Source organism: Anabrus simplex, chromosome 5 (genome assembly GCF_040414725.1).
Source record: "Anabrus simplex isolate iqAnaSimp1 chromosome 5, ASM4041472v1, whole genome shotgun sequence".
In the NCBI taxonomy this organism is placed as follows: Eukaryota; Metazoa; Arthropoda; class Insecta; order Orthoptera; family Tettigoniidae; genus Anabrus; species Anabrus simplex.
This window is the reverse complement of record NC_090269.1, coordinates 2640391-2784569: the sequence shown is the minus strand read 5'-3', so window position 1 is coordinate 2784569 and position 144179 is coordinate 2640391.

The following is a 144179-nucleotide window of genomic DNA, read 5'->3' as shown; positions in this document are numbered from 1 at the left end:
TGAGAGCCCATGGGTGGCTCTTTTAGCCGCCCCTCACGACAGGCAGTGGATACCATGTCTACTCTCAAGTTGAGAGCCCATGGGTGGCTCTTTTAGCCGCCTCTCACGACAGGCAGTGGATACCATGTCTACTCTCAAGTTGAGAGCCCATGGGTGGCTCTTTTAGCCGCCTCTTGCGACAGGCAGGGGATACCATGTCTACTCTCAAGTTGAGAGCCCGTGGGTGGCTCTTTTAGCCGCCTCTTGCGACAGGCAGGGGATACCATGTCTACTCTCAAGTTGAGAGCCCATGGGTGGCTCTTTTAGCCGCCCCTCACGACAGGCAGTGGATACCATGTCTACTCTCAAGTTGAGAGCCCATGGGTGGCTCTTTTAGCCGCCTCTCACGACAGGCAGTGGATACCATGTCTACTCTCAAGTTGAGAGCCCATGGGTGGCTATTTTAGCCGTCTCTTACGACAGGCAAGGGATACCATGTCTACTCTCAAGTTGAGAGCCCAGGGGTGGCTCTTTTAGCCGCCCCTCACGACGGCCAGGAGATACCATGTCTACTCTCAAGTTGAGAGCCCGTGAGTGGCTCTTTTAGCCGTCTCTTACGACAGGCAGGGGATACCATGTCTACTCTCAAGTTGAGAGCCCATGGGTGGCTCTTTTAGCCGCCCCTCACGACGGCCAGGAGATACCATGTCTACTCTCAAGTTGAGAGCCCGTGAGTGGCTCTTTTAGCCGTCTCTTACGACAGGCAGGGGATACCATGTCTACTCTCAAGTTGAGAGCCCATGGGTGGCTCGTTTAGCCGTCTCTTACGACAGGCAGGGGATACCATGTCTACTCTCAAGTTGAGAGCCCGTGAGTGGCTCTTTTAGCCGTCTCTTACGACAGGCAGTGGATACCATGTCTACTCTCAAGTTGAGAGCCCATGGGTGGCTCTTTTAGCCGTCTCTCACTACAGGCAGGGGATACCATGTGTACATTCAAGTTGAGAGCCCGTGGGTGGCTCGTTTAGCCGTCTCTCACGACAGGCAGTGGATACCATGTCTACTCTCAAGTTGAGAGCCCATGGGTGTCTCTCTTAGCCGTCTCTTACGACAGGCAGGGGATACCTTGTCTACTCTCAAGTTGAGAGCCCATGGGTGGCTCTCTTAGCCGTCTCTTACGACAGGCAGGGGATACCTTGTCTACTCTCAGGTTGAGAGCCCATGGGTGGCTCTTTTAGCAGTCTCTTACGACAGGCGGGGATACCATGTTTACATTCAAGTTGAGAGCCCAAGGGTGGCTCTTTTAGCCGTCTCTTAGGACAGGCAGGGGGTACCATGTCTACGTTCAATTTGAGAGCCCATGGGTGGCTCTTTTAGCCGTCTCTTACGACAGGCAGGGGATACCATGTTTACATTCAAGTTGAGAGCCCAAGGGTGGCTCTTTTAGCCGTCTCTTACGACAGGCAGGGGATACCATGTCTACTCTCAAGTTGAGAGCCCAAGGGTGGCTCTTTTAGCCGTCTCTTACGACAGGCAGGGGATACCATGTCTACTCTCAAGTTGAGAGCCCATGGGTGGCTCTTTTAGCCGAATCTCACGACAGGCAGGGGATACCATGTCTACTCCCAAGTTGAGAGCCCATGGGTGGCTCTTTTAGTCGTCTCTTACTACAGGCAGTGGATACCTTGTCTACTCTCAAGTTGAGAGCCCATGGGTGGCTCTTTTAGCCGCCTCCCACGACAGGCAGTGGATACCAAGTCTACTCTCAAGTTGAGAGCCCATGGGTGGCTCTTTTAGCCGCCTCTCATGACAGGCAGGGGATACCTTGTCTACTCTCAAGTTGAGAGCCCATGGGTGGCTCTTTTAGCCGCCTCTCATGACAGGCAGGGGATACCATGTCTACTCTCAAAAAGAGAGCCCAAGGGTGGCTCTTTTAGCCGTCTCTTACGACAGGCAGGGGATACCATGTCTACTCTCAAGTTGAGAGCCCATGGGTGGCTCTTTTAGCCGAATCTCACGACAGGCAGGGGATACCATGTCTACTCCCAAGTTGAGAGCCCATGGGTGGCTCTTTTAGTCGTCTCTTACTACAGGCAGTGGATACCTTGTCTACTCTCAAGTTGAGAGCCCATGGGTGGCTCTTTTAGCCGCCTCTCACGACAGGCAGTGGATACCAAGTCTACTCTCAAGTTGAGAGCCCATGGGTGGCTCTTTTAGCCGCCTCTCATGACAGGCAGGGGATACCTTGTCTACTCTCAAGTTGAGAGCCCATGGGTGGCTCTTTTAGCCGCCTCTCATGACAGGCAGTGGATACCTTGTCTACTCTCAAGTTGAGAGCCCATGGGTGGCTCTTTTAGCCGCCTCTCATGACAGGCAGGGGATACCCTGTCTACTCTCAAGTTGAGAGCCCGTGGGTGGCTCTTTTAGCCGCCTCTTAAGACAGGCAGGGGATACCATGTCTACGATCAAGTTGAGAGCCCATGGGTGGCTGTTTTAGCCGTCTCTTACTACAGGCAGGGATACCATGTGTACATTCAAGTTGAGAGCCCATGGGTGGATCTTTTAGCCGTCTCTTACGACAGGCAGGGGATACCATGTCTACTCTCAAGTTGACAGTCCATGGGTGGCTCTTTTAGCCATCTCTTACGACAGGCAGGGGATACCATGTCTACTCTCAAGATGAGAGCCCATGGGTGGCTCTTTTAGCCGCCTCTCATGACATGCAGGGGATACCATGTCTACTCTCAAGTTGAGAGCCCATGGGTGGCTCTTTTAGCCGCCTCTCATGACAGGCAGTGGATACCATGTCTACTCTCAAGTTGAGAGCCCGTGGGTGGCTCTTTTAGCCGTCTCTTACGACAGGCAGGGGATACCATGTCTACTCTCAAGTTGAGATCCCATGGGTGGCTCTTTTAGCCGTCTGTAACGACAGGCAGGGGATACCATGTCTACTCTCAACTTGAGAGCACATGGGTGGCTCTTCTAGCCGCCTCTTGCGACAGTCAGGGGATACCATGTCTACTCTCAAGTTGAGAGCCCGTTGGTGGCTCTTTTAGCCATCTCTTACGACAGGCAGGGGATACCATGTCTACTCTCAAGTTGAGAGCCCATGGGTGGCTCTTTTAGCCTTCTCTTAAGACAGGCAGGGAATACCATGTCTACTCTCATGTTGAGAGGTCATGGGTGGCTCTTTTAGCCTTCTGTTACGACAGGCAGGGAATACCATGTCTACTATCAAGTTGAGAGCTCATGGGTGGCTCTCTTAGCCGTCTCTTACGACAGGCAGGGGATACCATGTCTACTCTCAAGTTGAGAGCCCATGGGTGGCTCTTTTATCCGCCCCTCACGACGGCCAGGGGATACCATGTCTACTCTCAAGTTGAGAGCCCGTGAGTGGCTCTTTTAGCCGTCTCTTACGACAGGCAGGGGATAACATGTCTACTCTCAAGTTGAGAGCCCATGGGTGGCTCGTTTAGCCGTCTCTTACGACAGGCAGGGGATACCATGTCTACTCTCAAGTTGAGAGCCCGTGAGTGGCTCTTTTAGCCGTCTCTTACGACAGGCAGTGGATACCATGTCTACTCTCAAGTTGAGAGCCCATGGGTGGCTCTTTTAGCCGTCTCTCACTACAGGCAGGGGATACCATGTGTACATTCGAGTTGAGAGCCCGTGGGTGGCTCGTTTAGCCGTCTCTCACGACAGGCAGTGGATACCATGTCTACTCTCAAGTTGAGAGCCCGTGAGTGGCTCTTTTAGCCGTCTCTTACGACGGCCAGGGGATACCATGTCTACTCTCAAGTTGAGAGCCCGTGAGTGCCTCGTTTAGCCGTCTCTTACGACAGGCAGGGGATACCATTTCTACTCTCAAGTTGAGAGCCCGTGAGTGGCTCTTTTAGCCGTCTCTTACGACGGCCAGGGGATACCATGTCTACTCTCAAGTTGAGAGCCCGTGAGTGGTCCTTTTAGCCGTCTCTTACGACAGGCAGGTGTTACCATGTCTACTCTCAAGTTGAGAGCCCATGGGTGGCTCTTTTAGCCGTCTCTTCCGACAGGCAGGGATACCATGTGTACATTCAAGTTGAGAGCCCATGGGTGGATCTTTTAGCCGTCTCTTACGACAGGCAGGGGATACCATGTCTACTCTCAAGTTGACAGTCCATGGGTGTCTCTTTTTGCCGTCTCTCACGACAGGCAGTGGATACCATGTCTACTCTCAAGTTGAGAGCCCGTGAGTGGCTCTTTTAGCCGTCTCTTACGACAGGCAGGGGATACCATGTGTACATTTAAGTTGTGAGCCCATGGGTGGCTCTTTTAGCCGCCTCTCACGACAGGCAGTGGATACCATGTCTACTCTCAAGTTGAGAGCCCGTGAGTGGCTCTTTTAGCCGTCTCTTACGACAGGCAGGGGATACCATGTCTACGTTCAAGTTGAGAGCCCATGGGTGGCTCTTTTATTAGTCTCTTACGACAGGTAGGGGATACCATGTCTACTCTCAAGTTGAGAGCCCATGGGTGGCTCTTTTAGCCGTCTCTAACTACAGGCAGGGGATACCATGTCTACTCTCAAGTTGAGAGCCCATGAGTGGCTCTTTTAGCCGTCTCTCATGACAGGCAGTGGATACCATGTCTACTCTCAAGTTGAGAGCCCGTGGGTGGCTCTTTTAGCCGTCTCTTACGACAGGCAGTGGATACCATATCTACTCTGAAGTTGAGAGCCCGTGGGTGGCTCTTTTTGCCGTCTCTTGCGACAGGCAGGGGATACCGTGTCTACTCTCAAGTTGACAGCCCATGGGTGGCTCTTTTAGCCGTTTCTCACGACAGGCAGTGGATACCATATCTACTCTCAAGTTGAGAGCCCGTGGGTGGCTCTTTTAGCCGTCTCTTGCGACAGGCAGGGGATATCATGTCTACTCTCAAGTTGACAGCCCATGGGTGGCTATTTTAGAAGTCTCTTACGACAGGCAGAGATACCATGTGTACATTCAAGTTGAGAGCCCATGTGTGGCTCGTTTAGCCGTCTCTTACGACAGGCAAGGGATACCATGTCTACTCTCAAGTTGAGAGCCCATGGGTGGCTCTTTTAGCCGTCTCTTACGACAGGCAGGGATACCATATGTACATTCAATTTGAAAGCCCATGATTGGCTCTTTTAGCCGTCTCCTACGACAGGGAGGGGTTACCATGTCTACTCTCAAGTTGGGAGCTCATGGGTGGCTCTTTTAGCCTTCTCTTACGACAGGCAGGGAATACCATGTCTACTCTCAAGTTGTGAGCCCATGGGTGGCTCTTTTAGCCGCCTCTCACGACGGGCAGGGGATACCATATCTACTCTCAAGTTGAGAGCCGGTGGGTGGCTCTTTTAGCCGTCTCTTGCGACAGGCAGGGGATACCATGTCTACTCTCAAGTTGAGAGCCCATGGGTGGCTCTTTTAGCCGTCTCTTACGACAGGCAGGGATACCATGTGTGCATTCAAGTTGAGAGCCCATGGGTGGCTCTTTTAGCCGTCTCTTAAGACAGGCAGGGGATACCATGTCTACTCTCAAGTTGAGAGCCCATGGGTGACTCTTTTAGCCGCCTCTCACGACAGGCAGTGGATACCATGTCTACTCTCAAGTTGAGGGCCCGTGGGTCTCTCTTTTAGCCGTCTCTTACGACAGGCAGGGGATACCATGTCTACTCTCAAGTTGAGAGCCCATGGGTGGCTCTTTTAGCCGTCTGTTACGACAGGCAGGGGATACCATGTCTACTCTCAACTTGAGACCACATGGGTTTCTCTTTTAGCCGTCTCTTACGACAAGCAGGGATACCATGTGTACATTTAAGTTGTGAGCCCATGTGTGGCTCTTTTAGCCGTCTCTTACGACAGGCAGGGGATACCATGTCTACTCTCAAGTTGAGAGCCCATGGGTGGCTCTCTTAGCCGTCTCTTACGACAGGCAGGGGATACCATATGTACATTCAAGTTGAAAGCCCATGGGTGGCTCTTTTAGCCGTCTCGTACGACAGGCAGGGGATACCATGTCTACTCTCAAGTTGAGAGCCCATGGGTGGCTCTGTAAGCCTTCTCTTACGACAGGCAGGGGATACCATGTCTACTCTCATGTTGAGAGCCCATGGATGGCACTTTTAGCCGCCTCTCACTACAGGCAGGGGATACCATGTCTACTCTCAAGTTGAGAGCCCATGGGTGGCTCTTTTAGCCGCCTCTCACGACAGGCAGTGGATACCATGTCTACTCTCAAGTTGAGAGCCCGTGAGTGGCTCTTTTAGCCGTCTCTTACGACAGGCAGGGGATACCATGTCTACTCCCAAGTTGAGCACACATGGGTGGCTCTTTTAGTCGTCTCTTACGACAGGCAGGGGATACCATGTCTACTCTCAAGTTGAGAGCCCATGGGTGGCTCTTTTAGTCGTCTCTTACGACAGGCAGGGGATACAATGTCTACTCCCAAGTTGAGCACACATGGGTGGCTCTTTTAGTCGTCTCTTACGACAGGCAGGGGATACCATGTCTACTCCCAAGTTGAGCACACATGGGTGGCTCTTTTAGTCGTCTCTTACGACAGGCAGGGGATACCATGTCTACTCTCAAGTTGAGAGCCCGTGAGTGGCTCTTTTAGCCGCCTCTTGCGACAGGCAGGGGATACCATGTCTACTCTCAAGTTGAGAGCCCATGGGTGGCTCTTTTAGCCGCCTCTCACGACAGGCAGGGGATACCATGTCTACTCTCAAGTTGAGAGCCCATGGGTGGCTCTTTTAGCCGAATCTCACGACAGGCAGGGGATACCATGTCTACTCTCAAGTTGAGAGCCCATGGGTGGCTCTTTTAGCCGCCCCTCACGACAGGCAGTGGATACCATGTCTACTCTCAAGTTGAGAGCCCATGGGTGGCTCTTTTAGCCGCCTCTCACGACAGGCAGTGGATACCATGTCTACTCTCAAGTTGAGAGCCCATGGGTGGCTCTTTTAGCCGCCTCTTGCGACAGGCAGGGGATACCATGTCTACTCTCAAGTTGAGAGCCCGTGGGTGGCTCTTTTAGCCGCCTCTTGCGACAGGCAGGGGATACCATGTCTACTCTCAAGTTGAGAGCCCATGGGTGGCTCTTTTAGCCGCCCCTCACGACAGGCAGTGGATACCATGTCTACTCTCAAGTTGAGAGCCCATGGGTGGCTCTTTTAGCCGCCTCTCACGACAGGCAGTGGATACCATGTCTACTCTCAAGTTGAGAGCCCATGGGTGGCTATTTTAGCCGTCTCTTACGACAGGCAGGGGATACCATGTCTACTCTCAAGTTGAGAGCCCAGGGGTGGCTCTTTTAGCCGCCCCTCACGACGGCCAGGAGATACCATGTCTACTCTCAAGTTGAGAGCCCGTGAGTGGCTCTTTTAGCCGTCTCTTACGACAGGCAGGGGATACCATGTCTACTCTCAAGTTGAGAGCCCATGGGCGGCTCTTTTAGCCGCCCCTCACGACGGCCAGGAGATACCATGTCTACTCTCAAGTTGAGAGCCCGTGAGTGGCTCTTTTAGCCGTCTCTTACGACAGGCAGGGGATACCATGTCTACTCTCAAGTTGAGAGCCCATGGGTGGCTCGTTTAGCCGTCTCTTACGACAGGCAGGGGATACCATGTCTACTCTCAAGTTGAGAGCCCGTGAGTGGTTCTTTTAGCCGTCTCTTACGACAGGCAGTGGATACCATGTCTACTCTCAAGTTGAGAGCCCATGGGTGGCTCTTTTAGCCGTCTCTCACTACAGGCAGGGGATACCATGTGTACATTCAAGTTGAGAGCCCGTGGGTGGCTCGTTTAGCCGTCTCTCACGACAGGCAGTGGATACCATGTCTACTCTCAAGTTGAGAGCCCATGGGTGTCTCTCTTAGCCGTCTCTTACGACAGGCAGGGGATACCTTGTCTACTCTCAAGTTGAGAGCCCATGGGTGGCTCTCTTAGCCGTCTCTTACGACAGGCAGGGGATACCTTGTCTACTCTCAGGTTGAGAGCCCATGGGTGGCTCTTTTAGCAGTCTCTTACGACAGGCGGGGATACCATGTTTACATTCAAGTTGAGAGCCCAAGGGTGGCTCTTTTAGCCGTCTCATAGGACAGGCAGGGGGTACCATGTCTACGTTCAATTTGAGAGCCCATGGGTGGCTCTTTTAGCCGTCTCTTACGACAGGCAGGGGATACCATGTTTACATTCAAGTTGAGAGCCCAAGGGTGGCTCTTTTAGCCGTCTCTTACGACAGGCATTGGATACCATGTCTACTCTCAAGTTGAGAGCCCAAGGGTGGCTCTTTTAGCCGTCTCTTACGACAGGCAGGGGATACCATGTCTACTCTCAAGTTGAGAGCCCATGGGTGGCTCTTTTAGCCGAATCTCACGACAGGCAGGGGATACCATGTCTACTCCCAAGTTGAGAGCCCATGGGTGGCTCTTTTAGTCGTCTCTTACTACAGGCAGTGGATACCTTGTCTACTCTCAAGTTGAGAGCCCATGGGTGGCTCTTTTAGCCGCCTCTCACGACAGGCAGTGGATACCAAGTCTACTCTCAAGTTGAGAGCCCATGGGTGGCTCTTTTAGCCGCCTCTCATGACAGGCAGGGGATACCTTGTCTACTCTCAAGTTGAGAGCCCATGGGTGGCTCTTTTAGCCGCCTCTCATGACAGACAGGGGATACCATGTCTACTCTCAAGAAGAGAGCCCAAGGGTGGCTCTTTTAGCCGTCTCTTACGACAGGCAGGGGATACCATGTCTACTCTCAAGTTGAGAGCCCATGGGTGGCTCTTTTAGCCGAATCTCACGACAGGCAGGGGATACCATGTCTACTCCCAAGTTGAGAGCCCATGGGTGGCTCTTTTAGTCGTCTCTTACTACAGGCAGTAGATACCTTGTCTACTCTCAAGTTGAGAGCCCATGGGTGGCTCTTTTAGCCGCCTCTCACGACAGGCAGTGGATACCAAGTCTACTCTCAAGTTGAGAGCCCATGGGTGGCTCTTTTAGCCGCCTCTCATGACAGGCAGGGGATACCTTGTCTACTCTCAAGTTGAGAGCCCATGGGTGGCTCTTTTAGCCGCCTCTCATGACAGGCAGTGGATACCTTGTCTACTCTCAAGTTGAGAGCCCATGGGTGGCTCTTTTAGCCGCCTCTCATGACAGGCAGGGGATACCCTGTCTACTCTCAAGTTGAGAGCCCGTGGGTGGCTCTTTTAGCCGCCTCTTAAGACAGGCAGGGGATACCATGTCTACGATCAAGTTGAGAGCCCATGGGTGGCTGTTTTAGCCGTCTCTTACTACAGGCAGGGATACCATGTGTACATTCAAGTTGAGAGCCCATGGGTGGATCTTTTAGCCGTCTCTTACGACAGGCAGGGGATACCATGTCTACTCTCAAGTTGACAGTCCATGGGTGGCTCTTTTAGCCATCTCTTACGACAGGCAGGGGATACCATGTCTACTCTCAAGATGAGAGCCCATGGGTGGCTCTTTTAGCCGCCTCTCATGACAGGCAGGGGATACCATGTCTACTCTCAAGTTGAGAGCCCATGGGTGGCTCTTTTAGCCGCCTCTCATGACAGGCAGTGGATACCATGTCTACTCTCAAGTTGAGAGCCCGTGGGTGGCTCTTTTAGCCGTCTCTTACGACAGGCAGGGGATACCATGTCTACTCTCAAGTTGAGATCCCATGGGTGGCTCTTTTAGCGTCTGTAACGACAGGCAGGGGATACCATGTCTACTCTCAACTTGAGAGCACATGGGTGGCTCTTCTAGCCGCCTCTTGCGACAGTCAGGGGATACCATGTCTACTCTCAAGTTGAGAGCCCGTTGGTGGCTCTTTTAGCCATCTCTTACGACAGGCAGGGGATACCATGTCTACTCTCAAGTTGAGAGCCCATGGGTGGCTCTTTTAGCCTTCTCTTAAGACAGGCAGGGAATACCATGTCTACTCTCATGTTGAGAGGTCATGGGTGGCTCTTTTAGCCTTCTGTTACGACAGGCAGGGAATACCATGTCTACTCTCAAGTTGAGAGCTCATGGGTGGCTCTCTTAGCCGTCTCTTACGACAGGCAGGGGATACCATGTCTACTCTCAAGTTGAGAGCCCATGGGTGGCTCTTTTATCCGCCCCTCACGACGGCCAGGGGATACCATGTCTACTCTCAAGTTGAGAGCCCGTGAGTGGCTCTTTTAGCCGTCTCTTACGACAGGCAGGGGATAACATGTCTACTCTCAAGTTGAGAGCCCATGGGTGGCTCGTTTAGCCGTCTCTTACGACAGGCAGGGGATACCATGTCTACTCTCAAGTTGAGAGCCCGTGAGTGGCTCTTTTAGCCGTCTCTTACGACAGGCAGTGGATACCATGTCTACTCTCAAGTTGAGAGCCCATGGGTGGCTCTTTTAGCCGTCTCTCACTACAGGCAGGGGATACCATGTGTACATTCGAGTTGAGAGCCCGTGGGTGGCTCGTTTAGCCGTCTCTCACGACAGGCAGTGGATACCATGTCTACTCTCAAGTTGAGAGCCCGTGAGTGGCTCTTTTAGCCGTCTCTTACGACGGCCAGGGGATACCATGTCTACTCTCAAGTTGAGAGCCCGTGAGTGCCTCGTTTAGCCGTCTCTTACGACAGGCAGGGGATACCATTTCTACTCTCAAGTTGAGAGCCCGTGAGTGGCTCTTTTAGCCGTCTCTTACGACGGCCAGGGGATACCATGTCTACTCTCAAGTTGAGAGCCCGTGAGTGGTCCTTTTAGCCGTCTCTTACGACAGGCAGGTGTTACCATGTCTACTCTCAAGTTGAGAGCCCATGGGTGGCTCTTTTAGCCGTCTCTTCCGACAGGCAGGGATACCATGTGTACATTCAAGTTGAGAGCCCATGGGTGGATCTTTTAGCCGTCTCTTACGACAGGCAGGGGATACCATGTCTACTCTCAAGTTGACAGTCCATGGGTGTCTCTTTTTGCCGTCTCTCACGACAGGCAGTGGATACCATGTCTACTCTCAAGTTGAGAGCCCGTGAGTGGCTCTTTTAGCCGTCTCTTACGACAGGCAGGGGATACCATGTGTACATTTAAGTTGTGAGCCCATGGGTGGCTCTTTTAGCCGCCTCTCACGACAGGCAGTGGATACCATGTCTACTCTCAAGTTGAGAGCCCGTGAGTGGCTCTTTTAGCCGTCTCTTACGACAGGCAGGGGATACCATGTCTACGTTCAAGTTGAGAGCCCATGGGTGGCTCTTTTAGAAGTCTCTTACGACAGGTAGGGGATACCATGTCTACTCTCAAGTTGAGAGCCCATGGGTGGCTCTTTTAGCCGTCTCTAACTACAGGCAGGGGATACCATGTCTACTCTCAAGTTGAGAGCCCATGAGTGGCTCTTTTAGCCGTCTCTCATGACAGGCAGTGGATACCATGTCTACTCTCAAGTTGAGAGCCCGTGGGTGGCTCTTTTAGCCGTCTCTTACGACAGGCAGTGGATACCATATCTACTCTGAAGTTGAGAGCCCGTGGGTGGCTCTTTTTGCCGTCTCTTGCGACAGGCAGGGGATACCGTGTCTACTCTCAAGTTGACAGCCCATGGGTGGCTCTTTTAGCCGTTTCTCACGACAGGCAGTGGATACCATATCTACTCTCAAGTTGAGAGCCCGTGGGTGGCTCCTTTAGCCGTCTCTTGCGACAGGCAGGGGATATCATGTCTACTCTCAAGTTGACAGCCCATGGGTGGCTATTTTAGAAGTCTCTTACGACAGGCAGAGATACCATGTGTACATTCAAGTTGAGAGCCCATGTGTGGCTCGTTTAGCCGTCTCTTACGACAGGCAAGGGATACCATGTCTACTCTCAAGTTGAGAGCCCATGGGTGGCTCTTTTAGCCGTCTCTTACGACAGGCAGGGATACCATATGTACATTCAATTTGAAAGCCCATGATTGGCTCTTTTAGCCGTCTCCTACGACAGGCAGGGGTTACCATGTCTACTCTCAAGTTGGGAGCTCATTTGTGGCTCTTTTAGCCTTCTCTTACGACAGGCAGGGAATACCATGTCTAATCTCAAGTTGAGAGCCCATGGGTGGCTCTTTTAGCCGCCTCTCACGACGGGCAGGGGATACCATATCTACTCTCAAGTTGAGAGCCGGTGGGTGGCTCTTTTAGCCGTCTCTTGCGACAGGCAGGGGATACCATGTCTACTCTCAAGTTAAGAGCCCATGGGTGGCTCTTTTAGCCGTCTCTTACGACAGGCAGGGATACCATGTGTGCATTGAAGTTGAGAGCCCATGGGTGGCTCTTTTAGCCGTCTCTTAAGACAGGCAGGGGATACCATGTCTACTCTCAAGTTGAGAGCCCATGGGTGACTCCTTTAGCCGCCTCTCACGACAGGCAGTGGATACCATGTCTACTCTCAAGTTGAGGGCCCGTGGGTCTCTCTTTTAGCCGTCTCTTACGACAGGCAGACGATACCATGTCTACTCTCAAGTTGAGAGCCCATGGGTGGCTCTTTTAGCCGTCTGTTACGACAGGCAGGGGATACCATGTCTACTCTCAACTTGAGACCACATGGGTTTCTCTTTTAGCCGTCTCTTACGACAAGCAGGGATACCATGTGTACATTTAAGTTGTGAGCCCATGTGTGGCTCTTTTAGCCGTCTCTTACGACAGGCAGGGGATACCATGTATACTCTAAAGTTGAGAGCCCATGGGTGGCTCTGTAAGCCTTCTCTTACGACAGGCAGGGGATACCATGTCTACTCTCATGTTGAGAGCCCATGGATGGCACTTTTAGCCGCCTCTCACTACAGGCAGGGGATACCATGTCTACTCTCAAGTTGAGAGCCCATGGGTGGCTCTTTTAGCCGCCTCTCACGACAGGCAGTGGATACCATGTCTACTCTCAAGTTGAGAGCCCGTGAGTGGCTCTTTTAGCCGTCTCTTACGACAGGCAGGGGATACCATGTCTACTCCCAAGTTGAGCACACATGGGTGGCTCTTTTAGTCGTCTCTTACGACAGGCAGGGGATACCATGTCTACTCTCAAGTTGAGAGCCCATGGGTGGCTCTTTTAGTCGTCTCTTACGACAGGCAGGGGATACAATGTCTACTCCCAAGTTGAGCACACATGGGTGGCTCTTTTAGTCGTCTCTTACGACAGGCAGGGGATACCATGTCTACTCCCAAGTTGAGCACACATGGGTGGCTCTTTTAGCCGCCTCTCACTACAGGCAGGGGATACCATGTCTACTCTCAAGTTGAGAGCTCATGGGTGGCTCTTTTAGCCGCCTCCCACGACAGGCAGTGGATACCGTGTCTACTCTGAAGTTGAGAGCCCGTGAGTGGCTCTTTTAGCCGTCTCTTACGACAGGCAGGGGATACCATGTCTACTCCCAAGTTGAGCACACATGGGTGGCTCTTTTAGTCGTCTCTTACGACAGGCAAGGGATACCATGTCTACTCTCAAGTTGAGAGCCCAGGGGTGGCTCTTTGTGACGTCACTTACGACAGGCAGGGATACCATGTGTACATTCAAGTTGAGAGCCCGTGGGTGGCTCTTTTAGCCGCCTCTCACGACAGGCAGTGGATACCATGTCTACTCTCAAGTTGAGAGCCCATGGGTGGCTCTTTTAGCCGCCTCTCACTACAGGCAGGGGATACCATGTCTACTCTCAAGTAGACAGCCCATGGGTGTCTCTTTTAGCCGTCTGTTACGACAGGCAGGTGATACCATGTCTACTCTCAACTTGAGAGCCCATGGGTGGCTCTTTTAGCCGTCTCTTACGACAGGCAGGGGATACCATGTCTACTCTCAAGTTGAGAGCCCATGGGTGGCTCTTTTAGCCGTCTCTTACGACAGGCAGGCATACCATGTGTACATTTAAGTTGTGAGCCCATGTGTGACTCTTTTAGCCGTCTCTTACGACAGGCACGTAGTACCATGTCTACTCTCAAGTTGAGAGTCCATGGGTGGCTCTTTTAGCCGTCTCTTACGACAGGCACGGTGTACCATGTCTACTCTCAAGTTGAGAGCCCATGGGTGGCTCTTTTAGCCTTCTCTTACGACAGGCAGGGGATACCATGTCTACTCTCATGTTGAGAGTCCATGGGTGGCTCTTTAAGCCGTCACTTACGACAAGCAGGGATACCATATCTACTCTCAATTTGAGAGCCCGTGGGTGGCTCTTTTAGCCGTCTCTTGCGACAGGCAGGGGATACCACGTCAACTCTCAAGTTGACAGCCCATGGGTGTCTATTTTAGAAGTCTCTTACGACAGGCAGAGATACCATGTGTACTCTCAAGTTATTAGCCTATAGATACCCCTTTTAGTAACCTCTTACGACAGGCAGGGATACCAGGTGTACTCTCAGATTGAGAGCCCATGGGTGGCTCTCTTAGCCGTCTCTTACGACAGGCAGGGGATACCATGTCTACTCTCAATTTGAGAGCCCGTGAGTGGCTCTTTTAGCCGTCTCTTACGACAGGCAGTAGATACCATATCTACTCTCAAGTTGAGAGCACGTGGGTGGCTATTTTAGCCGTCTCTTGCGACAGGCAAGGGATAGCATGTCTACTCTCAAGTTGACAGCCCATGGGTGGCTATTTTAGAAGTCTCTTACGACAGGCAGAGATACCATGTGTACATTAAAGTTGAGAGCCCATGTGTGGCTCGTTTAGCCGTCTCTTACGACAGGCAAGGGATACCATGTCTACTCTCAAGTTGAGAGCCCATGGGTGGCTCTTTTAGCCGTCTCGTATGACAGGCAGGGGATACCATGTCTACTCTCAAGTTGAGAGCCCATGGGTGGCTCTGTAAGCCTTCTCTTACGACAGGCAGGGGATACCATGTCTACTCTCATGTTGAGAGCCCATGGGTGGCACTTTTAGCCGCCTCTCACTACAGGCAGGGGATACCATGTCTACTCTCAAGTTGAGAGCCCATGGGTGGCTCTTTTAGCCGCCTCTCACGACAGGCAGTGGATACCTTGTCTACTCTCAAGTTGAGAGCACATGGGTGGCTCTTTTAGCCGTCTCTTACGACAAGCAGGGATACCATGTGTACATTTAAGTTGTGAGCCCATGTGTGGCCCTTTTAGCCGTCTCTTACGACAGGCCGGGGATACCATGTCTACTCTCAAGTTGAGAGCCCATGGGTGGCTCTCTTAGCCGTCTGTTACGACAGACAGGGGATACCATATGTACATTCAAGTTGAAAGCCCATGGGTGGCTCTTTTAGCCGTCTCGTACGACAGGCAGGGGATACCATGTCTACTCTCAAGTTGAGAGCCCGTGGGTGGCTCTTTTAGCCGTCTCTTACGACAGGCAGGGGATACCATGTCTACTCTCAAGTTGAGATCCCATGGGTGGCTCTTTTAGCGTCTGTAACGACAGGCAGGGGATACCATGTCTACTCTCAACTTGAGAGCACATGGGTGGCTCTTCTAGCCGCCTCTTGCGACAGTCAGGGGATACCATGTCTACTCTCAAGTTGAGAGCCCGTTGGTGGCTCTTTTAGCCATCTCTTACGACAGGCAGGGGATACCATGTCTACTCTCAAGTTGAGAGCCCATGGGTGGCTCTTTTAGCCTTCTCTTAAGACAGGCAGGGAATACCATGTCTACTCTCATGTTGAGAGGTCATGGGTGGCTCTTTTAGCCTTCTGTTACGACAGGCAGGGAATACCATGTCTACTCTCAAGTTGAGAGCTCATGGGTGGCTCTCTTAGCCGTCTCTTACGACAGGCAGGGGATACCATGTCTACTCTCAAGTTGAGAGCCCATGGGTGGCTCTTTTATCCGCCCCTCACGACGGCCAGGGGATACCATGTCTACTCTCAAGTTGAGAGCCCGTGAGTGGCTCTTTTAGCCGTCTCTTACGACAGGCAGGGGATAACATGTCTACTCTCAAGTTGAGAGCCCATGGGTGGCTCGTTTAGCCGTCTCTTACGACAGGCAGGGGATACCATGTCTACTCTCAAGTTGAGAGCCCGTGAGTGGCTCTTTTAGCCGTCTCTTACGACAGGCAGTGGATACCATGTCTACTCTCAAGTTGAGAGCCCATGGGTGGCTCTTTTAGCCGTCTCTCACTACAGGCAGGGGATACCATGTGTACATTCGAGTTGAGAGCCCGTGGGTGGCTCGTTTAGCCGTCTCTCACGACAGGCAGTGGATACCATGTCTACTCTCAAGTTGAGAGCCCGTGAGTGGCTCTTTTAGCCGTCTCTTACGACGGCCAGGGGATACCATGTCTACTCTCAAGTTGAGAGCCCGTGAGTGCCTCGTTTAGCCGTCTCTTACGACAGGCAGGGGATACCATTTCTACTCTCAAGTTGAGAGCCCGTGAGTGGCTCTTTTAGCCGTCTCTTACGACGGCCAGGGGATACCATGTCTACTCTCAAGTTGAGAGCCCGTGAGTGGTCCTTTTAGCCGTCTCTTACGACAGGCAGGTGTTACCAAGTCTACTCTCAAGTTGAGAGCCCATGGGTGGCTCTTTTAGCCGTCTCTTCCGACAGGCAGGGATACCATGTGTACATTCAAGTTGAGAGCCCATGGGTGGATCTTTTAGCCGTCTCTTACGACAGGCAGGGGATACCATGTCTACTCTCAAGTTGACAGTCCATGGGTGTCTCTTTTTGCCGTCTCTCACGACAGGCAGTGGATACCATGTCTACTCTCAAGTTGAGAGCCCGTGAGTGGCTCTTTTAGCCGTCTCTTACGACAGGCAGGGGATACCATGTGTACATTTAAGTTGTGAGCCCATGGGTGGCTCTTTTAGCCGCCTCTCACGACAGGCAGTGGATACCATGTCTACTCTCAAGTTGAGAGCCCGTGAGTGGCTCTTTTAGCCGTCTCTTACGACAGGCAGGGGATACCATGTCTACGTTCAAGTTGAGAGCCCATGGGTGGCTCTTTTAGAAGTCTCTTACGACAGGTAGGGGATACCATGTCTACTCTCAAGTTGAGAGCCCATGGGTTGCTCTTTTAGCCGTCTCTAACTACAGGCAGGGGATACCATGTCTACTCTCAAGTTGAGAGCCCATGAGTGGCTCTTTTAGCCGTCTCTCATGACAGGCAGTGGATACCATGTCTACTCTCAAGTTGAGAGCCCGTGGGTGGCTCTTTTAGCCGTCTCTTACGACAGGCAGTGGATACCATATCTACTCTGAAGTTGAGAGCCCGTGGGTGGCTCTTTTTGCCGTCTCTTGCGACAGGCAGGGGATACCGTGTCTACTCTCAAGTTGACAGCCCATGGGTGGCTCTTTTAGCCGTTTCTCACGACAGGCAGTGGATACCATATCTACTCTCAAGTTGAGAGCCCGTGGGTGGCTCTTTTAGCCGTCTCTTGCGACAGGCAGGGGATATCATGTCTACTCTCAAGTTGACAGCCCATGGGTGGCTATTTTAGAAGTCTCTTACGACAGGCAGAGATACCATGTGTACATTCAAGTTGAGAGCCCATGTGTGGCTCGTTTAGCCGTCTCTTACGACAGGCAAGGGATACCATGTCTACTCTCAAGTTGAGAGCCCATGGGTGGCTCTTTTAGCCGTCTCTTACGACAGGCAGGGATACCATATGTACATTCAATTTGAAAGCCCATGATTGGCTCTTTTAGCCGTCTCCTACGACAGGCAGGGGTTACCATGTCTACTCTCAAGTTGGGAGCTCATTTGTGGCTCTTTTAGCCTTCTCTTACGACAGGCAGGGAATACCATGTCTAATCTCAAGTTGAGAGCCCATGGGTGGCTCTTTTAGCCGCCTCTCACGACGGGCAGGGGATACCATATCTACTCTCAAGTTGAGAGCCGGTGGGTGGCTCTTTTAGCCGTCTCTTGCGACAGGCAGGGGATACCATGTCTACTCTCAAGTTAAGAGCCCATGGGTGGCTCTTTTAGCCGTCTCTTACGACAGGCAGGGATACCATGTGTGCATTGAAGTTGAGAGCCCATGGGTGGCTCTTTTAGCCGTCTCTTAAGACAGGCAGGGGATACCATGTCTACTCTCAAGTTGAGAGCCCATGGGTGACTCCTTTAGCCGCCTCTCACGACAGGCAGTGGATACCATGTCTACTCTCAAGTTGAGGGCCCGTGGGTCTCTCTTTTAGCCGTCTCTTACGACAGGCAGACGATACCATGTCTACTCTCAAGTTGAGAGCCCATGGGTGGCTCTTTTAGCCGTCTGTTACGACAGGCAGGGGATACCATGTCTACTCTCAACTTGAGACCACATGGGTTTCTCTTTTAGCCGTCTCTTACGACAAGCAGGGATACCATGTGTACATTTAAGTTGTGAGCCCATGTGTGGCTCTTTTAGCCGTCTCTTACGACAGGCAGGGGATACCATGTATACTCTAAAGTTGAGAGCCCATGGGTGGCTCTGTAAGCCTTCTCTTACGACAGGCAGGGGATACCATGTCTACTCTCATGTTGAGAGCCCATGGATGGCACTTTTAGCCGCCTCTCACTACAGGCAGGGGATACCATGTCTACTCTCAAGTTGAGAGCCCATGGGTGGCTCTTTTAGCCGCCTCTCACGACAGGCAGTGGATACCATGTCTACTCTCAAGTTGAGAGCCCGTGAGTGGCTCTTTTAGCCGTCTCTTACGACAGGCAGGGGATACCATGTCTACTCCCAAGTTGAGCACACATGGGTGGCTCTTTTAGTCGTCTCTTACGACAGGCAGGGGACACCATGTCTACTCTCAAGTTGAGAGCCCATGGGTGGCTCTTTTAGTCGTCTCTTACGACAGGCAGGGGATACAATGTCTACTCCCAAGTTGAGCACACATGGGTGGCTCTTTTAGTCGTCTCTTACGACAGGCAGGGGATACCATGTCTACTCCCAAGTTGAGCACACATGGGTGGCTCTTTTAGCCGCCTCTCACTACAGGCAGGGGATACCATGTCTACTCTCAAGTTGAGAGCTCATGGGTGGCTCTTTTAGCCGCCTCCCACGACAGGCAGTGGATACCGTGTCTACTCTGAAGTTGAGAGCCCGTGAGTGGCTCTTTTAGCCGTCTCTTACGACAGGCAGGGGATACCATGTCTACTCCCAAGTTGAGCACACATGGGTGGCTCTTTTAGTCGTCTCTTACGACAGGCAAGGGATACCATGTCTACTCTCAAGTTGAGAGCCCAGGGGTGGCTCTTTGTGACGTCACTTACGACAGGCAGGGATACCATGTGTACATTCAAGTTGAGAGCCCGTGGGTGGCTCTTTTAGCCGCCTCTCACGACAGGCAGTGGATACCATGTCTACTCTCAAGTTGAGAGCCCATGGGTGGCTCTTTTAGCCGCCTCTCACTACAGGCAGGGGATACCATGTCTACTCTCAAGTAGACAGCCCATGGGTGTCTCTTTTAGCCGTCTGTTACGACAGGCAGGTGATACCATGTCTACTCTCAACTTGAGAGCCGATGGGTGGCTCTTTTAGCCGTCTCTTACGACAGGCAGGGGATACCATGTCTACTCTCAAGTTGAGAGCCCATGGGTGGCTCTTTTAGCCGTCTCTTACGACAGGCAGGCATACCATGTGTACATTTAAGTTGTGAGCCCATGTGTGACTCTTTTAGCCGTCTCTTACGACAGGCACGTAGTACCATGTCTACTCTCAAGTTGAGAGTCCATGGGTGGCTCTTTTAGCCGTCTCTTACGACAGGCACGGTGTACCATGTCTACTCTCAAGTTGAGAGCCCATGGGTGGCTCTTTTAGCCTTCTCTTACGACAGGCAGGGGATACCATGTCTACTCTCATGTTGAGAGTCCATGGGTGGCTCTTTAAGCCGTCACTTACGACAAGCAGGGATACCATATCTACTCTCAATTTGAGAGCCCGTGGGTGGCTCTTTTAGCCGTCTCTTGCGACAGGCAGGGGATACCACGTCAACTCTCAAGTTGACAGCCCATGGGTGTCTATTTTAGAAGTCTCTTACGACAGGCAGAGATACCATGTGTACTCTCAAGTTATTAGCCTATAGATACCCCTTTTAGTAACCTCTTACGACAGGCAGGGATACCAGGTGTACTCTCAGATTGAGAGCCCATGGGTGGCTCTCTTAGCCGTCTCTTACGACAGGCAGGGGATACCATGTCTACTCTCAATTTGAGAGCCCGTGAGTGGCTCTTTTAGCCGTCTCTTACGACAGGCAGTAGATACCATATCTACTCTCAAGTTGAGAGCACGTGGGTGGCTATTTTAGCCGTCTCTTGCGACAGGCAAGGGATAGCATGTCTACTCTCAAGTTGACAGCCCATGGGTGGCTATTTTAGAAGTCTCTTACGACAGGCAGAGATACCATGTGTACATTAAAGTTGAGAGCCCATGTGTGGCTCGTTTAGCCGTCTCTTACGACAGGCAAGGGATACCATGTCTACTCTCATGTTGAGAGCCCATGGGTGGCACTTTTAGCCGCCTCTCACTACAGGCAGGGGATACCATGTCTACTCTCAAGTTGAGAGCCCATGGGTGGCTCTTTTAGCCGCCTCTCACGACAGGCAGTGGATACCTTGTCTACTCTCAAGTTGAGAGCACATGGGTGGCTCTTTTAGCCGTCTCTTACGACAAGCAGGGATACCATGTGTACATTTAAGTTGTGAGCCCATGTGTGGCCCTTTTAGCCGTCTCTTACGACAGGCCGGGGATACCATGTCTACTCTCAAGTTGAGAGCCCATGGGTGGCTCTCTTAGCCGTCTGTTACGACAGACAGGGGATACCATATGTACATTCAAGTTGAAAGCCCATGGGTGGCTCTTTTAGCCGTCTCGTACGACAGGCAGGGGATACCATGTCTACTCTCAAGTTGAGAGCACATGGGTGGCTCTGTACGCCTTCTCATACGACAGGCAGGGGATACCATGTCTACTCTCATGTTGAGAGCCCATGGATGGCACTTTTAGCCGCCTCTCACTACAGGCAGGGGATACCATATCTACTCTCAAGTTGAGAGCCCATGGGTGGCTCTTTTAGCCGTCTCTCACGACAGGCAGTGGATACAATGTCTACTCTCAAGTTGAGAGCCCGTGAGTGGCTCTTTTAGCCGTCTCTTACAACAGGCAGGGGATACCATGTCTACTCCCAAGTTGAGCACACATGGGTGGCTCTTTTAGTCGTCTCTTACGACAGGCAGGGTATACCATGTCTTATCTCAAGTTGAGAGCCCAGGGGTGGCTCTTTGTGACGTCACTTACGACAGGCAGGAATACCATGTGTACATTCAAGTTGAGAGCCCGTGGGTGGCTCTTTTAGCCGTCTCTTACGACAGGCAGGGGATACCATGTCTACTCTCAAGTTGAGAGCCCATGGGTGGCTCTTTTAGCCGCCTCTCACTACAGGCAGGGGATACCATGTCTACTCTCAAGTTGAGAGCCCATGGGAGGCTCTTTTAGCCGCCTCTCACGACAGGCAGTGGATACCATGTCTACTCTCAAGTTGAGAGCCCGTGGGTGGCTCTGTTAGCCGTCTCTAACGACAGGCAGGGGATACCAGGTCTACTCTCAAGTTGAGAGCCCATGGGTGGCTCTTTTAGCCGTCTCTTACGACAGGCAGGGGATACCATGCCTACTCTCAAGTTGAGAGCCCATGGGTGGCTCTTTTAGCCGTCTCTTACGACAGGCAGTGGATACCATGTTTACATTTAAGTTGTGAGCCCATGTGTGACTCTTTTAGCCGTCTCTTACGACAGGCAGGTGATACCACGTCTACTCTCAAGTTGAGAGCCCATGGGTGGCTCTTTTAGCCGTCTCTCACTACAGGCAGGCGATACCATGTCTACTCTCAAGTTGAGAGCCCATGAGTGGCTCTTTTAGCCGTCTCTCATGACAGGCAGTGGATACCACGTCTACTCTCAAGTTGAGAGCCCGTGGGTGGCTCTTTTAGCCGTCTCTTACGACAGACAGTGGATACCATATCTACTCTCAAGTTGAGAGCCCGTGGGTGGCTCTTTTAGCCGTCTCTTGCGACAGGCAGGGGATACCATGTCTACTCTCAAGTAGACAGCCCATGGGTGGCTCTTTTAGCCGTCTCTCACGACAGGCAGTGGATACCATATCTACTCTCAAGTTGAGAGCCCGTGGGTGGCTCTTTTAGCCGTCTCTTGCGACAGGCAGGGGATATCATGTCTACTCTCAAGTTGACAGCCCATGGGTGGCTATTTTAGAAGTCTCTTACGACAGGCAGAGATACCATGTGTACATTCAAGTTGAGAGCCCATGTGTGGCTCGTTTAGCCGTCTCTTACGACAGGCAAGGGATACCATGTCCACTCTCAAGTTGAGAGCCCATGGGTGGCTCTTTTAGCCGTCTCTTACGACAGGCAGGGATACCATATGTACATTCAATTTGAAAGCTCATGATTGGCTCTTTTAGCCGTCTCCTACGACAGGCAGGGGTTACCATGTCTACTCTCAAGTTGGGAGCTCATGGGTGGCTCTTTTAGCCTTCTCTTACGACAGGCAGGGAATACCATGTCTACTCTCAAGTTGAGAGCCCATGGGTGCCTCTTTTAGCCGCCTCTCACGACGGGCAGGGGATACCATATCTACTCTCAAGTTGAGAGCCGGTGGGTGGCTCTTTTAGCCGTCTCTTGCGACATGCAGGGGATACCATGTCTACTCTCAAGTTGAGAGCCCATGGGTGGCTCTTTTAGCCGTCTCTTACGACAGGCAGGGATACCATGTGTGCATTCAAGTTGAGAGCCCATGGGTGGCTCTTTTAGCCGTCTCTTACGACAGGCAGGGGATACCATGTCTACTCTCAAGTTGAGAGCCCATGGGTGACTCTTTTAGCCGCCTCTCACGACAAGCAGTGGATACCATGTCTACTCTCAAGTTGAGGGCCCGTGGGTCTCTCTTTTAGCCGTCTCTTACGACAGGCAGGGGATACCATGTCTACTCTCAAGTTGAGAGCCCATGGGTGGCTCTTTTAGCCGTCTGTTACGATAGGCAGGGGATACCATGTCTACTCTCAACTTGAGACCACATGGGTGGCTCTTTTAGCCGTCTCTTACGACAAGCAGGGATACCATGTGTACATTTAAGTTGTGAGCCCATGTGTGGCTCTTTTAGCCGTCTCTTACGACAGGCAGGGGATACCATGTCTACTCTCAAGTTGAGAGCCCATGGGTGGCTCTCTTAGCCGTCTCTTACGACAGGCAGGGGATACCATATGTACATTCAAGTTGAAAGCCCATGGGTGGCTCTTTTAGCCGTCTCGTACGACAGGCAGGGGATACCATGTCTACTCTCAAGTTGAGAGCCCATGGGTGGCACTTTTAGCCGCCTCTCACTACAGGCAGGGGATACCATGTCTACTCTCAAGTTGAGAGCCCATGGGTGGCTCTTTTAGCCGCCTCTCACGACAGGCAGTGGATACCATGTCTACTCTCAAATTGAGAGCCCGTGAGTGGCTCTTTTAGCCGTCTCTTACGACAGGCAGGGGATACCATGTCTACTCCCAAGTTGAGCACACATGGGTGGCTCCTTTAGTCGTCTCTTACGACAGGCAGGGGATACCATGTCTACTCTCAAGTTGAGAGCCCATGGGTGGCTCTTTTAGTCGTCTCTTACGACAGGCAGGGGATACCATGTCTACTCCCAAGTTGAGCACACATGGGTGGCTCTTTTAGTCGTCTCTTACGACAGGCAGGGGATACCATGTCTACTCCCAAGTTGAGCACACATGGGTGGCTCTTTTAGCCGCCTCTCACTACAGGCAGGGGATACCATGCCTACTCTCAAGTTGAGAGCTCATGGGTGGCTCTTTTAGCCGCCTCCCACGACAGGCAGTGGATACCGTGTCTACTCTCAAGTTGAGGGCCCATGGGTGGCTCTCTTAGCCGTCTCTTACGACAGGCAGGGGATACCATGTCTACTCTCAATTTGGTAGCCCGTGAGTGGCTCTTTTAGCCGTCTCTTACGACAGGCAGTGGATACCATATCTACTCTCAAGTTGAGAGCCCGTGGGTGGCTATTTTAGCCGTCTCTTGCGACAGGCAGGGGATACCATGTCTACTCTCAAGTTGACAGCCCATGGGTGGCTATTTTAGAAGTCCCTTACGACAGGCAGAGATACCATGTGTACATTAAAGTTGAGAGCCCATGTGTGGCTCGTTTAGCCGTCTCTTACGACAGGCAAGGGATACCATGTCTACTCTCAAGTTGAGAGCCCATGGGTGGCTCTTTTAGCCGTCTCGTACGACAGGCAGGGGATACCATGTCTACTCCCAAGTTGAGCACACATGGGTGGCTCTTTTAGTCGTCTCTTACGACAGGCAGGGGATACCATGTCTACTCCCAAGTTGAGCACACATGGGTGGCTCTTTTAGCCGCCTGTCACTACAGGCAGTGGATACCGTGTCTACTCTCAAGTTGAGAGCCCGTGAGTGGCTCTTTTAGCCGTCTCTTACGACAGGCAGGGGATACCATGTCTACTCCCAAGTTGAGCACACATGGGTGGCTCTTTTAGTCGTCTCTTACGACAGGCAAGGGATACCATGTCTACTCTCAAGTTGAGAGCCCAGGGGTGGCTCTTTGTGACGTCACTTACGACAGGCAGGGATACCATGTGTACATTCAAGTTGAGAGCCCGTGGGTGGCTCTTTTAGCCGCCTCTCACGACAGGCAGTGGATACCATGTCTACTCTCAAGTTGAGAGCCCATGGGTGGCTCTTTTAGCCGCCTCTCACTACAGGCAGGGGATACCATGTCTACTCTCAAGTTGAGAGCCCATGGGTGGCTCTTTCAGCCGTCTGTTACGACAGGCAGGGGATACCATGTCTACTCTCAACTTGAGAGCCCATGGGTGGCTCTTTTAGCCGTCTCTTACGACAGGCAGGGGATACCATGTCTACTCTCAAGTTGAGAGCCCATGGGTGGCTCTTTTAGCCGTCTCTTACGACAGGCAGGCATACCATGTGTACATTTAAGTTGTGAGAACATGTGTGACTCTTTTAGCCGTCTCTTACGACAGGCACGGGGTAACATGTCTACTCTCAAGTTGAGAGTCCATGGGTGGCTCTTTTAGCCGTCTCTTACGACAGGCACGGTGTACCATGTCTACTCTCAAGTTGAGAGCCCATGGGTGGCTCTTGTAGCCTTCTCTTACGACAGGCAGGGGATACCATGTCTACTCTCATGTTGAGAGTCCATGGGTGGCTCTTTAAGCCGTCACTTACGACAAGCAGGGATACCATAACTACTCTCAAGTTGAGAGCCCGTGGGTGGCTCTTTTAGCCGTCTCTTGCGACAGGCAGGGGATACCACGTCAACTCTCAAGTTGACAGCCCATGGGTGTCTATTTTAGAAGTCTCTTACGACAGGCAGAGATACCATGTGTACTCTCAAGTTATTAGCCTATAGATACCCCTTTTAGTAACCTCTTACGACAGGCAGGGATACCAGGTGTACTCTCAGATTGAGAGCCCATGGGTGGCTCTCTTAGAAGTCTCTTACGACAGGCAGGGGATACCATGTCTACTCTCAATTTGAGAGCCCGTGAGTGGCTCTTTTAGCCGTCTCTTACGACAGGCAGTGGATACCATATCTACTCTCAAGTTGAGAGCCCGTGGGTGGCTATTTTAGCCGTCTCTTGGGACAGGCAGGGGATACCATGTCTACTCTCAAGTTGAGAGCCCATGGGTGGCTCTTTTAGCCGTCTCCTACGACAGGCAGGGATACCATGTCCACTCTCAAGTTGAGAGCCCATGGGTGGCTCTTTTAGCCGTCTCTTGCGACAGGCATGGGATACCATGTCTACTCTCAAGTTGACAGCCCATGGGTGGCTCTTTTAGCCGTCTCTCACGACAGGCAGTGGATACCATATCTACTCTCAAGTTGAGAGCCCGTGGGTGGCTCTTTTAGCCGTCTCTTGCGACAGGCAGGGGATATCATGTCTACTCTCAAGTTGACAGCCCATGGGTGGCTATTTTAGAAGTCTCTTACGACAGGCAGAGATACCATGTGTACATTCAAGTTGAGAGCCCATGTGTGGCTCGTTTAGCCGTCTCTTACGACAGGCAAGGGATACCATGTCCACTCTCAAGTTGAGAGCCCATGGGTGGCTCTTTTAGCCGTCTCTTACGACAGGCAGGGATACCATATGTACATTCAATTTGAAAGCTCATGATTGGCTCTTCTAGCCGTCTCCTTCGACAGGCAGGGGTTACCATGACTACTCTCAAGTTGGGAGCTCATGGGTCTCTCTTTTAGCCGTCTCTTACGACAGGCAGGGGATACCATGTCTACTCTCAAGTTGAGAGCCCATGGGTGGCTCTCTTAGCCGTCTCTTACGACAGGCAGGGGATACCATATGTACATTCAAGTTGAAAGCCCATGGGTGGCTCTTTTAGCCGTCTCGTACGACAGGCAGGGGTTACCATGTCTACTCTCAAGTTGAGAGCCCATGGGTGGCTCTGTACGCCTTCTCATACGACAGGCAGGGGATACCATGTCTACTCTCATGTTGAGAGCCCATGGGTGGCACTTTTAGCCGCCTCTCACTACAGGCAGGGGATACCATATCTACTCTCAAGTTGAGAGCCCATGGGTGGCTCTTTTAGCCGTCTCTCACGACAGGCAGTGGATACCATGTCTACTCTCAAGTTGAGAGCCCGTGAGTGGCTCTTTTAGCCGTCTCTTACAACAGGCAGGGGATACCATGTCTACTCCCAAGTTGAGCACACATGGGTGGCTCTTTTAGTCGTCTCTTACGACAGGCAGGGGATACCATGTCTACTCTCAAGTTGAGAGCCCAGGGGTGGCTCTTTGTGACGTCACTTACGACAGGCAGGGATACCATGTGTACATTCAAGTTGAGAGCCCGTGGGTGGCTCTTTTAGCCGTCTCTTACGACAGGCAGGGGATACCATGTCTACTCTCAAGTTGAGAGCCCATGGGTGGCTCTTTTAGCCGCCTCTCAGTTCAGGCAGGGGATAACATGTCTACTCTCAAGTTGAGAGCCCATGGGAGGCTCTTTTAGCCGCCTCTCACGACAGGCAGTGGATACCATATCTACTCTCAAGTTGAGAGCCCGTGGGTGGCTCTGTTAGCCGTCTCTTACGACAGGCAGGGGATACCAGGTCTACTCTCAAGTTGAGAGCCCATGGGTGGCTCTTTTAGCCGTCTCTTACGACAGGCAGGGGATACCATGTCTACTCTCAAGTTGAGAGCCCATGGGTGGCTCTTTTAGCCGTCTCTTACGACAGGCAGTGGATACCATGTGTACATTTAAGTTGTGAGCCCATGTGTGACTCTTTTAGCCGTCTCTTACGACAGGCAGGTGATACCATGTCTACTCTCAAGTTGAGAGCCCATGGGTGGCTCTTTTAGCCGTCTCTCACTACAGGCAGGCGATACCATGTCTACTCTCAAGTTGAGAGCCCATGAGTGGCTCTTTTAGCCGTCTCTCATGACAGGCAGTGGATACCATGTCTACTCTCAAGTTGAGAGCCCGTGGGTGGCTCTTTTAGCCGTCCCTTACGACAGGCAGTGGATACCATATCTACTCTCAAGTAGAGAGCCCGTGGGTGGCTCTTTTAGCCGTCTCTTGCGACAGGCAGGGGATACCATGTCTACTCTCAAGTTGACAGCCCATGGGTGGCTCTTTTAGCCGTCTCTCACGACAGGCAGTGGATACCATATCTACTCTCAAGTTGAGAGCCCGTGGGTGGCTCTTTTAGCCGTCTCTTGCGACAGGCAGGGGATATCATGTCTACTCTCAAGTTGACAGCCCATGGGTGGCTATTTTAGAAGTCTCTTACGACAGGCAGAGATACCATGTGTACATTCAAGTTGAGAGCCCATGTGTGGCTCGTTTAGCCGTCTCTTACGACAGGCAAGGGATACCATGTCTACTCTCAAGTTGAGAGCCCATGGGTGGCTCTTTTAGCCGTCTCTTACGACAGGCAGGGATACCATATGTACATTCAATTTGAAAGCTCATGATTGGCTCTTTTAGCCGTCTCCTACGACAGGCAGGGCTTACCATGTCTACTCTCAAGTTGGGAGCTCATGGGTGGCTCTTTTAGCCTTCTCTTACGACAGGCAGGGAATACCATGTCTACTCTCAAGTTGAGAGCCCGTGGGTGGCTATTTTAGCCGTCTCTTGCGACAGGCAGGGGATACCATGTCTACTCTCAAGTTGAGAGCCCATGGGTGGCTCTTTTAGCCGTCTCTTACGACAGGCAGGGATACCATGTCCACTCTCAAGTTGAGAGCCCATTGGTGGCTCTTTTAGCCGTCTCTTGCGACAGGCAGGGGATACCATGTCTACTCTCAAGTTGACAGCCCATGGGTGGCTCTTTTAGCCGTCTCTCACGACAGGCAGTGGATACCATATCTACTCTCAAGTTGAGAGCCCGTGGGTGGCTCTTTTAGCCGTCTCTTGCGACAGGCAGGGGATATCATGTCTACTCTCAAGTTGACAGCCCATGGGTGGCTATTTTAGAAGTCTCTTACGACAGGCAGAGATACCATGTGTACATTCAAGTTGAGAGCCCATGTGTGGGTCTTTTAGCCGTCTCTTACGACAGGCAGGGGATACCATGTCTACTCTCAAGTTGAGAGCCCATGGGTGACTCTTTTAGCCGCCTCTCACGACAAGCAGTGGATACCATGTCTACTCTCAAGTTGAGGGCCCGTGGGTCTCTCTTTTAGCCGTCTCTTACGACAGGCAGGGGATACCATGTCTACTCTCAAGTTGAGAGCCCATGGGTGGCTCTTTTAGCCGTCTGCTACGACAGGCAGGGGATACCATGTCTACTCTCAACTTGAGACCACATGGGTGGCTCTTTTAGCCGTCTCTTACGACAAGCAGGGATACCATGTGTACATTTAAGTTGTGAGCCCATGTGTGGCTCTTTTAGCCGTCTCTTACGACAGGCAGGGGATACCATGTCTACTCTCAAGTTGAGAGCCCATGGGTGGCTCTCTTAGCCGTCTCTTACGACAGGCAGGGGATACCATATGTACATTCAAGTTGAAAGCCCATGGGTGGCCCTTTTAGCCGTCTCGTACGACAGGCAGGGGTTACCATGTCCACTCTCAAGTTGAGAGCCCATGGGTGGCTCTGTACGCCTTCTCATACGACAGGCAGGGGATACCATGTCTACTCTCATGTTGAGAGCCCATGGGTGGCACTTTTAGCCGCCTCTCACTACAGGCAGGGGATACCATATCTACTCTCAAGTTGAGAGCCCATGGGTGGCTCTTTTAGCCGTCTCTCACGACAGGCAGTGGATACCATGTCTACTCTCAAGTTGAGAGCCCGTGAGTGGCTCTTTTAGCCGTCTCTTACAACAGGCAGGGGATACCATGTCTACTCCCAAGTTGAGCACACATGGGTGGCTCTTTTAGTCGTCTCTTACGACAGGCAGGGGATACCATGTCTACTCTCAAGTTGAGAGCCCAGGGGTGGCTCTTTGTGACGTCACTTACGACAGGCAGGGATACCATGTGTACATTCAAGTTGAGAGCCCGTGGGTGGCTCTTTTAGCCGTCTCTTACGACAGGCAGGGGATACCATGTCTACTCTCAAGTTGAGAGCCCATGGGTGGCTCTTTTAGCCGCCTCTCACTTCAGGCAGGGGATACCATGTCTACTCTCAAGTTGAGAGCCCATGGGAGGCTCTTTTAGCCGCCTCTCACGACAGGCAGTGGATACCATATCTACTCTCAAGTTGAGAGCCCGTGGGTGGCTCTGTTAGCCGTCTCTTACGACAGGCAGGGGATACCAGGTCTACTCTCAAGTTGAGAGCCCATGGGTGGCTCTTTTAGCCGTCTCTTACGACAGGCAGGGGATACCATGTCTACTCTCAAGTTGAGAGCCCATGGATGGCTCTTTTAGCCGTCTCTTACGACAGGCAGTGGATACCATGTGTACATTTAAGTTGTGAGCCCATGTGTGACTCTTTTAGCCGTCTCTTACGACAGGCAGGTGATACCATGTCTACTCTCAAGTTGAGAGCCCATGGGTGGCTCTTTTAGCCGTCTCTCACTACAGGCAGGCGATACCATGTCTACTCTCAAGTTGAGAGCCCATGAGTGGCTCTTTTAGCCGTCTCTCATGACAGGCAGTGGATACCATGTCTACTCTCAAGTTGAGAGCCCGTGGGTGGCTCTTTTAGCCGTCCCTTACGACAGGCAGTGGATACCATATCTACTCTCAAGTAGAGAGCCCGTGGGTGGCTCTTTTAGCCGTCTCTTGCGACAGGCAGGGGATACCATGTCTACTCTCAAGTTGACAGCCCATGGGTGGCTCTTTTAGCCGTCTCTCACGACAGGCAGTGGATACCATATCTACTCTCAAGTTGAGAGCCCGTGGGTGGCTCTTTTAGCCGTCTCTTGCGACAGGCAGGGGATATCATGTCTACTCTCAAGTTGACAGCCCATGGGTGGCTATTTTAGAAGTCTCTTACGACAGGCAGAGATACCATGTGTACATTCAAGTTGAGAGCCCATGTGTGGCTCGTTTAGCCGTCTCTTACGACAGGCAAGGGATACCATGTCTACTCTCAAGTTGAGAGCCCATGGGTGGCTCTTTTAGCCGTCTCTTACGACAGGCAGGGATACCATATGTACATTCAATTTGAAAGCTCATGATTGGCTCTTTTAGCCGTCTCCTACGACGGGCAGGGGTTACCATGTCTACTCTCAAGTTGGGAGCTCATGGGTGGCTCTTTTAGCCTTCTGTTACGACAGGCAGGGAATACCATGTCTACTCTCAAGTTGAGAGCCCATGGGTGCCTCTTTTAGCCGCCTCTCACGACGGGCAGGGGATACCATATCTACTCTCAAGTTGAGAGCCGGTGGGTGGCTCTTTTAGCCGTCTCTTGCGACAGGCAGGGGATACCATGTCTACTCTCAAGTTGAGAGCCCATGGGTGGCTCTTTTAGCCGTCTCTTACGACAGGCAGGGATACCATGTGTGCATTCAAGTTGAGAGCCCATGGGTGGCTCTTTTAGCCGTCTCTTACGACAGGCAGGGGATACCATGTCTACTCTCAAGTTGAGAGCCCTTGGGTGACTCTTTTAGCCGCCTCTCACGACAAGCAGTGGATACCATGTCTACTCTCAAGTTGAGGGCCCGTGGGTCTCTCTTTTAGCCGTCTCTTACGACAGGCAGGGGATACCATGTCTACTCTCAAGTTGAGAGCCCATGGGTGGCTCTTTTAGCCGTCTGTTACGACAGGCAGGGGATACCATGTCTACTCTCAACTTGAGAGCACATGGGTGGCTCTTTTAGCCGTCTCTTACGACAAGCAGGGATACCATGTGTACATTTAAGTTGTGAGCCCATGTGTGGCTCTTTTAGCCGTCTCTTACGACAGGCAGGGGATACCATGTCTACTCTCAAGTTGAGAGCCCATGGGTGGCTCTCTTAGCCGTCTCTTACGACAGGCAGGGGATACCATATGTACATTCAAGTTGAAAGCCCATGGGTGGCTCTTTTAGCCGTCTCGTACGACAGGCAGGGGATACCATGTCTACTCTCAAATTGAGAGCCCATGGGTGGCTCTGTAAGCCTTCTCTTACGACAGGCAGGGGATACCATGTCTACTCTCATGTTGAGAGCCCATGGGTGGCACTTTTAGCCTCCTCTCACTACAGGCAGGGGATACCATGTCTACTCTCAAGTTGAGAGCCCATGGGTGGCTCTTTTAGCCACCTCTCACGACAGGCAGTGGATACCATGTCTACTCTCAAGTTGAGAGCCCGTGAGTGGCTCTTTTAGCCGTCTCTTACGACAGGCAGGGGATACCATGTCTACTCCCACGTTGAGCACACATGGGTGGCTCTTTTAGTCGTCTCTTACGACAGGCAGGGGATACCATGCCTACTCTCAAGTTGAGAGCCCATGGGTGGCTCTTTTATTCGTCTCTTACGACAGGCAGGGGATACCATGTCTACTCCCAAGTTGAGCACACATGCGTGGCTCTTTTAGTCGTCTCTTACGACAGGCAGGGGATACCATGTCTACTCCCAAGTTGAGCACACATGGGTGGCTCTTTTAGCCGCCTCTCACTACAGGCAGGGGATACCATGTCTACTCTCAAGTTGAGAACCCATGGGTGGCTCTTTCAGCCGCCTCCCACGACAGGCAGTGGATACCATGTCTACTCTCAAGTTGAGAGCCCGTGAGTGGCTCTTTTAGCCGTCTCTTACGAAAGGCAGGGGATACCATGTCTACTCCCAAGTTGAGCACACATGGGTGGCTCTTTTAGTCGTCTCTTACGACAGGCAGGGGATACCATGTCTACTCTCAAGTTGAGAGCCCAGGGGTGGCTCTTTGTGACGTCACTTACGACAGGCAGGGGATACCATGTCTACTCTCAAGTTGAGAGCCCATGGGTGGCTCTTTTAGCCGCCTCTCACTACAGTCAGGGGATACCATGTCTACTCTCAAGTTGAGAGCCCATGGGTGGCTCTTTTAGCCGTCTCATACGACAGGCAGGGGATAACTTGTCTACTCTCAAGTTGAGAGCCCATGGGTGGCTCTTTTAGCCGCCTCTCACTACAGTCAGGGGATACCATGTCTACTCTCAAGTTGAGAGCCCATGGGTGGCTCTTTTAGCCGCCTCTCACTACAGTCAGGGGATACCATGTGTACATTCAAGTTGAGAGCCCGTGGGTGGCTCTTTTAGCCGCCTCTCACGACAGGCAGTGGATACCATGTCTACTCTCAAGTTGAGAGCCCATGGGTGGCTCTTTTAGCCGCCTCTCACTGCAGTCAGGGGATACCATGTCTACTCTCAAGTTGAGAGCACATGGGTGGCTCTTTTAGCCGTCTCTTACGACAAGCAGGGATACCATGTGTACATTTAAGTTGTGAGCCAATGTGTGGCTCTTTTAGCCGTCTCTTACGACAGGCAGGGGATACCATGTTTACTCTCAAGTTGAGAGCCCATGGGTGGCTCTCTTAGCCGTCTCTTATGACAGGCAGGGGATACCATATGTACATTCCAGTTGAAAGCCCATGGGTGGCTCTTTTAGCCGTCTCGTACGACAGGCAGGGGATACCATGTCTACTCTCAAGTTGAGAGCCCATGGGTGGCTCTGTAAGCCTTCTCTTACGACAGGCAGGGGATACCATGTCTACTCTCATGTTGAGAGCCCATGGGTGGCAATTTTAGCCGCCTCTCACTACAGGCAGGGGATACCATGTCTACTCTCAAGTTGAGAGCCCATGGGTGGCTCTTTTAGCCGTCTCTCACGACAGGCAGTGGATACCATGTCTACTCTCAAGTTGAGAGCCCGTGAGTGGCTCTTTTAGCCGTCGCTTACGACAGGCAGTGGATACCATGTCTACTCCCAAGTTGAGCAAACATGGGTGGCTCTTTTAGTCGTCCCTTACGACAGGCAGGGGATACCATGTCTACTCTCAAGTTGAGAGCCCATGGGTGGCTCTGTAAGCCTTCTCTTACGACAGGCATTGGATACCATGTCTACTCTCATGTTGAGAGCCCATGGGTGGCAATTTTAGCCGCCTCTCACTACAGGCAGGGGATACCATGTCTACTCTCATGTTGAGAGCCCATGGGTGGCAATTTTAGCCGCCTCTCACTACAGGCAGGGGATACCATGTCTACTCTCAAGTTGAGAGCCCATGGGTGGCTCTTTTAGCCGCCTCTCACTACAGGCAGGGGATACCATGTCTACTCTCAAGTTGAGAGCCCATGGGTGGCTCTTTTAGCCGTCTCTCACGACAGGCAGTGGATACCATGTCTACTCCCAAGTTGAGCAAACATGGGTGGCTCTTTTAGTCGTCCCTTACGACAGGCAGGGGATACCATGTCTACTCTCAAGTTGAGAGCCCAGGGGTGGCTCTTTGTGACGTCACTTACGACAGGCAGGGATACCATGTGTACATTCAAGTTGAGAGCCCGTGGGTGGCTCTTTTAGCCGTCTCTTACGACAGTCAGGGGATACCATGTCTACTCTCAAGTTGAGAGCCCATGGGTGGCTCTTTTAGCCGCCTCTCACTACAGGCAGGGGATACCATGTCTACTCTCAAGTTGAGAGCCCATGGGAGGCGCTTTTAGCCGCCTCTCACGACAGGCAGTGGATACCATATCTACTCTCAAGTTGAGAGCCCGTGGGTGGCTCTTTTAGCCGTCTCTTGCCTCAGGCAGGGGATACCATGTCTACTCTCAAGTTGAGAGTCCATGGGTGGCTCTTTTAGCCGTCTCTTACGACAGGCACGGGGTACCATGTCTACTCTCAAGTAGAGAGCCCATGGGTGGCTCTTTTAGCCTTCTCTTACGACAGGCAGGGGATACCATGTCTACTCTCAAGTTGAGAGTCCATGGGTGGCTCTTTAAGCCGTCTCTTACGACAAGCAGGGATACCATATCTACTCTCAAGTTGAGAGCACGTGGGTGGCTCTTTTAGCCGTCTCTTGCGACAGGCAGGGGATAACATGTCTACTCTCAAGTTGACAGCCCATGGGTGTCTATTTTAGAAGTCTCTTACGACAGGCAGAGATACCATGTGTACTCTCAAGTTATTAGCCTATAGATACCCCTTTTAGTAACCTCTTACGACAGGCAGGGATACCAGGTGTACTCTCAGATTGAGAGCCCATGGGTGGCTCTCTTAGCCGTCTCTTACGACAGGCAGGGGATACCATGTCTACTCTCAATTTGAGAGCCCGTGAGTGGCTCTTTTAGCCGTCTCTTACGACAGGCGGTGGATACCATATCTACTGTCATGTTGAGAGCCCGTGGGTGGCTCTTTTAGCCGTCTCTTGCGACAGGCAGGGGATACCATGTCTACTCTCAAGTTGACAGCCCATGGGTGGCTATTTTAGAAGTCTCTTACGACAGGCAGAAATACCATGTGTACATTCAAGTTGAGAGCCCATGTGTGGCTCGAATAGCCGTCTCTTACGACAGGCAAGGGATACCATGTCTACTCTCAAGTTGAGAGCCCATGGGTGGCTCTTTTAGCCGTCTCTTACGACAGGCAGGGATACCATATGTACATTCAATTTGAAAGCCCATGATTGGCTCTTTTAGCCGTCTCCTACGACAGGCAGGGGTTACCATGTCTACTCTCAAGTTGGGAGCTCATGGGTGGCTCTTTTAGCCTTCTCTTACGACAGGCAGGGAATACCATGTCTACTCACAAGTTGAGAGCCCATGGGTGGCTCCTTTAGCCGCCTCTCACGACGGGCGGGGCATACCATATCTACTCCCAAGTTGAGAGCCGGTGGGTGGCTCTTTTAGCCGTCTCTTGCGACAGGCAGGGGATACCATGTCTACTCTCAAGTTGAGAGCCCATGGGTGGCTCTTTTAGCCGTCTCTTACGACAGGCAGGGATACCATGTGTGCATTCAAGTTGAGAGCCCATGGGTGGCTCTTTTAGCCGTCTCTTACGACAGGCAGGGGATACCATGTCTACTCTCAAGTTGAGAGCCCATGGGTGACTCTTTTAGCCGCCTCTCACGACAGGCAGTGGATACCATGTCTACTCTCAAGTTGAGGGCCCGTGGGTCTCTCTTTTAGTCGTCTCTTACGACAGGCAGGGGATACCATGTCTACTCTCAAGTTGAGAGCCCATGGGTGGCTCTTTTAGCCGTCTGTTACGACAGGCAGGGGATACCATGTCTACTCTCAAGTTGAGAGCCCATGGGTGGCTCTTTCAGCCGTCTCTTACGACAGGCAGGTGATACCATGTCTACTCTCAAGTTGAGAGCCCATGGGTGGCTCTTTTAGCCGTCTCTTACGACAGGCAGTGGATACCATGTCTACTCTCAAGTTGAGAGCCCATGGGTGGCTCTTTTAGCCGTCTCTTACGACAGGCAGGGATACCATATGTACATTCAATTTGAAAGCCCATGATTGGCTCTTTTAGCCGTCTCCTACGACAGGCAGGGGTTACCATGTCTACTCTCAAGTTGGGAGCTCATGGGTGGCTCTTTTAGCCTTCTCTTACGACAGGCAGGGAATACCATGTCTACTCTCAAGTTGAGAGCCCATGGGTGCCTCTTTTAGCCGCCTCTCACGACGGGCAGGGGATACCATATCTACTCTCAAGTTGAGAGCCGGTGGGTGGCTCTTTTAGCCGTCTCTTGCGACAGGCAGGGGATACCATGTCTACTCTCAAGTTGAGAGCCCATGGGTGGCTCTTTTAGCCGTCTCTTACGACAGGCAGGGATACCATGTGTGCATTCAAGTTGAGAGCCCATGGGTGGCTCTTTTAGCCGTCTCTTACGACAGGCAGGGGATACCATGTCTACTCTCAAGTTGAGAGCCCATGGGTGACTCTTTTAGCCGCCTCTCACGACAGGCAGTGGATACCATGTCTACTCTCAAGTTGAGGGCCCGTGGGTCTCTGTTTTAGCCGTCTCTTACGACAGGCAGGGGATACCATGTCTACTCTCAAGTTGAGAGCCCATGGGTGGCTCTTTTAGCCGTCTGTTACGACAGGCATGGGATACCGTGTCTACTCTCAACTTGAGAGCACATGGGTGGCTCTTTTAGCCGTCTCTTACGACAAGCAGGGATACCATGTGTACATTTAAGTTGTGAGCCCATGTGTGGCTCTTTTAGCCGTCTCTTACGACAGGCAGGGGATACCATGTCTACTCTCAAGTTGAGAGCCCATGGGTGGCTCTCTTAGCCGTCTCTTACGACAGGCAGGGGATACCATATGTACATTCAAGTTGAAAGCCCATGGGTGGCTCTTTTAGCCGCCTCGTACGACAGGCAGGGGATACCATGTCTACTCTCAAGTTGAGAGCCCATGGGTGGCTCTGTAAGCCTTCTCTTACGACAGGCAGGGGATACCATGTCTACTCTCATGTTGAGAGCCCATGGGTGGCACTATTAGCCGCCTCTCACTACAGGCAGGGGATACCATGTCTACTCTCAAGTTGAGAGCCCATGGGTGGCTCCTTTAGCCGCCTCTCACGACATTCAGTGGATACCATGTCTACTCTCAAGTTGAGAGCCCGTGAGTGGCTCTTTTAGCCGTCTCTTACGACAGGCAGGGGATACCATGTCTACTCTCAAGTTGAGAGCCCGTGAGTGGCTCTTTTAGCCGTCTCTTACGACAGGCAGGGGATACCATGTCTACTCTCAAGTTGAGAGCCCATGAGTGGCTCTTTTAGCCGTCTCTTACGACAGGCAGGGGATACCATGTCTACTCCCAAGTTGAGCACACATGCGTGGCTCTTTTAGTCGTCTCTTACGACAGGCAGGGGATACCATGTCTACTCCCAAGTTGAGCACACATGGGTGGCTCTCTAAGCCGCCTCTCACTACAGGCAGGGGATACCATGTCTACTCTCAAGTTGAGAGCCCATGGGTGGCTCTTTCAGCCGCCTCCCACGACAGGCAGTGGATACCATGTCTACTCTCAAGTTGAGAGCCCGTGAGTGGCTCTTTTAGCCGTCTCTTACGACAGGCAGGGGATACCATGTCTACTCCCAAGTTGTGCACACATGGGTGGCTCTTTTAGTCGTCTCTTACGACAGGCAGGGGATACCATGTCTACTCTCAAGTTGAGAGCCCAGGGGTGGCTCTTTGTGACGTCACTTACGACAGGCAGGGGATACCATGTCTACTCTCAAGTTGAGAGCCCATGGGTGGCTCTTTTAGCCGCCTCTCACTAGTCAGGGGATACCATGTCTACTCTCTAGTTGAGAGCCCATGGGTGGCTCTTTTATTCGTCTCATACGACAGGCAGGGGATACCATGTCTACTCTCAAGTTGAGAGCCCATGGGTGGCTCTTTTAGCCGCCTCTCACTACAGTCAGGGGATACCATGTCTACTCTCAAGTTGAGAGCCCATGGGTGGCTCTTTTAGCCGCCTCTCACTACAGTCAGGGGATACCATGTGTACATTCAAGTTGAGAGCCCGTGGGTGGCTCTTTTAGCCGCCTCTCACGACAGGCAGTGGATACCATGTCTACTCTCAAGTTGAGAGCCCATGGGTGGCTCTTTTAGCCGCCTCTCACTACAGTCAGGGGATACCATGTCTACTCTCAAGTTGAGAGCACATGGGTGGCTCTTTTAGCCGTCTCTTACGACAAGCAGGGATACCATGCGTACATTTAAGTTGTGAGCCCATGTGTGGCTCTTTTAGCCGTCTCTTACGACAGGCAGGGGATACCATGTCTACTCTCAAGTTGGGAGCCCATGGGTGGCTCTCCTAGCCGTCTCTTATGACAGGCAGGGGATACCATATGTACATTCAAGTTGAAAGCCCATGGGTGGCTCTTTTAGCCGTCTCGTACGACAGGCAGGGGATACCATGTCTACTCTCAAGTTGAGAGCCCATGGGTGGCTCTGTAAGCCTTCTCTTACGACAGGCAGGGGATACCATGTCTACTCTCATGTTGAGAGCCCATGGGTGGCACTTTTAGCCGCCTCTCACTACAGGCAGGGGATTCCATGTCTACTCTCAAGTTGAGAGCCCATGGGTGGCTCTTTTAGCCGTCTCTCACGACAGGCAGTGGATACCATGTCTACTCTCAAGTTGAGAGCCCGTGAGTGGCTCTTTTAGCCGTCTCTTAAGACAGGCAGGGGATACCATGTCTACTCCCAAGTTGAGCACACATGGGTGGCTCTTTTAGTCGTCTCTTACGACAGGCAGGGGATACCATGTCTACTCTCAAGTTGAGAGCCCAGGGGTGGCTCTTTGTGACGTCACTTACGACAGGCAGGGATACCATGTGTACATTCAAGTTGAGAGCCCGTGGGTGGCTCTTTTAGCCGTCTCTTACGACAGTCAGGGGATACCATGTCTACTCTCAAGTTGAGAGCCCATGGGTGGCTATTTTAGAAGTCTCTTACGACAGGCAGAAATACCATGTGTACATTCAAGTTGAGAGCCCATGTGTGGCTCGAATAGCCGTCTCTTACGACAGGCAAGGGATAAAATGTCTACTCTCAAGTTGAGAGCCCATGGGTGGCTCTTTTAGCCGTCTCTTACGACAGGCAGGGATACCATATGTACATTCAATTTGAAAGCCCATGATTGGCTCTTTTAGCCGTCTCCTACGACAGGCATGTGTTACCATGTCTACTCTCAAGTTGGGAGCTCATGGGTGGCTCTTTTAGCCTTCTCTTACGACAGGCAGGGAATACCATGTCTACTCACAATTTGAGAGCCCATGGGTGGCTCCTTTAGCCGCCTCTCACGACGGGCGGGGGATACCATATCTACTCCCAAGTTGAGAGCCGGTGGGTGGCTCTTTTAGCCGTCTCTTGCGACAGGCAGGGGATACCATGTCTACTCTCAAGTTGAGAGCCCATGGGTGGCTCTTTTAGCCGTCTCTTACGACAGGCAGGGATACCATGTGTGCATTCAAGTTGAGAGCCCATGGGTGGCTCTTTTAGCCGTCTCTTACGACAGGCAGGGGATACCATGTCTACTCTCAAGTTGAGAGCCCATGGGTGACTCTTTTAGCCGCCTCTCACGACAGGCAGTGGATACCATGTCTACTCTCAAGTTGAGGGCCCGTGGGTCTCTCTTTTAGTCGTCTCTTACGACAGGCAGGGGATACCATGTCTACTCTCAAGTTGAGAGCCCATGGGTGGCTCTTTTAGCCGTCTGTTACGACAGGCAGGGGTTACCATGTCTACTCTCAAGTTGAGAGCCCATGGGTGGCTCTTTTAGCCGTCTCTTACGACAGGCAGGTGATACCATGTCTACTCTCAAGTTGAGAGCCCATGGGTGGCTCTTTTAGCCGTCTCTTACGACAGGCAGTGGATACCATGTCTACTCTCAAGTTGAGAGCCCATGGGTGGCTCTTTTAGCCGTCTCTTACGACAGGCAGGGATACCATATGTACATTCAATTTGGAACCCCATGATTGGCTCTTTTAGCCGTCTCCTACGACAGGCAGGGGTTACCATGTCTACTCTCAAGTTGGGAGCTCATGGGTGGCTCTTTTAGCCTTCTCTTACGACAGGCAGGGAATACCATGTCTACTCTCAAGTTGAGAGCCCATGGGTGGCTCTTTTAGCCGCCTCTCACGACGGGCAGGGGATACCATATCTACTCTCAAGTTGAGAGCCGGTGGGTGGCTCTTTTAGCCGTCTCTTGCGACAGGCAGGGGATACCATGTCTACTCTCAAGTTGAGAGCCCATGGGTGGCTCTTTTAGCCGTCTCTTACGACAGGCAGGGATACCATGTGTGCATTCAAGTTGAGAGCCCATGGGTGGCTCTTTTAGCCGTCTCTTACGACAGGCAGGGGATACCATGTCTACTCTCAAGTTGAGAGCCCATGGGTGACTCTTTTAGCCGCCTCTCACGACAGGCAGTGGATACCATGTCTACTCTCAAGTTGAGGGCCCGTGGGTCTCTGTTTTAGCCGTCTCTTACGACAGGCAGGGGATACCATGTCTACTCTCAAGTTGAGAGCCCATGGGTGGCTCTTTTAGCCGTCTGTTACGACAGGCATGGGATACCGTGTCTACTCTCAACTTGAGAGCACATGGGTGGCTCTTTTAGCCGTCTCTTACGACAAGCAGGGATACCATGTGTACATTTAAGTTGTGAGCCCATGTGTGGCTCTTTTAGCCGTCTCTTACGACAGGCAGGGGATACCATGTCTACTCTCAAGTTGAGAGCCCATGGGTGGCTCTCTTAGCCGTCTCTTACGACAGGCAGGGGATACCATATGTACATTCAAGTTGAAAGCCCATGGGTGGCTCTTTTAGCCGCCTCGTACGACAGGCAGGGGATACCATGTCTACTCTCAAGTTGAGAGCCCATGGGTGGCTCTGTAAGCCTTCTCTTACGACAGGCAGGGGATACCATATCTACTCTCATGTTGAGAGCCCATGGGTGGCACTATTAGCCGCCTCTCACTACAGGCAGGGGATACCATGTCTACTCTCAAGTTGAGAGCCCATGGGTGGCTCTTTTAGCCGCCTCTCACGACATTCAGTGGATACCATGTCTACTCTCAAGTTGAGAGCCCGTGAGTGGCTCTTTTAGCCGTCTCTTACGACAGGCAGGGGATACCATGTCTACTCTCAAGTTGAGAGCCCGTGAGTGGCTCTTTTAGCCGTCTCTTACGACAGGCAGGGGATACCATGTCTACTCTCAAGTTGAGAGCCCGTGAGTGGCTCTTTTAGCCGTCTCTTACGACAGGCAGGGGATACCATGTCTACTCCCAAGTTGAGCACACATGCGTGGCTCTTTTAGTCGTCTCTTACGACAGGCAGGGGATACCATGTCTACTCCCAAGTTGAGCACACATGGGTGGCTCTTTTAGCCGCCTCTCAGTACAGGCAGTGGATACCATGTCTACTCTCAAGTTGGGAGCCCGTGAGTGGCTCTTTTAGCCGTCTCTTACGACAGGCAGGGGATACCATGTCTACTCCCAAGTTGAGCACACATGGGTGGCTCTTTTAGTCGTCTCTTACGACAGGCAGGGGATACCATGTCTACTCTCAAGTTGAGAGCCCAGGGGTGGCTCTTTGTGACGTCACTTACGACAGGCAGGGGATACCATGTCTACTCTCAAGTTGAGAGCCCATGGGTGGCTCTTTTAGCCGCCTCTCACTACAGTCAGGGGATACCATGTCTACTCTCTAGTTGAGAGCCCATGGGTGGCTCTTTTAGCCGTCTCATACGACAGGCAGGGGATACCATGTCTACTCTCAAGTTGAGAGCCCATGGGTGGCTCTTTTAGCCGCCTCTCACTACAGTCAGGGGATACCATGTCTACTCTCAAGTTGAGAGCCCATGGGTGGCTCTTTTAGCCGCCTCTCACTACAGTCAGGGGATACCATGTGTACATTCAAGTTGAGAGCCCGTGGGTGGCTCTTTTAGCCGTCTCTTACGACAGGCAGGGGATACCATGTCTACTCTCAAGTTGAGAGCCCATGGGTGGCTCTTTTAGCCGCCTCTCACTACAGTCAGGGGATACCATGTCTACTCTCAAGTTGAGAGCACATGGGTGGCTCTTTTAGCCGTCTCTTACGACAGGCAGGGGATACCATGTCTACTCTCAAGTTGAGAGCCCATGGGTGGCTCTTTTAGCCGCCTCTCACTACAGTCAGGGGATACCATGTGTACATTCAAGTTGAGAGCCCGTGGGTGGCTCTGTTAGCCGCCTCTCACGACAGGCAGTGGATACCATGTCTACTCTCAATTTGAGAGCCCGTGAGTGGCTCTTTTAGCCGTCTCTTACGACAGGCAGTGGATACCATATCTACTCTCAAGTTGAGAGCCCGTGGGTGGCTCTTATAGCCGTCTCTTGCGACAGGCAGGGGATACCATGTCTACTCTCAAGTTGACAGCCCATGGGTGGCTATTTTAGAAGTCTCTTACGACAGGCAGAAATACCATGTGTACATTCAAGTTGAGAGCCCATGTGTGGCTCGTTTAGCCGTCTCTTACGACAGGCAAGGGATACCATGTCTACTCTCAAGTTGAGAGCCCATGGGTGGCTCTTTTAGCCGTCTCTTACGACAGGCAGGGATACCATATGTACATTCAATTTGAAAGCCCATGATTGGCTCTTTTAGCCGTCTCCTACGACAGGCAGGGGTTACCATGTCTACTCTCAAGTTGGGAGCTCATGGGTGGCTCTTTTAGCCTTCTCTTACGACAGGCAGGGAATACCATGTCTACTCACAAGTTGAGAGCCCATGGGTGGCTCCTTTAGCCGCCTCTCACTACGGGCAGGGGATACCATATCTACTCCCAAGTTGAGAGCCGGTGGGTGGCTCTTTTAGCCGTCTCTTGCGACAGGCAGGGGATACCATGTCTACTCTCAAGTTGAGAGCCCATGTGTGGCTCTTTTAGCCGTCTCTTACGACAGGCAGGGATACCATGTGTGCATTCAAATTGAGAGCCCATGGGTGGCTCTTTTAGCCGTCTCTTACGACAGGCAGGGGATACCATGTCTACTCTCAAGTTGAGAGCCCATGGGTGACTCTTTTAGCCGCCTCTCACGACAGGCAGTGGATACCATGTCTACTCTCAAGTTGAGGGCCCGTGGGTCTCTCTTTTAGTCGTCTCCTACGACAGGCAGGGGATACCATGTCTACTCTCAAGTTGAGAGCCCATGGGGGGCTCTTTTAGCCGTCTGTTACGACAGGGAGGGGATACCATGTCTACTCTCAAGTTGAGAGCCCATGGGTGGCTCCTTTAGCCGTCTCTTACGACAGGCAGGTGATACCATGTCTACTCTCAAGTTGAGAGCCCATGGGTGGCTCTTTTAGCCGTCTCTTACGACAGGCAGTGGATACCATGTCTACTCTCAAGTTGAGAGCCCATTGGTGGCTCTTTTAGCCGTCTCTTACGACAGGCAGGGATACCATATGTACATTCAATTTGAAAGCCCATGATTGGCTCTTTTAGCCGTCTCCTACGACAGGCAGGGGTTACCATGTCTACTCTCAAGTTGGGAGCTCATGGGTGGCTCTTTTAGCCTTCTCTTACGACAGGCAGGGAATACCATGTCTACTCTCAAGTTGAGAGCCCATGGGTGGCTCTTTTAGCCGCCTCTCACGACGGGCAGGGGATACCATATCTACTCTCAAGTTGAGAGCCGGTGGGTGGCTCTTTAAGCCGTCTCTTGCGACAGGCAGGGGATACCATGTCTACTCTCAAGTTGAGAGCCCATGGGTGGCTCTTTTAGCCGTCTCTTACGACAGGCAGGGATACCATGTGTGCATTCAAGTTAGAGCCCATGGGTGGCTCTTTTAGCCGTCTCTTACGACAGGCAGGGGATACCATGTCTACTCTCAAGTTGAGAGCCCATGGGTGACTCTTTTAGCCGCCTCTCACGACAGGCAGTGGATACCATGTCTACTCTCGAGTTGAGGGCCCGTGGGTCTCTGTTTTAGCCGTCTCTTACGACAGGCAGGGGATACCATGTCTACTCTCAAGTTGAGAGCCCATGGGTGGCTCTTTTAGCCGTCTGTTACGACAGGCAGGGGATACCGTGTCTACTCTCAACTTGAGAGCACATGGGTGGCTCTTTTAGCCGTCTCTTACGACAAGCAGGGATACCATGTGTACATTTAAGTTGTGAGCCCATGTGTGGCTCTTTTAGCCGTCTCTTACGACAGGCAGGGGATACCATGTCTACTCTCAAGTTGAGAGCCCATGGGTGGCTCTCTTAGCCGTCTCTTACGACAGGCAGGGGATACCATATGTACATTCAAGTTGAAAGCCCATGGGTGGCTCTTTTAGCCGCCTCGTACGACAGGCAGGGGATACCATGTCTACTCTCAAGTTGAGAGCCCATGGGTGGCTCTGTAAGCCTTCTCTTACGACAGGCAGGGGATACCATGTCTACTCTCATGTTGAGAGCCCATGGGTGGCACTTTTAGCCGCCTCTCACTACAGGCAGGGGATACCATGTCTACTCTCAAGTTGAGAGCCCATGGGTGGCTCTTTTAGCCGCCTCTCACGACATTCAGTGGATACCATGTCTACTCTCAAGTTGAGAGCCCGTGAGTGGCTCTTTTAGCCGTCTCTTACGACAGGCAGGGGATACCATGTCTACTTTCAAGTTGAGAGCCCGTGAGTGGCTCTTTTAGCCGTCTCTTACGACAGGCAGGGGATACCATGTCTACTCCCCAGTTGAGCACACATGGGGGGCTCTTTTAGTCGTCTCTTACGACAGGCAGGTGATACCATGTCTACTCTCAAGTTGAGAGCCCGTGAGTGGCTCTTTTAGCCGTCTCTTACGACAGGCAGGGGATATCATGTCTACTCTCAAGTTGAGAGCCCATGGGAGGCTCTTTTAGCCGTCTCTTACGACAGGCAGGGGATACCATATCTACTCTCAAGTTGAGAGCCCGTGGGTGGCTCTTTTAGCCGTCTCTTACGACAGGCAGGGGATACCATGTCTACTCTCAAGTTGAGAGCCCATGGGTGGCTCTTTTAGCCGCCTCTTACGACAGGCAGGGGATACCATGTCTACTCTCAAGTTGAGAGCCCATGGGTGGCTCTTTTAGCCGTCTCTTACGACAGGCAGGGATACCATGTGTACATTTAAGTTGTGAGCCCATGTGTGACTCTTTTAGCCGTCTCTTACGACAGGCAGGGATGCCATGTCTACTCTCAAGTTGAGAGCCCATGGGTGGCTCTTTTAGCCGTCTCTTACGACAGGCAGGAGATACCATGTCTCCTCTCAAGTTGAGAGCCCATTGGTGACTATTTAAGCCGTCTCTTACGACAGGCAGGGGATACCATGTCTCCTCTCAAGTTGAGAGCCCATGGGTGACTATTTAAGCCGTCTCTTACGGCAGGCAGGGGATACAATGTCTACTCTCAAGCTGAGACCCATGGGTGGCTCTTTTAGCCGTCTCTTGCGACATGCAGGGGATACCATGTCTACTCTCAAGTTGAGAGCCCATGGGTGACTATTTAAGCCGTCTCTTACGACAGGCAGGTGATACAATGTCTACTCTCAAGCTGAGACCCATGGGTGTCTCTTTTAGCCGCCTCTCACGACAGGCAGGGGATACCATTCGTACATTCAAGTTGGGAGCCTATAGATACCCCCTTAGCCGTCTCTTACGCCAGGCACACTGCGAGGAGGAGGAAGCGAAGTATCTAATTTCCCACAAGTCGGCGGTCACCATGTACACACATGCAGTCGTGGAGACATATACACGGTGATGTTCACTCAAATCTAAAATCATCAATTACTGTTTATATCGTTTGTTTAATCCAAACAATATGTAATGTAATCTGGACTGTAGTGTTGTGGTTAGCGTGATAAGCTGCCACCGCTAGAGGCCCGAGTTCGATTCCCAGCTCTACCACAAAATTTGAAAATTAGAGCTCACAACTGAGGGCACCTAACCGCACGGTGCGTGCAGAGAAGAGCAGTTGGCCTATTATTATTGTTATTGTAATAATAATAATAATAATAATAATAATAATAATAATAATAATAATAATAATAATAATATATTATATATTATATTATATTATTATTCTTGTTACGATGTTTTGTGGATTTGCAGAGGTGAAAGAAGGTGCTGGCTGGAATAGGTTCAACTACAGAATTAAAGTTCATTAAAACTTTGGCAAAGGTTATATTTTCAACAGACAACAAGGTTTAACAATTTTCATATAGACTTTGAAAACTCAACAAATAACAAGTAGGAACAAGCCAAAACCAGGTACAAAGAAATTACAAGATTTCGGGGGTTATTACCAAAATCTGGGCTTCAAGCCCCAAATATAATTCCTGAGCTCTCAGCTCACAACTACCATTGCTGAAGGGCATAAAACCCCTAAGTACAAGGAGCACTTGCTCCTAATTACAGTGTTAAGAAAAAGAGCAGACCCGCTCTCAATTTGACAAGCCTATCAAGGCTACAACAAACTTCATTTCTATCTGCCCTTAATGCACACCAAGAAACAGGGGTATTTGATACCCAACCTACAGGGCCTTTACATGAGGAAAATAAAACATCAGGTTAAGTTACTGGCCCATAATACAAAATAGAATGGAGGCGAAGCTTGCACTCCTAATACACTTTTAAAACCTACTTGGCACTAGGCCGCTTACGCAAGGGCTAATCCCATACTAAGGAGGTGACACGATAAGAAAACTTTATTACATTACGAAGAGAAGAAACACGGTTATGAAAACGTAGTCACCTCAAAACAATATGAGTGGGAGCTCGAGACGGTTAGGCACACTCTATCCCAATTTGTAGTTAAAGAGACGAAATTTTACCAAATGGTTCATGTTTGTGGGTTACTGTAGTCACGTCCTAGTTCGTGAACCAAGGGCAACGGCTGAGTGGCCTAGTAAGTGGTCCTGACGGTCGGGATACCAGTTGCTATGGAATGGGAGTGGGCATCTCCGACATATTCTGAGTCGTGGGCCTCCTTGCGCTCAGACGGCTAGGACTATACAATTCACCGGTGGTCCATAACCCGTTAGAGGAGAGATCCTCACTTTGACTATGTGCAAGTAGGGTAGCTTCCTGCTTCATGAATTAACCGAGCTCAGAACAATTTAAGCAAGCCTCGGACCTATGGGAGTAATGGAGTCCCACTCCCATTTGACAGGCGAGGGAATCCTTGGAAACAACTTGGCGAACGAAATGGAATTCGATGGGGAGCTATCAATATTAATGGGGCTTATGGAAGAAAGAAGGTAGAACTGGCTGAGTCAGCAAAGAGGATGCATCTGGATGTGCTAGGAGTAAGTGATATTCGGGTAAGGGGAGATAATGAGGAAGAGATAGGAGATTATAAAGTGTACTTGACGGGTGTTAGAAAGGGAAGGGCAGAGTCTGGGGTAGGGCTCTTTAGCAGGAATACCATTGCACGCAACATAGTTTCTGTTAGGCACGTAAATGAGCGAATGATGTGGGTATATTTGTCAGTGGGAGGAATTAGGACAAGAATTGTGTCCGTGTATTCACCATGTGAGGGTGCAGATGAGAATGAAGTTGATAAGTTTTATGAAGCATGGAGTGACATCGTGGTCAGGGTCAACAGCAAGGATAGAATAGTGCTAATGGGCGATTTCAATGCGAGAGTTGGGAATAGAACTGAAGGATACGAAAGGGTGATTGGCAAATGTGGGGAAGATATGGAAGCTAATGGGAATGGGAAGCGTTTGCTGGACTTCTGTGCTAGTATGGGTTTAGCAGTTACGAATACATTCTTCAAGCATAAGAGTAGTATAATGGGAGAGTTCTGCGGCCTCCTCCGCCGCTCGAGGCGCGGGAAATTAGAATTTTGGCGGGAAATTTGAATTTTGGCGGGAGATTTGAATTTGTAAACAAAGCCACGTGCTTTTTGACAGCTGTCATCGACAACAACGCATCGCTAATCTCACTGCTGCCATCTTGACGGGCCTAAACCTCACTAGTGCCAACTTAACCTAACTAGCATGAGGTAAACAAAGCCACGTGTTTTTTGACAGCCACGTGCTTTTTGACAGACAACAACGCATCGCTAACCTCAGTACTGCCATCTTGACGGGCCAAAACCTCAGTAGTGCCAACTTAACCTCACTAGCATGAGGTAAACACAGCCACGTGTTTTTTGACAGCCACGTGCTTTTTGACAGATTTGTAAACAAAGCCACGTGCTTTCTGACAGCTGTCATCGGCAACAACGCATCGCTAACCTCACTGCTGCCATCTTGACGGGCCTAAACCTCACTAGTGCCAACTTAACCTAACTAGCATGAGGTAAACAAAGCCACGTGTTTTTTGACAGCCACGTGCATTTTGACAGACAACAACGCATCGCTAACCTCAGTACTGCCATCTTGACGGGCCTAAACCTTAGTGGTACCAACTTAACCTAACTAGCGCGTGGTAAACAAAGCCACGTGCTTTTTGACAGCCATGTGCAGCTGTCATCCGCCATCTTTAATCCAGAGAGAACAGTGCTGCCCTCTTTAGCTACTTACCTTTGACAGCTGTCATCCGCCATCTTTAATCTAGAGAGAACAATACTGCCCTCTATGTGGTGGCGGCAAATTCCACGTGCTCTTGTTTGGAAACAAAGCCACGTGCAGCTGTCATCCGCCATCTTTGAGCACCGTGCTGCCCTCTTTAGCTACTTACCTTTGAAATGTGGTACGTCATCCGCCATCTTGCATCGCAAACCTCAGTGCTGCACTCTATGTAGTGACGACAAATTCCACGTGCTCTTGTTTGGAAACAAACCTATGCGCTTTTTTGTCAGCTCTCATCCGCCATCTTTAATCTAGAGAGCACCGTGCTGCCCTGTATGTGGTGGTGCTAAATTCTACACGCTTTACAAACCCATGTGCTTTTAGGACAGCTGTCATCCGCCAGAGAGAACAGTGCTACCCGGTGGCGGCAAATTCCACGTGCTCTTGTTTGGAAACAAAGCCATGTGCTTTTTTGACAGCAGCCATCTTTAATCACCGTGCTGCCCGGTGGCGGTATATTCCACGTGCTTTACAAACCCATGTGATTTTCTGACAGCTGTCATCCGCCATCTTTAATCCAGAGAGAACAATGCTGCCCTCTTTATGGCTACTACCTTAAGCACGTAGTAGCGGGCAATTTGAAAAGTTCTGTTAGCTATCATCCGCCATCTTTGAGCGCCGTGCTGCCATCTTTAGTTGAAATGTGGTGGCGGATAATTTGAAAAATGCCTTTTGACAGCAGCTATCTTTGAGCACCGTGCTACCCTCTTTGTGGTGGCGGTGAATTCCACGTGCTTTACAAACCCATGTGATTTTCTGACAGCTGTCATCCGCCATCTTTAATCCAGAGAGAACAGTGCTGCCCTCTTTATGGCTACTACCTTAAGCACGTAGTAGCGGGCAATTTGAAAAGTTCTGTTAGCTATCATCCGTCATCTTTGAGCGCCGTGCTGCCATCTTTAGTTGAAATGTGGTGGCGGATAATTTGAAAAATGCTTTTTGACAGCAGCTATCGTTGAGCACCGTGCTACCCTCTATGTGGTGGCGGCAAATTCTACATGCTTTACAAACCCACGCGCTTTTTTGACAGCCATCTTTAAGCAACAGAGTACAGTGCTGCCCTCTTTGTTGTGGCGGCAAATTCCACGTGCTCTACAAAGCCACATGCTCTTTTGACAGCTATCACCCGCCATCTTTAACCAACAGAGCACTATGCTGCGGGCAATTTCGTTAGCTGTCATCCGACATCTTTAATGAACAGAGCACCGTGCTGCCCTCATGCGGGGCAATTTCGTTAGCTGACATCCACCATCTTTAATGAACAGAGCACCGTGCTGCCCTCATGCGGGGCAATTTCGTTAGCTGTCATCCGCCATCTTTTAATGAACAGAGCACCGTGCTGCTCTCTGTAGTAGCGGGTAATTTGAAAAGTTCTGTTAGCTGTCATCCGCCATCTTACATCGCAAACCTCAGTGCTACACTCTTTAGATAATTTTAAAAAGAAAAATTCTACAGCAGTCATCTCTCGACGCTAATTGCACAAGATGGTGGCTATACATGACTCCTTAAAGGTGCTTATGCAAGATGATCGCTATACATAGACGTCCTTGGGATGCTTGCGCAAGATGGCGGTTATACAAGGCTCCTTATGAGGGATGCTTGCGCGAGATGGTGGTCGCTCTTATGAGGCGGCTTAAGGATCCTTGGCTAGAGACACCCTAAGGATGCTTGCGCAAGATGGCGGATGCAAGATGGCGGCTATACATAGCTCCTTATGAGACAGCCAGTACTCGATACAACATGTGATCAGAACATTGATTGATGTGTTCAGAACACAAAATAAGTAGAATCGAACACTGTACTCGATACAACATGTGATTAAAACATTGTCTGGTGTGTTCAGAACACTACATAAGTAGAATCGAAAGCTGTACAACATGTTAGGGAATACCTTTGTTTAGATTGAAACATAACAAGACTAGAATTGAACACTGCACATTGATTGATGTGTTCAGAACACAAAATAAGTAGAATCGAACACTGTACTCAATGTCGTTAACTTCAACATGTGATTAAAACGTTGTCTGGTGTGTTCAGAACACTACATAAGTAGAATCGAACGCTGTACAACATGTTAGGGGATACCTTTGTTCTAAGAAGATCAGATTGAAACATAACAAGACTAGAATTGAACACAGCACTCGATACAACATGTGATCAGAACATTGATTGATGTGTTCAGATCACTAAACAAGTAGAACCGAACACTTTACTGAACCCTTGAACTTACCATTCCATCGTTGGTCGACCACGGCTGCTACAGTAGAACAATTTAGAACTCTTAAATCCTGGGTCGCAAAAATGTGCTTACTAACTTTTATTAAATTGAAAGAGCGCGATAACATCATTAATTTAATATGCATTCTTGCAAATAAAAAATATATATATTATTGATTTTTGAATGTTTCAAACACAGTCACATTACATACCGTCACTTTGTTTCTTACAATGTCGAAGAGTTGCTTTGAAGAAGCTAATATGTTAGTGGACAGCGAAACTGAAAAACTGAAAAAGGGAAGACCTGAAAACCGGGCACCTATTATTCCAAACGAGAACTGAGAGTTAATCCACACGATCCGTGGAAAATCTGACCTTCAACAAGTAGAACGCCTGATTTTCTCTCTATTAAGGTTATCCACCAGTCAAATACCCTTCACGGATACGGAACACCCGCCGAATGGACCCTTAATCGAACCAAACTATCAGTTGCTTTGGATAGGTTGCGAAATATTATGGGAAAGCATGGTGTTCACTACAAGTTAACAACATCATTCACAATTAAAATAAAATTCCACCATGTATTTGTCATTCATGACACCCTTAAGTGATAAGATAATCCCGATGCTAAATGTGCATCACCCCAAACAGCTGTTCGGAAGGAACCAACAACAACATGATCCGAGAGGATCTTACGTTATGTCGTTCTAAAGGAACAAAACTGCGAAATGCAGGAAACAATTACTAATCATGCATTTAGAAGAAATGCCAAACACTGAGGTTAAATAAAAAGTGGAAAGTCACTTGAAAAGTATTATTATCGAACCGATTTTCAGGTTAGAAATGGGTTTGTTATGCTTAATAAAATTACCAGTCCACGCTAAAATTTACTACCACTTTAAGGAATTCTTTCCCTTGAAAACAATGCTACCAGTACGGATCTCTCTATTTACTGTCTGTCCCAACACACTACTGGTAAAGTGATTACTTACTTATTCTAACTAATTATAATTAAAATGAAAGTACGACAAGATGAAAATAAAATAAAATACTGACTGATGAATCGAAACCGCATTCGCAACTCAAGTCTCACTCTAATACTCTGAGTGTCAATATGCACACTATCAAACGAAAACGGACGTTAAAACGAGAACCAATGAAGTCCGTAAAAATAAATTAACATCTCGAAGTCATACAGCTTAACACGCACGAAGAATCACAGTAAAAATATTTAATCTATATCGAGCCGATATCCAACACTTGGACAGCCCTCACTTGTCAACAGCAGTCCCGTTATCTCAATGGAGAGCTACGCATTGACCCTCTACAATAAATCATATCGTACTGTAACTGCTTCCTCCAGGCCACTTCAACAAACAAACAAAAGAAACATCTAAACTGAGACTTGAGTATGTACAGCTACCATCCCAGACCTATCGTCGGGCTCACTTGAAATCTGTACACCCTAACACTAATCATTATGTACATGATGCCTTCCAAATTCTATCGTCGGGCGTGACCTAGGACGTCTCATCATCAGTGACTCCAAGAATAACATCTGACGTCCTAATCCTATCGTCGGGCGTCAAAGTGGGTCGTAACACGCCTCCCTTAACATATCAGGCGAACTAGCAATTTCAAACACCTCCAACATTTAACACAAAATCTGGTCAGACAAAATACGCACGACGGAACTACGTCTCTTACTATCAAATGAATGCAAGTCGAAAAACACAGTGAGTCTCTACCATTACAATACATGAACTCAAAAATAAATATACGTGACGAACGATTCTCCACCTCGAACACACTCTCAGCCTGTGCACTGAAGTGTTAGGGAAGCAAATGAAAACTCCCAACACATATTTTACCATTTAGTGGATACCTTCAAAAATAATAATCATCACTACCGCATTCGAAATTCTCAAATCGCCTATCATCAAATCCAACTATATTTATCAATGACCTATCCAGTGAACCAATTCAATACAACCCAACCATGGGTCCAAAGTGCTCTTCGATCCTTGAGGTCGTTCATTATCTTATTATCCATACGGGCTTTATGTACCAAAAATCACTGGATATTGTACTACCCAGACTTTAACATTTTACTAGAGTCGTTTTCACTTGGAATCTTTCTATAAAATTTCTATGCTTCACACCATAGTCGTCTCAAATTCGGATTGATTGCGGAAAACAATACAGCCTGTCTCAACACAACCTGTTCCTAAATACTTCCTCTACAAAAATATAGCTCGTCTCAAACTCCTTCTCCTCGCTTTATTCCAGCGGTATCACTTCCATCTATCTCGTCTCCACATACATATCAATTCATCGCTCTCAATTCCTTTTCCTTCAAGACCCTTTTTCATACTTCGATCCCCTGGTGGAAACGACAACCATTATTAAACACATCTCTTACTTTACTATTATTACGACTTTCGAACCTCGAGAGTCCAAGAGCACCCAGCGACTTTTCGTATCATTGATATACACGATGTCTCAAATTTTCCTTCCCATTAATGACAGTGACTCTAACAAATTTCACCGAAATCATCTAAATATGCCTGCGATCCTTGTAAAAATATACTGGTTAAATGCACTTTAACATAGAAAAATTTCCTTATCCCGCGGTAGACATTATTATTATTATTATTATTATTATTATTATTATTATCGACCAACATTTCTGAATTCAACTGGCATCTGAGATTAAGATATTCGCCACGACAAATTTACACTTATAACGTTCCAAAAATCCCCGCTTGAGATGATATCTCATCGAACATTCAACACAAAATTTTAAAGCGTCGCATTTTACCGTTCTTGACATGAACTTGACACACTGAAATTTTCACAAGCTGACCAACAATTACAACACTTTTCGCCTGATAATTACGCATATCAACCCGACAATCATCTGGAAAAGTTGGTTGGGACAGACAATGACTAACTAATTACAACATAATATAAAATAGACAGACCTGCACAATGGTGACATTCTCAGCATTCTGATTACATCGTCGCCAGCTGACCTCAGGCTTAGCCGCTCATTTTCACAGATAACTTTTTCATTTCCAAAATCTCACTCACACAAACACTACCCTTCACACACACGATATTACATTTACCACATAAATCAGGCACTTTCTCTGTAACTTGCACCACGAACTTCCCTCGTCCTGCAGTCGACTACAACTGTCTGATGCGTTCCCAGAGTGGTTTCTCTCTCCATTACCTCAATAAACAGGTGTTCGGCCGATAAGGGAGCAAAACTACTTTGACTAGCTTCCTCCAAGACTCTGCTTCACTTTCAAATGTACCTGAGATGATATAAATAACCTACTGCGTATATTTCAACCAGCCCACAATTTCCTAGTTCGTCGGCAAACGTTCAAACTTTCCCAATCACTTTTTCTTCTTAACTAAGTATATGGACCTTAGCCACGGACATGTATTTAATTATTGTCGGTCAATCTGGCGCGAATTTCCAATGGCGACGGGCGCAAGCTCCCGCGGCTTCAAGTTCCAGATCGACACTGCAAAATCTACGGTGGGGGGTTTCTTTTATAATTTCAGGAAGGACGCTATCCCCTCTATGAGGCTTGGTTGTGTAATCTGCCAAATTTGCGTCTAATAGACCGATTTTGATAAGACTTGTCCCAGAACTCCGGACAGACTTGCACTTATGTTAGATGTTAATTTTATAATTTTTCTACACTCACAACAGGGGAAATAAATTGTTTCTGCCCGTGCGTTTCGCGCGTTTTCTTCCTTCCCTGACCTTGGCACGTGTAGCTGGTTCGCTGGTCTCACGCTAACATGTACTTGGGCTTAACTGCATTTAAGTTTTTCCCTGGTGTATCTGTCTTCACGGAGGGTGTACGAATAATTTTGCTTATTTATTTCTTCATTTACTATATTATCAAAATCCCTCGTTGTGCAGAATTCCATGAATTTAAAGAATTGTCGGGCACTCGAGTCCCACCGAGGTGTCCCGGCAATTTACGAGCTTGCCGTGAGGGAGAACCTTCCCACGCGACATCGGGGCTCGTAGGAGCGCAACATGGCTGCCTTCAAACATAAAAGTACTTTCTTAACACCAAATAAATATTGGAGAAAAAAAAATATTTTTCACACCGTAGAATTATGGGTTCATAATCCACCTACAACGACGAAATGTTTACCCAGAAAGGGGAAATATTTAAACAGACATATTCCTTCAAAATTCTGAATTGTACATGGGAATTTTGATACAAATGAACCATGATTCTCCGTAAAATTTCCCAGCCGATCTCATTCTTGACGTAGGGCTCTGTTACTTTCACGTATTTCCCTGTTTTCTTCTTCCAACAATAGAATTGCGTTACAGATATCATCAATAAAATCTTCTCTTAAAAACGAACATTGTAAACATTCAACGCCTTCCTCTTCTTTACTCCCGCTGCTTGCCTGTCCTTGGAGTTGTGCCTCGACCTGTCTTCCTCTCGACGTGACGATCATATTTACGGGTTGCACTTCTTCTTCTTCTTCTTCTTCTTCTTCGGTCACCATTTCCCCAGCTGGTAAGGCTGCGTCATCCTGTAATGGGATTCTTTCTTCTGCTCTATGATAAACCTTTAAGTTGGCTGCATTGAATATAGCTTCGCTGCTGCTGCCATCCGGACTCTTAATTCTATAGGAATTATTCCTGAAACTTTTGACCACCTTGAAAGGCCCAACATATAAGGGAGCAAATTTAGCATTGATGTTTTCCTGCGGTTTTGACATCATGGGTCTCCTAACAAGCACCAATTCGCCTTCCTCTAAGGGACGGTGGAATCTCCGGTTCCTCACCCTGCGCAACCTGCGGTCTGCTTGTCGACGTAGATGTTCTGCCGTACTTTGAATGCATAATTCCTGTGACGGGCGGGGATCGATGGGACACTGGATGCCAGGATCTCACAGGATACCTATTGAAGTGCACGATAGAGGGAATCCTCCCAATAGATTCGTGTATGGTGTTATTTACACAAGTTACTATTAGGGGTAGTACATCAACCCACTTGAAATGTTCTTGGGCGCAATAAATTCTACAGAATTTTGCAATTACTTGCATTACCCTTTCGCTAGGATTTCCCTCAGGATGTCTCACGCTGCTCAGGATGTGATGAATTTCCATATTCTGAAGGGCAGTTTTGAACTGTGCAGAGGTGAACTGGGGACCATGATCTGTTAGAAGGAATTTCGGTGTGCCCATTTCCGGAATGATATTTCGGGAAATACACCTCAAGACTAGCTTAGTGTTAGCTTTTTGCATGGGAAACAGAGTCGTATACTTGGAGAAAACATCGATGGTTACCAGCACGAACTTGTTCCCCCGCTTTCCTTTCACGAGCGGCCCATAGATATCCATCGCGAACAGCTCTTTAGGTTGTGAAGGTAAGAGAGGAATAGGCGCCTGCCTGATCAGATAAGGGTTTGCCTTAACCCGTTGACATGTATCGCATGTGATGATGATGTCTCTGACATTTTCCCTCAAATTCACCCAGGTGAACGTTTCTTGGATGGTTGACACAACCTTATCAATCCCTCCATGACCAATAACCCTGTGCACGTGCCAGATTAATCCCTTTCGAAGTTGCGGTGGTACCAAAATTCGGGATTTCACGTGATCGCTGTCCACGAATTTCACCAACATGTTATTCACGTACAAGTAGTTATTTGACAATTTCTGGATGGCAAAGTACCGTGGATCGTCAGCCGGAAGTGTCCCTCGGAGGAAAGAAATCATTTTTCCGCAGAAAGGATCTCTCAATTGCAAGTCTCCCAGTTGTCTCAACTCTGATAGGAAATCGTGGTCTTCCTGAACTAAGTCCAAATGATTCACGGCGTGTTCTTCCTCATTAGGATTTCGGCTTAACAGGTCTGCCAAGATGTTCGATTTTCCGGAACAGTGCTCAATTTCGAAGTCAAATTGTTGTATGAACAGGGCCCACCTAGCCACTCGTTCACTAGCGACAGCTGTTTTCATTATAAAGGTCAGCGCCTTGTGGTCGGTTTTAATGATTATGTGAAAACCATAAATCATTTTCCTCCAATGTTGCAATGCCTGAACAATAGCCAACATTTCCAATTCGGTCACGCTGTATTTGACTTCGTGTGATCTCAACTTTCGGCTGTAGAAAGATAAATAATTTCTATTATGAGGCTGGTCCAAACATTCCTGATATAGGAGTGCCCCGATTCCTACGGTCGATGCATCAGTCTGTACAATAAATGGTTTCTCGAAATCCGGATACCCTAGCTTAACGCTGTTTAGCAAGAGCTCTTTGGTCTTTCTGAACGCCTCCTCGTGCTCGGGACTCCATTTCCATCTGTTGTTCTTGTGAAGCAAGCTCTGAAGTGGGGCTACAACCTCCGTGTAATTCATGCAATGGTCCGAAAAAAAAATTTCACATTCCAAGGAATTGCCTAACGTTCTTAATTTTGAGCGGTCTTGGGAACTTGTCTATGGCTTGGAGCTTCACCGGGTTCGGGCGAACTCCTTCACCATCAATGACATGGCCGAGAAACAGGACCTCCTTTTGACAAAAATGTGATTTCTTCAAGTTGATTTTGAAACCTGATGCCCTTAAATTCTCCAGTAGTTTCCTCAAATCCCTGATATTTTCCTCAAAACTTGATGAAGCTAGCAAGATGTCATCGACATACCGAGTTGTAGTGGCTTTAACTTCATCAGTTAGACATCGATCTAGGGCGCGTATGAGAGCTGCACCGGCGGTTTTCAACCCGAATGGGAGACGATTGAAAACATACGTCTGTTGGTCAAAAATGAAGCCAGTAAATAATTTAGACTTGAGTTCCAAACCGATGTGATGATACGAGGATGTCAAATCTACGCTAATAAAACGTGTTTTTCCTCTGAAACGTTTGATAACCTCTTTAATAGGAGGGGCATGGTCATGCTCGGGGAGTAAGCGCTCGTTGAGAGTACGTGCGTCCAAACACACGCGCAGAGACCCGTCCGGTTTTTGAACCCCGACCAACGGATTCAAATATGGAGTGGGCTGCTTGGAAATTAGCCCGTTCTCCTCCATTTCCTTAATAATTTTAGCAGCTTGAGCATAATACTTGTCCGGTATAGGGTATGGTCTCCTCTTAAACGATGTCCAATCCGTAACAGCTAGCGCATATGTGAAATTAGGGATTAGACCCCGTTTGGAATCGAACACAGATATAAATTCCATTAAGAGAGCTCTAAGTTTTTCCTTCTCTTCTACAGTACCAGGGCATTCAGCGACCTTTAACCCAATTAAGGCCTCGTAATCAGTGTCAACCTCAGCTTCCAAGACGTCATGCAACTCTTCATGATGAATCCCTTCGTCATCTACACTGTCAATGTCACCAGCGACTCCCTCTAATGAATTTACGAGGTCTACACATTGGGCCTCCTCTTCGCCATATTCTAATGTTCTATCTTCTCCCAATTCCTCGTTTAGTGTAAGACTTCTGCTCCCTCTTCTTTCCTGAACCTTATCTGGTTCCTGCTCAAATCAATGACTGCGTTGGTCTCACGGATAAAATCAGCCCCTAAAATTACATTGTAGTGCATTTTGGACATGACTACGAATGCATGAGCGAAAGTGGAATTTCCAATTTGTGCGTCCAAATAAGTTTGTACCTTACAAACAGCAATTTTGTCAGGAATGACCCCTCGAATTTTTACATTTGACACCGGAATTATTGGCAATTTATTTCGTTGTCTCAAATCGTCGAAAAGAGCTTGGGAGATGATGCTGATACTGGCCCCGGTATCTACCAAACTTTTGACATGAATATTACAGATGCGGACATTTATTAAAGGCAGTTTCTTTACTTGATTGCTCTCCTGTTTTAAGTGGTCTTCCACCAAGTCATCAGAGGTAATGATCCACGAATCTATCTGTGCGACCACCCACTCATCTGACGTCTCTCCTTCAGAATCTGGGATGAAAGACTCTGAAACATTTCCTACTGGGAATTTGAAGTTTTTTTCTCTCAAGAGTCGACATTGACTCTTGCTCGAAATTCGGCGCAAACGGGTTCAGACCGGAGTTTCGCTGGTCTTGCCTATGTGCCTTCTGGAATTCCAGACTTTCAGCCCCGAAACAATCGGTGTTGACTTCCTGGCGCTGTATAGACCCCTTCCATTTTTCCCTTTCGTGGTCCTTCCTTAACCCTTCGGTATACTGAGCACGTTCGCGGTACCTTTCATCATCATCACGGCGGAAGTTCTGGGTTCGATTATTTCCCCAGTCCCTGCGGTTATTATATCCATTTCTGAAATTCCTCTGGGTTTCTCCGCCGCCATCGTATCGCCTCCAGTAAGGGTTCCTCCTTTGTGGATAATTCCAGTTACCCCTACGCCTTTTCCAATCCTCATTTCGTGGATGCGAGGGTTCCCAGTTATTACGAAACTCACGCCTCCGCTCAGTCGACTGTGGTTTCCCCTGCTCAGGTGCCTCTTGACTTCCCTCTGGAACCTGGCTAACAGTGTTTACATGTTGCTCGTGTGATCGTCCCCCTCTGGGTGCTATTTGATTATGGGTATGATCCAGTTGCCTAAGGATCATTTCTGCTTGCATTGGGGTCTCTACCTTTGATGCAATGAGTATCCTTTGTACTTCGGGAGGTAGCTGCTTTTGGATGGCCTGTACCAATTCCTGCTCCGAGGGCGGCGCCTCAAGTTCTCTGAACTTTACCATTTGTGCAATAAAGTACTCACTGAATTTAGTAGGGCCTATTGCAGTATAACGACGTGAGTATAGTTCTAATCTGAGACTCTGCTGAATTTCCGTACTCCAAAATTTATTTAGAAACGCCCTCTGGAATTCATCAAAGGTATCAAAGTGGTATCGGAAGCCTTTGAACCATAAAAGTGGTGCCCCCTCTAAATATCTTTCAGCTACCCTCAACTGACGTTCCTCAGGAATCTTGGCGTCCCGGATGTACTCCCTGAGATCCTTAAGAAATCCCTTCGGCGTGGTATATGGACCTCCATTAAATTTCTTAGGCTGGTCCTCTTGTAACTTAATCATGTTAATAACGTTGGTGACCCCCGAGCCTTGAGATCGACTGGTATCTACATTCGAGCTCTGACCGTTATTATTTACATGACTGATATTCGGCAATTGACCACTGAGGTCAGAGTTAACAGCTGTCGAGGTTTGACTCAATACTTTGTCCATCTTGGACTGCATGTCTACCACGCTGCTAATCCAACTGCTCACTTCGCTCTTAATGAATCCAACTTTCTTGTCCGTTTCTTCCTGGGCTGACGTAATTTCCCTTAAGTCCTGTTCTATACTATTTTGCCTGTCGTTGAATTCCCGGGTGTGTTCATTTTTCATTTCAACTAACTCCTCTTGAATTTCTTTAATTAAAATTTCAGAGTCCTCATTAGCCACTTGGAGTTTACTAATTGCTTCCTCATTAATTTGCAACAGTTTCTTCTCCATGGTTTCGGTTTTTGACAATACTTGACTATCCAATTCCACACTAATTTTATCTACCTTGTTGTTCAGTGACTCAATGTCCGCAGATAATAATTGACGTTGTTCTTCTATTATAGTTAGCGTTTTCCCCTTTTCCTTATCAATGGAATTCCGCATCTCTACGACCTGTTGTGTAATGTCGTCCTTAAATTCGACCTGACTGTCGATCAGCCGTTTGTGCGCTGCCTGGCTTTCCAGTAAATGCCTGTCAAGTTCCTTCCTCATCTCCTCCTGACTATCGCATAGCCTACTGTACATGTCGTGGCTTTCGTCAAAACGCTTGTCCATATCGGTTTTTAAACTGTCATGGATTTTGGAAAACTGTTTATCAAAATCGTTCTTTAAATTGACCTGCACTTCCGCAAATTGTTTATCAATTTCATTCCTAATTTCCACTTGGCTATCATCAAAACGCTGGTTGAGTTTACCTATCTCACCCCTAACTTCCTCTTTAAGTTCGGTGCACATAGTGTGTGTCTCATGAACTACGTTCTTCAATCCAGCCTTCAACTCATCACTAGACTCTTTACACCTAGCCTGGGTATCCTCAATACTACTCTTTAACTCGTCACTAGTGTCTTTCAAACTAGACTGTAACTCCTCACGAGTGTCTTTCAAACTAGCTGCCAAACATTCACTTTGAATTTTCACATCCTCCATTTTACTATTTAAATTCTCATTCTGGACTTTCGTGTCCTCCATCTTACTATTTAAACACTCATTTTGGACTTTCATGTCCTTCATCATCTGCATTAACCTCTCCATCATCGCCTGATCCTCCATCTCACAATACCACAAAGAATACAATAATGAGTACGCTGGCTGTTGACGCAACCAGAATACTCCAAACTACTAAGGAAAGAATTCACCATCTACTGCGTTTTCACATACAAACGCTATTATAATTTAATACCGAAACTGACAACATTCCAACAGTTGTCTTATAAAATTTTGTTTATGTGGCTGGTATCACAAAATTGTTTAATACAAAGAAAATTCTGAAGTTAATAAGTTACTCTGGATAAATATCCCAAATAGTTTCGCTTCCGTAAATTAATTAAACAAAGAACATGTTAACGCATAAACTTTGAATGTAATTCAGCGTTACCACTTCCAAAATTTATATTGGCAACATGACATAAGCTTCAATAAAACTTTAAGTATCGGTTTCCTAAAATGCATTGTGACTGTTATTATTATTATTATCTACCAAGTAGTTACGCTCCTCGTTAAACGTGATAATATCTAGCACTCTCATTGGGCATAATTCGTTTAACTGTGGCTCAGCCATAGTTCTCACCCGCTTGTATTATTTATAATGTGGCTTAGGCCTCAACATTATTTTATATTTTCCTAACATTTATTTTCAATATATAATTTCATCATCGTTATCGTGGCATCGTATCGTTATCGTGGCTTTGGGCTCCTCATCGTTATCGTGACATAAGCCCTAACGTTGATGGCGCCACTTCTTACTGAGGCCCAACGTGTACTATTATTCTACAATTGGTCATCATTTTACTGATGTCAACCAACATGACTCGTAGTTCTTCCTTTAATGCACTCAAGCCCTCTCTGTTAAGTGACTTAAGCCATCACGTTGGTGTTATTTCTTACTGTCCTCCAACGTGGAATATTATCATCCTCCTTATCGTGACTTAAGCCCCACGTTGGGCGCCACTTCTTACTGAAACCTTGAACTTACCATTCCATCGTTGGTCGGCCACGGCTGCTACAGTAGAACAATTTAGAACTCTTAAATCCTGGGTCGTTGCGGGAATAAATTCGGTCACGATCTTAACCAAACGATGGGGTTCAGAAGAGAGCCTAACTACTTGAAATGAGGAGCAAAAATGTGCTTACTAACTTTTATTAAATTGAAAGAGCGCGATAACATCATTAATTTAATATGCATTCTTGCAAATAAAAAATATATATATTATTGATTTTTGAATGTTTCAAACACAGTCACATTACATACCGTCACTTTGTTTCTTACAATGTCGAAGAGTTGCTTTGAAGAAGCTAATATGTTAGTGGACAGCGAAACTGAAAAACTGAAAAAGGGAAGACCTGAAAACCGGGCACCTATTATTCCAAACGAGAACTGAGAGTTAATCCACACGATCCGTGGAAAATCTGACCTTCAACAAGTAGAACGCCTGATTTTCTCTCTATTAAGGTTATCCACCAGTCAAATACCCTTCACGGATACGGAACACCCGCCGAATGGACCCTTAATCGAACCAAACTATCAGTTGCTTTGGATAGGTTGCGAAATATTATGGGAAAGCATGGTGTTCACTACAAGTTAACAACATCATTCACAATTAAAATAAAATTCCACCATGTATTTGTCATTCATGACACCCTTAAGTGATAAGATAATCCCGATGCTAAATGTGCATCACCCCAAACAGCTGTTCGGAAGGAACCAACAACAACATGATCCGAGAGGATCTTACGTTATGTCGTTCTAAAGGAACAAAACTGCGAAATGCAGGAAACAATTACTAATCATGCATTTAGAAGAAATGCCAAACACTGAGGTTAAATAAAAAGTGGAAAGTCACTTGAAAAGTATTATTATCGAACCGATTTTCAGGTTAGAAATGGGTTTGTTATGCTTAATAAAATTACCAGTCCACGCTAAAATTTACTACCACTTTAAGGAATTCTTTCCCTTGAAAACAATGCTACCAGTACGGATCTCTCTATTTACTGTCTGTCCCAACACACTACTGGTAAAGTGATTACTTACTTATTCTAACTAATTATAATTAAAATGAAAGTACGACAAGATGAAAATAAAATAAAATACTGACTGATGAATCGAAACCGCATTCGCAACTCAAGTCTCACTCTAATACTCTGAGTGTCAATATGCACACTATCAAACGAAAACGGACGTTAAAACGAGAACCAATGAAGTCCGTAAAAATAAATTAACATCTCGAAGTCATACAGCTTAACACGCACGAAGAATCACAGTAAAAATATTTAATCTATATCGAGCCGATATCCAACACTTGGACAGCCCTCACTTGTCAACAGCAGTCCCGTTATCTCAATGGAGAGCTACGCATTGACCCTCTACAATAAATCATATCGTACTGTAACTGCTTCCTCCAGGCCACTTCAACAAACAAACAAAAGAAACATCTAAACTGAGACTTGAGTATGTACAGCTACCATCCCAGACCTATCGTCGGGCTCACTTGAAATCTGTACACCCTAACACTAATCATTATGTACATGATGCCTTCCAAATTCTATCGTCGGGCGTGACCTAGGACGTCTCATCATCAGTGACTCCAAGAATAACATCTGACGTCCTAATCCTATCGTCGGGCGTCAAAGTGGGTCGTAACACGCCTCCCTTAACATATCAGGCGAACTAGCAATTTCAAACACCTCCAACATTTAACACAAAATCTGGTCAGACAAAATACGCACGACGGAACTACGTCTCTTACTATCAAATGAATGCAAGTCGAAAAACACAGTGAGTCTCTACCATTACAATACATGAACTCAAAAATAAATATACGTGACGAACGATTCTCCACCTCGAACACACTCTCAGCCTGTGCACTGAAGTGTTAGGGAAGCAAATGAAAACTCCCAACACATATTTTACCATTTAGTGGATACCTTCAAAAATAATAATCATCACTACCGCATTCGAAATTCTCAAATCGCCTATCATCAAATCCAACTATATATTACCAATGACCTATCCAGTGAACCAATTCAATACAACCCAACCATGGGTCCAAAGTGCTCTTCGATCCTTGAGGTCGTTCATTATCTTATTATCCATACGGGCTTTATGTACCAAAAATCACTGGATATTGTACTACCCAGACTTTAACATTTTACTAGAGTCGTTTTCACTTGGAATCTTTCTATAAAATTTCTATGCTTCACACCATAGTCGTCTCAAATTCGGATTGATTGCGGAAAACAATACAGCCTGTCTCAACACAACCTGTTCCTAAATACTTCCTCTACAAAAATATAGCTCGTCTTAAACTCCTTCTCCTCGCTTTATTCCAGCGGTATCACTTCCATCTATCTCGTCTCCACATACATATCAATTCATCGCTCTCAATTCCTTTTCCTTCAAGACCCTTTTTCATACTTCGATCCCCTGGTGGAAACGACAACCATTATTAAACACATCTCTTACTTTACTATTATTACGACTTTCGAACCTCGAGAGTCCAAGAGCACCCAGCGACTTTTCGTATCATTGATATACACGATGTCTCAAATTTTCCTTCCCATTAATGACAGTGACTCTAACAAATTTCACCGAAATCATCTAAATATGCCTGCGATCCTTGTAAAAATATACTGGTTAAATGCACTTTAACATAGAAAAATTTCCTTATCCCGCAGTAGACATTATTATTATTATTATTATTATTATTATTATTATTATTATTATTATTATTATTATTATTATTATTATTATTATTATTATCGACCAACATTTCTGAATTCAACTGGCATCTGAGATTAAGATATTCGCCACGACAAATTTACACTTATAACGTTCCAAAAATCCCCGCTTGAGATGATATCTCATCGAACATTCAACACAAAATTTTAAAGCGTCGCATTTTACCGTTCTTGACATGAACTTGACACACTGAAATTTTCACAAGCTGACCAACAATTACAACACTTTTCGCCTGATAATTACGCATATCAACCCGACAATCATCTGGAAAAGTTGGTTGGGACAGACGATGACTAACTAATTACAACATAATATAAAATAGACAGACCTGCACAATGGTGACATTCTCAGCATTCTGATTACATCGTCGCCAGCTGACCTCAGGCTTAGCCGCTCATTTTCACAGATAACTTTTTCATTTCCAAAATCTCACTCACACAAACACTACCCTTCACACACACGATATTACATTTACCACATAAATCAGGCACTTTCTCTGTAACTTGCACCACGAACTTCCCTCGTCCTGCAGTCGACTACAACTGTCTGATGCGTTCCCAGAGTGGTTTCTCTCTCCATTACCTCAATAAACAGGTGTTCGGCCGATAAGGGAGCAAAACTACTTTGACTAGCTTCCTCCAAGACTCTGCTTCACTTTCAAATGTACCTGAGATGATATAAATAACCTACTGCGTATATTTCAACCAGCCTACACCTTCCTAGTTCGTCGGCAAACGTTCAAACTTTCCCAATCACTTTTTCTTCTTAACTAAGTATATGGACCTTAGCCACGGACATGTATTTAATTATTGTCGGTCAATCTGGCGCGAATTTCCAATGGCGACGGGCGCAAGCTCCCGCGTCTTCAAGTTCCAGATCGACACTGCAAAATCTACGGTGGGGGGTTTCTTTTATAATTTCAGGAAGGACGCTATCCCCTCTATGAGGCTTGGTTGTGTAATCTGCCAAATTTGCGTCTAATAGACCGATTTTGATAAGACTTGTCCCAGAACTCCGGACAGACTTGCACTTATGTTAGATGTTAATTTTATAATTTTTCTACACTCACAACAGGGGAAATAAATTGTTTCTGCCAGTGCGTTTCGCGCGTTTTCTTCCTTCCCTGACCTTGGCACGTGTCGCTGGTTCGCTGGTCTCACGCTAACATGTACTTGGGCTTAACTGCATTTAAGTTTTTCCCTGGTGTCTCTATCTTCACGGAGGGTGTACGAATAATTTTGATTATTTATTTCTTCATTTACTATATTATCAAAATCCCTCGTTGTGCAGAATTCCATGAATTTAAAGAATTGTCGGGCACTCTAGTCCCACCGAGGTGTCCCGGCAATTCACGAGCTTGCCGTGAGGTAGAACCTTCCCACGCGACATCGGGGCTCGTAGGAGCGCAACATGGCTGCTTTCAAACATAAAAGTACTTTCTTAACACCAAATAAATATTGAAGAAAAAAATATTTTTCTCACCGTAGAATTATGGGTTCAGTACAACATGTTAGGGGATACCTTTGTTCTAAGAAGATCAGCTTGAAACATAACAAGGCTAGAATTGAACACTGCACTCTATACAACTTGTAAACAGAACATTGATTGATGTGTTCAGATCACGAATCAAGTAGAACCGAACACCGTACAACATGTTAGGGGATAACTTTGTTTAGATTGAAACTAACAAGACTAGAATCGAAAACTGCACTCGATGTCGTTACATGTGATCCGATACAACATGTTAGGGGATACCTTTGTTTAGATTGAAACTAACAAGACTAGAATCGAACACTGCACTCGATGTCGTTACATGTGATCCGATACAACATGTTAGGGGATACCTTTGTTTAGATTGAAACTAAGAAGACTAGAATCGAAAACTGCACTCGATGTCGTTACATGTGATCCGATACAACATGTTAGGGGATACCTTTGTTTAGATTGAAACTAACAAGACTAGAATCGAACACTGCACTCGATGTCGTTACATGTGATCCGATACAACATGTTAGGGGATACCTTTGTTCTAAGAACCGAACACTGTACAACATGTTAGGGTATACCTTTGTTTAGATTGAAACTAACAAGACTAGAATCGAACACTGCACTCGATGTCGTTACATGTGATCCGATACAACATGTTAGGGGATACCTTTGTTTAGATTGAAACATAGCAAGCCTAGAATCGAACATTGTTTGATGTGTTCAGTACAACTTCAATGATTAACACACACTGTGCATATATCGCATAGCTAAAAACACACTGTGCACATATCGCATACCTAACACTTCAAATGATTTGCTTAGTACGAAAATAAAAAAATAAAAAATCTATACCGCGTAGCTAACTCGTTCATCACACTGCTAAGACGCTTAGTAATTGTGAATACACTCATACGAAAATCAAGAAGGCACACTGCGTAGCCAACTCGCTCGGCTCACTCGCTTAGTAATTGCAACACTGATACACACACGGTTAAGAATGTTCCGAGATACTTACATGTTTTTAAGGGAGGGTGAAAGATCATAAATTATATGTACACATGTTGTCTCCTCCAAGTTGTTAGATGAAATAGACGCAGTACTGCGAGTTTCCGCTCTAGCTGGCGAACGGAAGTAGCATGATATCCCAGCAAAAAATAAAAATACGCGTGAGCTTGCAAGTCAGACACAATGATGGATACCGCAATTCAAATCCTGGCAACTTATGCCGTCGGGAAGGGCATCCGGCTAGATCACGTATGACGATCGCGCAGGCCCCTCACCTAGCATTTGCTATTTTTTACAGCTTCCAGTTCGAACCCGCTATCACCCGAAGTAGCGAGAATGATTGAAGAGTGTTTGAGTGTGATTCATTTGTTGGATGGAGGTGTTAAGCTGTGTGCAGGCTTCTTCGGTAGGAGTAGGCTATGTCGGGATATCTAGTTATCGATTTAAAATCATAGTCAGGAAGGGCAACCGGTCGTGTAAAACTACTAAGAGGCGGGGTGTGCAAAAAAGCGTAAGGAAGGGTAACTCAACAAAATTCTTGCGATTTAAAATCTTAGTTTTGCGTCAGGAAGGGCATCCGGCTGTAAAACAATAGTTCGTGATACAGCGATTTAAAATCTAAGAAGAGCATCTAGCTGTAAATACCCGATTCTCGTGTCAGATTCTTAATCCGAGTTCTTTGACGTCAGGAAGGGCAACCGGTCGAAAACAATAGTGTATGATGTAAGAGCTTAGATACTACCAGTTTTGCGTCAGGAAGGACAACTAGTCTTAAAACAAAACAGATTCTTAATCCTAGTTCTTTGACGTCAGGAAGGGCAACCGACCGAAAACTATAGTGTATGATGGAAGAGGCTAGATACTGCTAGTTTTGCGTCAGGAAGGGCAACTCAACAAATTCTTGCGATTTAAACACATTTTTATTCCCAAGAGAATCGAACCCGAGACTACCGGGTGAGAGGCATGCACACTGTAGGCTATAGGTTTGTTCCACAGTCTTTGAAGAGCGAGCAGCGGAATGCATGTGTTAGCTGAAAGTGTGCACGTATCTTCCGGCTTGTGTAACCTTGAACGAAAACACGGTGTGCTGATAAGCGACTTGTAACTCACGAACGTCTTCTTAGCTGAGTAGCATTCAGCCCATGTAAGCTCTTAAAACACAGTACTAATTAAGGTTGTAAAATATTCTGAAATAGTCCTCCTCTTTGGTGTAGTAGTTAGTGTGATTAGCTGCTACCCCCGGAGGTCCGAGTTCGATTCTAGCCTACTCCTACCGAAGAAGCCTGCACAAGGCTTATTACCTCCATCCGACAGATGAATCACCATCAACGTCTTGTACTCAAAAATCATTTTCGAAGGAGTCTGCATAAGGTTTAACACCCCCATCAAATGCCCTTACTTAATGCTGGCTTTTTTGCACACCCCGCCTCTTAGTAGTTTTACACGACCGGTTGCCCTTCGTGACTAGCATTTTAAATCGATAACTAGATATCCCGACATAGCCTACTTCTACCGAAGAAGCCTGCACATAGCTTAACGCCTCCATCCGACAGATGCATCACCATCAACGTCTTGTACGCGAAAATCATTTTCGAAGGAGCCTGCACAAGGTTTATCACCCCCCCATCAACAGCCCTTACTTAATGCTGGCTTTTTTGCACACCCCGCCTCTTAGTAGTTTTACACGACCGGTTGCCCTTCCTGACTAGGATTTTAAATCGATAACTAGATATCCCGACATAGCCTACTCCTACCGAAGAAGCCTGCACACAGCTTAACACCTCCATCCAACAAATGAATCACACTCAAACACTCTTCAATCATTCTCGCTACTTCGGATGATAGCGGGTTCGAACTGGAAGCTGTAAAAAATAGCAAATGCTAGGTGAGGGGCCTGCGCGATCGTCATAACGTGATCTAGCCGGATGCCCTTCCCGACGACATAAGTTGCCAGGATTTGAATCGCGGTATCCATCATTGTGTCTGACTTGCAAGCTCACGCGTATTTGAATTTTGGCGGGAAATTTGAATATTTGGTGGGAAATTTGAATTTTGGCGGGAGATTTGAATTTGTAAACAAGGCCACGTGCTTTTTGACAGCTGTCATCGACAACAACGCATCGCTAACCTCACAGCTGCCATCTTGACGGGCCTAAACCTCACTAGTGCCAACTTAACCTAACTAGCATGAGGTAAACAAAGCCACGTGTTTTTTGACAGCCACGTGCTTTTTGATAGACAATAACGCATCGCTAACCTCAGTACTGCCATCTTGACGGGCCTAAACCTCAGTAGTGCCAACTTAACCTCACTAGCATGAGGTAAACACAGCCAGGTGTTTTTTGACAGCCACGTGCTTTTTGACAGATTTGTAAACAAAGCCACGTGCTTTTTGACAGCTGTCATCGACAACAACGCATCGCTAACCTCACTGCTGCCATCTTGACGGGCCTAAACCTCAGTAGTGCCAACTTAACCTAACTAGCATGAGGTAAACAAAGCCACGTGTTTTTTGACAGCCACGTGCATTTTGACAGACAACAACGCATCGCTAACCTCAGTACTGCCATCTTGATGGGCCTAAACCTTAGTGGTACCATCTTAACCTAACTAGCGAGTGGTAAACAAAGCCACGTGCTTTTTGACAGCCACGTGCAGCTGTCATCCGCCATCTTTAATCCAGAGAGAACAGTGCTGCCCTCTTTAGCTACTTACCTTTGACAGCTGTCATCCGCCATCTTTAATCTAGAGAGAACAATACTGCCCTCTATGTGGTGGCGGCAAATTCCACGTGCTCTTGTTTGGAAACAAAGCCACGTGCAGCTGTCATCCGCCATCTTTGAGCACCGTGCTGCCCTCTTAAGCTACTTACCTTTGAAATGTGGTACGTCATCCGCCATCTTGCATCGCAAACCTCAGTGCTGCACTCTATGTAGTGACGACAAATTCCACGTGCTCTTGTTTGGAAACAATCCTATGCGCTTTCTTGTCAGCTATCATCCGCCATCTTTAATCTAGAGAGCACCGTGCTGCCCTCTATGTGGTGGTGCTAAATTCTACACGCTTTACAAACCCATGTGCTTTTCTGACAGCTGTCATCCGCCAGAGAGAACAGTGCTACCCGGTGGCGGCAAATTCCACGTGCTCTTGTTTGGAAACAAAGCCATCTGCTTTTTTGACAGCAGCCATCTTTAATCACCGTGCTGCCCGGTGGCGGTAAATTCCACGTGCTTTACAAACCCATGTGATTTTCTGACAGCTGTCATCCGCCACCTTTAATCCAGAGAGAACAGTGCTGCCCTCTTTATGGCTACTACCTTAAGCACGTAGTAGCGGGCAATTTGAAAAGTTCTGTTAGCTATCATCCGCCATCTTTGAGCGCCGTGCTGCCATCTTTAGTTGAAATGTGGTGGCGGATAATTTGAAAAATGCTTTTTGACAGCAGCTATCTTTGAGCACCGTGCTACCCTCTTTGTGGTGGCGGTGAATTCCACGTGCTTTACAAACCCATGTGATTTTCTGACAGCTGTCATCCGCCATCTTTAATCCAGAGAGAACAGTGCTGCCCTCTTTATGGCTACTACCTTAAGCACGTAGTAGCGGGCAATTTGAAAATTTCTGTTAGCTATCATCCGTCATCTTTGAGCGCCGTGCTGCCATCTTTAGTTGAAATGTGGTGGCGGATAATTTGAAAAATGCTTTTAGACAGCAGCTATCTTTGAGCACCGTGCTACCCTCTATGTGGTGGCGGCAAATTCTACATGCTTTACAAACCCACGCGCTTTTTTGACAGCCATCTTTAAGCAACAGAGTACAGTGCTGCCCTCTTTGTTGTGGCGGCAAATTCCACGTGCTCTACAAAGCCACATGCTCTTTTGACAGCTATCACCCGCCATCTTTAACCAACAGAGCACTATGCTGCGGGCAATTTCGTTAGCTGTCATCCGACATCTTTAATGAACAGAACACCGTGCTGCCCTCATGCGGGGCAATTTCGTTAGCTGACATCCACCATCTTTAATGAACAGAGCACCGTGCTGCCCTCATGCGGGGCAATGTCGTTAGCTGTCATCCGCCATCTTTTAATGAACAGAGCACCGTGCTGCTCTCTGTAGTAGCGGGTAATTTGTAAAGTTCTGTTAGCTGTCATCCGCCATCTTACATCGCAAACCTCAGTGCTACACTCTTTAGATAATTTTAAAAAGAAAAATTCTACAGCAGTCATCTCTCGACGCTAATTGCACAAGATGGTGGCTATACATGACTCCTTAAAGGTGCTTATCCAAGATGATCGCTATACATAGACGTCCTTGGGATGCTTGCGCAAGATGGCGGTTATACAAGGCTCCTTATGAGGGATGCTTGCGCGAGATGGTGGTCGCTCTTATGAGGCGGCTTAAGGATCCTTGGCTAGAGACCCCCTAAGGATGCTTGCGCAAGATGGCGGATGCAAGATGGCGGCTATACATAGCTCCTTATGAGACAGCCAGTACTCGATACAACATGTGATCAGAACATTGATTGATGTGTTCAGAACACAAAATAAGTATAATCTAACACTGTACTCGATACATGTGATTAAAACATTGTCTGGTGTGTTCAGAACACTACATAAATAGAATCGAACGCTGTACAACATGTTAGGGAATATCTTTGTTTAGAGTGAAACATTACAAGACTAGAATTGAACACTGCACATTGATTGATGTGTTCAGAACACAAAATAAGTAGAATCGAACACTGTACTCGATGTCGTTAACTTCAACATGTGATTAAAACATTGTCTGGTGTGTTCAGAACACTACATAAGTAGAATCGAACGCTGTACAACATGTTAGGGGATACCTTTGTTCTAAGAAGATCAGATTGAAACATAACAAGACTAGAATTGAACACTGCACTCGATGTCGTTACATGTGATCAGAACAATGATTGATGTGTTCAGATCACTAAACAAATAGAACCGAACACTGTACAACATGTTAGGGGATACCTTTGTTTAGATTGAAACATAACAAGACTAGAATTGAACACAGCACTCGATACAACATGTAATCAGAACATTGATTGATGTGTTCAGATCACTAAACAAGTAGAACCGCACACTGTACAACATGTTAGGGGATACCTTTGTTCTAAGAAGATCAGCTTGTAACATAACAAGACCAGAATTGAACACTGCACTCGATACAACATGTAAGCAGAACATTGATTGATGTGTTCAGATCACGAATCAAGTAGAACCGAACACTGTACAACATGTTAGGGGGATACCTTTGTTTAGATTGAAACTAACAAGACTAGAATCGAACACTGCACTCGATGTCGTTACATGTGATCCGATACAACATGTTAGGGGATACCTTTGTCCTAAGAACCGAACACTGTACAACATGTTAGGGGATACCTTTGTTTAGATTGAAACTAACAAGACTAGATTCGAACACTGCACTCGATGTCGTTACATGTGATCCGATACAACATGTTAGGGGATACCTTTATCCTAAGAACCGAACACTGTACAACATGTTAGGGGATACCTTTGTTTAGATTGAAACTAACAAGACTAGAATCGAACACTGCACTCGATGTCGTTACATGTGATCCGATACAACATGTTAGGGGATACCTTTGTTTAGATTGAAACATAGCAAGCCTAGAATCGAACATTGTTTGATGTGTTCAGTACAACTTCAATGATTAACACACACTGTGCACATATCGCATAGCTAAAAACACACTGTGCACATATCGCATACCTAACACTTCAAATGATTTGCTTAGTACGAAAATAAAAAAATAAAAATCTATACCGCGTAGCTAACTCGTTCATCACACTGCTAAGACGCTTAGTAATTGTGAATACACTCATACGAAAATCAAGAAGGCACACTGCGTAGCCAACTCGCTCGGCTCACTCGCTTTGTAATTGCAACACTGATACACACACGGATAAGAATGTTCCGAGATACTTACATGTTTTTAAGGGAGGGTGAAAGATCATAAATTATATGTACACATGTTGTCTCCTCCAAGTTGTAAGATGAAATAGACGCAGTACTGCGAGTTTCCGCTCTAGCTGGCGAACGGAAGTAGAATGATATCTCAGCAAAAAATAAAAATACGCGTGAGCTTGCAAGTCAGACACAATGTTGGATACCGCGATTCAAATCCTGGCAACTTATGCCGTCGGGAAGGGCATCCGGCTAGATCACGTTATGACGATCGCGCAGGCCCCTCACCTAGCATTTGCTATTTTTTACAGCTTCCAGTTCGAACCCGCTATCATCCGAAGTAGCGAGAATGATTGAAGAGTGTTTGAGTGTGATTCATTTGTTGGATGGAGGTGTTAAGCTGTGTGCAATCTTCTTCGGTAGGAGTAGGCTATGTCGGGATATCTAGTTATCGATTTAAAATCCTAGTCAGGAAGGGCAACCGGTCGTGTAAAACTACTAAGAGGCGGGGTGTGCAAAAAAGCCAGCATTAAGTAAGGGCTGTTGATGGAGGGTGTTAAACCTTGGGCAGGCTCCTTCGAAAATGATTTTCGAGTACAAGACGTTGATGGTGATGCATCTGTCGGATGGAGGCGTTAAGCTATGTGCAGGCTTCTTCGGTAGAAGTAGGCTATGTCGCGATATCTGGTTATCGATTTAAAATGCTAGTCACGAAGGGCAACCGGTCGTGTAAAACTACTAAGAGGCGGGGTGTGCAAAAAAGCCAGCCTTAAGTAAGGGCTGTTGATGGGGGGTCTTAAACCTTATGCAGACACCTTCGAAAATGATTTTTGAGTACAAGACGTTGATGGTGATTCATCGGATGGAAGCGTTAAGCTATGTCCAGTCTTCTTCGGTAGGAGTAGGCTATGTCGAGATATCTAGTTATCGATTTAAAATCCTAGTCAGGAAGGGCAACCGGTCGTGTAAAACTACTAAGAGGCGGGGTGTGCAAAAAAGCGTAAGGAAGGGTAACTCAACAAAATTCTTGCGATTTAAAATCTTAGTTTTGCGTCAGGAAGGGCATCCGGCTGTAAAACAATAGTTCGTGATACAGCGATTTTAAATCTAAGAAGAGCATCTAGCTGTAAATCCCCCGATTCTCGTGTCAGATTCTTAATCCGAGTTCTTTGACGTCAGGAAGGGCAACCGACCGAAAACTATAGTGTATGATGAAAGAGGATAGATACTGCTAGTTTTGCGTCAGGAAGGGCAACTCAACAAATTCTTGCGATTTAAACACATTTTTATTCCCAAGAGAATCGAACCCGAGACTATCGGGTGAGAGGCATGCACACTGTAGGCTATAGGTTTGTTCCACAGTCTTTGAAGAGCGAGCAGCGGAATGCATGTGTTAGCTGAAATTGTGCACGTATCTTCCGGCTTGTGTAACCTTGAACGAAAACACGGTGTGCTGATAAGCGACTTGTAACTCACGAACGTCTTCTTAGCTGAGTAGCATTCAGCCCATGTAAGCTCTTAAAACACAGTACTAATTAAGGTTGTAAAATATTCTGAAATAGTCCTCCTCTTTGGTGTAGTAGTTAGTGTGATTAGCTGCTACCCCCGGAGGTCCGAGTTCGATTCTAGCCTACTCCTACCGAAGAAGCCTGCACAAGGCTTATTACCTCCATCCGACAGATGAATCACCATCAACGTCTTGTACTCAAAAATCATTTTCGAAGGAGTCTGCATAAGGTTTAACACCCCCCATCAACAGCCCTTACTTAATGCTGGCTTTTTTGCACACCCCGCCTCTTAGTAGTTTTACACGACCGGTTGCCCTTCCTGACTAGCATTTTAAATCGATAACTAGATATCCCGACATAGCCTACTTCTACCGAAGAAGCCTGCACATAGCTTAACGCCTCCATCCGACAGATGCATCACCATCAACGTCTTATACTCAAAAATCATTTTCGAAGGAGCCTGCACAAGGTTTAACACCCCCATCAACAGCCCTTACTTAATGCTGGCTTTTTTGCACACCCCGCCTCTTAGTAGTTTTACACGACCGGTTGCCCTTCCTGACTTGGATTTTAAATCGATAACTAGATATCCCGACATAGCCTACTCCTACCGAAGAAGATTGCACACAGCTTAACACGTCCATCCAACAAATGAATCACACTCAAACACTCTTCAATCATTCTCGCTACTTCGGATGATAGCGGGTTCGAACTGGAAGCTGTAAAAAATAGCAAATGCTAGGTGAGGGGCCTGCGCGATCGTCATAACGTGATCTAGCCGGATGCCCTTCCCGACGGCATAAGTTGCCAGGATTTGAATCGCGGTATCCATCATTGTGTCTGACTTGCAAGCTCACGCGTATTTTTAATTTTTGCTGAGATATCATGCTACTTCCGTGCGCCAGCTAGAGCGGAAACTCGCAGTACTGCGTCTATTTCATCTTACAACTTGGAGGAGACAACATGTGTACATATAATTTATGATCTTTCACCCTCCCTTAAAAACATGTAAGTATCTCGGAACATTCTTATCCATGTGTGTATCAGCGTTGCAATTACACAGCGAGTGAGCCGAGCGAGTTGGCTACGCAGTGTGCTTTCTTGATTTTCGTATGAGTGTATTCACAATTACTAAGCGTCTTAGCAGTGTGATGAACGAGTTAGCTACGCGGTATAGATTTTTTTATTTTTTTTATTTTCGTACTAAGCAAATCATTTGAAGTGTTAGGCATGCGATATGTGCACAGTGTGTTTTTAGCTATGCGGTATGTGCACAGTGTGTGTTAATCATTGAAGTTGTACTGAACACATCAAACAATGTTCGATTCTAGGCTTGCTATGTTTCAATCTAGTAGTATAATGGGAGAGTTCTGCCGCACCCTCCGCCGCCTCCTCCTCCGCTCGCGGCGCGGGAAATTTGAATTTTGGCGGGAAATTTGAATTTTTGGCGGGAAATTTGAATTTTGGCGGGAGATTTGAATTTGTAAACAAAGCCACATGCATATTGACAGCTGTCATCGACAACAACGCATCGCTAACCTCACTGCTGCCATCTTGACGGGCCTAAACCTCACTAGTGCCAACATAACCTAACTAGCATGAGGTAAACAAAGCCACGTGTTTTTTGACAGCCACGTGCTTTTTGACAGACAGCAACGCATCGCTAACCTCAGTACTGCCATCTTGACGGGCCTAAACCTCAGTAGTGCCAACTTAACCTCACTAGCGCGAGGTAAACAAAGCCACGTGTTTTTTGACAGCCACATGCTTTTTGACAGATTTGTAAACAAAGCCACGTGCTTTTTGACAGCTGTCATCGACAACAACGCATCGCTAACCTCAGTACTGCCATCTTGACGGGAATAAACCTCGGTGGTTCCAACTTAACCTAACTAGCTCGAGATAAACAAATCCCCGTGTTTTTTGACAGCCACGTGCTTTTTGACAGCTGTCATCCGCCATCTTTAAACTACAGAGCGCTGTGCTGCCCTCTTGCGTCACCTGTCATCGGCAGTGCTGCCATCTTGGCGGGCCTAAACCTTAGTGCTACCAACTTAACCTCACTAGCTCGAGAATAACAAATCCACGTGCTTTTTAACAGCCACGTGCTTTTTTGACAGCTGTCATCCGCCATCTTTAATCCATAGAGCACAGTGCTGCCCTCTTTAGCTACTTACCTTTGAAATGTGGTGGCGGATAATTTGAAAAATGCCTTTTGACAGCAGCCATCTTGCATCGCAAACCTCAGTGCTGCCCTCTTTAGCTAGATACCTGTGGTGGCAGACAATTCCACGTGACAGCAGCCATCTTTAATCAAGAGAGCACCGTGCTGCCCTGTATGTGGTGGGGGCAAATTGAAAAATTCCACGTGCTCTTGTTTGGAAACAAACTCACGTGCTTTTTTGACAGCTGTCATCTGCCATCTTTAATCTATAGAGCACAGTGCTGCCCTCTTTAGTTTGAAATATGGTGGCGGCAAATTCCACGTGCTCTTGTTTGGAAACAAAGCCATGTGCTTTTTTGACAGCTGTCATCCGCCATGTTTCATCAACAGAGCACCGTGCTGCTATCATGCGGGCAATTTCATCACCTGTCATCCGCCATCTTTAATCCACAGAACACCGTGCTGCCCTCTTTATGGCTACTACCTTAAGCACGTAGTAGCGGGCAATTTGAAAAGTTCTGCTAGCTATCATCCACCATCTTTAATCAAGAGAGCACCGTGCTGCCATCTTTAGCTAGATACCTTTGAAATGTGGTGGCGGCAAATTGAAAAATTCCACGTGCTCTTGTTTCTAAACAAACTCACATGCTTTTTTGACAGCTACCATCCGCCATCTTTAATCAACAGAGCATAGTGCTGCCCTCTTCAGTTTGAAATGTGGTGGTGGTAAATTCTACGTGCTCTTGTTTGGTAAACATAGCCACGCGCTTTTTGACAGCTGTCATCCACCATCTTTAATCCATAGAGCACCGTGCTGCCCTCTTTATCGTAGTAGATGTAAATTCGTCACCTGTCATCCGCAGTGCTGCCATCTTTAGCTAGATACCTTTGAAATGTGGTGGTGGATAATTTAAAAAGAGAAATTCTACAGCGGCCCTCTCTCGACGCTAATTGCATAAGATGGCGGCTATACATGACTCCTTAAGGGTGCTTACGCAAGATGTCTGCTATACACAGGTTCTTATGAGACGCCCTTGGGATGCTTGCTCAAGATGGTAGTTATACATGGCTCCTTATGAGATGCCCTAGGGATGCTTGCTCAAGATAGCGACTGCTCTTATGGGACGGCTTAAGTGTCCTTGCACAAGATGGCTTGAGACGCCCTAAGGATGCTTGCGCAAGATGGCGGACACAAGATGGCGGCTATACACGTCTCCTTATGAGACACCTTAAGGGTGCTTGCGCAAGATGGCTGCTGCTCTTAGCTTAGAGGCTAACGTGTCGTGCTACTTCGATTCATTAAATTTGGGGCTTAAATGCATAATGTTAAATATCTCGAAAACGGTGCATCGTAGAGCAAAACGGACAAAATTTTTCTACCCAGTACCTCGGTTCGCAGTATGGGGAACAAGTAAAAGATAGTCTAATGATGAGATCAACGGTTCGGTTCCTACTTAGGCCCTTTGGCATTCGCTCTGTTTTAGCTTTATTGAAGCAAGTATTCGTAATATGATCAGGTTTAGCTATGGTAGAGAGTATAACGTGCCGTGCAGGTTCGATTCATTAAATTTGGAGCTTAAATGCAAAATGTTAAATATCTCGAAAACGGTGCATCGTACAGCAAAACCTAATACCTAGGTTTGCAGTATCAGGAACAAGAAAAAAACATAGTCTAATGATGAGATCGACGGTTCGATCCCTACTTAGGCCCTTTGGCATTGGCAGCTATCTAATTCTACAAGATGGGGGCTATACATAGCTTCTTATGAGGCAGCTTAAGAGCGCTTGCACAAGGTGGCTGTTGCTCTTATGAGACGCCCTAGGGGTGCTTGCGCAAGGTAGCAGCGACAAGACGGTGACTATACACAGCTCCTTATGATACGGTCTAGAGGTGCTCACACAAGATGGTGGCTGCTCTGCTGAAGAATGCTAGCTTTGCATCGTGCAGGTATCTTTACAGCACTAAACCTCGTACCTTTGAAATGTAATTTGAAAAATTCTACGTTCTTTTTCTTAACAGCAGCTATCTTAAACAATAGCGCTATACATAAGCTGTTAAGGCCTCCTCTGATGTCAAGGCATAAACCTGCATCGGGATAGCTGGAGTGAGCACGTGCTGCAGTGATGACGTCATTATGCATGTTTAGACTTGCAAATCACTAAAGAAACATAACAAGACTAGAATCGAACACTGCACTCTATGCTGTTAACTTTATCATGTGATCGGAACATTGATTGAAGTGTTTAGAACACTAAATAAGTAGAACAGAACACTGTACTCGATACAACATGTCAGGGGATACCTTTGTTCTAAGAAGATTAGATTACCGCACATTCCTCGTAGGGCTAATAGGCTAAAGGGCTAATGGGCAAAAGGGCAAAAGGGCTAATGGGCTAAAGGGCTAAAGGGCTAATGGGCTAAAGGGCTAAAGGGCTAGGGTGCCTCTCCTCTCTTTATCCGGGCTTGAGACCGGCTCTACAACTAGAGGCGGAGTTAACACCCTAAGGAAGGGAAAATGTTGGGAAATAATCTATACGAATATAGCTACTCGATCGTATATATACTACAGATGGATGACTTAGGTGAGGGTAAGCGCTTACTTAATAATACCAACACGACGTAATTCATGCTCTATTTCAAAAATATCTTCTTTGTACTGTGTGTAACCAGCATCATGATAGGCTCTTAGCAGTTGTAAACGTTTTACCAGTACGTTGGGTTCTTTACAGTAGCTTATATCTACATAGGGTAACAGAGGCTTGTTGTGAACTTTGAGTCTATATGCAGACAGTTGATGTGCAGGGACTTGTTTTGATATAATACGTGCTTCAGCAGTAGCGTTTCTAGGTACAAACATAACTTGTTTCGATAGCGATGAAGCGTTGAAATTTCCTTCTTCTTTACCTTGCATCTCTTCTTGAGATGTTTGCACTTCGACAGAACGTGTAGTAGGCTTAGGAAATGAAGAAAAATCATCAAGCTGTAATGGCAATGAATTTTCTTCTTCTTCTACTTTCCCTTTACTACTGTTTTGATCAACACATTATCCTTATTATCATAATCATGATCTTGCCTCTCTTTATCTTGAAGTTTGTGCTCAGTAACAGAACTTGCTGCAGGCCTAGACAACAAGGGAGAATTAAAAATCTCTCGCAGAGGTGTACTTTTTAAACATAAATCAGTGTTCGCTGGAATATGGTCGAGCTCTTTGTATTTTGTTCCCGATGAAGCTACATTACACGCGGCTTCATGACGTTGATCGTTGTATGCGTTCTTGAACTCTCCTCTACAATGTTTGCATTGAAAAATCGTCCTACATGATATCTCATGACGTCTCCTGTGATAGCTTCGGGAAAATGCTTTCCCACACTCTTCGCAAATATACCTAGAAATAGGTTTTTCCATGACGGACTTCTATCTTCTGCTAACAGATTCTTCTTTAAATCTACTCGACATTTGTTACTCTCAACTTCGATGATGCGAACAGCTTAGCGATTAACAGTAAACTAACACAAAAGCGTTTAACCAAGGTAGCAACAGTAAGGTTTAAGCCCATCAAGATGGCAAGAGTGAGGTTAGCGACGTTCTGCTGTTGGATTTTAAATTCCGCGCTATAACATGCATAAGGTGGCAGCCTTGAGGTTTACTGCCGTAAAGATGGCATCAGTGACGTTAGCGATGCTCTATTGTCCTTCAAAGTGAGGTTAGGGTCCGTCAAGAAGACAGCTGTCAAAAAAGCACGTGGCTATGTTTACCAAACAAGAGCACGTGGTCATGATCCCGGTCACGTAATCATTCCTTAGCTCTACGTCGTTAAGAGCAGCATTAGGATTAGCTATGTTTAAAAATCTTAGGAACAGAGCAGCAGTATGAATAGCCATGTTTTAAAGCGTGTAGACATCACCTATCGATTTTACATGCATCGACTCTCGTACTAAACTTCTTCCGCTAGATCGTGCTGCTATCTTAGCATAACCTATACGCATGACCTTAAAGTACAATGAATAGTCATGTTTCAAAGCGTGTACGCATCAACTATCGATTTTGCATGTATCGAATCTCGTACTGAACTTCTTCAGGTAGATTGTGCTGGTATCTTAGCATAACTTATACACATGAACTTATAGTACAAAGAATAGCCATGTTTCAAAACGTGTACATATTACTTATCGATTTTGCAAGCATCGACTCTCGTACTAAACTTCTTCCTCTAGATTGTGCTGCTATCTTAGCATAACCTATGTGCATGAACTTAAAGTACAAAGAATAACCATGTTTCAAAGCGTGTACATATCACCCTGAACTTCTTCCGCTAGATTGTACTCCTATCTTAGCATAGCCTATACGCACGAACTTAAAGCACAAAAAATAACGATGTTAGCAGCGTGTACACATCACCTATTGATTTGCATGCATCGACTATTTTTTACCGCCAGAGTGTACAACGATCGCATATGTGTATTGCTAACGTATGTGTATAAAGTTAAAGCACAAAGAATAGCTATACTCCAAAGCGTGTACACATCACCTAACGATTTTGCATGCATCGACTATCGTACTAAACGTCTACCGCTAGAGTGTACAACGTTCGCAATTGTGTGCTGCTACCTATGTGCGTGAACTTAAAGCACAAAGAATAGCGTGTACACAACACCTGTCAATTTTGCACGCATTAACTCTTGTACTAAACTTCTTCCACAACAGCGTGCGATCATCGCTTGTGTGTGCTGCAATCTTAACATAACCTATGTGCACGAAGTTTAAGCACAAAGAACACCCAAGTTCAAAGCGTGTACAGATCACCTATCGATTTTGCATGCATCATCTTTCTTACTAAACTTTTTCCAACAGAGAGTGCAACAACCTTATAAGTATGCTGCTACAAGGAATGTGCGATAATCTAATCTTCTTAGAACAAAGGTATCCCCTGACATGTTGTATCGAGTACAGTGTTCTGTTCTACTTATTTAGTGTTCTAAACACTTCAATCAATGTTCCGATCACATGATAAAGTTAACAGCATAGAGTGCAGTGTTCGATTCTAGTCTTGTTATGTTTCTTTAGTGATTTGCAAGTCTAAACATGCATAATGACGTCATCACTGCAGCACGTGCTTACTCTAGCTATCTCGATGCAGGTTTATGCCTTGACATAAGAGGAGGCCTTAACAGCTTATGTATAGCCGCTATTGTTTAAAGATAGCTGCTGTTAAGAAAAAGCACGTAGAATTTTTCAAATTACATTTCAAAGGTATGAGGTTTAGTGCTGTAAAGATACCTGCACGATGCAAAGCTAGCTTTGTTCGTCAGAGCAGCCACCATCTTGTGTGAGCACCTCTAGACCGTATCATAAGGAGCTGTGTACAGTCACCGTCTTGTCGCTGCTACCTTGCGCAAGCACCCCTAGGGCGTCTCATAAGAGCAACAGCCATCTTGTGCAAGCGCTCTTAAGCTGCCTCATAAGAAGCTATGTATAGACCCCATCTTGTAGAATTAGATAGCTGCCAATGCCAAAGGGCCTAAGTAGGGATCGAACCGTCGATCTCATCATTAGACTATGTTTTTTTCTTGTTCCTGATACTGCAAACCTAGGTATCAGGTTTTGCTCTACGATGCACCGTTTTCGAGATATTTAACATTTTGCATTTAAGCCCCAAATTTAATGAATCGAACCTGCACGGCACGTTATACTCTCTACCATAGCTAAACCTGATCATGTTACGAATACTTGCTTCAATACAAGCTAAAACAGAGCGAATGCCAAAGGGCCTAAGTAGGAACCGAACCGTTGATCTCATCATTAGACTATGTTTTACTTGTTCCCCATACTGCGAACCGAGGTATTGGGTAGAAAACTTTTGTCCGTTTTGCTCTACGATGCACCGTTTTCGAGATATTTAACATTATGCATTTAAGCCCCAAATTTAATGAATCGAACTAGCACGACACGTTAGCCTCTAAGCTAAGAGCAGCAGCCATCTTGCGCAAGCACCCTTAAGGTGTCTCATAAGGAGACGTGTATAGCCGCCATCTTGTGTCCGCCATCTTGCGCAAGCATCCTTAGGGCGTCTCAAGCCATCTTGTGCAAGGACACTTAAGCCGTCCCATAAGAGCAGTCGCTATCTTGAGCAAGCATCCCTAGGGCATCTCATAAGGAGCCATGTATAACTACCATCTTGAGCAAGCATCCCAAGGGCGTCTCATAAGAACCTGTGTATAGCAGACATCTTGCGTAAGCACCCTTAAGGAGTCATGTATAGCCGCCATCTTATGCAATTAGCGTCGAAAGAGGGCCGCTGTAGAATTTCTCTTTTTAAATTATCCACCACCACATTTCAAAGGTGTCTAGCTAAAGATGGCAGCACTGCGGATGACAGGTGACGAATTTACATCTACTACGATAAAGAGGGCAGCACGGTGCTCTATGGATTAAAGATGGTGGATGACAGCTGTCAAAAAAGCACGTGGCTATGTTTACCAAACAAGAGCACGTAGAATTTACCACCACCACATTTCAAACTAAAGAGGGCAGCACTATGCTCTGTTGATTAAAGATGGCGGATGGTAGCTCTCAAAAAAGCATGTGAGTTTGTTTCCAAACAAGAGCACGTGGAATTTTTCAATTTGCCGCCACCACATTTCAAAGGAATCTAGCTAAAGTTGGCAGCACGGTGCTCTCTTGATTAAAGATGGTGGATGATAGCTAGCAGAACTTTTCAAATTGCCCGCTACTACGTGCTTAAGGTAGTAGCCATAAAGAGGGCAGCACGGTGTTCTGTGGATTAAAGATGGCGGATGACAGGTGATGAAATTGCCCGCATGATAGCAGCACGGTGCTCTGTTGATTAAAGATGGCGGATGACAGCTGTCAAAAAAGCACATGGCTTTGTTTCCAAACAAGAGCACGTGGAATTTGCCGCCACCACATTTCAAACTAAAGAGGGCAGCACTGTGCTCTATAGATTAAAGATGGCAGATGACAGCTGTCTAAAAAGCACGTGAGTTTGTTTCCAAACAAGAGCACGTGGAATTTTTCAATTTGCCGCCACCACATAGAGGGCAGCACGGTGCTCTCTTGATTAAGGATGGCTGCTGTCACATGGAATTGTCTGCCACCACAGGTATCTAGCTATAGAGGGCAGCACTGAGGTTTGCGATGCAAGATGGCTGCTGTCAAAAAGCATTTTTCAAATTATCCGCCACCACATTTCAAAGGTAAGTAGCTAAAGAGGGCAGCACTGTGCTCTATGGATAAAAGATGGCGGATGACAGCTGTCAAAAAAGCACGTGGCTGTTAAAAAGCACGTGGATTTGTTTATCTCGAGCTAGTGAGGTTAAGTTGGTAGCACTAAGGTTTAGGCCCGCCAAGATGGCAGCACTGCCGATGACAGGTGACGCAAGAGGGCAGCACATCGCTCTGTAGTTTAAAGATGGCGGATGACAGCTGTCAAAAAGCACGTGGATTTGTTTATCTCGAGCTAGTTAGGTTAAGTTGGTACCACCGAGGTTTATTCCCGTCAAGATGGCAGTACTGAGGTTAGCGATGCGTTGTTGTCGATGACAGCTGTCAAAAAGCACGTGGCTTTGTTTACAAATCTGTCAAAAAGCATGTGGCTGTCAAAAAACACGTGGCTTTGTTTACCTCGCGCTAGTGAGGTTAAGTTGGCACTACGGAGGTTTAGGCCCGTCAAGATGGCAGTACTGAGGTTAGCGATGCGTTGTTGTCTGTCAAAAAGCACGTGGCTGTCAAAAAACACGTGGCTTTGTTTACCTCATGCTAGTTAGGTTAAGTTGGCACTAGTGAGGTTTAGGACCGTCAAGATGGCAGCAGTGAGGTTAGCGATGCGTTGTTGTAGATGACAGCTGTCAAAAAGCACGTGGCTTTGTTTACAAATTCAAATCTCCCACCAAAATTCACATTTCCCGCCAAAAATTCAAATTTCTCGCCAAAATTCAAATTTCCCGCGCCGCGGGTGGAGGAGGCGGCGAAGGGTGCGGCAGAACTCTCCCATTATACTACTAGATTGAAACATAGCAAGCCTAGAATCGAACATTGTTTGATGTGTTTAGTACAACTTCAATGATTAACACACACTGTGCACATACCGCATAGCTAAAAACACACTGTGCACATATCGCATGCCTAACACCTCAAATGATTTGCTTAGTACGAAAATAAAAAAAATAAAAAATCTATACCGCGTAGCTAACTCGTTCATCACACTGCTAAGACTCTTAGTAATTGTGAATACACTCATACGAAAATCAAGAAAGCACACTGCGTAGCCAACTCGCTCGGCTCACTCGCTTTGTAATTGCAACACTGATACACACACGGATAAGAATGTTCCGAGATACTTGCATGTTTTTAAGGGAGGGTGAAAGATCATAAAATATATGTACACATGTTGTCTCCTCCAAGTTGTAAGATGAAATAGACGCAGTACTGCGAGTTTCCGCTCTAGCTGGCGAACGGAAGTAGCATGATATCTCAGCAAAAAATAAAAATACGCGTGAGCTTGCAAGTCAGACACAATGATGGATACCGCGATTCAAATCCTGGCAACTTATGCCGTCGGGAAGGGCATCCGGCTAGATCACGTTATGACGATCGCGTATTCCCCTCACCTAGCATTTGCTATTTTTTACAGCTTCCAGTTCGAACCCGCTATCATCCGAAGTAGCGAGAATGATTGAAGAGTGTTTGAGTGTGATTCATTTGTTGGATGGAGGTGTTAAGCTGTGTGCAATCTTCTTCGGTAGGAGTAGGCTATGTTGGGATATCTAGTTATCGATTTAAAATCCTAGTCAGGAAGGGCAACCGGTCGTGTAAAACTACTAAGATGCGGGGTGTGCAAAAAAGCCAGCATTAAGTAAGGGCTGTTGATGGGGGTGTTAAACCTTGTGCAGGCTCCTTCGAAAATGATTTTTGAGTACAAGACGTTGAGTGTGATTCATCCGTCGGATGGAGGTAATCAGCCTTGTGCAGGCTTATTCGGTAGGAGTAGGCTATGTTCCGGTACCGGTACATCTAGTTATAAAACAACAAATTTATCGCGTATACTGCGATTTAAAATCGTAGTCAGGAAGGGCAACCGGTCGTAAAACTATCGTGTATGATCTAAGAGGCGGGGTGTGTGAAAAAGCCAGCATTAGGTAAGGGCTGTTGATGGGAGTGCGTTAAACTTTGTGCAGGCTCCTTCGAAAACGATTTTGAGTACCAGAGTGTTGAGGGTGATTCATTTGTTGGATGGAGGCGTTAAGCTGTATGCAGGCTTCTTCGGTAGGAGTAGGCTATGTCGGGACATCTAGTTATCGATTTAAAATCCTAGTCAGGAAGGGCAACCGGTCGTGTAAAACTACTAAGAGGCGGGGTGTGCAAAAAAGCCAGCATTAAGTAAGGGCTGTTGATGGGGGGCGTTAAACCTTGTGCAGGCTCCTCTGAAAAAATGATTTTGAGTACAAGACGTTGAGTGTGATTCATCTGTCGGATGGCGGTAATAATCCTTGTGCAGGCTTCTTCGGTAGGAGTAGGCTAGAATCGAACTCGGACCTCCGGGGGTAGCAGCTAATCACACTAACTACTACACCACAGAAGAGGACTATTTCAGAATATTTTACAACCTTAATTAGTACTGTGTTTTAAGAGCTTACATGGGCTGAATGCTACTCAGCTAAGAAGACGTTCGTGAGTTACAAGTCGCTTATCAGCACACCGTGTTTTCGTTCAAGGTTACACAAGCCGGAAGATACGTGTACAATTTCAGCTAACACATGCATTCCGCTGCTCGCTCTTCAAAGACTGTGGAACAAACCTATAGCCTACAGTGTGCATGCCTCTCACCAGGTAGTCTCGGGTTCGATTCTCTTGGGAATAAAAATGTGTTTAAATCGCAAGAATTTGTTGAGTTGCCCTTCCTGACGCAAAACTAGCAGTATCTAGCCTCTTACATCATACACTATAGTTTTCGGACGGTTGCCCTTCCTGACGTCAAAGAACTAGGATTAAGAATCTGTTTTGTTTTAAGACGAGTTGTCCTTCCTGACGCAAAACTGGTAGTATCTAAGCTCTTACATCATACACTATTGTTTTCGACCGGTTGCCCTTCCTGACGTCAAAGAACTCGGATTAAGAATATGACACGAGAATCGGGGATTTACAGCTAGATGCTCTTCTTAGATTTTAAATCGCTGTATCACGAGCTATTGTTTGACAGCCGGATGCCCTTCCTGACGTAAAACTAAGATTTTAAATCGCAAGAATTTTGTTGAGTTACCCTTCCTTACGCTTTTTTGCACACCCCGCCTCTTAGTAGTTTTACACGACCGGTTACCCTTCCTGACTAGGATTTTAAATCGATAACTAGATATCCCGACATAGCCTACTCCTACCGAAGAAGCCTGCACATAGCTTAACGCCTCCATCCGACAGATGAATCACCATCAACGTCTTGTACTCAAAAATCATTTTCGAAGGAGTCTGCATACGGTTTAACACCCCCCATCAACAGCCCTTACTTAATGCTGGCTTTTTTGCACACCCCGCCTCTTAGTAGTTTTACACGAACGGTTGCCCTTCCTGACTAGCATTTTAAATCGATAACTAGATATCCCGACATAGCCTACTTCTACCGAAGAAGCCTGCACATAGCTTAACGCCTCCATCCGACAGATGCATCACCATCAACGTCTTGTACTCAAAAATCATTTTCGAAGGAGCCTGCACAAGGTTTAACACCCCCATCAACAGCCCTTACTTAATGCTGGCTTTTTTGCACACCCCGCATCTTAGTAGTTTTACACGACCGCTTGCCCTTCCTGACTAGGATTTTAAATCGATAACTAGATATCCCAACATAGCCTACTCCTACCGAAGAAGATTGCACACAGCTTAACACCTCCATCCAACAAATGAATCACACTCAAACACTCTTCAATCATTCTCGCTACTTCGGATGATAGCGGGTTCGAACTGGAAGCTGTAAAAAATAGCAAATGCTAGGTGAGGGGAATGCGCGATCCTTATAACGTGATCTAGCCGGATGCCCTTCCCGACGGCATAAGTTGCCAGGATTTGAATCGCGGTATCCATCATTGTATCTGACTTGCAAGCTCACGCGTATTTTTATTTTTTGCTGAGATATCATGCTACTTCCGTTCGCCAGCTAGAGCGGAAACTCGCAGTACTGCGTCTATTTCATCTTACAACTTGGAGGAGACAACATGTGTACATATAATTTATGATCTTTCACCCTCCCTTAAAAACATGTAAGTATCTCGGAACATTCTTATCCGTGTGTGTATCAGTGTTGCAATTACTAAGCGAGTGAGCCGAGCGAGTTGGCTACGCAGTGTGCTTTCTTGATTTTCGTATGAGTGTATTCACAATTACTAAGCGTCTTAGCAGTGTGATGAACGAGTTAGCTACGCGGTATAGATTTTTTATTTTTTTTATTTTCGTACTAAGCAAATCATTTGAAGTGTTAGGTATGCGATATGTGCACAGTGTGTTTTAGCTATGCGATATGTGCATAGTGTGTGTTAATCATTGAAGTTGTACTGAACACATCAAACAATGTTCGATTCTAGGCTTGCTATGTTTCAATCTAAACAAAGGTATCCCCTAACATGTTGTATCGGATCACATGTAACGACATCGAGTGCAGTGTTCGATTCTAGTCTTGTTAGTTTCAATCTAAACAAAGGTATCCCCTAACATGTTGTACAGTGTTCGGTTCTACTTGTTTAGTGATCTGAACACATCAATCATTGTTCTGATCACATGTAACGACATCGAGTGCAGTGTTCAATTCTAGTCTTGTTATGTTTCAATCTGATCTTCTTAGAACAAAGGTATCCCCTAACATGTTGTACAGCGTTCGATTCTACTTATGTAGTGTTCTGAACACACCAGACAATGTTTTAATCACATGTTGAAGTTAACGACATCGAGTACATTGTTCGATTCTACTTATTTTGTGTTCTGAACACATCAATCAATGTGCAGTGTTCAATTCTAGTCTTGTTATGTTTCAATCTGATCTTCCGACATCGAGTGCAGTGTTCAATTCTAGTCTTGTTATGTTTCAATCTAAACAAAGGTATCCCCTAACATGCTGTACAGCGTTCGATTCTACTTATGTAGTGTTCTGAACACACCAGCCAATGTTTTAATCACATGTTGAAGTTAACGACATCGAGTACAGTGTTCGATTCTACTTATTTTGTGTTCTGAACACATCAATCAATGTGCAGTGTTCAATTCTAGTCTTGTTATGTTTCACTCTAAACAAAGGTATTCCCTAACATGTTGTACAGCGTTCGATTCTACTTATGTAGTGTTCTGAACACACCAGACAATGTTTTAATCACATGTTGTATCGAGTACAGTGTTCGATTCTACTTATTTTGTGTTCGGAACACATCAATCAATGTTCTGATCACATGTTGTATCGAGTACTGGCTGTCTCATAAGGAGCTATGTATAGCCGCCATCTTGCATCCGCCATCTTGCGCAAGCATCCTTAGGGTGTCTCTAGCCAAGGATCCTTAAGCCGCCTCATAAGAGCGACCACCATCTCGCGCAAGCATCCCTCATAAGGAGCCTTGTATAACCGCCATCTTGCGCAAGCATCCCAAGGACGTCTATGTATAGCGATCATCTTGCATAAGCACCTTTAAGGAGTCATGTATAGCCACCATCTTGTGCAATTAGCGTCGAGAGATGACTGCTGTAGAATTTTTCTTTTTAAAATTATCTAAAGAGTGTAGCACTGAGGTTTGCGATGTAAGATGGCGGATGACAGCTAACAGAACTTTTCAAATTACCCGCTACTACAGAGAGCAGCACGGTGCTCTGTTCATTAAAAGATGGCGGATGACAGCTAACGAAATTGCCCCGCATGAGGGCAGCACGGTGCTCTGTTCATTAAAGATGGTTGATGTCAGCTAACGAAATTGCCCCGCATGAGGGCAGCACGGTGCTCTGTTCATTAAAGATGTCGGATGACAGCTAACGAAATTGCCCGCAGCATAGTGCTCTGTTGGTTAAAGATGGCGGGTGATAGCTGTCAAAAGAGCATGTGGCTTTGTAGAGCACGTGGAATTTGCCGCCACAACAAAGAGGGCAGCACTGTACTCTGTTGCTTAAAGATGGCTGTCAAAAAAGCGCGTGGGTTTGTAAAGCATGTAGAATTTGCCGCCACCACATAGAGGGTAGCAGGGTGCTCAAAGATAGCTGCTGTCAAAAAGCATTTTTCAAATTATCCGCCACCACATTTCAACTAAAGATGGCAGCACGGCGCTCAAAGATGACGGATGATAGCTAACAGAACTTTTCAAATTGCCCGCTACTACGTGCTTAAGTTAGTAGCCATAAAGAGGGCAGCACTGTTCTCTCTGGATTAAAGATGGCGGATGACAGCTGTCAGAAAATCACATGGGTTTGTAAAGCACGTGGAATTTACCGCCACCACAAAGAGGGTAGCACGGTGCTCAAATATAGCTGCTGTCAAAAGGCATTTTTCAAATTATCCGCCACCACATTTCAACTAAAGATGGCAGCACGGCGCTCAAAGATGGCGGATGATAGCTAACAGAACTTTTCATATTGCCCGCTACTACGAGCTTAAGGCAGTAGCCATAAAGAGGGCAGCACTGTTCTCTCTGGATTAAAGATGGCGGATGACAGCTGTCAGAAAATCACATGGGTTTGTAAAGCACGTGGAATTTACCGCCACCGGGCAGCACGGTGATTAAAGATGGCTGCTGTCAAAAAAGCACATGGCTTTGTTTCCAAACAAGAGCACGTGGAATTTGCCGCCACCGGGTAGCACTGTTCTCTCTGGCGGATGACAGCTGTCAGAAAATCACATGGGTTTGTAAACCGTGTAGAATTTACCACCACCACATAGAGGGCAGCACCGTGTTCTCTAGATTAAAGATGGCGGATGATAGCTGACAAAAAAGCGCATAGGTTTGTTTCCAAACAAGCGCACGTGGAATTTGCCGTCACTACATAGAGTGCAGCACTGAGGTTTGCGATGCAAGATGGCGGATGACGTACCACATTTCTAAGGTAAGTAGCTAAAGAGGGCAGCACGGTGCTCAAAGATGGCGGATGACAGCTGCACGTGGCTTTGTTTCCAAACAAGAGCACGTGGAATTTGCCGCCACTACATAGAGTGCAGCACTGTGGTTTCGGATGCAAGATGGCGGATGACGTACCACATTTCAAAGGTAAGTAGCTAAAGAGGACAGCACGGTGCTCAAAGATGGCGGATGACAGCTGCACGTGGCTTTATTTCCAAACAGGAGCACGTGGAATTTGCCGCCACCACATAGAGGGCAGTATTGTTCTCTCTAGATTAAGGATGGCGGATGACAGCTGTCAAGGGTAAGTAGCTAAAGAGGGCAGCACTGTTCTCTCTGGATTAAAGATGGCGGATGACAGTTGCACGTGGCTGTCAAAAAGCACGTGGCTTTGTTTACCACGCGCTAGTTAGGTTAAGTTGGTACCACTAAGGTTTAGGCCCGTCAAGATGGCAGTACTGAGGTTAGCGATGCGTTGTTGTCTGTCAAAAAGCACGTGGCTTTGTTTACAAATCTGTCAAAAAGCACGTGGCTGTTAAAAAGCACGTGGCTTTGTTTACCACATGCTAGTGTGGTTAAGTTGGCACTACTGAGGTTTAGGCCCGTCAAGATGGCAGTAGTGAGGTTAGCGATGCGTTGTTGTCTGTCAAAAAGCACGTGGCTGTCAAAAAACACGTGGCTTTGTTTACCTCATGCTAGTTAGGTTAAGTTGGCACTAGTGAGGTTTAGGCCCGTCAAGATGGCAGCAGTGAGGTTAGCGATGCGTTGTTGTCGATGACAGCTGTCAAAAAGCACGTGGCTTTGTTTACAAATTCAAATCTCGCGCCAAAATTCAAATCTCCCGCCAAAATTCAAATTTCCCGCCAAAGGAGGAGGCCGCAGAACTCTCCCATTATACTACTCATAAGGCTATTCACCGCTACACATGGGAGGCTAGGGGTACCAGATCCATAATAGACTATATCTTAACAGACTTCGAATTCAGGAAATCTGTCAGGAATGTACGAGTTTTTCGGCGATTTTTCGATGATACAGACCATTATCTGATCTGTAGTGAACTATGTATCTCTAGGCCTAGGGTAGAGAAAGTGAAATCTGTCTGCAAACGAATAAGGGTAGAAAATCTCCAGGACGAGGAAATTAGACAGAAGCACATGGATATGATTAGTGAGAAGTTTCGAACCGTAGAGAGTAAGCAGGTTCAGGATATAGAAAGTGAATGGGTGGCATACAGGGATGCTGTAGTAGAAACAGCAATGGAATGCCTAGGAACAACTGTGTGTAAATTTGGGAAAAGGCGAACATCTTGGTGGAATGATGAAGTGGGAGTAGCTTGTAAACGTAAAAAGAAGGCTTATCAGAAATGGCTCCAAACAAGGGCCGAGGAAGACAGGGATTTGTACGTAGATGAAAGAAACAGAGCGAAACAAATAGTTGTTGAATCCAAAAAGAAGTCATGGGAAGATTTCGGTAATAACCTGGAAAGGCTAGGTCAAGCAGCAGGGAAACCTTTCTGGACAGTAATGATGAATCTTAGGAAGGGAGGGAAAAAGGAAATGAACAGTGTTTAGAGTAATTCAGGTGAACTCATAACAGATCCCAGGGAATCACTGGAGAGGTGGAGGGAATATTTTGAACATCTTCTCAATGTGAAAGGAAATCATCATGGTGGTGTTGCAAACAGTCAAGCACATGGGGAGGAGGAAAATGATGTTGGTGAAATTATGCTTGAGGAAGTGGAAAGGATAGTAAATAAACTCAATTGTCATAAGGCAGCAGGAATAGATGAAAATAGACCTGAAATGGTGAGGTATAGTGGAAAGGCAGGGATGAAATGGCTTCATAGAGTAGTCAAATTAGCGTGGAGTGTTGGTAAGGTACCTTCAGATTGGACAAAAGCAGTAATTGCACCTATCTATAAGCAAGGGAACAGGAAGGATTGCAACAACTATCGAGGTATCTCATTGATTAGTATACCAGGCAAAGTATTCACAGGCATCTTGGAAGGGAGGGTGCGATCAGTCGTTGAGAGGAAGTTGGATGAAAACCAGTGTGGTTTCAGACCACAGAGAGGCTGTCAGGATCAGATTTTCAGTATGCGCCAGGTAATTGAAAAATGCTACGAGAGGAATAGGCAGTTGTGTTTATGTTTCGTAGATCTAGAGAAAGCATATGACAGGGTACCGAGGGAAAAGATGTTCGCTTTACTGGGGGACTATGGAATTAAAGGTAGATTATTAAAATCAATCAAAGGCATTTATGTTGACAATTGGGCTTCAGTGAGAATTGATGGTAGAATGAGTTCTTGGTTCAGAGTATTTACAGGAGTTAGACAAGGCTGTAATCTTTCACCTTTGCTGTTTGTAGTTTACATGGATCATATGCTGAAAGGTATAAAATTGCAGGGAGGGATTCAGTTGGGTGGAAATGTAGTCAGAAGCCTCGCCTATGCTGACGACTTGGTCTTAATAGCGGACTGTGCCGAAAGCCTGCAGTCTAACATCTTGGAACTTGAAAATAGGTGCAATGAGTATGGTATGAAAATTAGCCTCTCGAAGACTAAATTGATGTCAGTAGGTAAGAAATCCAACAGGATTGAATGTCACATTGGTGATACAAAGCTAGAACAGGTCGATAATATCAAGTATTTAGGTTGTGTGTTTTCCCAGGATGGTAATATAGTAAGTGAGATTGAATCAAGGTGTAGTAAAGCTAATGCAGTGGGCTCGCAGTTGCGATCAGCAGTATTCTGTAAGAAGGAAATCAGCTCCCAGACGAAACTATCTTTACATCGGTCTGTTTTCAGACCAACTTTGCTTTATGGGAGCGAAAGCTGGGTGGACTCAGGATATCTTCTTCATAAGTTAGAAGTAACAGACATGAAAGTAGCAAGAATGATTGCTGGTACAAACAGGTGGGAAAATGGCAGGAGGGAACTCGGAATGAGGAGATAAAGGCTAATTTAGGAATGAACTCGATGGATGAAGCTGTACGCATAAACCGGCTTCGGTGGTGGGGGTCATGTGAGGCGAATGGAGGACGATAGGTTCCCTAGGAAAATAATGGACTCTGTTATGGTGGGTAAGAGAAGTAGAGGGCGACCAATACGACGATGGTTAGACTCTGTTTCTAACGATTTAAAGATAAGAGGTATAGAACTAAATGAGGCCACAACACTAGTTGCAAATCGAGGATTGTGGCGACGTTTAGTAAATTCTCAGAGGCTTGCAGACTGAACGCTGAAAGGCATAACAGTCTATAATGATAATGTAGTATGTATGTATGTATGTCTATTACATTTTAAAGATTGGTTACATGAGAAAAGTTTCGAACCTGCCCCGAGGGTTTAACTGCTGAGCTAGCAAGAAATAAAGTTATTAAACGGCCATTACCTTGGGGATGATCTGCTGCCCGAAGAAAGAGGCGCTTCCCACCCCCTGCTACAAAATCACACACTAAGCAAGATGTCGATGAAGTGGCACCGAGACAAGAAAATCAGCAGTTTAAATACCCTCGTGGAATATTCGAGACCTTTCCAGAATGAGTACACACACCCCTCTCAACTTTATTGGATAGCTCAAAGCAACATCTCCATATCGGAGAAGACATATGTTATTGGTCAGAAATTAATTAGAGAAATTCGGGATTGGCTAAATTCAAAACAAGGGGGAAGAAATGATTAATGTTGCCAACCCATAAACCACAGAACAAAATTTAGTAAGGTCAAAAACTTATGAACACAAAACTTCTTCAAGAAGGTTCATTCCTTTGCAACAGAGTGCGTAATCCTAGGTTTTTCTCTGTAGAGATATCTAGAAGAGAATGTCCACACTTCTTGATACGGGATAAACAAATACAAATTGAAATAGACACAGTTCAGAACACTTCCAATTACACCATTTACCGGAGTGACATCTTTTAAGAAATAGTAGAATTAGTTTAGTTTTCAAGGTTCCAAACTTCTCCTGTAGAGGAGTTTAAACTGGCGCAATATTTGAATGAGCGGCATGGAGGTGTACCGCCCGGTACAGGCCTCCCCCCCGCCGAAAGTCCTTCCAAGGGGTGACACCGAAGAAAACAAAATTTTGTTACAAAAAGATCCAAGTTTTGCTGATGAGTTGCAGAATTTAGAAGAGAGAGATCAAATTTTGCAGTAGTCGAAGGTCTCAGAAGTTATTTGATATAAGTGGGATTAAATAAAATCCAGTTTTGGAATTTCTTAGTAGTAGCTTTTGAAGAAAGGTCTTTATGGTTGTAGTAGTTGAACTCCAAAGGAAAACTTTAATTCTTGGAAGAAGAAAAGAGAAAAAAGTTTTTCTAAGTCTACCAGATGTTGATGTTGAATCCAAGAACGTAGTAATTGTGGATATGGCATGTCCACGTGGCTGCATAAGTGCATTAGTTGCCGATTACTTTGACGGCCAGACCAGCCGCCGCTGCTTGTGTCCAGAGGAGGCCACTCGGACCCCTCAGGTACCCTGAGATACACCTCTCCCGCTACTATGAGAGGGGAAGTGGTGGTGAAGCACGCCGCACACGCGACGATTGTTTACAGTCCGCAGGCAGTTAGCAGGTGGTGCGCCGCACATCAGCCTTGGCCGGAAGGAGGGCTCCGACTCGCCGTACACTGGTTGACCTCACTGGAGTAGAGCGGGCCCGTACTCCACCACAGTGGCGGAACGGCGCCGCACGGTTGCGGCGGCACGGAAACAGTAAGATCTCGGCGGCAGAAAGATGTTGTTGGAGACATTGTGTTTAGGGTACGGTCATGTAGTTAAGGATGAGGGGTCAGCGGCGTGCCATTTGGTTTTCCTCATAAACCCACTGGTGTGTTTGAGCAGGTGACGGGAGCTTGGTAATGTCCTAGGAGGACAGGACAGCAGTTTAACTGACAGGGGAGGTTGTACAATGAATATTTAAAAACAAAGGACATAATTCCAAGGGCAGAAGGCCTCAAAATGAAACAAAAAATATAACCTTCAGATTTCTCTCAAAATTATACGGAGCAATTTAGCACTGAAATTACACAGGTTTCACCTGCGACAGGTGAACACTAAATATCCTCTCGGTCACTGGATTGCTTAGTAATAAGGTAACGGGTGTGAGGAAATCGAGAATAATACACGGCCCATGAAATCTGGGGGCAAGCTTGCCCGCGGGAACAAAATTCTTGACCATAACCTGGTCGCCTACCTTCAAATGGGTGGGTCTCCGTCCACGATCATATCTTTCACTAACCTTTTCATGAGAAATTTTAAGATTGGCCTTAGCCTTCTTCCAAAGATCTTTAATGTTATCCAGATCTATTGTCTCAGGTAGAATATCACTCAGACAACAAAGGTTAGAGAGCGGCGTGTTGGGAACAAACTTGAACATCAAGGAAGCTGCAGTAAATTTATGGGATTCATTAACCGCCGAATTCAAAGCAAAAGCTAACCAATGCAGGGACGTGTTCCACCTAGAATGATCTTCATGATGATAGACAATAAGAGCCGACCTCAGATTACGATTGACCCGTTCAGCCAGAGATGGTTGAGGATAGTATGCAGAGGTTGTTACATGCGAGATGGCTAGATCAAAACAGAATTTACGGAAAAGATTGGAAGTGAAAGCTTTAACATTTTCTGAAAAAATATATTGACACGGACCAAAACAAGCAAAAATGGAATTTAAACCAGAAATAGTTGACTGAGCGGTAGCCAGCTTAGTCGGAAATAACCAAGAAAATCTAGTGAAGCCATCTACCCACACCAGGATGAATTTATTGGCATTCCCCTTTGACTGGGGAAATTGTCCGACGTAGTCGATATACAGACGTTCCATTGGGCGCGATGCTTGATGAGAGGACAATAGGCCTACCTTGGTATACATGGTGGTTTTACTAAGCAAGCAAGATTTACAAGCCCTTACTAGTTCACGAATTTCACCGTCCATACCTTTCCAGATGAACCTTTCACGGATATTTTCACGAGTTTTGAAGATGCCTAAATGCCCCCCCAATGGGGTCTCATAATAGTACTTAAAGATCATGGGCACAAGAACAGCTGGAACCACTACCTTCATCATCTTATCATGCCCCGACGGGCAACATAGAACACCATTCCTCAATACATAAGGGACAACATGTTCCCCAGAAGAAAGGGTTTCCATAATGGGAGCCAGTACTGGATCTTCACGTTGATATTTTTCAATATCCCTAAATAACATGGGAGCATCAGTCAGAATGGCATTGACCTCAGGTAGTATGGACTCGGGAGGTGAAGAACTATGAACCTGTTCAAGGGGCTCTACATCATTCGAAAACGTACGGCTTAGTCCGTCTGCCACAACATTTTCAGTACCTCTTATATGCCTAACATCAAATTGGATGGCAGAAATTCGGATGGCCCACCGGGCTATACGACCAGTACGACGCGGCCTACCTAAGACCCAACTTAAGGCTTGGTTATCAGTCTCCAAGTCGAATTTGACATGTTCCAGATAAAGGCGGAACTTTTCTAGCGCAAACAAGACAGCCAAACCCTCAAGTTCATAGATGGAATACTTGGCTTCTTGAGCCGAAAGAGTCCTAGATGCACAGGCGATGGGTCGCCTCCCTAAGTTCGGTCTCTTGAAGAAGGACCGCAGCCACTGCCGACGACGACGCGTCGGTTTGTACGATGAATTTCTTCGAGAAATCCGGCATAGCGAAGACAGGGGCATTACACAGAACTAGTTTAAGATCTTCAAAAGCGGCTTGTTGAGAAGGTCCTCACTCAAATTTGACGCCTTTCCTACCAAGCAAGTTCAAGTGCGCCGCTCTATTGGCGAAATTTGGAATACATTTCCTGAAGAAATTCACCATACCAATGAACCTGGCAATACCTTTGATGTCCTTGGGAGGTTTGAAATCACCTGTTCACGGCCTGTGTTCTGGAATGATCCACTGCGACACCATCGGGCGATACAATATGCCCTAGGAATGACATGGAAGGCTTAGCGAAGGCGACTTTGGACAACTTTACCGTTAACCCAGCCTTACGAAGGCGACTAAAAATTTCTTTCAGATGATCTAAATGTTCTTCGAAAGTCTCCGAAAATACGACGACATCATCGAGATAGTGGTACAAGTACTCAAATTTGATGTCGGAGAAGACCCTGTCTAGCAGTCTCGTAAGCACAGCTGCTCCCGTGAGGAGCCCGAAAGGGACGCGGTTGTATTCATACAAATTCCAATCCGTGGCTAACGCTGTCAGGTTCTTGGATTCCTCTGCTAATGGTATCTGGTTAGAAGCCTGTTTGAGGTCCAAGAAGGTGAAGAACTTAGCTTTACGAAACCAGGAAAAGCAGGAATTAAGGTCAGGAAGGGGCAGAGATTGTAACACCACCTTCCAATTGAGAGCCCTATAATCAATCATAGGCCTGAAGCCACCTTGGGGTTTTGGAACAAGGAAAATAGGCGATGAATACGCCGACTTAGAGGGCCGAATAATACCATCTTTTAACATTTGATCGATGATCTCCTTCAAAGCATTCATTTTAGGAGGAGACAGCCTATAAGGCGGAAACCGGACTGGAATCGAATCCGTAACTTCAAGCTTGTATTCAATAAGGTCAGTAACACCAAGATTATCAGAAAACAGCTTTGGAAATGACTGACACAACTTACGAATACTATCAGCCTGCTCCTCAGATAGATGTCCAAGATCTAACACCATCTCATCCTGGGTAGGCGAAACAGATAAGCATGACACAGAACTACATTTAAGTAAAGGGAATCTACAATTAGAAGCAAATTTGAATGTGCACGACTTGCTCTGAAGATCGAGCACTAGACCAGTATGGGACATGAAGTCGGCTCCCAATATAATGGGGCAAGACAAGTGCTTTGCCACAAACAATTTAACTTTCCAAGTAAATTTAGAAATACGAATTTTGGCATTTAAGGAACCTAAAATTTCTAATGGAGAAGAATTAGTCGAAACATATTGAACCGAAGACGAGCAATAGTCAGGAAGTTTAAAAACAGATTTCAATTTCGAATACCATTCAGCCGAAATAATAGAACAAACACTGCCAGAATCTAAAAGAGCAGTTACAGGCTCATTATTAACCTCAATTTTAAGGAAAGGTACTAGTGCGGGGGAATCCGCCGCAATGCTTAAACTTTCCTTAGGGCCTTCAAATGATAAATTAGAAGACTGACATTTCCCCGATCTTTCGCCGGATTTAACCTCGGCTGAGCCTAGGAATGATGAATCTGCCGAATCAGCCGGAGCCACTAGTCACTTATGTTTGTGGTTGGAAGTTGCACCCGAAGTTGAGCAGGAGGGGTGCTGTAGGCATTAGGGCAGTTCTTGGCAATATGGGAAAAGGCGCCGCATTTAAAACAGCTTTGGGATGACCCTGCTCCATTCCTTGTCCCACTAGATTTAACTGATGGACACCTGTTCCGAAGATGGTCAGGCGACCCACAAGCATAACATTTACGGGCAGTGATGGTTTGGCGAGGTGTAGGTCGAAGGTTACTTGATGACGGAGGGGGCTCCCTCGCGACACGTAGTGTGTCCGCATACCTAATCCCTTCGGCTGACACAGCCAATGCTTCTAGCTCGGAAAAGGTTTGTGGGCGCGCCGCAAAATACAGATATGACCTATAGGATGGTGATATTCCTTCCACAATCGCATGAACAATTTCATCTTCTGGAAATTGAAGAGCAAACAACCTGGTATAGAATTTGATGTCTTGTATGAAATCCGCAAGATTTTCATCCAGTCTCTGTACTCGATAATAGTATTTCTGAATCAGAGATGACCTCGCACGCGCAGGAATGAAATGTGCGGGGAGGTGTGCATGAAAGTCTTCAATCGATGACTGTTCAGCTATTGCCGTAACAATCTTGTCCGAGAGGACCCCTATGGCATATGGATATATAATTTGAAGAATTTGCGAAGCAGAGAGGGAAAACACCAGAGCATGATCCTGGAATTCGACCAAAAATCTCAAAAAAGAAATTACATCACTGGTAGAGTTGACCGAAAACTTAGAAATACCCCTAAGTAACATGGCTAATGGATGAGGCAAACTGCTGAACCCAGGTGACATAGTAAGTAACTGCCTAGGGGGTGACGGAGGCTCGGAGGGAGCATTATTCAAAAGAAGGGCGGAATTGAGGGCCGACGATCAGGGCCGGTTTCTAGATGGGCAGGAGTCTTTTGAGTAACCCAAGCTGTTCTATTTTCTTCCCCTTTGGAAGAAGTTTCCTCGCTGACAGTGTTTACCGCCATGGGCAGGTCAGTTTTGTGAGCCGTTACCCCCGATAGCAATTCACCGACAGTACTGGACAAATTAGAAATATTTTCAATGAGGGCACTAGCCTCCTTTCCCTGAATGTCACTCAACTTGAGAGACAACAGATCATTAAGCCTATTATAAAAATGAAATAGTCGAGCTTGCACACGTTTAAGTTGGTTAGGGGATGGATTCCCTTCTTCAAAAAAACTAACTACAGATGCTAGCTCAGTAGTATTGTCATTGATCGTGGAGAGAGCATCGTCAATTTCTTTCTCTCCCAACGTTGGGGAGGTAATAGGCAAATCAAGGGAATCTTTAAGTTTATTGGCATCCAACGCAACCGTGCCGCCAGACTGAACGTTTCTAATAGATAGTTCATAAAGTAATTCCTCCTTACGTAAATAGAAAGGATGGAGGACCTCGCGAGAGCCGGACATGATGGCAGAAAAATTTTGAAAAATTAAAAAAAATCCCAGCGACTGAGAAAATTGTTAGAGTTCGAATGAAAGCAACGTTTAGCCGTCAAAAGGGGCTAAATTCAGACCCATTCAACCACGCTCTGCTACCACTTGTTACGATATTTTGTGGATTTGCAGAGGTGAAAGAAGGTGCTGGCTGGAATAGGTTTCAACTGCAGAATTAAAGTTCATTTAAAACTTTGACAAAGGTTATATTTTCAACAGACAACAAGGTTTAACAATTTTCATATAGACTTTCAAAACTCAACAAATAACAAGTCAGCAGCAAGCCAAAATCAGGTACAAAGAAATTACAAGATTTCGGGGGTTATTACCAAAATCTGGGCTTCAAGCCCCAAATATAATTCCTGAGCTCTCAGCTCACAACTACCATTGCTGAAGGGCATAAAACCCCTAAGGACAAGGAGCACTTGCTCCTAATTATAGCGTTAAGAAAAAGAGCAGACCCGCTCTCAATTTGACAAGCCTATCAAGGCTACAACAAATTTCATTTCTATCTGCCCTTAAGGCACACCAAGAAACAGGGGTATTTGATACCCAACCTACAGGGCCTTTACATGAGGAAAATAATATATCAGGTTAAGTTACTGGGCCATAATACCAAATAGAATGGAGGCGAAGCTTGCACTCCTAATACACTTTTAAAACCTACTTGGCACTAGGCCGCTTACGCAAGGGCTAATCCCATACTAAGGAGGTGACACGATAAGAAAACTTTATTACATTACGAAGAGAAGAAAAAACATTATGAAAACGTAGTCACCTCAAAACAATATGAGTGGGAGCTCGAGAGGGTTAGACACTCTCTATCCCAATTTGTAGTTAAAAAGACGGAATTTTTACCAAAGGTCTATTACATTTTAAAGATGGGTTACATGAGAAAAGTTTCGAACCTGCCCCGAGGGTTTAACTGCTGAGCTAGCAAGAAATAAAGTTATTAAACGGCCATTACCTTGTGGATGATCTGCTGCCCGAAGAAAGAGGCGCTTCCAGCCCCCTGCTACATAATCACACACTAAGCAAGATATCGATGAAGTGGCACCGAGACAAGAAAATCAGCAGTTTAAATACCCTCGTGGAACATTCGAGACCTTTCAAGAATGAGTACACACACACCCCTCAACTTTATTGGATAGCTTAAAGCAACATCTCCATATCGGAGAAGACATACGTTATTGGTCAGAAATTAATTAGAGAAATTCGGGATTGGCTAAATTCAAAACAAGGGGGAAGAAATGATTAATGTTGCCAACCCATAAACCACAGAACAAAATTTAGTAAGGTCAAAAACTTATGAACACAAAACTTCTTCAGGAACGTTCATTCCTTTGCAACAGAGTGCGTAATCCTAGGTTTTTCTCTGTAGAGACATCTAGAAGAGAATGTCCACACTTCTTGATACTGAATAAACAAACACAAATCGAAATAGACACAGTTCAGAACACTTCAAAATTACACCATTTACCGTAGTGACATCTTTTAAGAAATAGTAGAATTAGTTTAGTTTTCAAGGTTCTAAACTTCTCCTGTAGAGGAGTTTAAACCGGCGCAATATTTGAATGAGCAGCATGGAGTTGTACCGCCCGGTACAATTATTATTATTATTATTATTATTATTATTATTATTATTATTATTATTATTATTATTATTATTATTGTACCGGGCGGTACACCTCCACGCCGCGGATTCAAATATTGCGCCAGTTGAAACCTCTCTACAGGAGAAACTCTGAACAATAAAATCTGTATTAAATCAAAGGTTTCTTGGAAGATGTCACTACTGTAACTTTTGAAGTGTTCTGAACTATGTCTATTTCGATTTGTGTTTGTTTGCTCTGTAGCAAGAAGTGTGGACATTCTCTTATAGATGTCACTACTTAAAAATTATAACCGTGCAGCCTGGTGCGAAGTGGACGAACTGTTTTTGAAGAAATTTTGTATCTATAAGTTTGTTCTTTGTTAAATTTCTTTCTTTCATTTTTTGGGTTGGCAATATTGATCTCTGTTTCCGCCTGTTTTAAATTTAGCCAATCCTAAATTTTCGAAATTAATTTTCCACCAATCCTAGATTTCTTCTTCAGTTTTGACTTGTAATCTTTTGCCGACCAATAAAAGTTTGTGGGCGGGTTGTTATCATTCCTGAAAGGTCTCGAATGTTCCACGAGGGTATATAAACTGCTGATTTTCTGGTCTCGGGGCCACTTCAGTAACATATTTCTCAGTGTGTGAATATATATAGCAGGGGACGGGAAGCGCCTCTTTCTCCAAGCAGCAGTTAATCTACAATACAAGGTAATTTCCTGTTAACATCTTCATTTCTTGCTAGCTCAGCAGTTTAACTCTCTGGGAGGGTTCGAAACCTTTTGTATGTAACCTACCCTTTTAAAATGTAAATTCTTTTCTGTCTATCTACAAATTACAAATCTGTAAAGCGGGGAAAGAGAGTGCTTCACCATCTCAAACTCCCCTTCATTTTGAATTTGAGGTGACTATGTTTTCGTAACCGTTTTTCTCTTCCTTCTTAACGTCTTAAACTTATTTGCCAACTAGTCACCTCCATAGATTGGGATTAGCCCCTGTATCATCGGCCTAGCGCCACATAGATTTTAGAAAATCTTTGTGTAGGAGTGCAAGTTATCGCCTCCATTCAATCTTGTATTATGGGCCAGTAACTTAACCTGATGTTTTGTTTTCCTCATGTAAAAGCCCTGTAGGTTGGGTATCAAATACCCCTGTTCCTTAGTGTGGCTTGAGGGCAGTCTGAAATGAAGGTTGTAGCCTTTGATAGGCTGGTAATATTGAGAGCGGTTCTGCTCTTTTCGTTAACATTGTAATTACGAGCAAGTGCTCCTTGTACTTAGGGGTTTTCTGCCCTGTAGCATTTGTGATTATGAGCTGAGAGCTCAAGAGTTAATGAATTCGGGCCGTAGCCCAATATATGTAAAAATCACAACTGGTTTTTGGTACAGCGGCTGTATACCTGATTGCCTTTGTTATTTCCCCTAGTGGGAACCGGTTAAATATTCTCTAAATTGTGTACCTGATTTAACTTGTTGTTATTTGTTGCATGCTCAAAATTCTATGCTATCATTGTTAAGTTTTTTAAAATATAACCTTGTTAAAATTTTATTTCATCTTTCGTGCTTCTGTAGTTGAGACCTATTTCAACCCGCACCTTCTTTCACCTCTGCATATCCACAATACTCCGTAACAATTGGTAGCAGAGCGTGGTTGAATGGGTCTCAATTTAGCCCCTTTTGATGGCTAAACATTGTTTTCGATTCGAACTCTAACATTTTTCTCAGTTGTTGGATTTTTTATTTTTCTAAAAAAAATTCTGTCATCATGTCCGGCCCTCGCGACGTCCTTCATCCAGGCTATTTGCGCAAGGATGAATTGATATATGAATTGACAATTAGAAATGTGCAATCTGGAGGCACGCTTGCAGTAGAATCCAATAAGCTTAAAGAGTCCCTGGATTTGCCTATTTCCATCCCCACTCTGGGAGAGAAAGAGATTGACGATGCTCTCTCCACGATCACTGACAATACTACTGAACTAGCATCTGTAGTTAGTTTTTTTGAAGTAAGTGGTCCATCTCCTAATCAACTCGAAATAGTACAGGCCAGATTGTACCACTTTTATAATAGGGTATGTGATCTATTGTCCCTGAAGTTAAATGACCTTCAGGGTAAGGAAGCTAGTGCTGTTGCCGAAAACTTGTCTAAAATGTCTAGTAAAGTTAGCCATCTGCTATTCCAAAAACCGACCAGCCTATGGTAGTAAATATCGAAAGTGGGGAGGATTCCTCTAAAGAGGAAGGAAGTAGTACTGCGGAGGCTACCCAACGAACATCTGCCCCATTAGAAACTGTGTCCGATCGTCGCACGTCCATTCCACACTTCGTCATAAATAATGTTCCTTCTGAATCTGCTTCTCCGCCACTTAGGCCCCTTCCTACTACGTCCCCGGGTTTCAGCAGTTTGCCCCATCCTTTAGCAATGTTGCTAAGAGGTATTTCTAAGTTTTCCGTTAACTCTACCAGTGACGTAATTTCTTTCTTAATGTTTTTAGTTGAGTTTCAGGATCATGCCCTGGTTTTTTCTCTTTCTCCGTGTCAAATTTTGCAGATCATCTATCCCTATGCAATTGGTGTTCTCTCCGACCAGATAGTTAGAGCAATTGCTGAACAGTCATCCATAGAAGACTTCCATGCCCATCTGTTGGCAAATTTTATTCCCGCTCGAGCTAGTTCATCGCTCATTCAAAAGTACTACTACCGAGTACAACGGTTGTATGAAAATTTGGCAGACATCATCCAAGACATTAAGTTCTACACTAGGGTATTTGCTCTACATTTCCCTGAAGATCAAATTGTACAGGCTATTGTGGAAGGTATTTCCCCATCATACCGATCATACTTGTGTTTTGCCTCGCGTCCGCAAACTTTCGCCGAGTTAGAGGCTATGGCTGTCTCAGCCGAAGGAGTTAGATACGCCGATACATTGCGTGTCGCGATATAACCCCCTCCATCCTCTAGTAGTTTTCGGCCTCCATCTCGCCGACCCGTCACACCCCGCAAATGTTACGCTTGCGGGTCGCCTGATCATCTTCGCAATAAATGTCCATTGATCAAGTCTAGTGGGACAAGGAATGGAGCAGGGTCATCTCAAGGCTGTTTTAAATGCGGCGCGTTTTCCCATATCGCCAAGAATTGCCCAAATTCGAATAGCACCACCTCCTGCTCAACTTCTGGTGCAACTTCCAACAATGCCCATAATAGTAAGTGACTAGTGGCTTCGGCTGAGTCGGCGAACCCATCTTCCCGAGAATCAGCCCCAAGTAAACATCTCGAAATTTCAGGGAAACCTCAGTCTTCAAATTTATCTTTTAAAGGACTAAGAGATTCTGGCAGTGTTTGTTCCATTATTTCGGCTGAATGGTATTCCAAATTAAAATCTATTTGTAAACTTCCTGATTTTTGTTCGACTTCGGTTCAATATGTTTCGGCCAACTCATCTCCATTAGAAATTTTAGGTTCTCTGTAGGCCATGATTCGCATTTTGAAATTCAGTTGGAAAGTAAAACTGTTTGTGGCTAAGCACTTGTCTTGCCCCATTATATTGGGAGCTGATTTCATGTCTCACACCGGTCTAGTGCTCGACCTACAGAGCAAGTCGTGCACTTTCAAATTTGTTAGTAATTCCAAAATCCCTTTGTTAAAATGTAGTTCTGTAACATGTTCATCTCTTTCGCCTACCCAGGATGAGATGTTGTTAGACCTTAGACATCTACCTGAGGAGCAGGCAGAGAGTATTCGTAAGTTATGTCAGTCGTTTCCAGAGGTTTTCTCTGATACTCTTGGTGTTACTGACCTTATTGAATACAAGATTGAGGTTACGGATTCCATCCCCGTTAGATTTCCACCTTATAGGCTATCTCCGACTAAAATGAAGGCTCTGAAGGAGATCATTGATCAGATGTTGAAGGATGGCATTATTCGGCCCTCTAAGTCGGCGTATTCGTCGCCTATTTTCCTTGTTTCGAAACCGCAAGTTGGTTTCAGACCTGTGATTGATTATAGGGCTCTCAATCGGAAGGTGGTGTTACAATCTGTGAGCCTTCCCGACCTTCATTCTTGTTTTTCATGGTTTCGTAAAGATAAGTTCTTCACCATTTTAGACCTCAATCAGGTTTATAACCAGATACCGCTAGCAGAGGAATCCAAACACCTGACAGCTTTTGCCACAGATTGGAACTGGTACGAATAAAAAAGCGTGCCTTTCGGGCTCCCCATAGGAGCAGCTGTGCTTACAAGACTGCTAGATAGGGTCTTCTCCGACTTCAAATTTGAGTACTTGTATCATTATCTTGATGATGTCGTGTTTTCTGAGACCTTTGAAGAACACCTTGATCATCTGAAAGAAGGTCTCAATCACCTTCGTAAGGCTGGGTTAACTGTGAAGTTGTCCAAGGTCGCCTTCGCTAAGCCTTCCATGTCATTCCTAGGGCATATTGTGTCGCCCGATGGTGTTGCAGTCGAGCACTCTAGAACACAGGCCATCCGTGAGTTCAAACCTCCTAAGGACATCAAACGTATTGACAGATTCATTGGCATGGTGAATTTCTTCAGGAAATTTATTCTTAACTTCGCTAACAGAGCGGCGCCCTTGAACTTACTTCGTAGGAAAGGCGTCAAATTTGAGTGGGGACATTCTCAACAAGCCGCTTTTGAAGATCTCAGATTAGCTCTGTGTAATGCCATTGTTCTCTCCATGCCTGATTTCTCGAAGAAATTCATCGTACAAACCGACGCGTCGTCGTCGGCAGTGGCTGCGGTCCTTCTTCAAGAGACCGAACTAGGGAGGCGACCCATCGTCTATGCATCTAGGACTCTTTCGGCTCAGGAAGCCAAGTATTCCATCTATAAACTTGAGGGTTTGGCTGTCTTGTTTGCGCTAGAAAAGTTCCGCCTTTATCTGCAACATGACAAGTTCGACTTGGAGACTGATAACCAAGCCTTAAGCTGGGTCTTAGGTAGGCCGCGTCCTACTGGTCGTATAGCCCGGTGCGCCATCTGAATTTCTGCCTTCCAATTTGACGTTAGGCATATCAGAGGTACTGAAAATGTTGTGGCAGACGGACTAAGCCGCATGTTTTCCAATGATGTAGTGACCCATGAAGTGGTCGATAGTTCTTCACCCCCCAAGTCCATACGACCTGAGGTTAATGCCATTCTAACAGATGCTCCCATGTTGTTTAGGGATCTTGAGAAATATCAACGTGAAGATCCGACGCTGGGCCCTATCATGGAAACCCTTTCTTCTGGGGAACATGTTGTCCCTTATGTGCTGAGGAATGGTGTTTTATGTTGCCCGTCGAGGCATAATAATAAGATGAAGGTTGTGGTTCCAGCCGTTGATCTTCAAGTACTATCATGGGACCCCATTAGGGGGGCATTTAGGTATCTTCAAACCTAGAGAAATGATCAGGGAGATGTTCATTTGGAAAGGTATGGACGGTGAAATTCGTGAACTAGTTAAAGCTCCATGTCCACTAAGCAAGGGCTTTTGTCTTCTCATCAAGCGTCGCACCCCATGGAACGTCTTTAAATCGACTACGTAGGACCCTTCCCCCTGTCAAAGGGGAATGCCAACAAGTTCATCCTTGTGTGTGTAGATGGCTTCACTTGATTTTCTTGGTCATTTCCGACTAAGCTGGCTACCGCTCAGTCCACTATTTCCTGTTTAAATTCTATTTTTGCTTCTTTTGGATATGTCAATATATTGTGTCGGATAATGCTAAAGCTTTCACATACAATCCCTTTCGTAAATTCTGTTTTGATTTGTCCATCTCTCATGTGACTACTTCTGCTTATTATCCTCAAAAATCTCTAGCTGAACGGGTCGATCGTAACCTGAGGTCGGCTCTTATTGCCTATCATCACGACGATCATTCTAGGTGGAACACGTCCCTGCATTGGTTAGCTTTCGCCTTGAATTCGGCGGTTCATGAATCTCATACATTTACTCCAGCTTCTTGATGTTCAAGTTTGTTCCCAACACGCCGCTCTCTAACCTTTGGTCTCTTAGTGATATTCTTCCCGAGACAATAGATCCTGATAACATTAAAGATCTTTGGAAGAAGGCTAAGACCAATCTTAAAGTGTCTCATGAAAAGGTTAGGGAAGGATATGATCGTGGACGGAGACCCACCCATTTGAAGGTAGGCGACCAGGTTATGGTCAAGAATTTTGTTCCCGCGGGCAAGCTTGGCCCCAGAATTCATGGGCCGTGTATTATTCTCGATTTCCTTACCCCGGTGACGTTGTTACTAAGCAATCCAGCCACCGAGGGAATATTTAGGGTTCATCTGTCGCAGGTGAAACCTGTGTAATTTCCATGCTAACTTGGTCCTTATAATTTTGTAAGAATCCTGAAGTTTATATTTTTAAGTTCATTTTAAGGCCTTCTGCCCCTTATTGTTTTACATTTGTTTGAATCTGCCTTGTATAAATAGTGTGAAACCTTCCCTGAGGTTACTCTGCTGTCCTCTCCGTAAGGCCATTACCAAGCTCCCGTCTCCTGCTAAACCACGCCAGTGGCTAATTAAAATGAAATAAAACTTCCACGCCGCTGGCCCCTCAGCCTCACCACAAAGACTGTACCCTAAACTCATTATGGTCCAACAAAATTCTGCCGCCGAGATCTTAATGTTTCAGTGCCCCCGCAGCCGTGCGGCGCCGTACCGCCACTGAGGTGGGGTACGGGCCCGCTCCACTCCAGTGAGGTCAACCAATGTACGGCGAGTCGGAGTCCTCCTTCCGGCCAAGGCTGATGTGAGGTGCACCACCTGCAAAAAGCCCGCGGGCTGTAAATAATCGTCACGCGTGCTGCGTGCTTCTACACCACTACCCCTCTCATATTAGCGGGAGAGGTGTATCTCAGGGTACTTGAGGGGTCCGAGCGGCCTCCACTGAACACAAACAGCGGCGGCTGGTCTGCCCGTCAAACTTAATCAACAGCTAAAGTTCTTCTTCAGTTACCTGGACACCTTATTGCTACAATTAATAGTTTTTTGCTTCAAATCAACCTTTGGTGGACTTAAAAAAGTATTTTCTATCAAGAATTAAAGTGTTTTTGAACGAACTCCTAAAAACATGGAGACCTTTCATCAAAATATACTACAAAAGTTTAAAAACTGGACTTAATTTAGTCGCACCCACCAATATCAAACCGACTAAGAGATCTCTGACTACTGAAAAATTGGATTTTTTTGCTAAATTTTTCTTCATCCAATCTGCAAAAAACTTGGACTTCTTTTTTAAACAATTTTTTTTGTTTTCTCCTGTGTCACCCCTTGGAAGGACTTTTGGGGGGGAGGTCAGTACCGGGCGGTACAACTCCACGCCGCGAATTCAAATATTGCTCCAGTTGAAACCTCTCTACAGGAGAAACTCTGAACTTTAAAATCTGTATTAAAGCAAAGGTTTCTTGGAAGATGTCACTACTGTAAATTTTGAAGTGTTCTGAACTATGTCTATTTCGATTTGTGCTTGTTTGCTCTGTAGCAAGAAGTGTGGACATTCTCTTCTAGATGTCACTACTTAAAAACTATAACCGTGCAGCCTGGTGCGAAGTGGACGAACTGTTTTTGAAGAAATTTTGTATCTATAAGTTTGTTCTTTGTTAAATTTCTTTCTGTCATTTTTTGGGTTGGCAATATTGATCTCTGTTTCCGCCAGTTTTAAATTTAGCCAATCCTAAATTTTCGAAATTAATTTTCCACCAATTCTAGATTTCCTCTTCAGTTTTGACTTGTAATCTTTTGCCGACTAATAAAAGTTTGTGGGCGGGTTGTTATCATTCATGAAAGGTCTCGAATGTTCCACGAGGGTATATAAACTGCTGGTTTTCTGGTCTCAGGGCCACTTCAGTAACATATTTCTCAGTGTGTGAATATATATAGCAGGGGTCGGGAAGCGCCTCTTTCTCCAAGCAGCAGTTCATCTACAAGGTAATGGCCTGTTAAATCTTCATTTCTTGCTAGCTCAGCAGTTTAACTCTCTGGGAGGGTTCGAAACCTTTTGTATGTAACCTACCCTTTTAAAATGTAAAATCTTTTCTGTCTATCTACAAATTACAAATCTGTAAAGCGGGGATAGAGAGTACTTCACCCTCTCGAACTCCCCTTCATTTTGAATTTGAGGTGACTATGTTTTCGTAACCGTTTTTCTCTTCCTTCTTAAAGTCTTAAACTTATTTGCCAATTAGTCACCTCCATAGATTGGGATTAGCCCCTGTATCATCGGCCTAGCGCCACATAGATTTTAGAAAAGCTTTGTGTAGGAGTGCAAGTTATCGCCTCCATTCAATCTTATATCATAGGCCAGTTACTTAACCTGATGTTTTGTTTTCCTCGTGTAAAGGCCCTGTAGGTTGGGTATCAAATACCCCTGTTCCTTAGTGTGCCTTGAGGGCAGTCTGAAATGAAGGTTGTAGCCTTTGGTAGGCTGGTAATATTGAGAGCGGTTCTGCTCTTTTCGTTAACATTGTAATTAGGAGCAAGTGCTCCTTGTACTTAGGGGTTTTCTGCCCTGCAGCTTTTGTGATTATGAGCTGAGAGCTCAAGAGTTAATGAATTCGGGCCGTAGCCCAATATATGTAAAAATCACTTAACTGGTATTTGGTACAGCGGCTGTATACCTGATTGTCTTTCTTATTTCCCCTAGTGGGAACCGGTTAAATATTCTCTAAATTGTGTACCTGATTTAACTTGTTGTTATTTGTTGTATGCTCAAAATGTTATGCTATCATCGTTAAGTTTTTAAAATATAACCTTGTTAAAATTTTAATTTTAATTCGTCTTTCGTGCTTCTGTAGTTGAGACCTATTCCAACCCGCACCTTCTTTCACCTCTGCAAATCCACAATACTCCGTAGCAATTATTATTATTATTATTATTATTATTATTATTATTATTATTATTATTATTATTATTATTATTATTACTGTACCGGTTGGTACACCTCTACGCCGCACATTTGAATTTTCTGCCTTAATGTACCCCTCTACTGGAGAAACCCTGAACTTTACAACTGAACTAACTCTACTGTTTATTAGAAGATGTCACTGTGTGTTTTTGATTTGCTTTTGTTTTTCATTGATCAAGAAGTGTGGACATTCTCTAACAGAAGTCTCTACCCAAAAATTATGATAATGCACTCTGGTGTGAAGGAATGTACCTTCTTGGAGAAATTTTGTATTCATAAATTTTGTCTTTATTGCATTTTGTTCTGTCATTTGTGGATTGGCAATATTAATCCTTTCTTTCCGCCTGTTTTGAATGTAGCCAATCACGAAATTCTGTAATTAATTTTCCACCAATAAGGTGTTTCTTCATCGTTTTGTGTGTAACTTTTGCGGGAAACCAATAAAAATTGAGTGGGTGTGTGTACTCATTCCGGAAACGTCTCGAATTTTCCACGAGGGTATAAAAACTGCTGATTTCCTTGTCTCCGGGCCACTCTAATAACATCTTGCTCAGTGTGTGAGCGCCTCGTTCTTCAGGCAGCAGTTCTCCAACAAGGTAATAGCCTTTTAACATCTTTATTTCTTGCTAGCTCAGCAGCTTAACTCGCGGGGAAGGTTCAAAACCTTTAATATGTAACCTATATCATTAAATATGTAAGCCTTTTCAATCCTTGTAAAAACTTCACATAACTTGAACTGTAATTGGCGGGTAGAGAGTGCTTTACCCTCTCGAGTTCCCCTTCATTTTGAAATTGAGGTGACTACGTTTCCATAACCGTTTCTACTCTGCCTTTATGTGTTAAAAGTTTTCTCATACGAGTCACCTCCCTAGCTTGGGATTAGCCCCTGTGTAATCGGCCTAGCGCCACTTTGGTTCTTAAAGGTGTCTTTAGGAGTGCATGTAAACGCCTCCAGTCCTCACTGTATTTTGGGCCAGTAACTTAACCTGTTGTTTTTCTTCATATGAAGGCCCTGTAGGTTGGGTACAAGTTACCCCCTGTTTATTTATAAGTGTGCCTTGACGGCAGTTTGTAGTGAAGTCCGTTTATGGCCTATTAATAGGCTTGTAAGATTGAGAGGGGGTCAGCTCTTTCTGGTATTTCGAAAGGTGCTTCGGGGAGCCGTGACATTTTGATTGCTGGGAGCTAGTGCTCCATGTAATTAGGGGCATTCTGCCCTTTGGTATTTTGTGGTAGTGAGCTGAGGGCTCAAAGATTGACGAATTTGGATTGGTAGCCCAGAATTTGTAAAGACCCCTTAACTTGTGCTTTCTTTTGTAAAGTGGCAGTGTACCTGATTTTCTTTGTTATTTCACCTAGTGAAAATTGTTCAATGTTGTTATCTGTTGAAAATATAACCTTTATTTAAATTTTAAATTCATCTTTAAGACTTGTAGTTGGACCCATTCCAGCATTCCAGCCCTCACCTTCTTTCACCTCTGCTGATCCACCAAAACACGGTAACAATTATTATTATTATTATAATATATAATTCGCTGGGGCCTTCAAGGACCACGTTAAGTCTTGTTGCATTTGACACTGAACTTGGCCTTCTTTAGAGCCCAAATTTCCCTCATTCTTTGCGAGTGGGCCTGCTTACGCTCCTCTGTCCAAGGGGCACCGTGTCTTCTCTTCGGCTGCTCGTCTCGGTTTAGCCCGTTCGTCAATATTTTCTTGCGGAAGAGATCTCTGTTAAGGGCGTCTTCAGCTGAGATATGTACCATTTGCAGGTCTTCTTTGGTATTTCTAAACCAGGGAATTGTGGTTTTGGGGTTTGAATCAAAAAACTGAAAGATTTCTCTAGTTAACTTTCTTCCGTCCATTCTTTTCAGATGACCGTAAAATCGTGCCCGTCTTTTTCTGATTGTGTCGGTAATTTTCTCTTTGCTGTAGACTTCCTTGTTGGATCTCTTTTGATGGATTCCATTTCTGTACATTGATCCCAAGATTCCTCTCAGAATTTTGCGTTCCCTTTTCTCCAGTTCTTCAAGGAGTCCTTTGTTGGCATTTAGAGACAGGGTTTCGGCTGCATATAGAACTACTGGCTTCAGAACTGTTTCATAGTGACGTATCTTGGTGTTTTGGGAAAGGCATTTTTTGTTGTAGATTGTGCGGGATGTTTGGTAGGCTATTTCCAGTTTGCGTACTCGCTCCTGAAGTGCTTCTTTGTCCAGTCCATTTTTCATGATGATCTCACCCAGGTATTTGAATTTGTGTACTCGGGTGATGTCCCCGTATTTTGTATGGAGTTTTGGTGGAGCCTCTTTGATGTTAGTCATTACTCCTGTTTTCTCAAACGATATCTGCAAACCAGTTTGTTCGGCAATTTCCTTTAAAATTTCAACTTCAGCTCTAGCGGTTTCTATGTCGTTTGAGAGAACAGCAATATCATCGGCAAATGCTAAGCAGTCTGTTGCGATCCCCTTGGATTTGGTTCCTATTCTCAATGGACTGTAGTTGCTTTCCTGTAATCTCACCCGCCAGGTTCTGATGATCTTTTCAAGAACACAGTTGAAGAGTATCGGGGATAGCCCATCACCTTGTCGGACTCCTGTTTTGATGTCAAAGGAATGCGAGAGACATCCGTGGAACTTCACCATGGATTTTGTATCGGTCAGGGTGGCTCTAATTAATGCCAGCAGTTTCAAATCAACTCCAAATTCATTTAAGATGTTTAGCAGGACTTCCCGGTCAATGGAGTCGTATGCTTTCTTAAAGTCCACAAAGACAGACACATACTACTTGGACCTTAGTGTAAAATATCTGATGATCGTTTTGAGATTTTGGATCTGTTCAGCTGTTGAGCGACCTTTGCTGAACCCTCCTTGGTATTCACCTATTTGATGTTCGACTTGTGCTTCCAAACGCTCCAGGATGGCAAGTGATAGAATTTTGTAAGTCACGGGTAGTAAAGATATTCCTCTGTAGTTGTTGATGTTCTTCATGCTGCCTTTTTTGTGTAATGGATGGATCAAAGCTATTTTCCAATCTTCGGGTAGGGTCTCCTTGTTCCAAATTTCTTCTATTTGCTTGTGCAAGATATCAAGTGATTCCTCTGGGGCATATTTCCATAGTTCTGCTACTACTGAGTCTTCCACCGGCGCTTTGTTATTTTTGAGACGGGCAATGTGGTGCTTGATTTCATCTCTGTCGGGTGGTCTGGAATCTAGGTACCTGAGTAAGGGTTCCTTGGTCTCATTGGCGCTTTGAGATGTAGAACAATTAGGTAAATTCTTGAACTAATCTGCCAGAATGCTGCAATTTTCTTCATTTGATGTCGCCAGTGTTCCGTCCTTTCGCTCAAAGCATAGAGATGATGGTTTATAGCCAGTGAGTTTGCGTTTGAAGGCTCTGTAGTACTCTCTGCCTTCATTCTTCCTAAGTTTTTCTCTATCTTTTCAATGAGAGATTTTTCGTATTTACGTTTCTCAGTTCTGAACACCCTAGCTGCTTGGGCACGTTGGGTTTTGTAGGTTTCCCAATCATTTTCTGATTTCGTAGAGTAGTACTGTTTCCACGCATTGAGTCTTTCTTGGAGGACTGATTCGCAGGTACCATTCCACCAGGCATGCTTTTTGCCTCTCTTGATTTCTGCAATGTCTTTGGCGGCCTCAACAAGGAGACTTTTGGCGTTGTTAAAGTCAGTGTCATTTGGTCTAGCCTTCTCCTGGAACTCCTCGACACTTTGCCGAAGTTTATCATTGTCGAAGCGTGTGATCTGTTTGGTTGTCTTCCTTGTGTTTGCGGGAAATGGTTTGAATTTGGTAAGAGACGTATAATGATCTGAGGCCACATTGATGCCTTTCTTTACCTTGACATTCATAATCTCAGGGCTGTTTTTCCTGGAGATTGCAACATGATCAATTTGGAACTCTCCGAGAGCTTGGACGGGAGAACGCCAAGTCTTTTGCTTTCTGGGTAGATGGCGAAAGTGGGTCGACATGACCTGCAGGTTGTGATTTTCGCAAATGGACACCAGTCTTTTGCCGTTGGGATTGGTTCTTTTGTGAGCAGGGTAATTTCCTATAACCCTCTTGTACTTCTGTTCACGACCTAATTGGGCATTGAAGTCACCCAAAAGAAGCTTGACATGGTGTTTGGGGATTTTGTTTAATTTTTCATCCAGTAGGTCCCAGAAATTATCAACTTCGTCTGGATCAGACTTGTTCTTATCGTTTGTTCGAGCATGTGCGTTAACTAGGGCGTAGGTTTTTTCGCGCATTTAATTGTGAGTATAGACAATCTGTCATTCACAGGTTCGAAATTTGCAACCGATTTAAGGATCTTGGTTCTAACAGCAAACGCGGTTCCAAGCATCACAGCTCCATTGAGGATTCCTCTTTGCGCTTTGCTCCTGAAAAATCGGTAGCCTTCGGATTCAAAAATCTCTTCATCTGGGTACCTTGTTTCCTGTAGGGCCATTATGGATATCTGATTTTTGTGAAGAGCTTTGGTGAGGGTTTTCAGCTTGCCAGTTTGTGTAAGTGAATTTATGTTGAAAGTTGCTAGAAAGGTTTTAGATTTTGGCCTGAGTTTTTGACTCTTCGGTGTACACCGAGACGCTCCGACTCGTCTCTTGCATGATGTCCAGTCTCCCCCAGAATCCGAACGAGACTCGTGCGCCGTGGCGTTCACGACGAGGGATTTATCCGAAGATTTACCCCCTGGGGTATGTTTCTTGAAATGTTGTGCCATCATGCTTTTTGACTTGACTTTGCTTTGGACGGGTACCCATCCTTTTACAACTCGGGTTGTTAGCCCTAGAGGTTGCCTCAAGATATTTTCTGGCTCCTGGTCATTTACCAGTCTTCGCCGTAACCCTGGCAAGGGACCAGTTTTTTTTTTCAGGGTGGTATTTTATTTCCCTACTACCCTCTGACTCTGCTGGCGGCAGAGCCAGCGAGCTTCCCCAGTTCCAATGGGACGCGCCCGATGGAGGTAACCGGTAAATCCCCACACGGGTATTATTATTATTATTATTATTATTATTATTATTATTATTATTATTATTATTATTATTATTATTATTATTATTATTTCACGGTTCTGTATGTCATAGTGGGGTTCGAACGCACTATCTCCATCATGCGCACCTAGAGTTTAGTTGCGTGTGCTTTTAGACATTAAGTCCGATACCCGGGCTGCATCTCCCGGGTGCAAGCTCACAGCTACGCCGCTTGTAAGACGGCCTAGGGGCGATTGCGGAAGATGGCGGCTATATGCAGCTTCCTAGTAGTTAGGAACTTTTCTGAGTAGTCTTCTCCTCTAGGCAAACGCTGTATCGGCAGTGGTATTCGAATCCTACTATCTTCTAGATGAGGACTACTCAGATTTGGCCCTTGGCTTACTATTCAAATATCGCTAAAATCTGCCACAAACTTGAAAAAGTCCTTGCTCGCAGAGGAATGGATTTAGGGATATAAGCTTGATCTTCTTACTAACCGGCTTTGTAGTCCGAAGGGCATCAATCACTTCACCATATGCTGATGCTTGGACGCTCTTGATACATGCATTTTGTCCAGAATGTAACTCTTGATGGTCTAATTCGCCCGTCTTCCTTTCCGCAGGACGAAGTTTTGCGTTGGCGGAAAATCTGATGCAGTATGCTGTCACCCTCTACAGTCGTGCAAGCTTAGAGAATCGCTTCATGAACTCATCTTCAGGTTGAAGCGCCATGAGACTGACCAATGGCTTCCGCTGTTCTGGGATGTCCTGAGTCTCCGCAGAAGGGATTGTGTCAGGTTATGACAGAGTATCCTCCACAAGCCTCGGTGGTCAATTCCACCAAAGAGAATTAGCGGTAAGGGCGTCTGGGGTGAGTCCTTGTGAAATCAGATCCTATGGATTATCTCCTGAAGCAACGTGCTTCCAATATGCAATCTATGTGCTGTCTTGAATCTCGGCAACTCTGTTGGCAATGAATGTTTTTCACCGTGTAGGCGATGCTGCAATCCACGAAAGAACTATAGCCGAATCAGTCCATAAATGGATACTGCTAATAGACATATTTAAGATTGATGTTACCTTATTGAGAAGACGAGCTAGAAGCAATGCTCCACATAACACTAGACGAGGAAGGAAGACCCTTTTCAGTGGGGCGATCTTTCACTTAGCCTTGTGGTACGCTCACCCTGTTGATTTTCCGATCTAATATAAATGCAACATCCGTAACCCTTCTCAGATGCATCCGAAAACCCATGCAGTTGAATGTTAGTGATAATGCCCTTCTCTACCACTAGTCTGTCGATTCTAATTTGACTAACAAGAGGAAATTGATTGTGTAATTGCTCTCAGTACTGGAGTAGTTCTGTCGGTAGTTTCTCATATCAACCCAAGCGCAGTTGAGAGAGTTGCTCAAAGAAATATTTGCAGGAGATGATGAATGGACCCATCAGTCCCAACGGATCGTATATTGAAACTATGGCTGCAAGTATCTTTCTTTTCGTTACAGGTCCGTTGACGTTCGTACACCCAGTACCATTCTCAATATGTAGGTGATCATTGGCAGGATGCCACAAGACCCCTAAAGTTTTAACATTATTGCCGTTATCTAGTTGAAGGGGTAACTGGGCTTCTCTGTATTCTGGAGAAACAGCTTCGAGTAGTCGTGGATGATTGCAACCGCACATTAAGTTGGAAACCTCTCCTTTGAAGGAGATCGATGAGTTTTTATCGCATTCGTAGAGCTTCCTCGACGGTTTCTGCCCCAGAAATGCATTTCTGCTCTCTTGGGCAGACTGCTTGACTCCTCAGTAGCGAGGAAGGGAGCTGAAGCTGTTCTTTACGTCACTGTTTTCAGCTGGTTGAGATATGACAGTCCCCACAACGGGCCGATCAGAGGCCGTGGAGCGGGTCACGTGACTGAGCAGGGGAAATTTGAATTCGGCGCGCGAAATTTGAATTTACAAACAAAGCCATGTACTCTGCTATCTTTAAACAACAGAGCATCGCTAACCTCACTGCTGCCATCTTTACGGCACTAAACCCCATAGCTACTACCTTAACCACGTGTTCTTGTTTGTAAACAAAGCCACGTCCTTTTTTGACAGCTGTCAGCTGCCATCTTTAAACAACAGAACATCGTGCTGCTATCTTTACGGCACTAAACCTCATGGCTACTGCCTTAGGCACATGGTGGTGGGCAATTTAAAAAATTCCACGTGCTTTTTTTGACAGCTGTCAGTGGCCATCTTTAAATAAAACAGCATCGTGCTGCTATCTTCACGGCACTAAACCTCACTGTTGCTACCTTAGCGACGTGCTCTTGTTTGTAAACAAAGCCTCGTGCTTTTATGACAGCTGACAGCGGCCATCTTTAAACAAGACGACATCGTGCTGCTATCTTCACGGCACTAAACCTCACGGTTGCTACCTTAGCCACGTGCTCTTGTTTGTAAACAAAGCCTCGTGCTTTTATGACAGCTGACAGCGGTCATCTTTAAACAAGACGACATCGTGCTGCTATGTTGACGGGGCTGAAACTTCATGCCTGCAACCTTATGCATGTATTAGGGAGCAATTGAAAAAAATCCACGACCTTTTGCTTGACATCTGTCAGCCGCCATCTTTAAAGTACTACCATCTTATAGCAAGATGCCCTTCTCAACATACCATTATCTTTGAGAATACGGGGGAGGCAAGCAGCGGCTTCTGCTCTGCACGAAGGCACGACTGTTATTCTAGGCCGGGAGCTGCTAAACTCGAGGTGTCTGGGCTAGCACGCTACACTACGAGCTTGTTGTATTTTCTTGGCCGGCTGAAACTTTCGATCTGTAAGAACGCATTCCCGGAGTCTGCGACACACGTAGCAAGGCAGGAACACGCCGTGAATAGTTTTTGTAACGCCAAGGCTTCCGTTTATCCCCTTCAACTTTAAGATGTAATTATTCCTGCGTATTCTAGTAGTACTGGCCTAGCTGGGGAATCGAACTCGGGGACCTCTCGCTGACACGCAATACGTAGGGTCTAGCAGAGTAAAATAATCTCTGACTTCTCTCGGATATCGAACTTGGAGTAAGAAGCACAGTATCTCTTGCTAGGTAAATCGCGAATACCAGGAGTTGCTTGGTAAACTCCGGGTTCGATTTCAAGTCGATCTCGACCTAGCATTATCCCCTTCAAATCTGAGATGTAATTACTACTGACTTGGCCAAGAATTAAAACCCGCAACCTCCGGGTAAGAGGCATGCGACTAAGGGACCTTCCATATGTTAGATGAAAGTGAGGAGCCTAACACAAGTAAGTTGTGAAAGCAATGCCAGGACTCAGCTAAAGGCTTCGTAGTCGCTAACACAGAGCTATTAGAGTTTCTTTTAGTCGCCTCTTACGTCATGCAGGGGATACTGTAGGTGCAATCTCCTCCTGTAGGTAGGGGCAGAAACTGCTCAGCAGCACTTCAGCAGTTGCTTCGTAGACCCCCGAAAAAGAAGCCAGCGTGAATAGCTGGGAATCGAACTAGGTGACCTCTGGCTAAGAGGCAGGCGTGCTACAGAGAGGGCATAGACTACATAACATTCGCTGGAGTAAGAAGCTAGCATAAGCAGATTGTAGAGGTATAAACAAAATATTTTTAGACAGCTTCGAGGCATTATATGCTGCTCGACTTGCGAGCTCTCGCCCGAGCACAGCCGTTATCTGCGCTTATGGAATGTAACGTTCAGCACTTTTAGCCAAGCTTGCGAGATAACAAAGTACAGTACATCGAAACTGTACTAAAAGAAAATACACAGCCTGTAGAATACATTTACAGTAGCTCAATCAGTTGAGACATTGCTGTTTTAACTTGGCAAGTGCAGTCTAGTACAATTTTAAATACGTCAGCTTCGAGCACATGCAGGACAAAATTCCGGCATTTTACTGTCTTTGCAGCGGTTTGATTCTCAGTAAAGACAGAAAATATCCTGCCTCGAACACTTGCAGGACTAAATTCCGACACTTTACAGTCTCTGCAGCGGTTCGACTTGACAAGATCGATAATACGTCAGCCCCGAACACTTGCAGGACAAAATCGTGGCACTTCGCCGTCACAGATACTCCCCGTTCGAAATCTCTACAAGATATTGTGCTCGAATGCTATAGTTTCCACCACCCCCATACCCTGCTACCATTACACATCAACACAGTACACGACATATACGCGCAGATACCTACCTCGCTTACCTCTCTTCGTAAATTGCTGTGGATGGACTGGAACGAGCTAAAAGAGCTCGGAGCTGGATCCGTGCGTAGACAAAGGGAAGCGAAAGGACAGAAAGGCATGAACCCGTAACCCCCATGAATAAAAGAATGGATCAAGGAAACTGGGGTTTATTATAAACACACATAATATTAGAATGAAAACAGAAATTTGAGGCAGCATTAAAAATTACTTACATAACTGTAGAAAATTGAAACGTCAAGTAGTATCCCGTTCAATGACATAGTAAGTTTCGTGTAACACGCCGACAGTACGCACGATCGCACAACACACCTAAGTATGACAACATAGAATTTACAAATTCGTTTGAGAAAAATAATTTGACGTGATACACATTATCGAAGGAATCAGAAAATGGAACCATAAAGGAATAATACAGTCGCGGTAATACGGGCCGCGCACATATCAACAGTTTGCATCCGCGCTCCAAGCGAGCGTCCACTCGATGCCAGCACGTCCCAACGAAGCAAAGCACAGCCTCCCAAAAAGGAGCAGAAGTGAAGGAGAGGAAGATGTTGCCAGAGTTACAAAAACAAAAACTAATCGCCTACAATGGACCAAATAACGGCCTAGAAATATAAAATAGCATACTACACATGGCCCAAACCGGCCAACTAAAACGAAAAATAAAATGAAATAAAGAAAAATTAAAATTACGAGATACGGAGAGCACTATAGACCGTACACAAGCAGACAGCACAGGCACACACACACACACACACACACACACACACACACACACACACACACACACGTATGAACAAGAAGAGAGACCCAATATAAAATCGACCCAGATCAGGCCGGAGTGTAAAGGCACGCGACGTATACTATCGCACAGGATAGCGAAGGATATCATGGGCTCACGAGCATGGTTCGAACACCGCAGATACAATGCTGGACCGCCACAAAATATAGGCAAGGCAGATCCAAATATAATCGTAGCAATCACAACACTCGTCGACCCGCTACACGAGATATCCAAATTGCCTCACGTGGACAAACATGGATTAAACCCCGTAGCGTCAAATCACACAATACACCAATGCTCAGCCATGATTCCGAATGATGAGTAAACAAAATGCATGGTCTCAAAACCCACAAACACACTGATACAATATTAAGTAGTGTGAGCCTCCCTTTATAACCTTTTTGGACCGGTCTTGTGCCATGGAAAATTTGTGTCAATCGGCTTTTCGCCAATTGACCTCCTGAATCCAGGATATCTGCTATATCTTGCTGGAATCCTACAAGTTTGGCTTCAGTGGAATAACCTTTCCTAAACCCAAAATGCCTTCTATCAAACCAGTATTTAATTTCGCTAACAAATCTTATATATTCAGAAAGAATGCTTTCGCAAAGCTTACATACAATGCATGTCAAACTGACTGGCCTGTAATTTTCAGCTTTATGTCTATCACCCTTTTCTTTATATAAAGGGGCTACTATAGCAACTCTCCATTCATATGGTAAAGTTCCTTCATGCAAACAATAATCAAACAAGTACTTCAGATATGGTACTATATCCCAACCCATTGTCTTTAGTATATCCCCCGAAACCTTACCAATTCCAGCTGCTTTTCTAGTTTTCAAACTTTGTATCTTACTGTAAATGTCATTGCTGTCATAGGTAAATTTTAATTCTTCTTTATTATTAGTCACCTCCCCTATCTGGACATGATCCTCGTAACCGACAATCTTTACACACTGCTGACTGAATATTTCTGCCTTTTGAAGATCCTCGCATACACACTCCCCTTGTTCATTAATTATTCCTGGGATGTCCTTCTTGGAACCTGTTTCTGCCTTAAGGTACCTATACATACCCTTCCATTTTTCACTAAAATTGTATGGCCACCAGTTATGCTTGCCATAATGTTATCCTTAGCTGACGTCTTGGCTAGATTCCATTTCCTAGTAAGTTCATTCAATTTCTCCTTACTTCCGCAGCAATTTCTAACTCTATTTCTTTCCAACCTGCACCTCCTTCTTAGTCTCTTTACTTATCTGTTATAATAAGGTGGGTCTTTACCATTCCATACCACCTTAAAAGGTAGAAATCTATTTTCACATTCCTCAACAACTGCTTTAAACCCATCCCAGAGTCATTTTAATTTTTTTTACCGTTTTCCACCGAGCATAGTTACTTATTAAAAACTCCCTCATGCCTGTTTTATCAGCCATATGGTACTGCCTAACAGTTCTAATTTTAATCTCTTCATTTCTTTCACATTTATTTTTAACTACGAAAGAAACAGCTTCGTGATCACTAATACCGTCTATTACTTCAGTTTCTCTATAGAGCTCATCTGGTTTTACCAGCACCACATCCAGAATATTCTTCCCTGTAGATGGTTCCATCACTTTCTGAATCAGGTGCCCTTTCCATATTAACTTATTTGCCATTTGCTGGTCACGCTTCCTGTCATTCATATTACCTTTCCAATTCACATTTGGTAAATTGAGATCAGCCGCTACTATCACGTTCCTTTCCTTATCGTTTCCCACATAGCTGATTATCTTATCAAATAATTCTGAATCAGCATCTGCGCTACTCTTTCCTGGTCTGTACACTCGAAAGACAACAAGTTGCCTATTATCTTTAGAGATGAGCCTTACCTGTAGAGTTTCGTGTTTGTCATCTTTAACTTTTCGTAGCTTACAAATTATTTTTTCACCAGAATGAATACTTCCCCTCCTACCATTCCTATTCTATCTCTACGATACACCCTCCAGTTCCGTGAGAAATTTTCTGCATCCATTATATCACCTCTCAGCCATGATTCAACTCTTATTAAAATATCTGGTAAGTATACATCTATTAAATTACTTAATTCAATTCCTTTCTTTACAATACTCTTCTAGTTATGCACTAACAGTTTCATGTCATCCGTACTTGATTTCCAGTTCCCTGTTGCCTTAACCCCGCTCTGTAGGCCACCCCATTTCCCTGAATGTACCTCCACTCTCATCATGACTTTTCAGTTTTACAATTGAAGAAGCAATACGTGTTTAAAAGGAAAGGACTGAAAGAATAAAGGTAAATGGGAAAAGAATCCACAGAATTAGATTTCCTGATGACATTTCCATAGTAGCAGACACTGAGAAGGAATATTCACTGTTCTGTGTGATACATTGAAACATTACAAACTTAAAATCAAGAGTAAGAAAACTAATATTTTAGATGTGAGCAAAGATGGCAGAACCAAAACCAAACCCCATGGCACTACAGCCCTTGAAGGGCCTTGGCCTACCAAGCGACCGCTGCTCAGCCCGAAGGCTTGCAGATTACGAGGTGTCGTGTGGTCAGCACGACGAATCCTCACGGCCGTTATTCTTGGCTTTCTAGACCGGGGCCGCTATCTCACCGTCAGATAGCTCCTCAATTATAATCACGTAGGCTGAGTGGACCTCGAACCAGCCCTCAGGTCCAGGTAAAAATCCTTGACCCGGCCGGGAATCGAACCCGGGGCCTCCGAGTGGGAGGCAGGCACGATACCCCTACACCACGAGGCCGGCAAAAGATGGCAGAGAAGTTAATAAAAAATAATAATAGGAAAATCCAAAATAGAACAAGTGCAACTTTTCTCTTACTTATGAACTGAAGACAACAGAGCAACCAGGAAATCGAAGGAAGAATAGCTCTTCCCTTCCAAACTAATGGAAGTCTTTTAACAAATACTCATATACGTTTAGAAACAAGAAAGACTTTTGTAAAATCCTTTGTCTGGAGTTTACTACATTACGCTTGTGAGAGCGGGACTATTGAGATAAAGCAACGGAAAAGTTGACGAGGACATGCTGGACTGAAAAGAAGACGAATGGAGATGTTCTAAAGGAAGTCAATGATAAAGGGTATGGAAAGAAGGAAGGTATAACTTGCGGGTCATATCGTGAGGCTTTCCAGTAAAGGCCTTTGAAAGGAAAATACTAGGAAAGAAAGTAAGTGGAAGACACAGTTCGAGGAGGTGAGAAAGTTGATGAGATATAAAACTACAAGGACAGCAGCATTGAGAGCATTTAGTAGTCGATAATGCCATACATGTTTTCATTACTTTAAAATAAAATAATGAATAAGTGTCGAAAAGTTTATATTCATTGTTATAGAACAACAGTATACATACTTGAACACAATATTTGGTACCAACATTATCAGTCAAAATATCATGCTTGGACATGTTCCCTTTGATCTCTAAAACTTTGTGCAAGTGCAGTAAATACAAGACAACTGCATTGTTGGCCTCTTTGAGAGTACCGATATTGTCTCACAAATAGCGGACACATTGTTGAAGATCATATAAGAAAATTCCCCAGAATGAGGAAGGGTGATAGCAAATGAAGGGCACAGCGAAAATGGAGCCCATCAGTATTTTAATTTTTCGGTAGAAGAATATCAAACTTCAAAACCTCGTAGATCTCGCTTATTTACCGATTTTATGAAGTCCAGGAATGAATAAATCTCGGTACATTCATTACAAATCTGTAACTTACTTCCATTATGGATTTTAACATACAATAAAGCAAATACCTTGACTTAAATTGCTTCATCATTAAACTTTATTAAGTTTAGTACCATGATTACAAGCTTTATAAAATATTACATATAATTTTACAATATCTGTTCACAGATGACCCCAAATAGACTATTACATGGCTCGCTACTCATCACTTTTCGGGACTTTGAAAAATGCAGAGCAATGCACTGATGTTCTTCTGTCGATGAAGGTCCGGGAAGAAACCCGAACAGGTCTCCAGGATTCACCTCTCTTCCTGGAAAATAAATGACAAAGTTACACTGGCGGAAAATGAAATCCGAATACCAAAAATACATCACTTAAGTGGAATGCAGTTTAGGCCAAGCAAACATGTTTGATTCAAATTTCCAGGTCTCAGGTTCAAGTATGCGCGAGGAAACATGTGGCAGGGTGGTACATTATTAACCGCTGTAGTCACCGCATACGGTTGGTGTATGTCAATCTGCGGAATGGATTTCCACACGGTCGGTCTAATCAGCGACGGTTAATGCCGCACGGGATGACACTGGATTTGTCATCCAATAATATGCCATACGTGCTCACTGGGTGAAAGGTCTGGTGATCTTGCCGGCCAAGGCAACTCGTCGACCCTCTGTAGAGCACGCTGGGTGAGGACGAGCGTTATCCTGTTAAAACACCCGCTTGAGTACTACAAATGGATGGCAGCGAAACCGGTTCAATCACCGGTGTGACGTACAAATCCGCTGGTAAGATGACGACAAGAGTGCTCCCGCTGAGGAAATCTCTCTCCAGATCATAATTCCTGGTGTACGTTCAGTGTATCGACGTCGTAGACAGCGTTGTTCCGAGCGCTCACCTGCTTTCCTTCATACCAACTTACAGTCATCACTCCCACCAAGACAGAAACGGATGTTATCTGAGAACACATCGTTCAATGAGCTCTATCTTGACACCACTGACGTCGCAGATGGCAGTGATTCGGAGTTAATGGCATGAATGTTCAAAGACGTCTTGTTCGTAGCTGTCCCTCAAGTAATCTATTTGCTACAGTTCGCTGTATCACTCTTGTGCCATATGAAACTCTAAAGGCTGCTTCAGATGCAGTGCGACCCACCACAACCATGTGACTAATACGGTGGTCTTATCTCTCCTTAGTGGCCTTGTGCTGCCGGACCCCGATCTTCTTGAGATAATGCCTTCCCGTGATCATTGATGCCAACACCGATGCACAGCGGATATATCCCTACCAAGTCTGTGGGTAATCTCGCGGGAAAACATCCACTTTCAAGTAGTGCTCGTTCGATGTCTGAAAGCGGTTGATGTTGCCTTTTTCGTCTCCATGAAGGCATGTTTCACTTACACATACTGAGATGACGTTTTTTTGCTAGTTGCTATACGTCGCACTGGCACAGATAGGTCTTATAGAGACGAGAGGACAGGGAAGGGATAGGAGTGGGAAGGAAGCGGCCGTGGCCTTAATTATGGCAGAGCCTCAATATTTGCCCGGTGTGAAAATGGGAAACCAAGGAAAACTATCTTCAGAGCTGCCGACAGTGGGGTTCGAACTTACTATCTCCCGAAAACTGGATACTGGCCGCACTTAAGCGACTGCAGCTATCGAGATGACTAACGCTTACGAAGTTTGCAACGTCACTGTCGTGCTACTGTACTGCAGTGCCATCATGGCTGCCAGCTGTAAAATACCTCAAAGCCAATAAAAGTGGACATAAATTCTGTATGAAATCGCAGTAAATTGTTTTGATCGTGTACAATAGCTTGCGGAGTGATAACCGTACACCTGACCGATGTTTCTACGTATAGTCTTTTCACTGATCGTGCTGAATTTAAACTGCACATAAAAACCAAGTCACCAGTGAAAGGTCGACCGTCCTACAAAACGGAGTTCGTGTGTCACAATACTCTGATTTGATTATCAGTGGAACTCTTAGGGAAGACTACAGCTTCTTTCTTGAGAACGAAATTCGGACTGTCAGGATAGTGACGGTAAATCGTCTAGCGGTAGTTTCATTGGAATAGAAGAAATGTATGGATATTAGCGACGAGACTCGTAAGATATAATGTTCAGTATTAAATACAAATTATACTTTGTCCTAAATGAATTTGTATGTTTTGTTGTGGTAATATATTCTTTATGCTGTTCTGTGTTTATGTCGTGATTATTTCTAACGACATGCCATCATAAAAGAAGTAGAACATTTAGTTTCTGGGAAAGTGTCCGAATTACATAAATAAGGTATGAACACGGTAAGGGTAGTGAAGCAAAATGTAAGTCTACAAAGCTGCATGCCATGTTTATGGGAGAGGAAACGTGTTGTGGCATGGTGAACCGCTGCGTCCGGCACGCCAGTGTACAACCACGGGAAGTAAGCAGTTCGAGCTAGCCAGCTCCAACCGCACTCTTATCATCGAGGAAGGCACACCCTTTCCCCACTCCCGTCACCAGGTGGAGGACATCCATTTACGGATTGGTCAGCAACCCAGCCGCGGCTATCCGGATCGTCCTGCTCGCTCATTGGAGGCCATCGGCGTTATGGAGGAATCTGTTCGGCGCGCAGAGATTATTCACCTTCGGGAAGACTCCGGGAGGCGTGTCCCTTCTAGAAGCATCCAGATGGCGTGGGCACAGGTATAAAATTCAGGCTCCACCTTCGAGGGAGTTGAGTTAGTTGGTGTTGTTCAGCAGGTGTAGTGAGACCATTGTGTGGACTCAGCCTCGGCTAAGGTGTCAGTCTGTTGGAGCCGAGGACTCGTCCCGTGCAGTGTAGAGGACAATACTGGGTGCCGACATGGGACAGCGGATACAATCCCGAGCTGCGAGGCTGCGGACCGTGACTGAGCGGCTGAGTGAGTGTAGTGTAAGACTCCGTTTGTGCGCCACTGTAGAAGAATCATGAGGAGCTAAGCGAGGATGCGGGAACCGTGTAAGTATGCGTCCTGTGTACTCGCATAAGTTGTGAGCTCGGCAATCGGGTGTGCGTAAATGGGTTATTTTAGTACCCAGCTAATAACTTATAGAAATGGGACGATACCAGGTCCTGCATTATTTATTTACCCCGCCAACAAATTCAGGTATGTTGGTTTATATGTTAGTCAGCATGCCCCATCTCAGTGTGAGCTATGCACTCGCCGTGAATGAAACAGGAGGCGCCTTAACACGGTATGGGAATAGGATGCAGCTGTTTGGCAAAATATTCGGCGCACAAGGAATATGAAATAATGTACATACACCTCAACACCGCGCATTTAAAAGAAGTGCCTTAAAAAACTGTATGTAACAAACAAAACATGGAACAGCTACGGCATGAATTTGAGACATTGACCACAACAGGTCACCATTGAATTATTGAGTAATGTGTTATTCTGAAGTTGCCTAAACTGACTGGATTTATCTGTTTTGTGTTTGTTTACTTCAAGAAGTTTGGATTTTTCTCCATAGAAACAAAAACTGGGGTCATGCACTCTGGTGCACGGTGGAAGAACTAGGTATTTAAAGTTTTGTGTTATTATGTTTTCTCAACTAAATTAACGTTCACTTATTTGGTTATTTCAAGGTTTGCAACACTTCTTTCTCATTCCGCCAGCTTTAGAATCTGGCCAATCAGGAATTTTCTGTAATTATTTTTCAGCCAATAATAGGCTTCTTGTACCTTTCTAATTTGCCAATAAAAGTGAGAGGGTGTGTCCGGATTTAGTCCAGAGCCTTCTCGAACCATCCCTCCGGGTATATAAGTGGCAGATTTTTCAGGCTACCTTGTCTTATTGATCATCGTCCTTCTGAGTGTGTGTTAAGACAGGATGCTACGCGCCAGGCAGTGTGGCAGCCCAGCTAATGACCAACAACTTTATATCTCTGTAGCTAACTCCGCAGACTTACACGAGGGGAAGGTTCTAAACTTTAACTATGTAACCATCTCATTTCTGAAATGTAATATCATTCTTTTCTAATGTAAACTTCATAAAAGTCTTTAACCGTAAATCGGGGATAGAGAGTGCGTTACCCTCTCGAGCTCCCCTCCAATTTATCTTGAGGTGACTACGATTTTGTAACTGTTTCTCTTTTATGTAAAGCATTAAATTAACCTTCACACTAGTCACCTCAGTAGCTAATGATTATCCTCTTCATCATCGGGCCGCGAGCGCAATTAGGGATTTATGCTTAATTTTCTAGGAGCGCAAGTGTACACCTCCATACATTTTGTGTTCGGGACAGTAATTTAACCTGTTCTTCTTTCTACGAAGGCCCAGTAGTTTGGGTAATAGATACCCCTGTGTACAAGTTGTAAATTCTAGGTTGGGCCTAGAGAGGCCAGAAATTGTAAGATGTTTGTGTAATGTTGCCTTGAGTAGGCTCTACGAAATTGGGAGTCGGCCTCCTTTGCTGAATTCTGAGAGATTGTAAATTCCTTCTGGTTTTGTGTAATATTGATTGGGGCAGTCGGAAGGCCGTATTCGTAAAAATTGGAGCAAAGTGCTCTTGAATTGTGAGATTTCTCTCCCCGTCCAACTAAACGCAACATTTGCGATGTAGTAAAGTTGTACATTTGGAGCTGTTATTTGCTGCTATTTGTACCTGTAACCTTGTTATTTCACTAAGTGAAAAGTATGTTAAGTTTGTGATTTGAAAAGAAATATAACCTTTATTTGAAAGCTTTATTTGCATTATGATATCGTAGATAGACTCATTCACCTCTCTGCGTTTCACAAATCCCGGAACAATAATAATAATAATAATAATAATAATAATAATAATAATAATAATAATAATAATAATAATAATAATAATAATAATAATAATAATAATAATAATAATAGTACCGGAGGTACACCTTCTCCGTGCATTTGAACTGAGCGCCTTTTAAATGGCCATCTCTGATGTAAGCCCTGAACTGTGTATTAGAAAAATTTTGGAACTTTAATCTTCAGATGTCTCTACTGTCGACGTATGTGCCCCTTCTAGTGGTAGGACGGACAATTTTGTACCGGGCGGTACACCTCTACACCGTTTATTTAAAAGTTGCGCCAGTTGAAACTCCTCTTCTGGAGGAAGGTTGAACTTTATCTATTCTATTAATTCTCTACTTTCTCAGAAGATGTCACCACGTGGAAAATTTTGAGTTTTTGAACTGTGTCACTTTTGATGTGTTTTTGTTTCGCTTGAAGTAAGAAGTGTGAACTTTCTCTTCTAGAGGACACTACTGAAGATCAACAATAGCGCACCCTAGTGCGGAGTCAAAGAACTATTTTGTTGGAGAAATTTTTATTTCAAAAGTTTGTTTCTTGTTAAATTTCTTTCTGTTATTGTTTAAGTTGGCTGTATACCCCTCTTTTTCCCCTTGTTTTAGATTTATCCAATCCCGAATTTCTTTTAGTAATTTCTGACCAATCTGGTGTATCTTCCCCCAACTTGTATCTGTTGCGGGGTCCTATCCAATAAAAACATTGTGGGCGGGTGTTTTCATTCCCCTAACGCCTAGAAACTTCCGCGAGAGTATTTAAACTGCTGATTTTGGGGTCTCCGGGCCACTTCTGTTCCATCTTTCAGTGTATTAAGTACATAGCAGGAGGCGGGAAGCGCCTCTTTCTTCTTCAGCCGTTCAACACCAGGTAATGGCCTATTAATAACTTCTTTTCTTGCTAGGTCGGCAGTTTAACACTCGCGGCGGGTTCGAAGCATTTCCATCATGTAACCTTTTCCTAAAATGTAATTACTCTTTTCATCTTTTTCTTGTAAAGCTACATATTGGGATAGAGAGTGCTAACCCTCTCGAGCTCCCACTCACATTTGTTTTGAGGTGAACTTATTTTCTCAAACTATTCTTCGTTTATGTAATGTAAAGTGTTCTTCTCTAAGTCACCTCTGTAGTATGGGATTAGCCCTTGCGTTAGTGGCCCAGAGCCAGATTAGGTTTTAAAAACAAAGTGTATTAGGAGTGCAAGTTCGCCTCCTCTCAAATTGTTATTTTAGAGGTCATGTAATCAACCTTCTTTTCATGTAATAGACCTCCGTAGGTTGGGTATTTTACCCCTGTGAATACGTCCTTAGAGGACAGCTTGAAGGTAGAGTTTGGTGTGGCCTTGTGATAGGCTTACAATTTTGAGAGCGGATCGCTCTTTGAAATTTGTTTCTGTATGCCTCGTGCAGGCTTTATGTGTAATGTTTGGAGCCAGTGCTCCTGGGCATGAATGGGGTTTTCTGCCCCTTGGCTAAATTTTTTTTTTTGGAGTAAGGCGGGGCTGATTGCCCAAGAGTTATGAAGTAAGGGCACTGAGCCCGAATCCAGTAATATTGTACCTACTTTTTTGCTACTCTGTACCTGTTATGATTGTTATCTCTTGTTTTTGAAAAGAAAATATAACCTAGTTAAATTTTAAATTAATTTTACATTGCAGGTTAATTTCGTAGCTTGAAACCCATTCACACCCGCACCTTCTTTCACCTCTACCTACCACGGATATCTCCGTAACAAGTGGTAGCAGAGCGTGGTTGAATGGGTCTCAATTTAGCCCCTTTTGACGGCTAAACATTGCTTTGATTCGAACTCTAATAATTTTCTCAGTTGCTGGAATTTTTTGAGTTTTTCAAAATTGTTCTGTCATCATGCCCGGCCCTCGCGATGTTCTCCTCCTTAACTACTTGCGCAAAGAGGAGTTGATATACGAGTTAACTATCAGAAATGTGCAATCTGGAGGCACGGTTGCAATCGACACCAACAAGCTTAGAGAGTCCCTTGATTTGCCCATTTCCATCTCCAATTTGGGAGAGAAAGAAATTGATGACTCTCTTTCCACGATCGTCGAGAATATTACTGGGCTAGCATCTGTAGTCAGCTTTTTTGATGAAAACGATCCGTCTCCTAATCAAATTAAGCGTGTGCAAGGCAGGCTGTATCACTTCGCAAATAGAGTTAATGATCTGTTGTCTCTAAAGGTGAATGACGTTCAGAGGAAGGACGCTAATACGCTCCTTGAAACTATTTCTGAATTGTCTAATAAGGTCACTCAATTGCTAACCGGCGAAGTTCCTCCCAAAACTGATCAACCCGCCACGGTGAATGTAGGTAACGAGGAAGAGCCTCCTCAGGGAGAAGTCAATAGGATAACCGTTGCTGCTCAAACTATCTCTGCCCCATCGAACAACGAATCTGAACGCCGTGCGTCATTGGGTAACATCCGCTCTGAATTAACTTCTTTGCCATTGAAACCTTTAACGACTATGTCACCTGGGTTCAGTAGCTTGCCTCATCCATTGGCAATGTTGCTTAGAGGTATCTCTAAGTTTTCCGTCAACACCACCAGTGATGTAATTTCATTTTTAAGATTTCTAGTGGAATTTCAGGATCATGCTCTTGTTTTTTCTCTTTCGCCATGTCAAATTTTGCAAATTATCTATCCGTATGCTATTGGTATTCTCTCTGATAAAATCGTAAGAGCCATTGCCGAGCAATCATCTATTGAGGATTTCCATGCCCATTTGCTAGCTAACTACATCCCGGCTAGGGCCAGGTCCTCCCTGATTCAGAAGTACTATTACCGTGTACAGCGCTTGGATGAAAACTTGGCTGATTTCATTCAAGATATCAAATTCTACACTAGGGTGTTTGCTCTGCACTTTCCTGAAGATCAGATTGTGCAGGCTATTGTAGAAGGTATTTCGCCATCCTACAGGTCATATTTGTGTTTCGCGGCGTGTCCGCAAACCTTCTCTGAACTTGAAGCATTGGCCGTCTCAGCTGAAGGAGTTAGATACGCCGATTCTTTGCGTGTCGCGAAAGAACCCCCGCCTTCCTTTAGTAACACTCGGCCTCCACCTCGCCGACCAGTCAATCCCCGTAAATGTTATGCTTGCGGGTCGCCTGACCATCTGCGGAATAAGTGTCCTCTGATCAAGTCAAGTGGGACAAGGAATGGAGCAGGGTCATCACAAGGCTGTTTTAAGTGTGGGGCCTTCTCACATATCGCCAAGAATTGCCCAAACTCAAATAGCACCCCCTCCTGCTCAACTTCTGGTGCAAATTCCAGCTATGCCAATAATAAAAAGTGACTAGTGGCGTCGGCTGAGCCGACTAATCCATCTTCCCGAGACTTAGCCCCTAGTAAACAGGTTGTAAATGCAGAGAACGACCAGCCTTCAAATTCATCTTTTGAATGCCCTAAAGAGTGTCTTAGGATTGCGGCGGATACCCCCGCACCTGTTCCTTTTCTTACGATTGAGTTAAATAACGAGCCTATAACAGCTCTCTTAGATTCAGGCAGTGTTTGTTCCATTATTTCGGCTGATTGGTATTCTAAATTGAAATCTGTTTGTAAACTCCCTGACTATGACTCATCTCCTGTTAAATATGTTTCGGCTAATTCATCTCCATTAGAAATTCTAGGTTCCTTACATGTCAAAATTCGGGTTTTTAAATTTACATGGAAGATCAAATTGTTTGTGGCCAAGCGTTTGTCTTGCCCCATCATATTGGGAGCGGACTTCATTTCTCACACTGGTCTTGTGCTCGATCTCCAGAGTAGGTCGTGCACATTCAAATTTGCGTCCAATTGTAGAATTCCCTTGTTAAAGTGTAATTCTGTATCATGTTCATCTATTTCGCCTACCCAGGATGAGATGTTGTTAGACCTTAGACATCTACCTGAGGAGCAGGCTGATAGTATTCGGAAACTGTGTCAGTCGTTTCCCGAGGTGTTCTCTGATACTCTTGGTGTTACTGACCTTATTGAATACAAAATTGAGGTCACGGATTCGATTCCTGTCCGTTTTCCACCGTATAGGCTATCTCCACCTAAAATGAAGGCTCTGAAAGAAATCATCGATCAGATGTTGAAGGATGGTATTATTAGGCCCTCTAAGTCAGCGTATTCTTCGCCTATTTTTCTAGTCCCGAAACCCCAAGGAGGCTTCAGGCCTGTCATTGATTACAGGGCTCTCAATCGGAAGGTGGTGTTGCAATCTGTGCCCCTTCCCGACCTTCATTCTTGCTTTTCATGGTTTCGTAAGGCCAAGTTCTTCACCATCTTGGACTTGAATCAGGCCTATAATCAAATTCCCCTTGCCGAAGAGTCTAAACATCTTACAGCGTTTGCCACGGACTGGAATTTATATGAATACAACCGCGTGCCTTTCGGGCTCCCCACGGGGGCAGCTGTGCTCACTAGGCTACTAGATAGGGTCTTTTCCAACATCAAATTTGAGTACTTATATCACTACTTGGATGATGTCGTCGTATTTTCCGAAACCTTTGAAGAACATCTAGATCATTTGCGAGAAGTTCTCAATCGCCTTCGTAAGGCTGGGTTAACTGTTAAGTTGTCCAAGGTTGCCTTTGCTAAGCCCTCTATGTCATTCCTAGGGCATATTGTGTCACCTGATGGTGTAGCAGTCGATCATTCTAGAACACAGGCCATCCGTGATTTTAAACCTCCCAAGGACATTAAAGGTATCGCCAGGTTCATTGGCATGGTGAATTTCTTCAGGAAGTTCATTCCTAATTTTGCTAATAGAGCGGCGCCCTTAAACCTTCTCCGTAGGAAAGGCATCAAATTCGAGTGGGGTCCGTCTCAACAAGCCGCTTTTGAAGACCTTAAATTAGCTCTCTGTAATGCCCCTGTACTTGCTATGCCTGATTTCTCGAAGAAATTCATCGTCCAAACCGACGCGTCGTCGTCGGCGGTAGCTGCAGTCCTTCTTCAAGAGACTGAACTAGGGAGGCGCCCCATCGCCTATGCATCTAGGACTCTCTCGGCTCAAGAAGCAAAGTACTCCATATATGAGCTTGAAGGTTTGGCAGTTTTATTTGCCTTAGAAAAGTTCCGTCTCTATCTGGAACATGTCAAATTCGACTTGGAGACAGATAATCAAGCCTTAAGCTGGGTCTTAGGTAGGCCGCGTCGTACTGGTCGTATAGCCCGTTGGGCCATCCGTATTTCTGCCTTCCAATTCGATGTACGACATATCAGAGGTACTGAAAATGTTGTTGCTGATGGACTCAGCCGTATGTTTTCTAACGACGTCGAGACCCATAAACCTGTCGACAGTTCATCACCTTCCGAGTCCATACTATCTGAGGTTAATGCCATCCTAACAGATGCTCCCATGCTCTTTAGGGATATCGAGAAATACCAACGTGAAGATCCGACGCTGGGTCCGATAATGGAAACCCTTTCTTCTGGGGAACATGTCGTCCCTTATGTTCTGAGGAATGGTGTTTTATGTTGCCCATCGAGGCATGATAAGATGATGAAGGTTGTCGTGCCAGCGGTTCTTGTGCCTATGATCTTCAAGTATTATCATGAGACCCCATTAGGAGGGCATCTTGGAATCTTTAAAACCCGTGAAAAAATTCGTGAAATGTTCATTTGGAAAGGTATGGACGGTGAAATCCGTGAACTTGTAAAAGCTTGTAAATCTTGTTTGATCAGTAAACCCACCATGTCCACTAAAGTAGGCCTTTTGTCTTCTCATCAAGCGTCGCGCCCCATGGAACGCCTGTATATTGATTATGTGGGACCCTTCCCCCACTCAAAGGGCAATGCCAACAAGTTCATCTTCGTGTGTGTAGATGGTTTTACAAGATTTTCTTGGTTATTTCCGACTAAGCTGGCTACCGCTCAGTCCACCATGACTTGCCTAAATTCTATTTTTGCTTCTTTTGGTCCGTGCCAATACATTGTATCTGATAATGCTAAAGCTTTTACATCAAATCTGTTTCGTAAATTCTGTTTTGACTTGTCCATCTCTCATGTAACTACATCTGCTTATTACCCTCAACCATCTCTGGCTGAACGGGTTAACCGTAATCTCAGGTCCGCACTTATTGCCTATCATCATGAAGATCATTCTAGGTGGGACACGTCCCTGCATTGGTTAGCTTTTGCTTTGAATTCGGCGGTTCATGAATCACACAAATTTACTCCAGCTTCTTTGATGTTTAAGTTCGTTCCCAACACGCCGCTCTCTAACCTCTGGTCTCTGAATGACATTCTGCCCGAGACAATAGATCCGGACAACATTAAAGATCTTTGGAAGAAGGCTAAAGCTAATCTTAAAGTATCTCATGAAAAGGTTAGGGAAAGGTATGATCGTGGACGGAGACCCACCACTTTGAAGGTAGGTGACCAGGTTATGGTCAAAAATTTTGTTCCCGTGGGCAAGCTTGCCCCCAGATTTCATGGGCCTTGTATCATTCTCGATTTTCTTACGCCGGTTACCTTATTGCTAAGTAATCCAGCCACCGAGAGGATATTTAGAGTTCACCTGTCCCAGGTGAAACCGGTGTAATTTCTGTGTTAACTTGCTTCATATTATTTTGAAAGGATATGAAGGTTATATTTTTTTTGAGTTTCACTTTTAAGGCATTCTGCCCCTTCTGTAATATTTTGGTTTTAGATGTAAGCCTTGTGTAAAACCTGCCCCGACCCGTTAAACTGCCATCCTGTTCTTGCCACGGCCATTACCACGCTCCCGTCTCCTACTCCACCTTACACTGTGGCTTCATAATAGTAAATGCCATGGATATCTACACGCCGCTGGCCCCTCAACCTCTCCACAAGCCTGTACCCTCAAAGAAAATGATTGTCCAACACAATTCTGCCGCCTAGCTTTAATGTTTCAGCGCCCCCGCAGCCGCGCAGCGCCGTGCAGCGACTGGGGAGGGGGATGGGCCCCCTCCTCTCCAGCGAGGACGACATGTGCACGGCGAGCCGGAGCTCTCCTCCCGGCCAAGGCTGATGTGCGGCGCACGACCGGCTACATGCCCGCAGCCTGTATCTGTTCACCGCGGGCGCGGCGTACTTCAACACCTCTGCTCCCCTCATAGTGCGGGCGAGCGGTATCTCAGGGTACTTGAGGGGTCCGAGCGGCCTCCGTTGGACGCAAGCTGCAACGGCCGGTCTGGCCATCCGACTCAATCTACATCAACTACATGGACAGTCACCATAAGCAATAACTACACTTGGGAATTCAACAACAATATTTGGTGGACATTGCAAAATTTTTCTTCACCTTTAAGTATTAAAAGTTTATCTTCAGAAATTCAAATTCTACAAACATAAAGACTTTCATTCACCTGCAACAACAACATTTTGAAACTGAATTAAGAAATCTTGTAAATGCTTCTGCTATCTATCTTCGTATCAACATCATTACTTGGACTTTGTTTCAAACTGATTTCATGTGTCACCCTGGAGGAACTTTTGGGGGGGGAGGTCTGTACCGGGCGGTACACCTTTACACCGTTTATTTAAAAGTTGCGCCAGTTGAAACTCCTCTTCTGGAGGAAGGTTGAACTTTATCTATTCTATTAATTCTCTACTTTCTCAGAAGATGTCACCACGTGGAAAATTTTGAGTTTTTGAACTGTGTCACTTTTGATGTGTTTTTGTTTCGCTTGAAGTAAGAAGTGTGAACTTTCTCTTCTAGAGGACACTACTGAAGATCAACAATAGCGCACCCTAGTGCGGAGTCAAAGAACTATTTTGTTGGAGAAATTTTTATTTCAAAAGTTTGTTTCTTGTTAAATTTCTTTCTGTTATTGTTTAAGTTGGCTGTATACCCCTCTTTTTCCCCTTGTTTTAGATTTATCCAATCCCGAATTTCTTTTAGTAATTTCTGACCAATCTGGTGTATCTTCCCCCAACTTGTATCTGTTGCGGGGTCCTATCCAATAAAAACATTGTGGGTGGGTGTTTTCATTCCCCTAACGCCTAGAAACTTCCGCGAGAGTATTTAAACTGCTGATTTTGGGGTCTCCGGACCACTTCTGTTCCATCTTTCAGTGTATTAAGTACATAGCAGGAGGCGGGAAGCGCCTCTTTCTTCTTCAGCCGTTCAACACCAGGTAATGGCCTATTAATAACTTCTTTTCTTGCTAGGTCGGCAGTTTAACACTCGCGGCGGGTTCGAAGCATTTCCATCATGTAACCTTTTCCTAAAATGTAATTACTCTTTTCATCTTTTTCTTGTAAAGCTACATATTGGGATAGAGAGTGCTAACCCTCTCGAGCTCCCACTCACATTTGTTTTGAGGTGAACTTATTTTCTCAAACTATTCTTCGTTTATGTAATGTAAAGTGTTCTTCTCTAAGTCACCTCTGTAGTATGGGATTAGCCCTTGCGTTAGTGGCCCAGAGCCAGATTAGGTTTTAAAAACAAAGTGTATTAGGAGTGCAAGTTCGCCTCCTCTCAAATTGTTATTTTAGAGGTCATGTAATCAACCTTCTTTTCATGTAATAGACCTCCGTAGGTTGGGTATTTTACCCCTGTGAATACGTCCTTAGAGGACAGCTTGAAGGTAGAGTTTGGTGTGGCCTTGTGATAGGCTTACAATTTTGAGAGCGGATCGCTCTTTGAAATTTGTTTCTGTATGCCTCGTGCAGGCTTTATGTGTAATGTTTGGAGCCAGTGCTCCTGGGCATGAATGGGGTTTTCTGCCCCTTGGCTAAATTTTTTTTTTTGGAGTAAGGCGGGGCTGATTGCCCAAGAGTTATGAAGTAAGGGCACTGAGCCCGAATCCAGTAATATTGTACCTACTTTTTTGCTACTCTGTACCTGTTATGATTGTTATCTCTTGTTTTTGAAAAGAAAATATAACCTAGTTAAATTTTAAATTAATTTTACATTGCAGGTTAATTTCGTAGCTTGAAACCCATTCACACCCGCACCTTCTTTCACCTCTACCTACCACGGATATCTCCGTAACAAATTTATTTTCAAAGGAATGTTGCATTTTTTATGTTTGTTAACCTGAAGTGTTTGTATATGGTTCTTTATGTGCTAAAGTTGCCAGCACTACATAGCCTCTTTTTTCTTTGAAATTGTTAGCCAACCAGAAATTTTGTATTATCCGCACACTTTATCTTGGTGCATTTACACCCTAGTGCTGAATCGGTCGACCTCGGCGATCTTTGAGATTCGTACTGGCAACCTTTGAAACACAAACTATGAATCGCTTAAGCATCGTTGTGCGACATCTGGCGTACACTTTACGTACTAGTACTATTGTTGTTTACACAACAAAGCCAAAGTATAGAATTCATGCTAGGAACAAGATTCGCATCGACAAATGTTTTATAATGTTATATAACATGTATGTGACATAGTTGTTGGCTTAATATGATAACGGTTTAGAAATTTCATAACGATCGATCATATTCTCGATTCAATTCAGATTTCATTTTCATTCAGTTGGCAGCACTATCGATACCGGGACAGCTCCATCCTTACTCCTCACCCCCGTACACAAATGCACCAAGATAAAGTGTGCGGATAATACATACTCCTTATTTGATAACCAATCAAAATTGTAGGTGTGTACAGGCCTGGAACTCCCCCGCTATAAAAGCTGGGAGCTTTAGGGCCATGTTGTTTACTTCATCGCTCCAGTGTAGAGTGCATACGTATTGGAGGCAGGAGAAAAGTGTTGCCCAGCAGCTCAAGGTAATTACAGATATCTTTTAAGTATGTGATAGCTCCAGAAAGCTGACTTGAGAGGAAGGTTTCCACATTCATTCTTAATGTAAATTTCTAAAGTGAATATCACCTCCTAAATGAAAATTTCCAAGCAATTCTAAGGCCTTTTTTCAAATCCCTGTTGGGTAAAAATGTAAATTAGGAATAGAGTGTGTTCTCCCTCGTTCAGTTACCATTCAACTTGGTATGGTATTGACTATGATATTCTAAAACTTAACTTTATTTTGGAACTTTCACCATCTGGTACTTCGCGCCGTAAGCCCAGATAGGATAGACGTATTTCAAAGTGTATTCCTAAAGGAGTGCAAGAGTTTCGCCTCCAAGCATTTTGTTTATGGCCTTGTCTTTTGGCCATTGAGGCCATTTAGAATGGGCTCTTAGTGCCCCTGTTTAATTTCTACTTACTCTTAGTCTCTGACTCTCGAGCTGAAATGACAGTGAAGGGATCTAATGTAGAATTTAGGTTGGAAACTTGTGTGTTTTTGGGAGGCTGGAATGCTGTACATTTTTGATGTCCGTGTCCTACTGTGTAGTTGAGTGGAGCAAAGATGCTCTTTGGATATAGAACAAAGACACAGTTACCCTAAGAATAATTAAGGATAGACAGTGGCATAATTACCCATACTACAAGACAGAGGTTCCCAACCTTAAGGCGCCCCCCCCCAAGGGGGTGTGTGGCTTTATCGATGGGGGGAGGGGGTGGAGTGATTTCCGAATCAATTTTTTAACTTTGGAGCTACAAGTTTATTCTGAAAATTATGGTGTACCTGAAGTTTGATCATTTGTGTTATCTGAGCTGACGAGCTTCTGAGCTGTTGTTATTGTTTATCAAAGTTTAAAGTCGGAAAAAAGAAAGGAGAGAAATATACTTTCAAATTTTAGTGTTTTAAATTATGCTATCTTCTTTTCTTTGCCCACCTGTTTAAGCCCGCACAGTATTACACATCTGCAACCTACGATAATACCGTAACAATAATAATAATAATAATAATAATAATAATAATAATAATAATAATAAATAATATAATATAATATAATATAATATAATATAATATAATATAATATAATATAATATAATATAATATAATATAATATAATATCATATAATATCATATCATATAATATAATAATTATAATATATAATAATTATTATTATAATTGATCCGGGGTTTCTCTAGTTCACAGAGGAATAGGAAGAGCCTCAGTTGCATGCCGGGACAGGAGATTACTGAGAACAACTTTTAGTAAAACAAATTTGAAAATTTTATTATTTCCTTTCTTAATGTTGAGAGATAGAAAATTGAATGGAACAGCAAAGAGCAGTTGAAACGGTTAACAACAAGCTCGTCAGCACTGATAATGTCTTTGGACTCAGAAGAACTAAATCAGGTACATAAAGCTTGGTATAAACTCCCAGTCCTGAAAGTACGTATGAAAGAGCTCCTGGCAGGTCTCAGCTCCAACGTACAAGTGTCTAGACTCGAAGAGGCAATCTGTCTCTTTTGTCAAACTTAAATCACACTGGGCAACACATCGGGTGACCCCACCTCGAAGTGCCCTATGGTGGGCTAATCAATTGCTCCACAATAATATTAATCACTGTTCCCAAAGGGAACCAGAACAAAGACACAGTTACCCTAAGAATAATTAAGGATAGACAGTGGCATAATTACCCATACTACAAGACAGAGGTTCCCAACCATAAGGCGCCCCCCCCCCCAAGGGGGTGTGTGGCTTTATCGGTGGGGGGGGGGGGCGTGGAGTGATTTCCGAATCAATTTTTTAAACTTGAATATTACAATTGTGTGTAATAAATATTTTTCGAATCTCTCCAAGTGGTTGTCGCGCCAAGTCAGTCGTTCAAAAGCTCTGTTAATTGCCAACTGTCGGCGCAAACCTCTGCAGAGACGCGAGGTTGGAGTTGAAGTAACGAACTTGCTGTGTTTTGAGGACCAAAATGAAGCCTGAGAGCAAGTGCGGGAACAAGACCACTCAACGCACGTTTAATTGCACACTTCGTGGACCTACTTGCGTGAAAGTAAACTACGACCATACGCAACATGTTTCAACTCATCAACGGTGTAGCAGTTGCTCTCATTTTCCAGTATTATTGTTACATACTGTACAAGGATTTTCTCATAAACAAAATACAGTACATGAAGGAGGTACTTGTATAAATGTCGGTGTTATATCAAATTGATCTAGTAGCGTGAATAACAGGAGATAAGGCAATAATAGTAGGCTAAATTGTAATAAATTCGTTTAATATAACATGTCAGGCTTTCGCGGCTAGCGTGGCATTCTATGTAGGCCTATTGGTATTTTCGACTACAACTAATTGATGTTTAACCACAGTAATTAATGTAACAGTGACATTTTCCCACCAAAGAATTTAACTGGCAATAAGTTACTACAGTCAGGAGTCGATATTAACTCTGAAGAACAAAGAATATCGGAGTTTCAGAAGCAACAAATGAAGTGGAAGCTCCTCCTTCCATCTTACTCTGCGGTATATAGACTCGTTTTGTGGTAGCTCGTCCTTGAATGCTCTGTTCCCACCCCTACGCATTCTTATTCTTCCCTTGAAGTCAAATTGGCGAGAGCTACATAGTACAACTGTACCATCAGAGATGGCGCAGTAATGGCCATGACAACACATCGCCGATAGACCATCAGTGGTCAGGCCCTTCGACTGCTGATTCTGTGCCTCATATACTTTCGCAGTGGACGTGTCTGTCGAGTTGTTTATTGTGAGTGTTGTGTATGCTTCGCTGTACCAGTGCGACTGTGTGAATTGAGTTATTTAATATTGTGACTTAAAAAAATTGATAACTATATCCAAGAAGAGACTGTACAATGATGACTATATTAAATAAGGCTTCACAGTCGTTGAACGGAATACAACAGCCTCAATGCATAATCTGCCACTGTGTTTTGAGTATCAATGCGATAAGGCCCGTACGTTTGGAGAGACAATTAAACACGAATCATTCAGGCTTAAAAGACAAACCCACAGAATTTTTGCAACTCAACTCAATAAGACGTATGAAATTAGATTCTTCGGGTACTTTTAACCAAGAACATGAGAAAGCAGTGGGAGCATCATATGAACCAGCTCTTCCGATTGCCAAAGACAAAAAAGCACACACAACTGGGCAAACATTAGTAAAGCCATGTATGTTATTAGCCGCAAATATAGTTTTGGGTGGAGGAAGTCGGTAGAAATTGTCTAAAATTTCTCTTTCTGATAACACAGTGGAGTGCAGATTTCAAGAACTGTCAAAAAGCATTAAAATGCAAATTTTGAAGAAGGTGAAAGTATCTCCAGTGTTTTCAATTCATTGTGAAGAAACAACCGATGTGGCCAATTGTTGTCAACTGATTGTATATTGTCGATTTGTCGACAGTGGAATTTTAAGAGAAGAAATGATATTCTCCCAATGTTTGAAAACATCTTCGAAAGCTTGTGATGTGTTTTCTGTCATCGACAGTTTTTCCGAGAACATGGACTTTCCTGGGAAAATGCAGTGGGTGTATCTACGATGGTGCACCTGCTATGATCGGGTCACGTTCTGGGTTTCTCAAATTGGCGAAAGATAAAAGCCCAAACATCATGGGTACCCACTGTATAATTCACAGGCAGGCTTTGGCAACCAAAACCTTGCTCCAAGATTTTAATAATACTCTAAAAGTCGCTATAAGAATTGTGAACTCTGTGAAGACAAATTCTTTATAGACAAGAATATTTGAAGCCCTTTGTGTTGACCTTCAAGCCGATTACAAAACTCTCCTTTTCCACACAGAGGTTCGCTGGCTATCAAAAGGGAACATGCAGGCTCGGCTGTTTGAATTAAAGTCCGAAGTTGAAATTTTTCTTCTTGGGGAAAGTAAGAACGATCTGTATGAAGTGTTTACTCATGCCAATTTGATCGTCTCATTGGCATATCTTTGCGATTTTTTAAAGCTTTGAACAGTTTGAACTTAAAGCTCTAAGACAAAAACTCCGATATTATGCTGGCTTATGCCATCAGAACTTTCCTGGAAAAAATACAGTTATGGAAACGCCGGCTTCAGTTGGGCAACTTCTCATACTTTCACCGCCTTAATGACATTTTGCCGGAAAATGAACGTGTTCGTAATAAACTTAAGGTGCAAATTCAGTCACATTTGGATTCCCTAGCACAACAATTCAATTTCTACTTTCCTGATATCTCGTCAGATGAATGGTCCTGGATGTTAACAAGAAATCTGTTTGCCATTGACACTGAAACACTGCCTGCACAACTTCAAGAAGAGGCCATACATTTGAAGTGTGATTCAAAGCTAAACGATGATTACAAAATATTAGGACTGGGCGACTTTTGGACAAACTGTCTTGCAGTGTACCCTGAAATAGACAAAGTAGCATTGCGTGTCGTTTTCCTATTTTCAACGATATATTTATGCGAGTCAGGATTTTCAACGCTGAGTGTCATAAAAACAAAGCAGCGCTGTCTACTTGATGTTGCAAGTGATCTCCGTTGTGCTCTGTCAAATGTCAAACGGAACATACCGAATCTTACCAAGAGAAAACAGTGTCAACCCTCTCACTGACATTTGTTAACTAATTTAAGGATTTACTGTAAAAGTGTGTTCTTTGTATTGTGCTGAAATGAAGTTAGTATGTCATAGATATAAAGCACGTACTTCATATTATTTTTTCATAAATAATTGAATAATGGAATAATTCATTACGTAGTGGCATTATATTAGGTCTATATCCTCCACGTCTGTTTATCGGAGAGGTTGTAGAAGCGACGGGGAGGGGGTGAGATAGCCAACCGTATCTGAAAAGGGGGCTTCAGCTGGGAAAGGTTGGGAACCACAGGTACAAGGCCTTAGGGATTAAAAAAGGTTACACATACCAGGCCATTAACGACAGGCAAGGAGGCGAAATGCCAGCACT